The sequence below is a fragment of the Seriola dumerili genome, unplaced genomic scaffold (assembly GCF_002260705.1).
Source record: "Seriola dumerili isolate Sdu_G_001 unplaced genomic scaffold, Sdu_1.0 BDQW01000052.1, whole genome shotgun sequence".
Classification (NCBI taxonomy): Eukaryota; Metazoa; Chordata; class Actinopteri; order Carangiformes; family Carangidae; genus Seriola; species Seriola dumerili.
In genome coordinates this window covers 6,431,905-6,576,083 of record NW_019174307.1, presented here as the reverse complement: position 1 = coordinate 6,576,083, position 144,179 = coordinate 6,431,905, and the positions used below count along the sequence as shown (strand labels likewise).

Here is a 144,179-nt window from a genome sequence, read left to right as displayed (position 1 = left end):
TTACGGGGGGTGAGAGAATGTCATGTGTGAGAGTGTAAATACTGCATCTGCATTTTCCTCATTGGTGATCTTAGATGCAAGAAGCAGACGAAAAAAAAGATTTCTGAGCATGCTGGAAGACATGCTAAAATGTTGGATACATGCTACAATACAGCAGATATCAAATTCTTTCTGGGAACTTCCTGAAAAGTAACAAAATAATGAATAGTCATACAGTAATCTATGACTAGGCTTAGAGAAATGACAGATTTAGGTTTAGAGTGGTGCATTACTATAAAGACATGGACTTTTAAATAATAGCACTGATGTGTAATGTGCCTATAAAATTACTGAAAGAAGACTGAAAGAACTGAAAAACTACAGAATAAGTCACACGCCAAAAGGTTTAATGTTCAGTCACTGCAAGGAGTACATACTGTACGTCAGTTAAAGAGATACTAAACTTAAGACTGTATTTCGAGAGCTGGGGCTTCATGTACAAATGTTGCTTACGCACAGAATAATTGCATATGTCATCTTTCACTCTCACAGTTGGATGTATCATGAGTGCAATGAACATGAAACTTCTCATTCCTCCCACCAGCTTCGTGTTTGGCGTATGCACGTTTGTAATGGTTTTAGTCAGTTAGCGATGCACTGAAACAGTTAACGATAGTAACTGGTTTATGAGTCTGTCAGACCACGTGTGAACACATGGGCCTTATCGCAAACGGTAACACATTCAGGTGTATGCAATTAAATCAGTGCACATAAAAGCATGCACAAAAGGATGCAATACATACCCTAACAAATATGGCAGCTTTGACCTTATTCGAGGACATAGTGAATGGCAGAATTAGAGGGGAGTGGGTATTTAGAGACCACACCGATTTTTTTGGCCCATGATGATGACTGGCTTATCAGCCGTTCAGGATTACCAATCCTCTTGGAACTGTGTGCTGAGTTGGGTCTGGCTTTGGAGAGGGACACGATGTGGAGTCACGCATTGTTCCCTTACAAGTGCTGACCACATTGGGTTTCTTGACAACAGGGGCATTCCAGAGGGGACTGGCAGACCAGTCAGGACTGATGTCCTTGAGCTGCACCACACCTGTTGTGTGGGACAGGATCAGCTGTATGTCAGCCAGGCACATTAAGTGCCATATGATGTGGTTGACCAGGCTAACATTAAAGCGCAATTTCAGGCAGAGCCACTTTCTCCAGTGCAATCGGAGTGATCAACTGCACGCATACTGCTATAAAGGCACCAGAGGATGAATTTGCATATGTTAATAGAAAGCATTTTCATTCCATCAACATGCAAATAATATGTGATGCACAAATGAGACTGACTAATATTGTGGCAAGGTAGCCCATGATTCATTTATCCTAACAAACAGCATAGTAAGGAACAGGCTACAGGCTGGCAGGGTGCGCGATGGGTGGTTTCTTGGTAAGCAATTAATTTAGAAGCTAAATTAATTTCAAATCAACTCCTCTGAAGCCTTCGGGAGCGTATACCCCAAATATCATGTTGTCTTTATAGCGTCATTATTCCTCACTGGTTTCAGTTAGAAACATGCCGTTTTTTCACAGTTAAATAGAGAATCAATTTTTGTCCAGCACGCCCGTTTGTCTGTGTGAGTCATTTATGTCCCTCAATAAACTACTGTGTAAATTTGTAAAAGACTTGGATAGTCTCACCTTTTGCCTGGCACATTGTTGCATTCCATCTGTATGTATATTGAAAATAGTGTGTGGTGGGCATAGATAGTATGTCATATAAGCCAAATACTACTGTTTTTTCTATTTCAGTAATTTCAATCAAGAGAAGGTGCATTAAACACAAGAAAAATACCCCACTCTGGTGCAAAGCATGTCAGGACCCCACCGCATTAACAGCCTCCACCACACTCAATTTGTTTCCTTGTATTATTAATGCCAGAGGGTAGAGTACCAAATAACATCTCTTTTCTGGACTCTACCTCTGAAAGCTGCTTGGTTTTCACCATTTTTCCTGATTCTGAAGAGAGGGGTAGCTCAGGTGAATTTATACTGATTAGCATATTAAATTTAGGGCAGAGAGGGTGGACTGTGGTGCTCATGCATATGCGCTCAATTTCACATTGATTGAGATGTACAAATAAAATGTGCATGGATTCATGCATGTGCACGGTTTCAAATGTCTGAATTTTTTGTTGTGTACACAGCTTTCCAGCTTTGAATGAATTCTACACAAGGCTTTGTACATGAAGCCCCTGGTGGGGGAATTTGCTCCATCCATGTTAGCAATGTTAGACTGATTTTTGAATGTTTCACACATAACAACAGCGCCAAAGGCAGAAATGTAGCCTTTACTTCAAATATACTTTGACCTAATCCAATCTTGGGGTTTGTAGTTTGATCAATTTTATTCCATGCCAATCTGCCATGTCATTTGAAAAGGTTTAAGAGCTAAATGACACAGATGACCTGAAATAATACTACTCTTGTAATTTCAGATGTTTTACAATGACTACATTAAAGACATTAAAGACATTGTTGAAATCTACAAAGCAATGCATTTTGCTAAATCAGGGGGTGACAAATTATAAAATGGATAAGATGTATGGACTGATATAATCTCGCTGATCTACCCCACGGTGCAGTGCACATCCAATATTTGCTCTGCAGCTTCATCTCTGTTTGAACTTGCAGGAACACACTCTAATGCTAAGGCCTTGCATTTGGCAGTTTTGGATGACTATGAAAAAAAGCGCTGTCAAAGCAGGAGACACTACTTTATGAATCTGGACGCTTGCATCAATCTTGTTTGACAGAAGCATTTCCAGTAGAGCTCATTCCCATGTCAGCTGTAGTTCTTTGATGTCAACAGTGAGGATTAGTTCAGCAAAACGCAAAGTTCTAGGAGGAGAGTGAGTGTGTCTGGGCCTGCTGTCCTTCCCTACCCATTGTGAAGGACATTTCCCTCTTCCTGACTGCCCAATCAATCAGCCTCCTGTAGGGAGAGGGAGCTTCCTTGTCCCTGTCACAACAAGTGATTGCCTTAGCTGCAATAGTAGCAGAACGTCACGCTCTCAGCAGCTCATAATCGTCCTTACCTGACTAAACTGTCTGTGCAGACACAGGTATGAAGATGACTGAAACAGATATTATAATCATATCATCTTATATTATAATATAATCATACATTTTTTGTATTAAAAGACTTTTAATAGAGAGTTTTAGCATTAAAGCACATTAAATAAAAAACCATGCAGGACGGTTTGCTAATCAGCTGAAGGAAATCTGAAATTCGGTTGAGATTGATAATGTTTCACAGTGAGCATTGAGTTCATTTTTACTGTCGTTTTACCTTTGATTAATTCTGCATGTTGACGTAGTCTTGTTAATTACAGAATCATCACTGTCAGTATGCATTCAACTCAGTCTTTTCAAGCTTGGATGGTTTACCTACTGACAGTATATTCATCTCTCTAATGGTGGTAAATCCATATATTTTTCTACAAGCTTCCAAGCCATTCACAAGACTGCAGTTTTAAATTTGAGTCTGAAAAGAATAGCAAAATGCAGACCTCAACTGACCATTATGTGAAATGCCAAAATTATTTGTTATTTTTTTGTCACATTATGATGTTATTGTTGTTGTTATCAAATCCTTTATGCAATTTAGGAAAAAAATACTTTTCATGTGGCATGGTGGCTAATTAATAAGCCACAGAATGGACAGGATATTGTGCTGAAATTAGGTTTTTCCATTACATACCTTTGATTTGGGTTTTGAGGGAGACATTTCTTTTATCTAAAAAGGTGCTGACTTTGACTGTGACCAATTCTAATGAAAAATTATATTCTCTTGATGTCTGTAATAACTTTTGGTCTGTAATATTTCAAATTATAAAACTATCTTGTTCCAAAACATACACATGAAATACAAACAAGTGTTAGAATGAGTTATTTAAAACAGCTTGTCACATTCTCAAATTTTCTAATGCTTAGACGATGGAGAGATTATTCCAAAGTATATGAACGACGAACGACAGGCACAGAGAGGACCAGTAAAGAGACAGAAGGAGACAAAAGAGAAGAGAAGACAAAAAAAGGCCCACCAGGATTTGTAGCGATAGTCCCAACGGGCAGTAAGACTATGATGATTTTTTTTACACTGAATAACAATTTGAGCAAAATGAACAAAAGGTAAAGCGCACTGCGGTATAAGATGCTAAAAACATAGGCCAGCCATCTGAAGGTTACAAGCCAGATGGTGCATATCACAACCTGTTTCAAAAAGACAAGAACACCAAATTCTTATTGTTTCTAAAGTGAATCCTCACATTGATTTCAAAGGCCCAAATGGAAGAAAACTGCATAATCTACTCACCCTTTTCTTAGTCAGAAAATCGTAGTCTGATAATTGTATCCAAGTCAAAGCACAACTTTACATACTGTATAAATATATATACAGTCATATTATTGCAATGCGACAGTTAAAAAGAATATTTTCCATACCCATATAATTATCTATTTCCAAATCTAAAACACCCCCGCACCAGAATTACAGCACAGTGCCGGAGAACTTTATTTTTGTCCCACTAGGATGATGCTCTGATGACATACAGCATCAATATGTTCTCACTGTTTGTGGGATCCTGAACATGACTACTGACATTGCTGAATTTGTTGTGTTTTCTTCAGCTGATTTCTACAGTGGCTAGCAAGGGCAAAAGCGCTGCAACGGCCCAAAACGCTTTCAATAGGAGAAACAAGCTGCAAATTCATAAACGATGCAGATTCAAAAAAATATACGAAAATACAAAACAAATACAACAACGGGAATGCGCTGCAAATGAAAAAACATGCTGCAGGAAGCCAAAACAAAGATATTAACAGCAAATATATAAACGAACAAAAACACAAAAACCCCAAAAACAAATGCAACAGAAAAAGGCGCCGCATATTCAGACAACACAACAGAAGTGCTCCAGGCCTCTGGGGGGGGGGGGCTAAGTGGAACACCTTGACCATAAGCTTGAGCTTCAACCCAAGAGACCAGACTAAAGATACCCTATACAGAAGATGATGCATTACAGCCAGCTTGTTTCTCCTACTGGAAGTGTTTTGGTCCGTTGCAGGGCGTTTGCCTCTTACCGGCCACCGGTACAACAGTACCTGAAATTCCACAGTTTGACATTCTTCCTTTTATTCTTGGGTAACATGAATGAAACTTGTCCATAAATAACTGAACAGTTAGCCTTATACATGACTTTGGGACGTCAATTATTTTACTGCTCAAATCTCACAAATACTACACAAATACTACACCCTTTATTCACAAACCTCTGATATGGACAAATAAAGAAAAATTTATATGAAGAGGATTTTTTTTTTTTTAAATATAGGGAAAAGAGATATTAAAATGATGATATAAAACTTTGTTTTTTCAAAGTATTTTTGACTGATACATTTTAAGTGATATTTAACAGACTTGTAGAACTGAGAGCCTGCAAGATTTGATTTTTTTTTTTTTTTTTTTATGTCTGATATTTTAAAGTGACCTGTGGCTGTAATGAGGTGGTGAACAGCTCTTTGGGAAAACAGACACAGGGTGTACGGGCTGCCATGAAGGTAGCCATAACGCAAGAGACAGGGAAACAAAGGAACGGTTACAAAGTGAGAGTGGGTGCTTTTAGTGCTATTTCTGTCCTTTTTGAATCCAGGTGAGTGATGTGAAGCTGTTGCTTGTCTGTTCTACTCAGCCTCAGGCAGCATTTTCTCCTTTCTTTCTCTTTCTTTCTTTCTTTCTTTCTTTATTTTAACAGTCAATTGTAAAATAAGGCCTACTCTCAGAAGCAAAACCTTTTGCTTTAGAAATTGCAGCAAATAATTTCCAAAAGTAATATGCATACAGTAAGTGCAAGAGCACATTGATGTCTTGCAAAATATAAGACTAGATTATAGGGGGAAACATTATCCTATTCAGAGTTTTATATATCCTGTTCCCCTCTCGCTGTGTAAATCTGTGGAAGTATTCTGTGGTGAGAAGGAAATAATCTGAAGGTTTGTGCAGGCTTCTGATTATTAGCATTTCTCTGCAGCTAATGTTCCACTATACAGTACTTGCTACATAGGGGGGAGCTAAAAGAGTACCCTAAAGGTTTCTTGGAATCACCAAGAGATTTTGTTTTCATTTCAGACCAAAAGGCATCAGAGTTGTGTTGTGCTCACTGAAAAGAGAATTATGGTCACATAAGTGCAGTATGTTCATGGTGGTAATAATGAAAAGCAAAGCTGAAATGAGTTTTGGGGGGAAAAATGTTTTCCTGTTTTTGCTTGGCAGTGCATGTTATACAGAAACATGACTGCGATCCAGATAACCTTTACTGCATATCAGACAGGAAATCCTCTTTCATCAGGGGAGAGGCAATGGAAGGCACGTGTTCCCACAGATGCCTCTGTATCCCTGCGATGATGGGTGGACAGAAAGATCAGGGATAAAACAAGCCAGCCAGAGAAGTAATATTTCCTCCGAGGCTCTAATATAATGGTTTGAATCTTAGCTGTGATAGATTTTGCTTTGACACTGTATAAAGCAAATTTCCATGTGGTCCAGTTTCTATCAGGAATCGCAAACAATGCTGAGATGGGTTGACGACTAGTTTATTTGTTTCACGTTTGCTTTCCGCTCCCTGTGGGTAATAGTTTGCAGAGAAGTGTCATTGAATAAAACAGACAAACATTTAAGCTGAGAGCTGCCCTGACTGTAAAACAGTCTCTGAAACCAGCTGTATCGATTTCTTGTCCTGGGCACACAAACACAGTAGAGGGGTAGAGTACCATCTTTATCTTGACTTTCCATCACTACTGTGACTGATAGGAGAGGCCCTTTGCTAACAGGTCTGTCCTCTACATATATGGACAGTTCAGACTAGCTATACATTGTCCCCTGCACACACTCTGCCAGCCCCCTGAGCCAACAGTTACAGTATTTGACAAATAGACTGATGCTATCTCGCTCAACAATACAGACTTCAACAAAAAGCAATTCACGGGGACATTTCGGTATTTATAAATGTCAACTTAAGTAAAAGCTAAGGTCTCCAGGTCCAAAGGTTTTGTAATTAAAGGTCAGCATTTGTGATAAAGCTGTTGTTGGTTTTTTTGGTTTTTTTTCAAACTATTCCATTTTCTTTTCTCACACTCAGTGAAAGCACTAAAAACAGTCTAAGATTAGAGGTAAAGGTCTGCATTTCAGCAAAACCCGAGAGAAGTATAAGTGGATGTGCAACAGATGCTAATTTTAAGATTAGCTACACCGTATATTCTCAAAGTTTGACAACGCAAACAGCCCACACAGCAGAGAAAACAAATACTAATTGAGGATGTGGCAAAGGATACGAATGCACCAATCTTCCTATATATTAAAACCATTTCAAACCACACATGAAGTCATTATTTCTCTAAACTTCCGTGCCTACAGTGATAACCTGCATGTGAACTATTTGAACAATTTGTGATAGTGACCTTCTGAGTAGATTAATGCTGTATACTGTATGTGTGTCTGTCTGCTGCCCATCAAGCTTTTCCCTCGACATCTCAGGACCTGACAGCCACTCAGCAGAGAGCACCGGTGGGAGGAACAACTCAATTTGAGAGGACCATGTGCAGAATTGAAGCAAAAAATAAATAAATAAAGAAAAAAGTCAGCGAAGGCCTGCAGAACATCAAATGAGACACCTGTTTCCACTCCAGTAACACAGTGACAGATAAAGAGGGGTGGCCTCCCTGTGCAGAATTAACTGGCCACATCGTTACAAGGGTGGTGATATGTTTAGCTGCTATAATTAGCAGCAAAAGTGGTTCCCAAGTTGCAACAAAACATTACACTGTAAAACAAATCAAGCCTGAATTTAAGGCATGCTGTCATATCTTCTTTGTCACAGCTTTACATGTAATTGCCTATTAGATAATCTCAGCATGTGATGCATTAACACACTCTTGCCTCAAATGAAGCCTTTGCCATGGGTGAGCCACTACATTTGACAATAATTCACCTCTCTAAAGCCATTATATATTTGTCTATATTTAGTACACTCATTAGAAATTAGAAAAGTAAACTATTCACACAAACATTTTCATCAGACAGCTGAATAACAGCATATTATAAAACATTGTATGGAAACATGGGCCACATGAATATGCATAATTATTACTGCTATTACAATAAATACCACTGTTTGCAAATGTCAGATACATGCTGGAAGTGACCATATCATTCACTGTTTACAAAGAATTTCATTCAGTGCTACAACCTAAAACACCAGACTATTTTCTAGCATTTTCAAAATTATACTGACCTGTATATTAGAATGAGCGGGGAGGAGGTCACAGGTTGTTAACTTCAAGCAGAGAATGCATTTCAGACATTGTTGTTTGCTTTTGGGTGAAGCGTAAGGACCTGATGCATCTCACCACTTGTTGTGTCGCATCTATCAGTCTTCTCAGCCAAAGGGCAGCGCTACATTGCCAGCTTGTGTTTTTTGTTTTGAATGAGAAGTGTCATCAGGGAGTGTTGGGTGGGCGTGGGGTTAAAAAGGGATGGGGAGTTGTTGGAGAGGGCAACATTTCCAGCTCCTCAAAAACGAGCCGTGAATCTCTGGGGTGTGCACAACAATGCAGGATTTGTTATTAATTCGGGCCAAAAGACTCTGATTAATCATAATATTCATGAGGCTCCAGCGACAGAGTGGGAGTGACCTTGACTTCTCTCTCAATGTGCTTATACGAGCCCCGCAGTCAAGAAATATCAAAGGGGACAGAGTCCTGGAGATCTGGGGCAGAGACATCACCCACATCTGTCACAGACCTCTGGGCTAAACCAACACTTAGAGAGGCTGAACCACACTCTGGGTAGAATATCAGACTTTTAGTGGGCTTCCTAACTTGAGGTATTGGCCAAATCCTGGGAGGCTAAAGAAATGTGTGTGTGTATATACAGTATATATGTGTGTGTGTGTGTGTGTGTGTGTGTGTGTGTGTGTGTGTGTGTGTGTGTATCAGCAGTGAGTCTGCACAAAATAAGATGGATATAAGTGCAGCTGATACAATAAAATAATCTGAAAACTACATCACAATAACATTTCCTTGATTAAGGAAGTTATAATTAATCAAACATTTCTAATTAATTTGGTTCTCTGTGTGCACTTTTTATGATTCAGCCAAATCAAGCAGCAGACAATCAGGCTGTAGTTTGCTCGTACGTTGCCACAGCTGTATAAAAATAAAGCAGGCATTCAATGGTAGGAAAAGAAGGAGAGAAAAGAAAATAGTACAAAAGCAGGACCATGCAGGAAAAAAATGAGGAAACTGTTAATAAAAAAAAAAAAGTCACTTTGCATAAAGTGGATGCACTTTGGAAGCTCTAAAACTGAAGAGGCTCAAACCAATCCAAAGGAAGGCAAGAAAAATAACAAATGTATTTCTCTACTATAGGCACCATAAGTACACCAGGCCAGATTTATGTACTTGAGAGAGGAGGGAAAATGCTGTGGAAAATGTGCTGTGCCCTTTCATTCAACTTGTGCTCACCGTCTGCATGACATTAGCACCTGATTAAGTAAGGCAGCGGGTAATTATGTAATCAGTGGCTGGGTCTGTCTACTATGTGCATTCTGTGAGTGAAAGACCACTCAGATGCTATTCAGTGGCTCGAGAAAAACAAACTCAGAAACGAAAATGATAACGTCAGTTTGAAATCCATTTTACATGGTTGTCAAAATTTTTATTTTTGATGATTTACTTTATGTTTTGCACTACATGTAAACTCAATTAATTTCTTTCTTAGCCATTTCAAAGCCATGTTTCCAAAATGAAATGTTCATGTGCATGTATTAATTTTCTTAATAAAATATATCTAAATTAAAATATATAATTATTTTGGTTGATTTAGACCACAGCAATTAGGATGTACATCAAAATACTAAAAAAAACATTATACACAGCACACACATACAGTATGCATATATATTTATAAATATCAATATTAATCAATGCTGGAAAATATATATTACATCAAACATATTTTGTAAAACATTTCTTCATTAAAAAACTAGAATTAGCAACATTGTTTAATGCATTATGCTTTAAATATTTTTTTTCTATTCCAAGGGGAAAAAAGAACAAAGGGGTAAGCTGGTGGTTTTCCATGATGTTAAGTTAAAAGATTTTGCTGCATTTGGCACTGTAGTGATGACAAAATATTTAATGATCCAGGTGCACATTTACACACTGCTGATAGTCAATTTCTAGGATCAAAATGCAGTATGTCACAGATGCATGTCAAAAACACGCTGGTACATTAGTATTATCCCCATTATGGATGGTGGCATCAAACAAACCACTAATTAGTTTATTTTTTGTCCTGGAACACAGTCAGGATCACTGGTCATACTGAAGTCAGTGAGAACATCTGTGATGTTAATGCGTTAGTGCTATTTCAACATCAATAACTGATATCTGGTTTGTCAATATACCTGAAATGTGAGACACAGAACATAGATTTGCATCAGGCAGTTAACTAAGTAGTTTTGGCTAAGCCTATATGTGCTGTACTAACTATTTATGTCCCAATTTGGAGTCTCATAGCGTCACGTTAAGAATCTTATTAATAGGGAGTGTTACTCATTTAAGCTATCTCATCTATTCTGCACTGTCTCCCATTTCTGTCAATTTATAGCACTCCAAGGGAGGCACCTGATGACCAGATAGACCAGCTCAGCCTTTCTTGAGGTACACGTTCTGCAGCGCCAGCATTGGCTGTCAGGGACATTTAACAGAGAATTTGCATTATTTATGAGCCTACCTTTGAAATGCTTTCCTTAATTATGTTCTAAATTTCCATATAGAACTCGTTCAGTCTACTTAAAACATCCTGAAAACACGCCTAACGCTGCAATGGCAGGAACAAAGGTTGGTGTCTACACAAATTGAGTTGTGACACAGTTGCTGATTGATCATGTTTACCTCGACCATCTTGCAACTCACATTACAGATAAATGAGTTTTAACCAATTTACAACACTTAAAGCAGTATGGTTTCCTTGGTTACTTTTTTTGTCCAATCACAAAGCACAATGCCTGTCCTCACCCCCCACCACTCAGCCTATAAATGGCAGATTAAGTTAGGAGACTTGGATAGATCCATTCTAAATAGCCTTGGGTTACACTAAAACAAGCAAAATAAGGCAGGAACTAAATTACCTTTGTTTGTGCCTGTGAATGATATCACTCAAAGTCACTTTCATACAGTGTATCAGGGGGAAATCCTCCTGATTGTTGGAGGGAGTGATACTGGGGCAAAATCTAGTTTATTTCTACATATTTGACAAAAGGTTGTAGTACAACAATACAGCAGTACAATTTTAACATTTTTTTCAGTGGAAATTTACCATTCTCAGGCAGAGATCTGCTTCAATAATTAGAGTTTGGCTCCACAACATTTAAAAAGGTAAAGTCTGACACATTACTGTCTTTTGAAGCATAACCCTCTGTACAGATAAAGTTCTGAATCTTCCTACAAAGATTTTAACAAAAGAAACATGTTTTTGAGTCTCCTCAAGAGCCCACTTATGAAGAACAATAATCTATTGTTTTCCATTATTGACTGTGAAATGCTGTGTCTCTGCCAACTGATATAAACTGCAGCAAATAGCTCACTATTCAACGGGTTAATGATGTCATATGAAAATGTGGCAAATTATAGGGCAAAATTATATACAAACAAAAACTATACAGTTGTATCTACTGTAAGCACCAAGACACCAAATTCAAAACCTGTAATTTGTTAAACTGGTGCTGGGAGAACAAAGTCATAGGAATTGAAGAGAAAGATAAATGCATATTCTTCAGCAAGAACACCAGCAAAAGCATTTAAATGTATTTCCCAGATGCAAATGAATAATATCTCCTTTCCAGTTAACAGGTACGTAATCAGGTGCTCCTTCAGCATCTGGCAGAATGATAAATTCCCTCATCAGATTCTTGATGAAGGAATGACATGTTAACGTATTAACGAACTGCAGTCTACTCGGAAACTGAGATATTGTGGGAAGGCGTGGTAGATGAGCAGTTGTTATTTCCTGTGATATTTTTAATGCAAGCCTGTCATATTTAATTGATATTAAAGCCATAAAAGAAAATAAGCCATGTGATTGTTTTGCGTACACATTCTGAAATTCATCAGTTAAATCCCATATTAATGCATCTAGAGTATGCACAGGATTCAATATGTCTCTTAGCTCCTCCAGCTTGTATTAAATGAGACATTGTGGCAAACAGCAATGTTAGCTGATGTTGAGTATCTCAATCAGAAAAAAGATCATATATAAATAAAAACCTAGTGGAGCTTCTCATGGGTATTAAAGCTGCATTCCATCCATTTTAAACATGAAGTTTACCTGTCACAAGTTTACCTGCTCAGCAGTATTACGTTTTACACAAAGGTAAGAGGCAGGGAGCATTGAATGAAAGACGTTAGTGAGGTGCAATATAAGAAATGTAGGATCTTTTGTCGTTTTAACTTGACATATAAAAGCCAGGATGTCTTGTCCTCTACAATGATTCTGAACATTCATTTAAAAATCTGTTTCGTGAGTCCACCAAGTTTATTGAAATATAATGTTAAATCACTGAATTCTCCCTTTAAGCAACATTCAACCCTTGTGGGGCGTTTAATCCAGACAGAGTCGGTCAGAAAGTATGCATTTAAGGTAAAAAACTGCAAGAAATCTCAAGTACTCTGCCGTCTAATGTTTGAGTCCAAAGACTGGGTCAAAAGTTATGTCCTCTCCCAGTAGATGCATTATTGCTCTTTGGTAAAGGACTCTGAAATGTGCATACAGACAATATGATTTTTATCTGACTAGTTATCAATAGGTGACATACCGTGTGACAATAGAGCAAAGATAAGTGGATAACACCAAAACAGATGGCGCGATGTATCCTGTCTTCTCTTGGCTTTGCTGTTAATCCACCTTATGTCTTTAAAGCACCATTACATGGACTGACTGCAAACCCTCTTCCCAGATGCCTTTTTACATTTCACACATATTCACAAATGACAGGATCTTAACGGTGACACTTACAAAAAGGGAGGAGAGACAAACGAATCATCTGAGAGTGGGCGGTATGACTTGGCCTTGATGGGACAGAGCCAGAGATGCAGAGAGAATGTGGGGAAGACACGAGGTGGAGGAGAAAGCTCCAAGAAAATGGATATAGACAGAAAGAGAGAGAGAGATTTGGGAGATCTAAAATAATAGTGACATTGTCTCTCGACAGCACTCATTATTTCTCTATTCAGTGAGCTCAGTGCTGAGGGGACATGGCTGAAATACAACTTCAGAATACATTTGACAGTAGGAGCAGAGATGAGGCGGTGGATTTACAGTGCCATACAGTATCAGCGTAATATTCAGCTCCTGTCATCACAAATCACAGCGTCGTGCGCACTGGATAAATCCGAGAACTTATTTGCAGAGAGATATTTTCAGTTTGTTTAAAGGAAGAGGTAGAAAGGATAAAGGCCATTTGATTTAAAAGCCTGGATCAAATCTTGTTTTACAAACACCAACCCAGAGGATGAGATCAAGTGCCAAATGATTTGTGGGCCATCACACCCCAAAGACACTGCTCTGAGTTTGAGTTTGCTTCAACAGCTATTTGACTTTAGTTTTATCCACATAAACTACTGGTGCATCTACGATATGCAATGAACAAAACAATGACCAGACAAACCACTACCATGCAGCATAGCGTCCTTACTGACAACAAGTTTTTGCCAAAGTGAAGTTGTGAGTGAAGGTATAGAGAGCATTTAGGGCTGCAACTAATTACTGCAATGATTATGTTCTAAATTAAATGAACAGTCCAAGGTGTCTTTAATTGTCTTGTTTTGTCTGACCAAAAGTCCAAAGCTCAAACATGTTCAATTTGCAAAGATATAAAACACATATCCAGATATCCAACCTGAACGACTACATAGGTATTTTTTTCCAGCCCTCTGATACAACCCATGGGAGTGTTTCCTGGCTTGGTTGTCACGGTTACACGGTACATCACTGTTGGACTGTACAGACAGTGGCATATCTACCTTCTTCACCATGTTTACTATAATAACAGTCGTGGCTTGGTTAGGTTTAGGTTGAAAAACTACTTGGTTAGGTTTAGGAAAATATCATGATTTGGCTTAAAATAATTATTTCCTCAACAATAGACAATCTTTGTTGTCATGGTTACAATAATAAAAATGTGGTTAACTTTGTTGAACGGTCATGAATAATAGAAACAACATAAACTGCTACTTTACATGGGAATCGAACACTGTCGTATTGTGTGTCATATTCCACACAACCTCCTCCTGACACAGATTTTGTCGGTCTTCATACTATATCACCGTACTTTTCTCTTTGCTTCTGTCATAATTACTACGGCCGCTAGATGTTATCTTACAACAAAACGTAACTATGGGTCATAATAACCTGCTGCACAAACCACCTATGGGCTCATTTTTTACAGGAGGCCTGAAAAACATAGAATGTCATAATGTTAGTTATTGTTAATTAATGTCGGTAATTACTCAAATTTTCTGTGAGTCAACTAAACCATTAATTGACTAACTGTTTCAGATTTGGAGCCCTGTATCAAAAGCAAATGCAATGGGGAAACACACTCTCTTCCCTGTACTCTGCACATGGCAGAAAAAAGGATCCTTCCAAATTCAAATTTCATTCATCAAAATATAAATAATGTACTTACAAATGTGTGTTCTTTCCATATTTGTGTATCATATACACTGGGAAACCTGTGAGCTATTACTTCCCTGAAAATCATCCCCTTGATCACCTTCTTTGTTCTGTGTCTTTCTTGCAAAAAAAAGTACTTTGACTGTAGCATTATGCCACTGCAGTGTAACAAAATGAATGTCATAGTGTGGACAGTAAACAGGACTGAGCAACAGAATGACACTAGAATCCTGATGACTACAAAACCTGTTGTTGCTAAGGGGGAAAAAAACAGGAGTAAGATAGAGGAGAGTTGCATTCTGTGAAGACATGAATAAGTAAGTAAAACAAATCTGTCTGCTCGACATGAGTGGCCCGTATTAATCAACTAAATGACTGCGTATGAGTTGCCCTTTAAAATCCCAGCTGTCCCTGGGGAAGTGCTAGCTGTTAATATTTAACATGTACACGTGTATTGTCACAAATCAATCTGTCATACAAATTAGTTCTAATTAATTCAATTGGTGGTCAAAAAGCCATCTGATTAACATGAAGTGCTGACATCAGTACTGTGGAAATTTATAGTGTGGTTGATCTTGTCACACTGGCTTCTCTTCTGTAACATGATGCTGTTTTCACCATTCTGACCAAAAACTACACACAATGTCAAACCAATTTTCATAATTTTGTGCCACCTTAAATGTAAATCATAACGTACAGTCAAGTCTGTGGTTTATTAAGCTTAACGTGGCACTGGCACTATTAACGCTAAAGGATTGTTTTGTTCTGGCTCTGCTTTGGTAAGCATCCGACTGGGCCGGGTGTTAAACAGATATTTCTAGCTGGCGTCAAGGTGGCAGCACATCATAAATATGTATGTACCTGAGGCGCTCATGGAAAGCAATAAGACATCATCATCATAGAGATCACCCTGCTGTCACTACCCTCTGCAGGGCCCATTAATAAACACTGACAATCAGAGCCCTTGACCTGCCCCTGCCACCCTGGAGGGGGGAAGGAGCCAAGCATCCCTACTCCCCTGATGCCCCTAAACACCACTTTAAGGGGTTTAGCTTACAGCATCTTTACTTTCAGATGAAACGGCAGTTTCTCTGATGTCCGTAACCAATTTGCCACAGGAATATATTTTGATAATCATCATTACTTCATGCACCATTACTGTTTACTATTGGCAGCCATGCAGAACTAAACTGAAGGATGATCAATAAACCTTTGTAAAGGTCTTTCTCATGACAAAAATAGATACTTGACATAGCAGGAAAAGCAGAGGTGCAACATATTACATTTAAAAATATCCACAGAAGACTGATAAAGCAGACTGTAGAGCACAGCAGGTGTTCAGCTGTGGGTGAGTCATCAAGACACTAAATACACTGGACACAGTTGTGCGAGTGTAGTCCAAACTAAAAAAGCAATAAGCCAAATATGTAACCTTGTGTATTACTTAAAAACAAACAATTAAAAAAAATGCAAACAAAGCACCCTGATGCTTTACAGTCTGATTCTGTAAATGCATAAAAGAGTTACGATTCATTTTCGTCATAATTTTGTCAAAATCAATTCTGTACAGTCAGATATATAGTACAGACTCCATTTACACATGCAATTTATACTGTATCTGGTCATCTTGTCCAAATAGGGAAATATATATATATATATATAGTATATTTCAGATGTAAATGCACAAAGCATGCATTTGTATCTAAAATGTTAAATTATGATCCAGACCACATTTGGAGGTGGTCTATCTCACGCCTTGATTCAAGGCAAGTGTAAATGCAATCTCTACAGTTCGTCCGCATCCGTCAGAAAAACAGTTCTACCAACGAACTGAAATCTTCACCTCTTGCTGCTATCTCCAGCTGCTAAACAAAAAGATGCAGACCAGCCCTTCCTCAGCTAAAGACAATAAATACATGCTTCCCTTCACCTGGCACGCACCGTGTTTGTTCCAAGTCCACCAGCCCCACCTACCTAATTTGCATATTAGGATCCAATCTCCATGCAGACAGACCTGAGACAACAAGAATGATTATTAATACCAGACGTAAATGCAAAGTCCAGTGATCAAATGTCATTTAGATTTTAGATACAGACTAAATGTTAATACCAGATGTAAATCCAATTATTTAGAGTTTTATAAAAAGCAATGACAACACTTTTATCACTATGTACGATATACAAACAGGTGTATAGACACATCTGGCCCAATTCAGATCCCTTGGTGAAATTTCTAAAATACCACAAAAGGCACATCATTCCCTAGAGTTTTGTGGAAACACAATCATCCAAAATATTGTATGTGACAGATGGAGAAATACAGAGAGAACCATAGACCCCAAATTTCATTATAGGAGGCCACAGTCCCTCACTGCAGCAACAGGGTATCTATACATCAGTATGACAAAAAAACAAACTGTGAAAAAAGTTCTTCTATTTTGAAATTATTGGCATTCCATTTTTCTTTTTTTTTTTTAAAGGTTGTAAAGTATAAGTATATTTCTATTTAAATGTGCTTTATATATCATAAGTGATTTCACGACACATGCTCAAGGTGAGCAAAATGACAAAGATGAACAAAATGTCTGAATTCCAGAGCAAAATTCCACACTGCATTTCCATTCACCCCAGGACAGCAAGTGTCTATCCATGTTTAAGCAAATAGCCTTTACGGAGAGACAGGGGGATTTTGCCTCCAGGTAGCAGAGGCATTGGTGAATGAACAGGAGGCCTGTCACACCGGAGCTGTTCTCCTCTGCCTGTCTGAGAGGATTAACCTTTGTTTATCCCTACCTCCACTCAGAGGGCTTCCACAGCCAGCCGGGTGCCTCAGAGCAGTGGGAGAACCAGCATCCCATCCTCAGGCCTCTATCTACCTTGCATCCTTTCCAAAACATGTTTTGTAGATGTAATTCATTACTATTATTAAAAATATTACTATAATTACAAATAGATTAAAACTGCATTTCAAATGTTACGAACATGACATAATGTGATATGGTATTATTTCAACCCTGTCTCCTCGAAATTACATTATAGTGTTAAACTTTTTTATGGTTATGTGTAGGCATTCATAGTGGGTAATATCGTGGTCTGGCTCACAGGGACTTTAGATACAATGTGTTTATGAACATTTAACAAAAAACACCATCTTTCACTAACCGTACCTGAGTGCTTTTGCCTAAAACTAATGACAAATGGGACTGTGAACCCCAGTGTGTGGTGCAACAGTGGTGCACTCTGCACATCCACCTTCGACCTGAACCTGGTCTTGCAAAATGTATTAGCTGTTGGAGTTCAGTTGTATATAAATGTAATTTCTATGAGACAGGGTTGACTATCTTTAGAGTATGCAATAAAATAATTTTACTGTACACAAATGGATTAGTGAACGGGCCTCCCAGGAACCTACCCAGAGGCCTAAATGATCAAGGAGCCACTGGACCAGAACCTCTGTTGAGGTGACTAACATTTATTGTTGGAAAGTCAAACACAAAAAAATCAACACAAAGAGATGAAAAGGAGCACAAAGAAATCCAAAAATGACTGCAAAGTGACGCAAAACTACAGGGAAGAGTAGCAAAATAGCTAAGAAATGCACATGACCAAAAAGACGCAAAATGACCACAGAGGCAAACGATTACCACTAAAGTTATGTAGAATTACTACACAGAGATGCACAACCATAAAGAAAAGCAAAATGACATCACAGACGCACAAAACAAACACAAAGACACACAAAATAGCCAATTAATAGGCCTATATTTGGAGAAAAATGCAAAAACACTCAGCATACGCAACTCAAGTAGCATCAAAGAAGCTCAGTCTTATTTAAAAAGTGAACTGCCCCTTTATCACTGCAATATCATTCGGAGTTTGTGCCATTATGCATGACCTGCTTTATCTCTGCAGTAGTCTCATCAGATACTCTTCCACACGCTGTTTTTCATAATCCAGTTTTTTGTCAATCTGAATTTAATCATTAGTATGAAAATATTCATTTATAATAATAATTTCACAGATTACATTGATGGTAACAGAATATCCTGAAGTCTGATTTGGTGTATTACATCGATGGAATCTGTTTTATTTACAATGGGCATTGTTATGTACTGGTCAGGATTACTTTTGTTGCACATCCCGCAACATTGTTAAATACTTCTAATCCATTTATAAATATACAAAACTACAATTTCAAACATGCTAATTAAAGCATTTGAGATTACCATATTTGAGGGCTATTCTGATACATACATGGCTTCTGAGTTGAAATCTTAAAAGCTGTGTAAAAAATACTCGCCAAATAGAAATGCACTTTGAAGATATTGGCCTGAGGAGTTCTTTTCAATAAATTAACTGGCAATATACATGAGGTCACAATTTCACTGAAGTAGCAAATGTCTTTTAGCTTCACTTCGCTTTCTCTTCTATTAAGTTCTGATTTATGGCTTCATAACTGTAATTGCTGAAGGGCAGCTGCTCCATTGCATGAGTCAACTGAGTTTCCTGGGTGTCAACTGCATCACCTGCTGTGGATCTAGACATCGCAGGTGGGAGGCTTCTGATAAATAAAACCATGCTCATCCTGGTTGTAGTAAAGAACACTATGGCAAGAAATGATTTGAACTGAAGGCAAAAAATCACCAGGGTGTTCTCTCTCGTTTCATGTCATTCATCAAAGATGAACCCTGGACCCCCTGCATAAACCTTGTGATTTAGAGAAGTAATTAATGAGATTACTGGATGCGTCCTAATAGGAGGAGCCGGATACAGGAGATGGCTGCCTGTTGTGTGCTGTCATTTTAATACAGATGTACATTTAGGAACATCTAATAAGACCTTTGTGACGAAGTTTGCATCACCTTGCAAACTGCTGGCAACTCAACAGCCCTCCTGCCTTAAAATGCTGTCTTTGTTTTGCATTTCAAATGTAATCATGGTAATTCCGCCACAATTTATTAGAGTGACAGCATGACGGTGGAGTAATGACTGTGAAAATCATGTTGTCACTTCATATTCCAAACTGAAGATATCCAGACTGTGGATATACACACACACATGTATGTATGTATGTATGAACGTACATATGTGTGTGTATATGTCCGTTTGTATGTATGCATGTATTTAGGCAAACAGACAGTTGAATAGATACAGTAGATCTGTCTTCTCTAGAGTATTAAAAGCACAACTTAATTCAGTTTTAACAAGTGAAATGAAAAAGAATAGATCTTAAAACACTTAAAATATAGTTTTACACACAACGGATTCTGAATTCTAAATGTAAATACCAAAGTATTTGGAGATTATCACAAATTATAAAATTACAAAATCTCACACTTTGCATCTTGCCTCATCTCTTTGGGTTCCGCGGACACGTTGGTATGAAAAAGTCACCTTCGGCCATTGCTCACAGCTGACCTTTAATGTTCTATACCTCTATGCCATCCATGGCATTTTCCATTCAGCTGCTTGTGCATTACAGCACAGTAACATTTAAAGTATGAAAAGGAAAAACTATTTTCTTACAGAAAAAAATATTGATTAAATCTTATGATATCAGTATTCCGTATGTTTTCTGTTTCTGTTTTATGTTTTGTTGTCATACGTTAATATATGAAACGTATTTAAAGGGGTAAATAAAGTATGTAAGCATCTTTCTATCTATCTATCTATAAAGAGTGTATGAGTGTACACTAGTGAAAATAAGAAAAAACTAAGAGATGAAAGCACAGGAGCTAAATGGGGCAACAAAGCGAAATGATGAAACAAATGATGAAATCTTACACACAATTCAGGACGCATTGTGATAGATATTGATCACTGGCTGAATGAAAACAGTGTAGTGTATATTGGATTAATTAAAATCATGCCACCTTTTCAGACATATGTTCCTATCAGCTCCCAGTAGAATGAAAACGAGACCGAACATGTAGACATATTAACAGATGAAATGTACTTGAATGGACATGTTTACATACCCTGTCAATATCACACTAAGTGGCACTGTCAGATTTTCTCTTCCAGTAAATAAGATTTTGATTTTGAAGTCCTCTATTCAGTGGGTAATGGCAGTAGAAAGGCAGCGGCGATTTTAACTGGGTCACAAATGACAAAGAGCTCCATGTGATTTTGCTGTCCAAAGGAAAAAACATAAACAAAATGAATTTCAGACCTCTCCAGAGCGTCAGCAATGTAATACATCTCATCTATTGATCCCTGGACATTGGAGCCTTGTGTTTAAACAATAATTGATTTGTTTCCTCACTGTGTTTCTGGAAACATTGATCTGAGCAAGCGTTATTGTATGGTGCTAATCGGTTTCGGGGGGTTGGAGGGTTGGGTTCTTCAGTATGTCATCATGAGCGAAGAAATGGAGAAAGACTAGCGGTGTGATGCTTGTATGAGATCTGGAAGGTGTTAAGGTGTTTACCATTTGCAGACAGTGACACAGAGACGGAGAGAAGTATTTAAAGGCGGTTGTAGTGGTCATGGCCGTAGCAATAATGATCTTTTTATTTTCTTGTTTTCATTGAACAATTGTCACATTCACAGTAATTATGTTGTGATCCTGAAATAGCAAACTTTGTTTTGTTATGATAGAGAGAAACTCTACTGTGCATGATGTAATTTGTTTATAGTTCTTTGTTATGTACATGCATGATTTGATAAGGGGTTCACCAATATCTAAACATATGAATGAAAACTGTTTTTGATGCTAGAAAATTGTTTATTCCCCCTTAAACCTACATAACACATTTTTTTGCCCACTTTGGGCCAGTGGAAACAATTTGTTGACACAACACTGACATAACATCACTTCACATTGTGAACTTGTTAGCAAAGAGTTGCATAGTTACCCATAGTTACCCATCCAGCTGTTTGGTGCTGAACAGTGGTGTTTTAGAGCTGGACAGCTAAACAACGAGCTGAAACTTGCTGTGAAGATCCCAAAAGTTGAAGGGAGCTACATATTCAATTCTGTAAGTTCATCCCTACAAGCGACCCCTTTCATAAAGCCATTGTTTAATATTTTTACAAGTGGATTTTACACTTCCTCTTGCATTTAACCTTTTATCATAATTTAACCAGTGTCTACCTGTGCTTTGGTTATTGCTTAACTGATGAGTCTGACATCAAACCATATCTACACTTCAGGTTATACGTTTATCCTTTGCTATGTCAGCAGCCTGCCAGGCCTACAGTAGATAGAGCAGCTCCATCTATCACTCAGCCATTCAGCAAAGAATCTTGACTTAATTCAACTTTTTTGTCTTTTAATGTTTTTATTGAAAGAGTGTCTTCCATGAAAATAAACCCTTGGACTCTGTCACAATTTACTGCACATTGGAGTAGCTTCTTTTGCCATACTCTATTGTTTCGTTTAAATTGGAGAATTTGCCCTTCATGGAGTTGAGCTCTGAAACATCAGCTGGCTATCAAACAGCACTGCAATGAGAAATTTGACTTCTCCGAGCTTACACTCTGGAAACCCTGCAGTCTCAAATGTGAAACCATTGTTTAATTGCCAAGAGATGTTTCACCTATTGAGAGTTTAAGTATTAAGTGAATGCAGATATGTTTTTAGGCTTATGATTAAAAAATGAGCCGATTAAAAAACAGGCAACCACAATAGCAATACGTAGGAAGGAGGACTGAGATTCAGGATCTAGAGATCATGCTCTCCAAAGAAGGAATCAAGTGAGCTGTGCAAGTCTGCATCATGTGCAGTGCTGAGGAGGTGGAAGGTGTTTGGTGTGTTTTGTTATAATCCGATGGGCAGCACTCAGCACCTTTGGTTGTAAATCACAGCATTTTATGATAATTTATAGGAGAAACAAACAGATGTGGAGTTCTCCGCTAGGGCAGACCTGAAGGCCTTGAAGCTTCAAAGCTTTGACTGTTGCCACAGTAATCGATGTTCAAATCAGTATTCAAATTGTGTGTTTTTTTTCCAAATTTGTGAAGAAGACCCACAAAAAGTCAAGTGCCAGATATGTCAAAGGAAATGGGCATATCGCAAATCAATGAGTTTGGCAAATCACCTGGAAACTGTATGTAACAGCTGGGCCGCTGCTGATGGTAGTGTGACCTGCATGCTAACAAAGTATAACACTGAAGTCTGATTTTGTCTCTCTGTGGCCCTATTCTCCTCCATCTCCATGTTTTTAAATTTTTGCTTGATGCAACTGAGAAAGATGGACACTGCAGATATGCATTAGTGCAAAATTAACAAGCAACTCTGTGTATTTTCATGTTCATGTATGTTTTTCCCTGATCTGGTGCCCGGAGGCTTTCTACGAGTATATGTTGTGCCAAATCAAAAAATCTATTGTTGCCATTAGTTGGTTATAGTTCTTTATATTTTAATTGCAGGCTATAAATATGTATGGTTTGTGTGCAGTTTCAGTGAATTATTTGAGGAGAACTGTTATTGCATTATGTAGTAGGAGTACATCTTGTTCAGAAATGTGCTACATTACAAGGTATCAGTATAAATCCAGAGGATTCATTTGGATTAGGCAAACCATATATCTGATGAAAAGTGCAGTTGTGGATTCGAGTATGTCTCTGACATATTCTGGATTATTTCATCTTTTTAATAAATTTAAACATTGAGTGGAAACAAGTCAACCTTTAGTAACAAATGAACTACATATTTTTTAATAACATGTCAAAGTGACTCAAGGAATATGTGTTACTGATGCAGGTTTGACAACCTACTATGTTGACGATTCAAATAACCAGAACCACTTTGGTAAAAGAAAAATCCTTGACCCACAACTTTGGGTGACTTTAGCATTCTGTTTGCCTCTGCTTTCTCCTCCACTCTCCATGTATTGCTGCTTTCTGAGTCCCTGTCTCTATGTTCAACAACTACATCCTAATAACAGACAACATTAAAGGGTTGGTTCTCCCCACTCACACAAAAAAAAAAAACCTGGATGATAATTTCTACAGGGCACAAACATTTACAAAGACTTGATAAGGAATAATGAGCACAGAGCAATTTACGTATCACTTTAAAAGACTTATTACTTTCTATGATAATTAGTGATGAAAGAAATATATGTATATAGCACATCCATTTGTGTAGTCTGGTTTTTCAAAAAAAAAAAAAAGGCTTCTTGTTTCATTGGTGACAGGATTGGTGATTAGCGATTACTTCACTGACAGCTTTTACAGTCTCTTCCATCACTGCTGCTCACGATAACATGCAGAGACTTCAAATCTCTTTAGACTTAATGGGATTAAATAAACAAATTAAAATGGTGCCCACTGGTTTTATTAGCGAAAAAACATCACCACACTGTTAATTTGCTCCCAGTAAATTATAAATGCAACATTTAGTGACAGCACTAACTTATCTTCTGCAAGTCAGAATACTACAGCAAAATGTCAAATGTTATCCAAACCAGGCAACTCAAAGGGAAGTAAACTGACATTTTGATACAGGCCTCATATGTTTTCCTTTAACCCCAGACTTTTATATTCATTTTTACTGTGTATACTATTTACATTTGTTTGCAACCGTGGCTAAAGCCAAGTCAACAAATAAAAAAGAAAGCACTTCAGAGTATTTCATCATGATACACTGCTACAGACAGCGACTAAACAGATATAACTGTTTTGCATGCTGCTAATAAAATGTGACTTTCCCCAAGCTGTATTTACTGAAACCATACATGGCTACTCTAGATTTTACAGCACAGTATGTTTATCTTGGGACGCTCCCAATGCCATGTTTTCATCACCTTGACTGTTCCCCCACCAGTTGACTGCATTGTCCTTATTTTGTAGATACCAGATGCAAAGGAATTCTGCAGTGTATGAACTGTCAACAGCAACCTACAGTTTGCAATGGAAGACACTAATTGCAATGAATGAGAAAGGATGTGCATTCTGTTTTGACAAAACGCATCAAAGGAACTGCAAAAAGCAGTATAACTGTAATTCAGGTGAGCTGTCATGTCAACAATTACAAGAAAGCACAAGCAGGATACATTTTTTCTTCAGGGTAAATTTCTTGTAAAATTGTTCATACAAATAGGCAGAAGGCTGGATTACACCCTTATCAACATCTGTTCCATCTGTTGTTTTTCTGACTCTCATTTTTCTACGGTACAAGTTTATTTTTGCTGCCATTCACATGGTTGTAATTTTACAGTATTAGGCATCCAAAAATAGCTGATAAAATACTTAGTAGTATTACTGAGTACTGAAAAAAATATGTATTTGGCCTTCCCTCTGACAAACAATTCCCTTCATATACAGACCCCAACCTCTGAGAAACAAAATATTGCAACACAATTATATTGTGCTATTTTAAACTGGGGCTTAGGGATGGGTATCGAACCTTAGTATTAAACCGGTCCCGGTACTTAAAGACCATTGTATCAATAAGCTCCAGTGTTATCAGTTCCGCTCTTGGTATTGGAGAAATAAAGAAAATAGATTTCCTTTTTATTATTGCTACATAAAAGTTGTCTTGTACATTTTATCTCACCAACTTCATTTCTGTTTAACATTCTGACATTGGTCTGTGATGCATTTTCGCTATTCCCAATCCAGAAAAGAGATCTCTCTCTCGGAGCCAATGTGTGTGAGGGTCAGCTCTCTCTCACACGCTGCAGCACCGTCCAGCACACACATAAACACACAGAGACCCTGCTTTTAGTGGCAATGGAAGAGAGAACTTAACATTCAAAACTGTGGTTATGTTTGTTTACATGAAGACAACAAGTCTTTTGCATGTAAGGGCTGAAATACAAGCAATATGTCAAAACATCCAGCAAAAGTCCATCACATACAGCTGGAGAAATGCATAGTATTTGACCGCCTAGCTCGTAGTTCATTCGTTGTCAACCCAGGTATGGCATGTTTGCAAACGGTGTGGAGCCCAAAACTAGCCTAAATTATACAAACATGGGTTAATGATTAAAAGTAACCATTAGTGATTTCCTGTTGCAGTTGCTACTCAAGAAGGTTTATATACAGTGCATATGAGAAAATAACCAGTGTTAATTTTGTTTCTGTTATTTTTTCCCTGACTAAATAACAAAAATGACTGATAAGAATACCATTAAAGTACCAGATGTTGTTAATGAGAAGGGATGCTCCAATCACAGTTGTTATGCTGATAAGGATTTAATGCAATTAAGACCAGGAAGCACTTAGTTGTCTGTCTTTAGACAACATTTTTTAAATGCCTTAATGTTACTTGTGTTATTTACGAAAATAGAGTTTGTGAACCGCAAAATGTTACTACAAATTTTATTAATTTAGAAATTTTCCATAGTTCAAAATAGTGTAATATTTTTGTCTTGTTTTGTTTTTTTACCCAAAAAGGTATCAAAAGGCACTGATTAAAATGTATGAGGGTCTTTTTTTTTATTACAGTTATCACAAAAAATTTGTCAACTTGTTGTTGGCTGAAGTGAATTCAGTAAATCACACCTGACAACATCTAAGTTCATATGACGTTAGTTCAATAAAATGTACACAGTACAGCCTTAATGATGAGATCACTAAAAGAGTAACTTGTTTATGTGTCATGCCTTTGAAGTGTTAATATAGTCTATATGTTCTGTGCATGCCAACTACAGTTTTAAAGCATGAAACCTGTAGCAGCAAGTGACCACTCCTGCCAAGTGACTACTGTAACTGCCAAGCTGAAACAACTGATGCTCATGAGAATCATTTAATCATTTAATGTTGTTCTATCCATAAGTTTTTATATTACGCATTTCATTTTATTTAGTTAGTTTCATTTTACTTCTTTCTTTTTGTGATTCATGTCCTTCTGTGTATATTTATATTTTTATCATATTTAGCTAATTATTTAAGGTTCTGCTGCATTGTGAAAGGTCCCTAACAACCTCTCCTTGATAGTTTTATGCAACAGAAGTTACTCTCAAAACTGGATATATCTTTGTATTTCAGATAAAATGGTTATCACAATATCTTTTCTCAGCAGTTTTCAGTTCCATCCTTTTTAATAATTAGTTTGAGTTTTTTTCAGAATTATCAAAAAATGTTATTCTGTTAAAATCCATTTTGCATTGAATTAAGGTCTGCAGTGCATTCGAGTTCAGCATGGTAGATGATCAAATGGCAGAGCTTGAGCTTCTATTAATTTAATTGACAGGGACAATTATTATTTAGACAAAACTAACAAAAGCTCTATTCACTTTTACTGAAATTGGTTCCACACATATTGTTTGTGTATTGAGCTGGAAACGTGTCATGTTTTTCAACACAAAAAAGCACAACATGTGTATGGATGGTTTTTTGTGGACAGGATTGAAATCATTGACCAGTACAAGCAATATTGAAATCACCAAACGTCACCTGGAGAAATAATTCCCCACTCAGATGAATCTTAAATCTAAAAACTGGCTGCCGAAATAAACAGTACTGTCATTTATACAAATTACAGGTCAGAATGGAAATCGTAAGGAAGCGAGGAGGGACATGCCAGTCCAAGTTGTAATGAGTGAGCATATGTCTGTACATGCATCGTCGCTCATGATTCGATCAGTGAAATTAAACTTGGAGTCAATAGACATGATCAAATTGTACCTAATCTGACAGGCTCATTCATCACCCAATGGCAGATTCCTTCCTGTCAGAGCCAGCCTGTAAATCTGTTCTGCAGAGCTGCACTGATTGAAATATGAAAGTATTGTTTAGTGCAGGTATTGAGACTTTTCAACTAGATAAGAACACAATTTCTATTTGACCGGCCTACAGTATGTATTAAATAATATTTAGTCTTTCAGTTACAATTAAAACCTACGACATAGAAGTAAATAGTTTCTGTCATCCACCGTGTGTGTAGAAGCACTGACAAGGGCATAATTGTCACTGCATAAACAATTCTATTTAATTGACTAATATTATTGATTATTTTATCTAATTTATTTGTGGAAATGGAGCCCTCCTCCTTGCTGGGATTTTCCACAACAATTATCGGGAACAAAATATATATTAGTCAGCTAAACTATAAGAGTCTTAAATTTATTGAACAGCCATACTGATAATTTCTTTACAGCTCACAGAAAATTAGATTGTCTGCCATCATGCATTCAGTTTGCACTGCAGAGATTAATTCCTAACCCAAACCAGGTGATGCACAGCTCCAAATAAACAATAGTTATCAAATAATTTACTTACACGCCTTATATCCTAATTAGGCATGTTTACTTTGGCAATAATCATTTTCAATTTCACGCCATTTTAACTTGAAGTTAATTAAAACAAGGTTGTTCATTAGCATGGTTCCAGACCCTTCCCTAGCCACTGCACCTGCACTATAATGCAATGCAAATAGGTACCAGGGGAAACTGAAGTGCTTTCACATTTCCTTCAAGAAAGTCTCAGATGAAATGGCCAGAACTAAATGAGAGAAAACAAACCATTAAAAACTTGAAAATCCTCACAAATGGAAAAAAACGTTTGAATTATACTAATTTTTAAGGGGCCATATTTATAAAGACACACATGACCCTAACATGAGTTTCTTTCTCTATATTAAAGCACCATGTCAATTTAATCTTCATTAGAGCATGAAAATGCTAATTAGCATATTTCCAGACCCTTAGCTTAGCACTGCCCTCATGTTATAGCATCAGGCAGATAACAGACACAGGAACAATCAGGTGCTTATCAACATTTTAAATTAAATAGTCTCCAGAGGGGTGTGTTTGTCCCATGAAAAATAACCCAATTAAAAGCTTGACAAATGACCTTTGTGAATGTAAACATAATGAGCAGAATAGGGTCTGGTAAACAGTTGTACTGAGAAACACAACACACATATGTTCTATGACTTGAGGCAGCGCTCATGTCAGTTCACTACTAAAATGAAAAGCTATAATATGAGCTCACTGAAAATGTTATGCCCAGGCTTTTTTTTCTAATCAAAGTTGACTCGGAAACATCTTGAAAAGTAACAGAAACCATCTCTACATTAATATTTCATGTATAGCTTTATTAAAGTTTCTTAAAACTAAAATCTTGCGGTATCTGTACACTGGTGAGAGATAATTGAAATGATCCTTGAAGCTCAGTAAAGCATCCAACATCACACTTGTGCAAATAGATTAGCCAGAATAGGACCTTTATACATACATACATACATGCATACATACATGGTAACAGTGATGCAACACAGGCTATTACTTTTTTCCTCAAAATTCAAAGGACAAAATACTTCTCACAGATCACCTCAGAAAACCCTAACAATCCTAAAATACCTTTTAGAGCCATAATTTCTTTCTCTTTTCTAGTGAAGCCACTTATACAAACAATGTGAGACTTTTTTGCCCTTTGTTGTTGAAAAACAACAAATCAGCAACATCCTAAGAGCCTTAATGATGCCCTCTTTGTTTACTTTATCATGCAGCAGGGTTTCAAAGGTAATTAGCTTATGGGAGTGCCTCTTGTACAGTATGCATATGCTTAATCTGAATAAAATGTGATTTTAGTACTGTGGTGGAGTCTAGGATCATTGCAGGTTTTTTTTTTTATTGTAATCTGATCCCATTTGAAATAGGCCTAATGAACTGTCCCCCCCTCCTACGTTCGAGATGAAATGTGTTCTGGTGCAGCCACAGAGAACAACCAACCATAGCAATGATTACTATAACTTTATTTCAGGTTGCAAGTCCTGTTATGTAGAAGCATTAATGCTCACTTTCAGAAATGGGATTGTGGCTGTAATATGGCTTGAATGGTTTGGTACATGTTTGATTGCAGCTCTGGTGAGCACTCGAGGTTGTGTTATGGTTTTTGCATGATCGCAGCATGTGATGTATTTCTTTTGTATGTAGCAGCCATGTGCGGCGTCAGTGTCTTCATTAACAGAGCGAAGGAACCCTACTTCCCTCTGAGGCAAATCTTGTTCACAGTGTGAAGAGTGGGGGTGGGGGATCTCTGGTGTTTCACAATCCATGGCTTCACAGACCATGCCCCCTGATTGATGTTTTTATAAGTAAGACCTTGCACTGCTTTCCCCCTGGGCCGTGCCTATGCTTCCTGGCATCAATCACATATCATTTCCATTCTTGTGCCGTCGCCTGACAGAAATACTGTAAAGGTGATCTATGTGTGTGTGTGTTAAGTAATTATTAAGTGTCCAGCTACACTAATAAATCATTCACATCATACCAACACCCCTCCTCCTAACCTCTCTCCTTTGCACCATTCCCCATTTGCCTCTTTCCATTTTTTCTCCTGCTTTCAGAAACAATATCAAAGCTGCAGAGTAGTAGTTATGATATGGTCCATTTCTTTTTCTCAGGAGTACCGTTGGTTTCCAGGGGACTTTTAATTGCGGTGCAACAGTCTGAGAGTAGGGGGGGTGTGCTGATCCGACATGTTAGGAGGCCTTGGACTGCGGTGGCGTTAATGAGATGGCTGCCATCAATCAAATGCTGTGAGAGATGACTGTAAATAAGGCTGTGATCATGGGGGGTGTGTAATGACAGGCAGGGTTGCTGGCCCACTTTATTCCTTCACATTTGACTTATGTAAACATGTGTCAAAGTGACCAAGGTCAAGGGTTGGGGCAAAGCTGGGACCGATAATGTCCTCACACCACAACCACCCCCATCAGCCCAGCAGCTCTGGAGGGAGCCAAGAGAGATATGTCGCACAAGTCAGCCAACAAAAGAAAGAGTAGAGATAAGATGTGGTCATAGTATGTGTGCTGTGGTCCTCCTCAGGCACATGTTTAGTTTATCAGACAATTTAGCCTAAATTGCTGTATATCTACTACTCTATCAGGCATCATCTATAGAGGGTAAATATGTTGCTTTCTCCTTCATGGAGGGCTGACGCTTAAGTCAGCTTGGATTAATGGCGTTTATTGAAATGGATTTTGTTGGCGACTAGTTTTACAGTGACAAAAAAGTCAATAAAAATTAAACCACTCTTGCAGCATAAGAAACTTTTTGCTGACCAACTCCAAGTATAGTCCAGTCATATTTGTGCCAAAATATGGATAAACAGAGCACCCTGCTTCCATTTCAAACCCCTTACAGCCTTCTTTGCAGCTCTGTACAAGAAGCTATGCATGCGGTTTTGTGCAGAGTAACCCACTTTCTGCTCTCCTATTAGTCTGGGATTCCAACAACAGCCACCTTGTGTGAAAGATTTTAAAGGCACCTTTCAAGCCTGAAGGTGGTGAGTGTCTGATATTCAAATATTTTGGGTGGAATACCACCAATTGATCCTGATTTGTCTTTTCCTTCTTTGCCTATTCTTCAGTCACACTTTCTCATGATGTTTTTTAATTCATGATACATTTGATAAACAGTCAGTGACATTTAACCATTTTGAGAGCAGTTAGAATTCAAAACATTGGTGTCTCTAATGTGAAATGGAAATTGTTTTGTTCATTGACTAAAGCGCTAACCCAATAATAAAACTGAAGTTGATAACACTCTAGTGCTGAGGTTTTATTACTAGTTTAGTGCTGTAATGAAGTCGAGACAACAGGTGCACAAGCCCGTTTTGTTTACTTTGTGCCATGTAAAACTGCAGCATAGTGGCAAGTAAAATGTTAAGTTTTAAAGACCCTCAGTTTGTTCATTGCTTGAAGCTTCCACTACACAACAGAAGGAGAAAAAAAACTGTCTACTGACAAGACAGCAGTGGTCCATATTGCGTGTATGGATTTTATATTTATCATAACATGTGTCAGAGCGGACTAGCTGTGACTGGGTCCCTGAACATATGCTCAGAACAATAGAAGGGCCACATGAAGACCATGAGCCTGACAGATGAGCAAAAGTTTAGTTGATGATTTAATACGTTTTTCCCTTCAACTGAGTTTTTCTTGCTGCCCTTCTGAGGAAACCAGATCCTCAAAATTGCCGGTTTACATTTGGTTGCCTGTAGTATAGTTGCTTGTTGTTGTAGGTGTATTTGATTATCAGGTATATGTTAATTAAGGGCAATATTGATCATTATTAATATTGCTATTGATAATAAATTCTGGTTGTGATGATCAGTGCTCAGATATCTTTCACTGTTCATGTCATAAGTGCTAATATCCCCCAGGTACTGGCACTTATTTAGTGAACATCTATTTGAGACCGTATCAACAATTTGGCCATTTGGTCCCTGGTAGCAGGATGGTGCCCCATAATTATTAATCATATTTTATGAATATTAATAGGCATACTTATCCTTGATAATTGTTCATCATTAGCCAGTATCCAAACTTGCTCTTTCCACTGCATAACAGCCACATGCATGTCACTACATTCATGTGTATTTGGCTAGGAGTTCATGGCAGTACTGTTAAATAGATCCAGCAGAAAAAGAGAGAAGACTGCAGGTGCTGTTGATTTGCTGACATGCATCAAATTATATTCATAACATCTGTTGGCACAGTTACAACTTACTCCAAGCTTATCAGTTTGTCACTTTTAAATCATGATTAGAAGCAGAATCAGACATGAAGGAGCCTAAGGAGAGAGATGGACATAAGCCCACCCTCGTGATGCAGACAGTTTTCAGTTTTCCAGTCCACACCTGTGTCACAGCATCATTGACCTTTTTTTTTTTTTCTCTCAAGCTAACTTTTATTACAGTTTATCACTGACAAAACGTCTTTCCTGTTCCTTTGTTGATGGATCTGACCTAAAAGCAGTAAGATACATTGGTATTTCAGTCTCCAGTTTGCACACAAAATAGAAATAAACTAATGGTAGCGGACATATCTGGCCTGGCATCAGTCACAAGCTGTTAAAGAAGTTCATTTTAAGGACACGCAGAGTTATGGATCCAAAATTGACACTTTGTTACTCTTCCCACCATCAAACTATCAAATTGATAGGAAACATAGACAAAGGACCCTTCTCTCACAAACAGCCCATGCTGTTCTCATGTCAGAAAGACACTCTCCCAGCTAAGGGTCAAAGGGTCAGCTCCAGAGATCAACCACCAGGCAAACTGGAAAACACAGACAAATCTCCAGCTTGTAACAATAAGACTCTGTCTATTGATATTTATTTGTTTTTTATAGGGCAAGTAACACCAAAAGGACTGATTATCACTAAGGTGTGAATCCTGGCCTCTCTGTGCCATGCATGAACACACACACCAACCTCCCTTCCTCTGTCCCTCTCTAGAAAAGAGGCATAAACTACAACCCACATTCCAATCCTGGGTAGTGACCAGCAGAACTCTCTTCACAGACACAGATCTGAGGAAGAATGTAAAATTAAATATCTAGCTGTTCTGTAACTCATGAGATGTTCCTATGCAATAGTTTAATCCCAAACTTCTATCCCATAGAATGTTTGAAATGTAACATGTAGATTTTAAGACAATGTCCTTCATGTGACCATACTGTCAGCATCCTTCACACGAGGTAACACACACAACATGACATCCAGAATGTCCATATTATTATTATTACAGTCAAAGAACTGCTGTGTAATCCACATTTATAGACTATTAGCCTTAGGAAATGTTTATATTGTTGTTTGATCAGTTAAATACGTGTTTTGAAGGATGTAATATGAAATCCACACTTGCATTATACCTTCTGTCATTATTAGTGCCATTAGGTTTATACGTTGTTTCCTTTAATGATTTATTTAGTCGTGGTGGAAGAGTTTATAGGTAAACTAGAATCAAACAATTCAAAATTTCCATGGAAAATGACTCTCTTCTCCAAGTGGAAACAAAGGAGAAGACGAGTGAAGAAGTCAAGAGCGCCCAAGACAGAAAGTCTCCTGGCAAACTCCACCAGAGCTGAACCGCTGAGACACCGGCAGAATCCGTCATCGTGATAACGGGACACTGCTGCTCATGACTGGGTTGATGTCGAAATATAGCAATATTTAATCATCAAACCTAATTCGTAGATGAAGTGTCATTAGCTGTATAGCCATAGTGTATAGCCATGACATATTCTCTCCCACCATTGCCAACTCATCACACTGCTCATTTCATTATTATTTTCATCTTTATGATTATTACACCTTGCATTTACTCTGTAGATAGTAGTTTAGTTAATAAACTTCTTTATTTACACCTAGTTGTTGTCCTGTTGTATTATTTTGACGTAGAGACTGGAGATCCATTGAATCGAGAAGTCACGGCTTCTGATATGAGATTGATAACAATCAATTAATTCATTAATTCATTGTTGTCCTCCCTGAGGACTGGTGCCCCATTTCAACGAGAGCAAATTCTAAATGGTTGTGTTCACGCTACAGAAGAATACATGAATATAATCTTAGATAAAATAATTTTTTGCAGTTAATTTTGCAGTGTTAGATCATATCGTTAGTGGCAGGCATCAACGATAAAAGATATTCCATATGGGACAACTGATGCATGAATCCATTTTTCAAAGGTGTTTAATCAATTGGGAAATTGATTCGTGAGTTTTTACGAAAGGCTGATATTTAAATCCTTCTCTGTGAAAGCTGTGAGATTGTGCTCAGATGTGTTTGAGAACTATGAGAGCTTGTGCCCCTACTGACACCTTGCCTGCCCTGCACGCCAGGTGGCCTCCCCTTTCCTGCAACTACACGCTTGTTAACTACCTAGAGTAGTGACCAACAGTGGCCCTCAGGATTTGCTTCAGCTAGGTCAAAACTGTCTGTATTAAAAACAGACAGGCCACAGCAAAGCAATACCTGTATATAGACATTTTAACATAAGAATGTTTCTTATGTAATAAGAAAAACAATACACGTAGAATTCTGTGCAGTATCAATAAAATCATAAACTCTTTCAAGTTTCAAGATGTGCCATTACCTTTAAGCCATTCTGCTACTAAACAAAGTACACAACTAACGATGGAGCTTGTAGAGATAATTACACACTAGTATTCAGATGGAATGTTTTCAGAAAAGCACAGAAATCTGAGTGAGGTGATAAGGTGACTAGAAAAGAGCTTTGTAACATGCATTAACATGTCTGCTATAAAGCTTTCGCTGTATTACCAACCCTTAGGGTTCAGAAGGCCCTGGATTTCAAGTCTCAGTGTGCAAGCAAGCTATTTCTAATGCAAATTAGCTGGAAAATGACTTCTTTTACTTCATTTGATGGAATAAAAACAGAAAAAGAAGCGTGTTTAATAACACCTCAGATCAAACCACTATTTCAGCCATTTAAGTCAGAGCAAATGTTACTTTGTTTATTGTTCCTGATGTAAAGCACGAACATGCGAATATGACAATTCACTTCAAAATAAATTCCATAAAATACATGAATCAGACCTGTTGTGTGGAACTTAAGGCTACACTGATTTTCTTTTGTTATCTGGAGAATTAGAAACTTTTCTTGGACGCCTTTTAGGTTGTTCTGCCATAGGCGCCGTCATACTGCTGTAGCCCGCTCCATCGCTAAGGTTGCTCCTTCTGACACCTTGCTCCGTTGTCTATAGTTGTGTTAAAATTCAGGGGCTGCATCCTTTGTTATGGACCACGAAGGCTGAACCGAAATGAGACGGTCTGGCCCACAGAGGATTTAAACTTTGCGTCACCGGCTGTGCCTGCCATTACCCTTGCGTCACAAAGCGGGTCTCCTGTCGCCTATCAACTTTGTCAACACGTAACTTTTCTTATCACAAAAACTTGAGGTTTTAAGGCCCTTGGTTTTAACAGTTGTACTGTTAGCTGTCCTTAACTGAGCTGAAACCCAATATTTACATTTAAAAGTATAATCCTCAGGCTCTCTGTCAGTGTTGATTGCTTTTATTACCAGCGTGCAAAGATCTTGGGATAGCTTGGGCCAGGAAAAGAAGGCTGCATTTCTCAGCCACATTTGAAGGAGCTTTTGAAATGGGACAGCCTAGTTGCGCCACTGTGACGCAATCGGTTTTCAAATGCAGCCTCTGAAGGATACGGCCCTTTAATTGGGACACAGCTTATTTGTACATTATAAATATATCTGGAGGCTCAACACAAGCATCTGACAGACAGTTGCATGTTGATTCCCGGATCATCCCCAATCATGTAGGGACCTTCAATATGTTGGACTGTGTTGCAATGGAGACACATAACACACGTCAGAGAAATAATGCAGCTGTTTGTTGGGTGCTTAATTGAGCCTCCAGATATGTTTACAATATACATAATATAGACAAAGGAACAGCCTCCTTAGCTCTGGTAAACTTACTGGTTGACATAAAATGCATCTCTAGAGTTGCCACATTTAAAACTCCAGTATACTGTAGAATACAGAGATTTACCTGGAGATGATACGCTTAATCATGATTGAGTGAACTCATGGCAATGGCTTGAATGTAACAGACATTCTTTAAATTATATCATATTATAAATCCTTAACTCCAGCTTTAAAATACAAGTTGCAGTGCAGCTCTTAAGAGATTTTAACACTGGTAGTGGTTTTGATATTCCAACTGACTTGATGATATTTTCCAAATTTTACTTCATCCAACACTTGTTAATAGCACTGCTTATACATCTGGTTTGTCTGCTGAAGTGAAGAGAGCAGGGCCCCCTTTGGAATCTGTGAGACGCAGGCATGGTGGATGTCTATTTAATTCCACATGTACAAAAATGCACTAAGTTTAATTACTGAAGCATATGAAACTCTGCAGTCAACTGACCATCTCTTAAAAAAGTAGATAGCTACCTGCAGCTTCTCAATCAAAAAATGTTTGCATAAAACACTCAAACACACTATAGTTTTGTTGTTTTAGTGTACATCTTTTCTAAGACTTCAACCTAAAATTAGTATGAATGCCACTGAAGAGGCCTGTCTCTCCAGTGAGTAAGTACCATCACTCATGATGCAGAAAACCATTTCCAGTCTATTATTTCTCTTGCTTACCGCCTCTTCTACAAAGACTATAGTCTCTACCTTCACTCACCTGAGAAGGCCTGAGCACCAAACCAAGGATATAAATCTACTGCTGAGCTGCGGCAGACGAGATGAGCGATGTGATACTAATAACACAGAGGACTGGGAGAAGAGGTAATGGTGGAAAATTTTTCCAACAGTTGGGCTTCATCTATCCTATTTCCTGTTTTGGAGGACACCAACCTTACATTAAATTGCTACGTTCTGAAAACTCCTACTGTTAGCACTGGAGTGAATGGCATAACTTGTAACATATAATGAAATCAGTGTAGTCCTAGCCCAGCCCTGGGCTAATAACATATTCACAATAACACAATAACATTTTTTTTACATTTCTATCTACTTGCTTCAGACATGCAGTTGCTTCCCTTCCCAAGGATCATTCCTTGGAATTAAATGACTTGAAACACTTATTGGGCCTTCTTTATGAAATATTTGCACACTCAGAAGACTAATCTAGATTTACTCGTGCCCACAAACTAAGACCATCTGAAAACAGTTCCTTTTTTGGTCAAAAATGTTCAGTGGGCAATTAGGATTATTACGGAACTGGAATATTTTAAATCAAAATTTACAGCAATTTGTAGGTGATGGAATTTAGTATATCATGGGAAATACAAACAATAATAATGCTGCTTTCCAGTATAATTTTTCAGTATTTTGTTTATCAAATTAGATTAGATTAGATTGTGGACAGCCTTAAGAAAGTACACTACAAAAGACTACTTCTAACTAAATAGCAGATATAATATGGATTCCTACAACACACTTGGCACATGACACGTGAATGTGCGGCATTAGTAGTATGTTCTGCTTCACTGCACTTCACTGTCCTGTGACACTTAAGACTACACAAACAAAACCGTAGTTTCGCCAATTACAGATCCAATGGGCTCATCCATTTCAGTTGTTTGAGAACTACTTGTCCCCTCCCACGACCCCTCTATCCCTGACAGCTGACAGATGCTTTATGGTTTCTTGTTTCAAATCAATTTAATATTTTTAAACTTTCATACATACAGTTCTGAGCTGATATCACATATTCTGTGCACAATTTTTGTGTGTGTTACACTGTGATGCACTATATGTTTTCATTTATTTGCTCTCGTTTGTTTAGATCTTTAGTTTTCACTTTGCACAGGGTGCTGAGGAATGCTACTATCATATAGAATTATTTTGCATTGAAAGAATACACATACAAAAGTGATTCATTTTCAGGTATGAACAAATCTGTGCTCAGCTAATTTTTTGGGGACATGGGTTATTATTGTTCTATTTTTTACCTTTATAGACAACTTTAGGAGAGAAAATAGGAAACCATTTGTGAATTAGTGTCATAGGCTTTTCTTTCCTTTTAGCTGGTTAGTAAACATGGACATGTGGGTGTTCTAAGCCCCACAACAGGCTGTATTGCTTTTTCACATGGCTCTACGGTCATAGTTCAGGCTTTGCTCAGTGTGACCTCACTCAAGTAACTGTGACTGCACTGGGCTTAGTTTGTGAAGCATGTGGCTCAATGCAATGCGCGCCCAGTGTGATCACTGTGTGTGTACCATTTCGACACGTTGGCCCCTGCTGATGAAGCCTTGACAACCTGTACTTGAATCCTGCTTTCCGCCGCTGCCTCCATGACCCCTTCATCTTCATTAACATGAAGATATCCGCCCTTTACACAAAAACAGACACTATTCCTTCTTCATCCTACTGTCTTCACCTTATGCACTTCTGACTGCAGGAAAAAAATGGCAAAGCATTGATTTTCTAAATCTGCTGTCTGATGATTTAGCAGCCCTTTCACCCTTCCCTTGGTATGAACTCTATGGTTGAGCCTGTCCAGAGCAGGGCAGGGCTGAATAACTCAGACTTGCTGATGGATTTGGATGAGACCTTGTCCGCCCTCCTGTCTCCATAGCAGCGGTAATGATGGCAGCAGCGCCAGTTGTAGTGCACACCATGCAGACGGCCATCCATATAGATAAGAGGAACAATCACACCTACTGTCTTTCAGTGTAAATTAGTGTCCATCCCCTTGAATTACTGAGCCAACCCGTGCCTTATCTGCAATTATCAACACACCATAACCACAAAGTCGGGTTCAACTAAAACAAGAGGATATAACAGGCCTATCATTAGACCAGGAGTGTAATCTGACATCAAGTTACCAACCCCTCTAGAGGTTTACACCACTACAGGAACAACAGTGTTGAAATTATCACAAAGTACTAACATTCCTTGGACTGACACACATACACTTTCTCACCTCTGCATATGGAGGTTTGTGTTCGACAGTATTGACAGGGCAGTGCAGACTTTATACTATGAATATTGCAGACTTTAACATTGTTGGGTGTCTTTTACACTGAGCTTGTATTACATGTTTTCTCACAATTACAACCTACTAAATATGAAGGCCTAGAAGCTAAGGGACAAACTTCAAAATTAAATGAGTTGCAAATACATAAACTTAATCTCTACATCAAAATGTGATCATTCTTCTTTTGGGGGTTCATACTGAGAACAGTCTTGCAAAAGGAGAAAGGAAAATATCATTATGGTTCTGGATACTTAAGCTGTTAGGACTTTATCCCTTTAGCTGCTAAACACACACTTGAACATCAACCAAAGGTGGGTGTATGGTGATTTTCCAGTTTAAACACACGAGAGGAGGGAGGAAGTCTTCGAAATAGGCTGTATTCTGAGGCAGTTTAATATTCTGGGAATGCAGCAGCACAGATGAGAAAGAGGGGCTCAAAAGGTTTAGTTTGGGTTGCCGAATGAAACAGCTTCACTGTGTGTGTATATATAGTAATATAAATGTTGAGGTTGCTCTGTAATAATTAGAGAAAGGATGGTTCAGTGGGTTTAATAATATTTTCCAAATCAATTTAGCATGGCTATAAATGAAGCTGACTGCAAGACAGACAATAAGTCATGCAAACCTCATTAGGGTTTCCTTTTGTGAGTGTGTGTCTGCAGTAGTTATTGCATTTAACTATAATACAGATTATGTGATAATAGCTTATTAAATTCAGAGTTCACTGTGGTCGTGGAAATTAATTTCAGACAGGGAGCATACCTTTCTGTAACATTTAGGTATGTCAGACTTCCTTAATTGCATGACAAACAGAATTACCCCAGCTGATAAGCTCATATGAAAACAGCAAGACGGCATAATTTTACTTTTCTTTTTTTCTTTTGTTATATGGCAGTTGAGTGTTGTACTCTCTGTGACAACCACAAAGCCTTGAGCTCAATCAGTGAATGTTTACTGCAGAAGAGAAATTCATTCGTATTCAGAGCATAACTATTTACCATAAAAATGTCTTGTCTTTTTCAGTACTGAAAGTCAAATCAACCTGAAATTACACTTAAGATATAAGATGGCTTTCATATAGTGAATCGCACTAATCATGTATTTAATTAAGATATTATGTACAGTACTGTGTAAAAGTTTCATTTACTACAGATGTTTAGATTCTTATCTATTACAATAGAATCATTCAACACATTCTGCAGCATGAATCCAAACATACACCCAGAGTCAAAGAACTGCCTTCAGAAATAAGAACAATGTGTCCAGCAACAGATGGTATGACCTACACAGACCCCTGATCTCAAACATGATGGAGTCAGTGTGGGATTACATAAGGAGACAGAAAACACTGACACAGCCTAAATTCACAGAAGAACTGTGGCAACCTACCTGCTGAGTACCATTAAAAACTGTTTGCAAGTGTATGTAGAAGAATTGGTGGTTTTAAAAGCAAAAGACAAATAGTGGATAGTTTTTTTGCTCTTTGCATGAACTGATAAATACAAATATTCACAGCTTTACTACAATTATCTTTAAATCTTTTTCACATTACTGTACTTCAGAATGCATTAAATTGTTAATGAACTGGTCTATTAAATACAGTACCTTTCACCAATGTATAGCCACTCCTGCTCTATTAGCGGTTGCTCACCGTCCCACTATTTTATTTTCTTAACTGCACGGATTCTGGCTGAAAATTCTTTAGTTTATTAGTTTGTACATACCCCTCAAGATCAAATGATGAGTCTTTATCTTTATCCTTGGACTTAACATTCTCCAACAATAAGGGCTTATTTCTTTTGTAAACACAATATAAACAATTACTTCAGCTTTAGGTAGAGTTTGGGTAGATCTGTATTTGTAAGAATTTAAAACTGTCCTCAGTCTCAACAGCTGTACCCTACATAGTTACCAGTGAAGGGTACTCCCTAAAATCTACAATAATCCATTTGGTATTTTTTGGTATATTTTGACAGATAAATGTTTATCTCTGCTCCATGGGGAAAGTTGGCAAACCTCTGTCATACAGGCATCTTTAATATTATTATAGCTCAGACCAATCGCTCTTGTATCATCTGCAGATTTGGCACTTTGGCTATTAAAATCTTTAGTGACACAACCACAAATGAACTATAGAATAGGTCTAACATCCCTGGGGTGCACCTGTATCAAAGATTAAGGTGGATGAGTGATCCCTTCCTTACTGTTCTGAGCAACATAAGCACAAACCTCTGTGTTTTAACACAAATTTGTTGCACAATGGTATTAAAGGTAGAACTAAAATCAATTAACTGAAATCTAGAATAGTCATTCCTCCCCTAAAGATGTGAAATAGCAGTGTGCAGGACACGGGAAACTTCACCCTCAACTGACCCATTAGACAACTGTGATGGCTGTATAGAAGCAGATATATGCCTTCCATTTTGACAAATGTAAGCACAACTGGACTACAATCAATTAGACAGATTGCTAGTGTTTTATTGGTTACAGGTACAATAAAAAGCTGAACCCCCATCTCTCTCTCTCTCTCTCTCTCTCTCTCTCTCTCTGTATTATCACAGAATCTTTGTAAATACACAATTTCATTTTCTCTTATGACAAGTTGCCAGCAAGTTGATTTGTCATCTAAATGATTTGTAATCTAAATGTCAAACCCTTGAATTGAAAATGCAAATGAACCTGTACAGTAGTTGTGCCTTCATGAAAAATGAGTGATTATCCCTATAAGCTAAGACGTGGATCTTTCTGAAGTACACATATGCATATTCTACTTTACAGAGTGCTAGGCCCTTGCTTGGCGGTCTGTTTCTCATCTTCGTTAATAGCCATCTCACTCAAATCATATCTTCCTTCTTGGAAACACATTTAGAGCTCTTATCCTGCCTGTAATTTTAGTAGAGCTGCGGTGTTCTCAGACCATCACTCTTCCTGAATTTCTGACTCAAGGCTAAGGAGCTAAAAGCCTCTTGTGTAGTTCCAGGTCTGCCTACATCTCTCTCCATTAGCTGTGTTAGCCTGTCGCTGTCTGATCAAAGCCACACACATACACAAAAACATAGATACACACACAAAAAGCCACAGATACACACCAGAGATACACATTCACAGAGTTGGAGGTTGCAGATGGGCAGTGTCAGATAGCCTTGCTCTGCAAACAAGCTCGGGAGGACGACATCATGCCAAAACAGCTCATTAAATGCTATTAGCCTGTCATTTCATCTAAGTGAATCCTCTCGATTCCTCTGCTTAGCAAACAGCTTTGGGGTCACATCTAAAGACGAAGAAAAAAAGACAGGCAAATGAAGCAGGGCCACTCACCCTAATGGTGCTTGTGGGAGTGACATAGAGGATAATGTGTTGTCAACGATCAGAGAACAGGATTTGAATCTAATTATACACAGAGAAGAGCAGTGAATGTTGGATGGTCGGTTTTGTGCTTTTGAGAACATGCATCTCTCGGGTAAAAAAAACACCCCGAATTACTAAATGAGAACATCCAATGAGCTGCATAACACAAATCAGTGATTCGTATTAAGCAAATTAACAATATAGATATGGGGAAATTGCAAAGTTACTTTCAAATGCTGAATGAATGTAACAGTTTGAAGAGCGCAGGAACTAGATGAACATAAGATGACGTGAAAAAAACACTCAATTGAACATAATCGTTCATTCATCACGCCATTTCTAGAGCATTAGTAGTGTGATTCAGACAGACAGAAGGTGGATGTGCGTATAGTATCTTGTCCACAATGTGAAACTTAAGTCCTTTGAAGGTGTTAAAGATTTCATAAATGGGTATTACACACCAGATAATTAAAAATACTGTTAAATGTGTGTTCAACACAAAATGAGTGAATATCTTCAAGGTCATCCAACTTGAATGTCAAGTTAATCTAGTGGCGTCTACAAGACTGAAACCACTTTAGTAGTCTCAGACCTTTGGACCCCATTGTATATCAGCTTGTGTCGCCATGCCTGTGACACAAACTGAATTAATGACACAACAAAAATGTAATTCTACTGTGAATGTTCTTCCAAAAGAAGATCAAGGATTTAATTCCACAAAACCAGTGCGATTAGTGTGTATGTATACCATAATCAAGCTGGCTAAACACACAGGACTGAACTTTCTTGTAAGCTGACAACGTTACAGGAAAAAAGACGACAGTGAAGCTGAATGGCCATGGATCCTGTCTAACTTGAAGAGACACAGCAAAGCCTTAAGAGTCTGTTATGATGTTACCAATTTATTCATTTATTTTTTCACCCTGACATACAGGATGAAATGGCGCCATTCAGCTCTATTTGAATAGCTGTTGTCTGGTGCCTCCCCGCAGACGGCTTTATAAATCAATATGACTCCACAAAGTCAGAACACAGCCTAAACGGAGACTAAACAGATGATTAATATGGCTCAAGGTTTTGATAAAGGTCAATTTGGCAAAAGTATGCATCGGTTTGAAGCAATTACCACCAGTGATGTCAGCCCACCTGCAGAATTAGAGTTGCCATGGATACTTGCTGAGCAGGAAATGGTGAGGCTTACCCTGCATGACAACATCTTAAATGTATTCATTACATCTTTGTTTACCTATGGATGAAGTTAGACACATGGATTTCGCCTGAATATTTAACCAAAGAAACTGAATCGATTGCACGATAATATACTTAAAGTATGCTATGTGCTATATGGTTGCATGTAAGACATTCACTTCGTACAACCAGGTAGCGATAGATATCTAATCTAACTAAACTTCATTCAAATGGCAAGTGTACTAAATGACCTTAAAGGTATAATGTGTAAGATCGTGCTACTTGCTCCACCTCCATAGGGGGCAGCATTTCACCTCTTCACCGCTGTCCAATTAATCATGTTGTTTTCCCCATGTTCCTTATAATTTATTATTTATATGTGCATTTATTGTTGATAGTTAAAATTGTTGATAGCACTGAAACAAATTATGAATACTTGTAATACAAACCGTATGTTTTTATTTTCCTTCCAAACTATGAAGGCAAGGGGATACTGCATGACACATGAGGCAAGAGGAAGGGATGATGACATCATCACAAAGGCAGAATCAGAAAATAAGATTTTTTGCCACGTAGCTTTTTACTTACAAGATATTTGGCTTGGTGTTTGGTGCAGTATACAATAAACAAATGTATAGGAAATAACACTAAAAAGGTTAAATACTGCAACAGTCAAAAAAATAAATATACATAGATACACATATTGAAAAAATAAAACAATGAAAAAAACTATGTACAAAAGTGTTCACAAAACTCCTGCTGAGAATGATGTGCCAAAGATCACAGTATAGGCAATATCTGTTCTGTGCAGGGATAATACTCCAAGGTGTTACTGTAATGTGGTTGTTGATTGACGAGGCCAGACACAGAAGAAAAGGCAGGTGCTGGTCCATCACTGGAGATGACTCGACTGGAATTCTGGTCCTGATACAGATAAACATGTGATAGGACAATTTGTTTAGATCATACAAGTTCTTTATATTCAAACATGTGTAGCAGACATACCTGGCTTGGCATCAGTTACAAGCTGTTAAAGAAGTGCATTGTAAGGACATGCAGAGTTATGGACCCAAAATTGACACTTACTCTGTTACTCTTCCCACCATCAAACTATACAATTTATAGGAAACAGAGACAAATGACCCTTCTCTCACAAAGAGACCATGCTGCTCTCATGTCAGAGGGATACACAACTAGACCAAAGGCCAAAGGGCCAGCTCCAGAGATCAATTCCTGTCTGTCATTATTAGTGCCATTAGGTTTATATGTTATTTCATTTAATATTTTATGGTCATGGTGGAAGATGGATGTTCAAGTTTATAGGTAAACTCTAGAATTAAACTATTCAAAAGTTCTGTTGAAAATTACTCTCTTCTCCAAGTTGAAACACAGGAGAAGACAGGTAACAGCCCTGAAACGTGTGCCAGCCCCCAGGAGATAAAACAGTTGTGATCAATTCACACATTGCTCTAAGTAATCGGCTCTAAGTCATCGGCTCTTGACTCTAAGCTCATAGCCACAAACTCAAGGTTCTTAGCCACAGGCTTTTAGCCACGGTTCTTAGCCTTGTTGCACTTGATCGTTTTGTCTGCATCCTTTATTCTTTCTTTGCCACATAACATTCTTTTGTCGTCATGTGCGATCTTCTATTTTTATAAGCCAAGTCAAGACTAACTGAACCAAAACAAGAGAAGTGCCTCAGGGTAATTTTGTAGCTTTTTAAATATTATCACGTTTTCCTTTTTGAATATAATTGACAGTTTTAGAGTCATCTGGTCAACGCCAGTCTCCTCTAAAGTTATCCAGCCAAAGTGAAGTGCCTTAGAGTTTATTTCGCATCAACCCGCAAGAGACGCCAGCAGATAACAACCCCACAGAGAGGCCGACCAGAAATCAAGAGTGACCGAGACAGAAAGTCTCCTGGCAAACTCCACCATGAGCTGAACCGCTGAGACACCGGCAGAATCCATCACCGTGATAACGGGACACGACCTCCAGGAGAATCCACCTAGATCCCACGTCTCCAGGGTTACCACGGCAACCTCAGCCACCTGGTTTCCAGCCAACGGTCTCCAGCTACAGCGCAACTCACAGTAGGCCGGTCTTAACCCCCGTTACATCATAATATTTAATCATCAAATCTCATTCATAGACGTACATATTCTCATAACATATTCTCTCCCACCATTGCCAACTCGTCACACAGCTCATTTCATTATTATTTTCATCTTTATGATAATTACATGTTGCATTTACTCTGTAGATAGTAGTTTAGATTTGAATATACTAAAATAAATACAGTATTAGGCAGTGGATCCTGAACCTGCTGGCTCTGGATCAAACAGTCTCTTTGTCTTACTTGTAAAAGAAAAGTTACTGACGCAACTAGCTGGACAGAAGCCGCAGTAACAGGCTAAATTCTACTACATCGGTAAAACGTTGGTTGACATCATCAGTTATACAGTTATGCCACTTGAAGAGTTTGTCAGTACGGTTTGTCATTTGCATCACTGATACTTTTCCCTAAAGACCAACATTAGATGTTACTCACCAGTCTAAAAGAAAAGTTGCAGCTCGACATCAAACCGCATCTCTGTACCCGGAGCTGTCTCCAGCGGTGGGAAGCCACACCAGAATTTACTTGTGTTTTCTTCTTTTCTTTGCCATTGAACGTGGATTCTTGTTGGGCGGTTCTTCGGGATAGAGATAAAGATCATTTACCAGGAGCTTCAGCCATCTCTGCGTTTCTTTGATGCTAGTCGGAGGCTTTTTTCTTTTTTTTTCTTTTTTTTTTTTTTCAAGTGAGGAGCTGTAGCGTAACTTCAGAGACAGTATTGAGGATCTTTGGTAACTTCAAGCTCTGGAGGAAGCTCTTCCTCGTGGGACTGAGGGCACACTAGACGCTACACTGATTCACACAGCATCTAGTGTCATAAAGTGGTATTACAACACAGTGCGGGACACAGCTAGTTGGTTAGAATGCTCATTTCAGTAGATATCTATAAAATACAAAAGATGGAGGTCTTGGTCATGACATCATCACTGTAGCTCTTTCACATACTATTGACAGTGCTAGTTCATTTTTTTTAAGAGTTTAAACTAAAATTCTGGCCAGATTGTACACATTGTACCTTTAAGCAAACTGTGAGATTAGAAGAATGATACATGAAATTTTTTATATAGCCAACTAAAGAAAACAAGAAATACCTGAATAATCAGAAAAAACAAATTCAACTTCTTATAATAATTGTATTATGGTAACTGGAAATCATCAGCTGTAATGTGTGGTGTTACTCCATCAGGAGTTCAATGTCCTGAACTGAAGTGATTTATTTGCCATCTGCCACAACCTGTGATTGAAAAAGTAAAAGAAAAAACAGCCTGATGACTCAAGCTGTCTTTGAGACTGCACATACCATTTTTTCATGTCTCTGGCTCTAACAGCAATAAGTATTCCAAATTGAAGTTACTGTATAAGGATTCACCACCAAATCAGATAGGGAGCAGTTTTTCCCAGATATCATGTAACATGACATTAGGAAATAACAGACAACACACTCATGTTGAAAATGTAGGATCTGATGATTAAAATTAAAATTTTCCAATTTTCCTCAACCAGCAATTGCAAATATATTCACACAGGTGTGTATATTCCATTTTAACAAATTTGCCTTCACGTTGTCCTCCGTCGTACATGGTCTTAACTGTGAAAATATAATTTTACTGAAACAGAGCCTATATTCTATTCTTCTTCAATGAAAGAAAATAATCATCTCTATATCTTTGAAAAGCAAGAAGCTGTAAAGAAGGGCTGAACAGCCGTACGACACTAATTGAAAAAGAGTCTGATGGCGTCAGATGAAGGATGGCTCCGCTTGCAGCTTCCAAGTGAACAAACAGGCTGGACGTTTATGGACTATTAAATGATCATTGTGGACAACTGTACCTACAGTTTTTGGTGTAGTTCTCAAATATGTTTTATGAATTGATGCTCCAATCAGACAGTAGAGAGAGAGAGAGAGAGAGAGAGAAGGAGAAGGTGGACTGGTAATCGCAGTCTAGCCTATTGGAAGCAATGTTTCCATAAGTTATCTATAACTTTGTCAACTGCTTGTCACTTTTTGACCCAACCTGCCAAAACCTGAGATATTTTCTAGGTTGTGAGCTTACCTGAACCCTAGGATCACTGGTGCGTAATATGACCCAACTTCAACTGCCAGTTCCTATTAGCACAGGCTTTGAATTGCGCTTTACAGGTTAATTATTTACCAAGTCAAATTCTCAGGGAGGCAGACCATTAAATTAGCAGAATGAAATTAAATAAAATGAAAACAAAACACAACCGGCTTTGGACTATACATGTATATTGGACTATATATAGTCCTTTCAGAAGGGGGGGTTTATATTGTTTTATTACTTTTTTTCTTAATCCATTACCGTCACACTCATGCATCAGGCAGAGCCATCCGAAATTGCCAAAGAAGAAGAATATGAACGCGCTGGATTTTCTCCCTGCAGAAGGAGGCGGCAACCTGCTTTTCAAACAAGTGAATATTATCTCTTTCACACCCAAGCACACCCAGCTTCTTGAAAAGTTTCCCTAAATCAACATTGCATCCCATCATGTATGTTTTTTTTTTTATTTTATTTTTTTTAGAAATGTCTCAAATCAGAGTTTATTTTGAAAAGTGAGTTCGCAAGGAGGAGAATAGCGAGGACAGGTGAAACAGTGCAGAGTGCAGACATCATTAGTTCTTCTAATATGGGGAAAAAAGTTCATGTTACTGACGAGATACGGTTAATTTGTCAGGTCTGAAAGTAGGCCTAGTTCTCAGCCACAAGTGGAAGGTGCCGGTGGAGGAGAGGATCAGAGCACGAGAGGAGTGCAGGGCAAGAGTACCAAGTCTTTAGGAGTGTATTAACAAGTGTATTAAAGCCGACGTTTACATGATTTTAACATCACTTTTTATTCATCTTCCCAGATGCGCGGCGAGCAATGTGGGTGTGTTATGTGTCAGTCAAAACATGGCGTAAGGCAGTGACAGCACTGCTGCTGACATTTTTCAGCTTCTATAAACTTCTTACACCAAAGTTAGTGGATATATATTATTTTCTAAAAGTGAGTAAACCCGTTAAAAAGGCGACTGACTCCTTTTACACTATCAGAGGAGTTTACTTTTCTATTCGCGGCAATGTCACATGACCACAGACGCACACACAGACGCAGCAGAGAAACAGTGAGCTGTAGCCACTGAGCATCTGTGTGAGACGCCTCGGTCTGTGATTGTGTGTTTTTAAAAAGGGCTGCAGTTCACTGTTTCATCCCCGAGTGCAGTGAAGCTGTTGTGTTTCTGGTTTAATGGCACCGTGCTGGACAGGTAACAGGTGTGTCTATAGTGTCTGTGTTTGAGACAGAGTGGGCAAGCAGCAGGCCAACCCAGTACTGCTACTGGTCCCTTATGACACAGATGTGTTGGACATGTTATTTCAATGTTTAAATGCAAACAATTGTTTCATGTCTACTTAGAATATAAATGTGGTTTAGTCATTTGTCATTTGCTGATAACATTTTTAAAAACAGAATTTTTAAACATAACGTATTTGAGTCTCTTGATGAACAGCATGGGAATTTACACTAAAAACCCAGAGGTAATTTACACTTCCATGGACCACAAGGTCACAGAGGCAAACTTCCATATATATTTGTGAAGTGTCAAGCAGCATGCACCCTCTAGCCTCAGGGGCCAAAGTGTGAATTCTAAAACAAACCAATCCTTTTGAGTTTTTCACCTTATACTAGTCAGCCTAAAGGTAGATACCTCTGCACAACAATGTAAAAGCTAGTCTTGGGCACCTGCTGCTAGTACTACAGTATTGAAACTTGTTAAAAAGTTCAAATTCATCCACATGATTTTCTTAGATTAGGGAAGGTAATCCAGAAATTCATTAAGGTTTTCATAAGACTTCAGTTTTTCCTCACTGGTAGAATACCGGATGTGACATTTTGTCTCAGTGTAATATTTCTAAGATATGACTGTCATCAACATGATTTGTCAACATTGTAAATCAATAGATATTAAGACAAGGTTGCGACAAACAAGATGATAAAACCTGATTTTTTTTTGTGGAAGATATCTCTTCTGCAGTGACACTGACTTCTGAGTGAGCAGGGTTTTAATTAAACCACCAAACACAAGAGCTATCGATAAAGTCTCCGCAACTTAATGCCTTGTGAGTTGCTGCCATGGATGTGAAGAGATTGGGTGGGTTATTTACACCATAGGGGCAGAGTTAATCTGCCTTGATGCTCTTAGATCTATAATCAAATAGAAAGAGATTGTAAATACCACAGAATAATCCACCTAACCCTTGTGGCAAGGAGTCAGATTACTTCCAGGGTTTACACACAAATAGAGTTCAATTTGACAAAAAATGGACAAGTTGAACACACAATATGTGTAGTAAAAAAAAAAAAAAAAATACTTCATCGTCCTTGATAAGTTGTGCTGTGAAGCTACACACAGAAATATAAAAATATTGTCCTGATCGACAAAGGCAGGAAACTGAGGGCCAAATTTTTACATTAATGCAGAGTGCAGAGTGGTACTGCATCTTCCATTAAATTTGCAAATGCAAGAGTAAAATGGATATTGAATTAGACTGAAACTCTGGCATACTGCAGTTCCAACCAATACCAGCCAATCAGATTTCACAAGTTTCTTGGTGTAACCTGAAATCTTTCACAAGCACATTTTTAAATTGCTTCACTTGTGCAAGTTTAAACATTGTCCACTCACATCAGCATGTTTAATCACCCCTGCAACTCATGTAAAACTTTATGTAATTATAGTTTTATTTCAAGCTGCAACTGACTGAATAGTGTTCATACCATTCACTGCATGAAAGTAGCTCAGTGATTCAGAAAAAAAGTCATGGGTTCAAATCCCACAATAGATGACTGATTCTTCTGCCACTACTTTTATTCTTAATAATAATAATGATAATAACTTAGATTTTTATAGCGCTTTTCAAGATACCCAAGGCTGCTTTACAGAGTAGGCAATAACTTCTAGCTCTCAGCTATTACACTGCTTTTTTAGCTAAATCAGTGCAACCTCCCTGCATACTTGTGGTAATATCAATTGTGGTAATTTCCATAGAATATAGATTAACTAAAAATTCTCCTCCCTACAACAGCTTCCCTTTAATATATTTACGAATACACAAATCTGCAACTGATTTTTAATGGAAGACTTCAATGCTAAACTGTCCCTCACGAAGTCCATGAGCCTTAGTAAATCCAGAAGAATGTACATTTAACCACACTCTCCTTGTACATGCACGATCCTCACTAAAATGCAAATGCATGAGAAGGAAAGGGGTTTTTCAGTGATTACATGCAAGATTATAGGCAAAATGCCCTCCCAGGCTGGTGTCCCTGTTTGATAACTATCATGGACATTTCTCTGCACAGATTGCATGAAAAACAAGACACAGAAACCCTTCTAAATCTAGCCTTTTGTCTTTTATACTAGTTTACCAAAGAGCTGAGCTGGAACACAAGAAATTACACTAGAATAAAATAAAATCACACATAAAATGCACTTAATAGTGTATGGCAAGTACTCGGGTGTGAGACTACTAGTCAAAAATACAATGAATTGCGGAAATACTACAGTAAGACATGGACATCAAACAAAAAGTTTTTTGCTTTGATGTCTACTCACTGTCGTCATAGATAAAATAGTTCCCAGTGATCTTGTTCAAAATGAGGCAATGTGCACATCCTCTATAGTGAAAGAAAAGAGCTGTATATATATATATATAACTCCATTGTCCATCTCCTATGAAACCAATCACACTCTGAAACCAGGTAAAAAAAAAAAAAAAAATCAGAGGGGGAGTCTTTGATTCTTCAATACACTGTGGTTTGTATGCATATTTCTTGGTTTATTCATATCTCCCATACAACTGTGAGAGCCTTAAGGCCAAAACCTCAGCTGAAAGGATTAAGTTCAAAGGCAAGCGAGAAAATTACTCACAGACTCAAAGTCTTCAGCCGTGCAGTGGGCCTTCTTAAAGCGACAAGACGTCACCATGTCCCACAGGCGGTGAGTTGTCGTACTGCCTTTTCCAGTCAAACTGGCCACAGCATGGAAGCTCTGCTTTGGTCCCATTGAAGTATTTGAAACTTTCCCTATTCACCTTGTACATAGGACTTGTAATGTCCCCGTATGCTCAGCAGGTATATGCCAGATCTGTCTGAGATGTTCTATGTCCCAGGCAGTGAGTGCAGACTTTCTAAGAGGATTTATACTACAGAATGTAAATGCAAGAACAGTATACTCTAACACCACCTTTTCTTCAAGCTTGGTGATGTGACGAAGACATTAAGTCACCCAATGAAAGCAAAGAACCAGAGGCAATGCTGGACTTGAGGATCCCTTGTTGATGACATGCACCAGACCGAGTAGTGAGGTCCCCCTCGCTAACTGCTGCAACCTCCATTCCTCTCGATTAGTGTGGGAATCGTTGGCACAGGGGGCTGACACTGGGTAAGTTTTACCCAAGGCCCTGAAAAGTGAATGTGTTGTTGTGCAGCTCATAATCATCTAACAAAACTAGAGTGGAATCTATGGGCTTTTATGGGAAACTTGGGTGAGGCAGGAAACAAAGAGGGAGTGCATTTCCATTCAATTACATTATCACTATCCATAACAAAACCTTTTTCATCAGCTATCCACTTCACACAAACAAGAAGCCAAGTTCAAATCTATGTAGCACATTATAAAAAAAATAAAAGCAAAGTTCAAGCAAAATGGAAGTTAATGAAAGCTCCCATTAAAAGCTTTCTTTTATCTGAGTGAGATTGAGGAATTTCTAATGCAACTTGCTCCCACTGGTCTCCACAAAGAGGCATGATAAAGGTTCAATGATCGACAATTAAGTTTAATTTCTCTGCCACAGCAGCAATAAATCTGAGAGGATTCAAAACGTAGTTTTAGGTTGAAAGCACTGCAGCAAAACAAATTTGTGTTGTAACTGTTCTCTCTGAAGTCAATGACAGTATAATTCTGGCTTAGTAGTGCAGACAGAGTACTAAAAATGCATCGACAAAAAACTACCCATACCTACATGTGCGCGTTTGTGTGCATGTTCTAGAGGAATAAGGGCATAAGAGCAGGTGTCATTCCTTCCCCAGTCACTCAAAAAACATTTAATGATTAGGGGGAATTCAAATCAAGACAAAAAACAAAAGGGAAGTGGAAAACTAATGTACAGAAAATCAAATAAAGACATATAGGATAAATACAACAATACAAGATAAAATCAGTCTGCATTAAAAAAAAAAAAAACTATAGGTCACCCCTACTGGCTCTGTAACAGCTTCTAAATTCTAAATGTGTTCTGCAATATTTACTAGATTTGCTGTTGTGTATAACTACAATCAGAGCACGATGTTTTACAATAGAACAACCAACAAGTAATTAAGATTTCTGTAGCCAACCAGTAGACCCATGAGAGAAACACTGCTCTCATCAGTTGGCAACTCAGATTGACAATCTCACGCAAAAACACTGAGGTAATGGCAGACCCATATAACAGCAAACACTTTTCCAGTCAATTCCCATACTTGCAGTCACTGTAAATGAATTACATTAGTGTAGTTTACTTATTTCTCACAATCCTGTTGATTCAGTAGAGCAGTGGGAAAGAAGTTTCCAGGAACTGTGTGGACTGAAGAAGAGCCTCTAGGTTAAGTTATTCAACTTCACTGAGTGTTTACATTTGTCAGGCATGATTTCCTTCTGCACAACTGAATGTTGGCAGGCCATTTTTAAAGTGATTTTTAACTAAAACTAAAACTGGTAGGCTAATGATAAGGTTAGCTAGTTGTAACCAAAGTAGCTAGCTAAAACCACCATACCAGCTCTGAGAGCTCTGCCCAAATTCATTGACCTAATTATCAAATGCTGATTTGATAAGGTCATGACCAACATGACAACATTTACTTAGTTTTTTCAAGCCAATCAGTTTCCTACATTTATTTAAGTAAGATCAACTTGTCACATTTTACAGTGCCCCACAGAAACTTACACACATCCCAAAAGACAACAGAAACAGGATGTCCATTCTATGTGGAGTTTACATTTTCTTATGAGCAAAGTAGCTCTGAGACCCCCCTTTATATACATTAGTCTATGCATGGGGCCACAGAATTTGAAAAAAATATTTTATAACAATTGTTCTGACCAATATTGATATTGAGATTTAAACCTTCCAGCTGTCTTCATAACCAGCAAAATCAACAAGTCACAACTAAACTTTGTTTAACGTTAAATGTTAAGGTATATTATATACTGCTGTAATTAAACTGCTCTTATGATTTGAAAACTGTACTTCTTCAAAAGGCGATTTCAATATGAAATGATTAATTGTGAAGCCCTAGTCACAATCCCTCCTCCATGACACCCTTCTGTCTGCTGTGTGAGCGCATTTCTTATTTTTTTCCTTTCCAGTATGAGTGAGGTGTGCTTCATGTGTTTTAGTTTAGTCCATCTTGCCCTTTGTCTCTCTCTCTCTCCCCCACTCTCTCTACACACCTGCCCTTCATCCATAATCAACGCACCTGCCTGTCATCAAGCCATCACTTCCCTTCTATAAGAACCCTGCACCAACAGCCTGTCCCGCTGGATCATTGTGCAATTCAGAGAACGCCAGCAGGTGATAAGCATTGCGAAGCTTGACCTTTGTAATGTCACCAAGGGAAAGGTAAAGATGGACCCAACCAAGGCAGTTTTAGACTGGCAGAGACCTGCCAGCTGTAAGAAACTTCAGAGATTACTTGGTTTTGATTTCTATCATTTGCGACTACAACTGTATTAACATCAGTCAACCATTAACTGCTCTAACCTCCATTTCCAGATAGTTTACATGGACTCCCAGCAAAAGCAGCTTTCCTGGACCTTACGAACCACTTCACCTCTGAACCCATCCTAATTCAGCCAGATCCAACAAAGCTAAGCTGGGTGGGAGTAGTTCTATTGCAATGTTCCTCAGAGGATGGTAAACTTCACTCATCTGCCAGAAATGGCGGCATTAGGTGGAAGCATATGAGCTACCCTTCTTGGTCTAGACAGACCATAAAAACCTGCCGTACATCCAGTCAGCAAGATGTCTCAATACGCGTAAAGCCAGGTGGGCTCTCTGTTTTTGGCCATTTCTGTTTCACTTTAACCTACGAGCCTGGCACCAGGAATGCCAAGCCCCAGCGCCTTATCAAGTCTGAAATTTCGTCATTAAAAACTTAACATGTAGTTCAATAACTTTATCTTGGAATGTTAACTCTGGATTTGTGAAAATATACTTTCTGCTATACTCACTTCAGAATTGTTAAAATAGAGAAAAATAAAATCAGTCTCACTTTCATTGTTCCTGATAAAGTCCTAGGATATCTGTCAGGGTCATCACAGATTAGGGATTTAACTCTCTTTTCTACAATCAGTTGAACAGTACACCAATACCTTGATGACATGTCAATTATGTTTCAGGGATTGACTTTCTCTTAGAGAAAGAAAATGACTTAAACATGTTAAAATACTATCATAAATCATTTCACTTGACTTAATCAAAACTTTAAATGATCAGTACTTCGATAAACGTTGGTTTATTTCCATGGTGTTACCTAGATCAGCGCATTCACAAACATGATTATCACTTGTATTGTAAGTTTGTTATCTGAAGCAAGTTAATCACAAAACAGCATATCTGTGCACAGACATGATGTCCAGCTTTGCATTGTTATTTATTCAATAACATCAAGTCATCAGTGGTCATGAACATACACTGTGACATGGTCTGTTAGACAAGGCAGTAAAATAGAGAAAAAAAAAAAAATCTGTAATCTCCTTAGTGTTTGTTTATTGCTGCTGCATTGTATAAATATTAAAATCACAGGATGACAATGGATGTTCATTAAACAGTGATAATGATTTTTTAATCTCACTCGATTTGGAATTTCTCCATAATGCTCCAAAATTACCCTGAACTAGCCGAGCATAAGCAGCCAGGGTTTTACCTCTTATCATCCCAAATAGACTGAAAAACCATAATCTTCCTATATAATTAGTTTCACAAAATTATAACACCCAGCTAATTAATATTTTCATGTCTGTCCACAGTGAATAAAAAATGATGGATTATATGAATTACATTGCCCCCCTGCATGACTCATCTTAAATTACTATAAATATATGTTAAGAGAGGCGTATTTTCAGACCATTTTTTGGTCCGAAAAGTATGTTTTCTTCCTATACTTTCCTGAGAAAAATTACTGGACAGGCAAAACAGTGTCAGGTCAGAAAGTATGTTAAGTGTCTGTGTTAAATATTAAATCTTAAAAACTTAGAGGATAGTGAAAGGTTTGTGATTCAGTACTGAGGGAATTCTTTTGTTAATAAGGGGAATATTTTAAAAAGTGGCAAATCCTTCAACCCTGATCTATGGTTTATCTTATATGACCACTCTGGTTCTGTTGGCACTTATGTAGCCCATTTGTTTGCTATACAAGCTCGGTATTTCACTATGGGAAGCTCCACTACCGCCACGTCTGTCAGGGGACAGAACAATCATCTGAGCTGCGTGATCCAGCCCATCCACCTTTATCACCGGCAGCACCCCTTTCATGACATTATTCCTTTCTTACCTGTGAAGATCATTTGAGGTACTCAGCTGTCCTGACTCTGGATTTCGACTCAACTGTTCACCAATGCAGCCATCAAGGTAGTCTTTGAATGTGGATATTTGTTGTTGGGATTGTAGGGTCTTACAGACTATTTTCTTTTCACCAGGAAATGATGGTTTTATTTTATTCAGCTGTCCACAATGCCTACATTTGATCTTACATGAGCCAACAGGCTAAAACATTACGGTGTGCTTGTGTGGGTGTGTAGCTAGCTATAGCTACCCTTGCACTCTAGGGATGTCTTACCCTTGCCTGGGTACACCATCTTGGAGAGAGACCCCTATCCCCTCTGCATGGCATGTATGGAAGGATGTAGATTTCCCCCCTGTTTAACCAGCTCCTCGAAAGGGGATGACCATGGTGGGAGAGAGGAGGAGGATGTTAATTTGGATCACCTCTATGAGGAGAATGAAGACAATGAAAAGCATGCCATTCTTCCGTCTGTTAAGGCATCATGACCTGGTAGCTCCATCGGCATGGAGGCTCAGCCCACCCCCAATCCCTGCAAGGTCATGCTGCATTGGGTGAGTGAGCAGGCACTAGCCAGGTTGTCTATAGAGTGGGTTGCATCACAGGATGATAAGGTAGAAGAGAGGGATTTATATGATGGAAAGATCCTTCCTTCACCTTCTCGTCATGCCCTTGCTAAGAAGCCCATTTCGTTATGTATCCAAGGGTGTGAGACAGAGTAGAAACGAGGTAAAACACGATAAAACAGACACAATAAAACTAAAAGACACGCTACAGGGAAGCTGCTATGATAGGCTGCCACTATGGTGCCATATTCAATTCGCGGCTGCATTTGAAGGAGCCTTCAAAATTGAACAGTCTACACAAAATGGCAAAGTTTCACCTTTCAGCACAATATTGACAATCATTAGAGTGCCTTCAGGACAAGTCTCAGACTGTCTTTGAGTGGCCCAGCCAAAGCCCAGGCTTAAACCCCATACAACATCTGTGAAGAGACCTGAAGATGGCAGTTTACAGACACTCGAGAGTATCTGCCTGGAAGAATGGGATAAGCTGCACAAATCCAGATGTGCAAAGCTTGTAGGGACTTACACAAGAAGACTAAAAGCTTTCAGGCACTGTAGAAGTTTATATTTTTATCCATCACACAGTACCATCAGGGAGGTATTTGATTGGTTCCAAATTCATTCTGCAGCATGACAAGGAGCCCAAACATAAAGCCAGAGTCATAAAGAACAAACCTTCAGCTACAAGAAGAACGAGGAGTCCTGCTAAAGACAGCATGGCCTCCACAGAGCCCTGATCTCAACATCATGATGTCAGTCTGGGATTACAGGAAGAAACAGAAGACAATGAGGGTGTTTTCCCACTTGGTCCTTTACAGTCCTCAAAACGAATTCAGAAAGCAATTAGTCCACCTTTTTTGTGCATATTTGAACACTCCAAATTAACTCAGACAACTAATTGAAATGAGACCACCCAGTGAACACTAAGTGAACACCAAGTAGACAAACAAACAAACAAAATAGATAGAACCATGTCTGCTGGTAACGATAGCTAGACCAGTGGACGAGGACTTAAAGAAATATATAAAATAACCACTCTGTGAACACACACACAAATATTGCAGTACAATATTACAAGTCTAACTAAATACCACAGGGATGTGGATAACAAGTATAGCAGCAGCCATCTTGTTTGATTAAAGTAAAGGTCTAAGAGCTCCAGAAGAACTACAGTGTGAACAAAGAGTGGACTGAGGCCCCATCAGAGCCGAAGTGGACTATAAAAGAGAACTAAGTCCTCTTTGAAATTAACTCAAAATATGAATGCAGAAAGAACTAAATCCCTTTTCTGTTGGCCCACTTTTTGTTCAACTTAAAGAGAGGATGGTTTGTTCAAAAAAGACTATATGTGGAAACTCCCCAATACAGCCTAAATCCACAGAAGAGCTGTGGCAATTTTTCCAAAATGCTTAGAACAACCTAGCTGGCAAGTACCTTGAAAAACTGTGTGCAAGTGTACCTAGGAAAACTACAAGAATTGGTGCCATTTTAAAGGGCAAAGCAATCTCGCACCAAATATTGGACTGATTTAGGTTTTTCTTGTTACTGTCCCTCTTATTTAGTTAAAACTATTCATTGCATTACTTTTCAAAGCAGCATCATTTTACTTTTATTGCTACTTACTTACTTACAATATATATATATATATATATATATATATATATATACAATACATTTCAAATGGAAATGACTGTATATGTTCTCACAAGCTATCTCTATTTGCAGAAGGGACCATTCATTTGCTCAATTCACAGACATTTCTCATCACCAACTAGATAATTGCAACACATTACAAAACAAAAATGTCTTTTGAAAACTGGCATGAAAACTGTCCACGAAGACCTTGTCTATTTACAATAAATGCTAGGATTTCTGTGAGAAAGAGGTATCATCATCACCAAATCAGTAGGGAGAAGGGGAAAGGGTTTTAGGAAGGATTCAGGTGGCAGGTTTTATAACTGGAGCACAGATCATAATGAATTTGCTATTTGCTTGGTTATTACCGTCTTGAATTTTTTAAACAGAGTGCAGAATTCGCCTTACTTTTAAATGAAATTTAAAAGTAAGGTGAATTCTTCCTGTCTTACAAGACAGGCACAAATAGGCAGCTTGCAGTTCCAGTGCATCTCCTCTGGACCATTGGCACAGTAGTCAAACTTACCATCCAAGATGCCCAATAGGCTGGCAGAACAACATTATCCATTTGGATATTTAATAAAGTAACTGAAACACAATTTTAATTATTCTCTTCTCTCTAATCAAACAATGTAGCCATGTTTTGCTTTTCCTTTTCTTATCTTATTAGCAAATGCAACAATATTCTCATTTAACTTGAACTTTTAGTCCTTTCAGCCACCTAGAAATCTACCATCATCTCTGAATTATATGAGAGAAGAAAATTTCCTATTCGGCCTGTCAGGAGATATAGTCTAATTCAAATGGTTAATGCATCCTTCCCTGAAAGGAAGCATATAGTTTTGGGAGTTCATTGTACTTGGAGAGGTGTCCAAAGACTACACGACAATGTAAGGTTTTATCTGCACTGGACTCTAAGACCAGACCATGAAATCACAAGCCAACACTCACATACCCACATATCTTCATATTCAATATAAAAACTAAAGAAATAACTACTGTATGAGCAGATATGACTGCCTCACAGGAGACTGTCAAACTGACAATTCTCATAAGTCATTAATATACACACCATCACTTGTTCACTATTCAATATTCAACAAAGACATCTCACATTGATTACAACTGTTTCTCAAGCTGGTGGTTAGAAAAGAATCAGTCATTCAGTCCAGTTGTTTTTTTCATTCAATCACCAACCCCACTGGACTTCCTGTCCCTGATCAGTGGGAACTGGTTTTGAAAAGATGACATTTTTTAAGGAAAAACTCAAACTTATTCTCAAGAGAAACATCTCTGATGAACAGAGAGGAAATAATGAAGCACCAACATTTCCAAAGGGTACTGAATGATTCTTCTTGACCTTGAAAGTCAATGCCAGTCTGATGTCTCTCTGCACTCTTACAAATATAGATTGATTGTTTGTCTAGATGAAGTCTTGCACACCTGGATTTGGGAATTTCTGTCATTCTTCTCTGCATATATCCTCTCCAGCTCTGTCGGGTTGGATGGGGACCGTCAGTGAACAGCCATTTTCAGGTCATTCCATAGATGTTCAACTGGGTTCAAGTCAGGGCTCTGGCTGAGCCACTCAAGGACACTCAGAGTTGGCCCTAAGCCAATCCTGCATTGTCTTGGCTGTGTGCTCAGTGTCATTGTCCTTTTGTAAGGTGAACCTGCAGCCCAGTGTGAGGTCCTGATCACTCTGGACCTGGTTTTCATTAAGGATATCTCTGGGCTTTGCTCCATTCAGCTTTCCCTCAACCATGACCCATTTTCCTGCCCCTGCTGCTGAAAAACACCCTCACAGCACGATGCTGCCACCATCATGCTTCTCCTTTGGGATTGTATTGAGCAGCTGATGAGCGTTGCCTGGTGTCCTCCCGACATGATGCTTAGAATTGAAGCCAAACAGTTAAATCTTGGTTTAATCAGATCAGAGAATGTGAAAATGAAGTGTCTAACTGTGCGTGGTTTCTGAAGCAGTCCTCCTTGAAGTGCCCGGCACACACTATAATGTTTGGAGCAGTGGAGAACCGCTGAAAAAAATGAAGTAGATTTCTCTAGGCAATTGAGAACATGGTGTCTTTTCGGCAAGGCTACAAAACTAAAGAAAACTCTTCATTATAAGTAGTTATGTGCTGTGCCTTAAGCCTTATGGGCTTGCCAAGCTTGCAGGTGGGTAGCACCAGGAGACATATTGATGTCAATAGGACCAGGAATTAATGTCTGGACCACCAACGAAGCGTTTCATACAAACGAGAAAATTGGGTTTGGCCCTGACAAAGTTACTCGCTTTGGTGTAAACTTTGATCCTTGTGACTCTGTAGACCATTTACATGCACAAAAACCTACCTATAGCTATAAGAAAAAGCATAATAGGTCCACTTTAATCAATGTTTAACCTACTTATTTCCTGTAAGTCAAAACTTAACTTTTTTGAAACTCTATAGACATATAGAGCCTTTTTTGTACACGACTAAGGCCTTTACTATGGAGCAAAATATTTATTATAGACTTTCAAAGCCAATCATTAAGTTTAACCTTATTATTGATGATAAATTTTCACAAGCATCTAACAGCATTCTTAAAATCCACTTTGAATTTTACTTGCTCCCCTTAGTACAGTCACTATGTTTGCTGTTGATTTAAAACTCAACTAATTAATTATTCAAGGGTATTATTTTCTACATTGAATCTATTTCCTGCATCAGCGATGCCAGTTATGCCTCCCGGAGGATTCTGGCATACCACGCTTTCACCTTCTCTGCCTGTAACACACTGCCTTCATAACAGCGCTTCAAACAAATTCAAACATACCATGCACACACACACACACACACACACACACACACACACACAACACAACCACACACACACACACACACACACACACACACACACACACACACACACACACACACACACACAAATCAATGTTTGAAGGGCTTGCAGCGTTTAGCAAAGTACTCTACTAAGTCAATTTCTGTTCTTGGCAAAGTGCAGGGTTTTGTCAGTGTGCTCTGTCCAACTGAAGTCATTTCAAAGGCGTGATGCAGATAGGCCACGTTATGGTTGTACGCACTAGTTGAACTCAAAAATATGTTTTTCCTAATTTTAGGTTTTTGTGATTCATAATCCTATTGCAGAACCACTCACTGAATTCCACAGAAGAGGTCCTATGCCAGTTTTTCTTCTTTCCTCAGAACACTAGGAATTGTGTCTCAGCTTTCCTCTGTCTACCTCTTTCAAGACAATATGAAGTTATACTGTATTTTAACTGTCCTATGGTTATTTTGTTCCATTAAAACTGGTAGCTGGCATTTCACACAATGACAAACTTGGGCAATGAAGATCTGGACAACAAGGGCCATATAACCTGTGGTGGATGGACCAGAATCACTGTAAAGTAGACGAGCTTAGTAAAGATTTCTATGGAAAGTGTTTTCAGCAGCAAAACCAAATTGATTTAGCAGGACATATTGCATGAATATAAGCATAGTCACTGAATATCTAAAAAATAAATAAATAAAAAAGGTGCCAAGAACACTTCTTTTAAGCAAATGAGGTACTCAGCAGAGATGTTGTTAATACTCACGCTATATTTCTTAGTGACAAACTAAGAGAAATGTTTTGTACCAACAAGGAACAATGTAGCTGAACTATCATCATTTGCAAGCAATACGACAGTGTATTTAGAAACTTGGTATGTATGAATGCTTTTTACACTGAGTCAGTGGTGCACTAGCGGCCCCATCCCAAATGGTGAAAATTATCTAGCTGACCCACACTGACCAACAATGGCCGTTGTCCATTTTCACTTTAGGGTGAGGAAGTACAAACAAATGTATGATTTAAAATGGTTGGTTTGCTGAAATTGCATCAAAAATTAAATGCAAATAAATTAAACAGCATAAAAAAAGATTGACAAGAATGATTTGAAAGCAAAAACTCACAAGCAGTGTATCTTTCTAACAAAGTCTCACTGGACACACTTCACTGTGAACTACTGTCATTAATAATTTTCTACTGAAAGTAAAAAAAAAAAAAAAAAGTGGGCATAAGTAATAAGAAAATGCAGAACAGAAATGTCAACGATATGTTTGAGGTAGTTTAGAAACTGTCTCTGTCACATTACATAATTTGACCATCAAAGAATGTAGATTGTCCTGCTCAGTTCATTTCTTTATCACATTTTTTTTTAAATAACCAAATCTAAGGCATCTTCATCAAAAAGTGTTTTGTAAAATTCTGAATATGAGCTAATAAATCTTTTAGAAATTAGCAATCCTTTGGGTGTACATCAAATTTCCAACATAAATAACCAAGGCAAGCAATGGCTTATCTCTTGCAAGTAAAGAAGTAGTGCATCATACAAGCACTTTAAAATAACTAACAACACAAGACAAAGGAAGATAAGATGCTTTAGTGATGTCCCTCACTTGTAAGTGGCTTTGGATAAAAGCGTCTGCCAAATGAGTAAATGTAAATGTAAGATACAAGGCTGCCCCTCAAATTCTCAATGGGAAAGGCATTCATTTCTCCTACATTTGTTCAGTTGTGGCGTACCACATAAGGCTGAATTTTCAGCACTGCGGAAATGTCTTGTAGATAATATTCTTTTATTCATACTATGTGTCAGCAGTCATTCTATCACTTAAGCAGTAGCGTCACAGTAGACGATTCTGTTGTTTTCTGTTGTGCTCTGGTCATTTGTCGTGGCTAGCTTGTGTTAATGTGTAAAGCTACTCTTGAAATAACAAAAATAAGTACAGGACTGCATAATATCCACAGAAAATCAAGCATAAAGGACTGACTGGTGCTATACACGGCTAATGTATAGTTATTGGTTATTGTGTCTTCCCTGCGTGTACTATAGGTGCAGCCGAATCAATGAATTCACGGTGGTTCTTGACGAGACAGATAGACACAACAGCCTTTTTGTTTTGAGAAATTATGTTGAATACTAAAAGTAATGGCTGCCATTAACCATCACCTGCAACAAAGTGTTGGGATGAAATTTATTGAAAATGTTTTCAAGTAAAAGAATGAGTCATTTGATGGCTGACTGGCTGGCAGTCTGAACAGTATTTTATCACAGTCTGCTACACTGCAGTGGTAAATTGTTCGTCATGACCACTAACAGTGCTCAACGTTTCCATGTTCTGTCTTTACACTTGACAACAAGAACTCAGTGTAGTGCTTTTGAGAGGATTTAATACTGCATTCAATGAATCAGTTAAAAAAGAAAAAAGAGGATACCAGTTTTAAGAATATGGGTAATTACAAGCTGCCAGCCTAAGTAATTAGCTTTAAAAAAGATAATTGCATCTCTAGAAATTTCTCTGACACTAGGATTTTTCATGAGTGAATCTTTACGAGCCAGACACACTTGATGGAGGGTGAGCAAAGGCACTCACCGCCCAGGGTTTATTTCCTGATTGTGGTATCTCTGACTTCATTCCAACAAACATATCTGGTCGTATTTGTGGTTGAGAAGCCAGCAAGGGTTAACTTCCTGCACTAATCAAGCAGCTCCTACTGGTTAGTGGGGGCTCTTGCAAAGTGAGGAAGGATGGAGAGAGAAAACTCTTCTGGTGAAGCTTAATGCAAGTTGAAGACACCAGCAGTGCCATGCATCACAAAGGTTGCACATAGTTGTCTATATCCTTTTCATGCTAATTAGTAGTGAGTTAGTAGTGGGCACTGCAAATCTGGAGTGGGACGTACAGTACAAATACAGTAGATCAGATGTAGGTTGAAAGAGTCAGATCTTAGCACGTATGTTATGCTTAAAGATTTGCCATTGCAACTTCTCTTCTAAAGTCCAATAAGGCTGACCAGAGTGAGGACAGATCTTGTATGTGTTAATCCTTGTTTGAAAACGTGATTTCAAGCCTAACTACTATCTTTGTTCATAAATAATGATGATTCATTCTGAATCAAAATGGTTCTCAAAATTCATTGCAATTTTTGGTTCACAATTCAATTGCCTTGGTGCAGTTGGGAACAAAACAGATAACATGTATTTTATTTTGAAACATCTACATTAGTGTACGAAGTGGTCCAAGGGCCAAAAGTCTGCTATAAAATGAAGGAACTCAAACATTTATATAAAAGCAGTATTCTGTAATGTATTCAACCCAGGAAATCCACATACAATATTTAAATATTATTATTTGTATAAAGACTAAATAAGTTATATTGATGCCAATTTAAGGAACTCAAATTGAGTGTTATCTTAGTAATATGGCCAAAATAATACAGCCAGCATGATGCATTCATTTCTTGCCATTCATCTGATATCAAGTTTTAAGTGTTTCTCCTATGGGATGCAGAGTAAACAGACTTCTGGAGGTAAATATTTTTTTCTCAAGACTTAATTGCAGTAATGAGGACAATTAATAGAAATGTCAGTTTAGCAATAAACAATGTCTCACACAGATAAACCACATTTCATCTAAATGAATGTGCCTTATTATTGCCTGCTGATAATTATGAATGTTTTATAAAAAATGTTTTGTAAAGTCATAAAAGATTCTGCATGACTGTCCCCATCAAAATTACTTTTTTTTTTTAATCATTAGGCCTTGGCAAGAGCATTTAATTTAGGGAGCAAAACTCTATTTCTACAATTATTACAGGATTACATATACAGAGAAAGACAGGTGAGGAGACTGGAGGGGACACCAATAATAAAAAAAAAGTGTGCATGTATTCATGTGCAATGGGAAAAGGGTAAGGGGAGGTAGGGTGAAGAGAAAGAAAAAAAGTGGGTGAAAGAGAAAGATAAATCAGAAATTACTCTGCACAAAGGAACCAAGAGATCCATTAATATAAGTCTGCCCGTTTCTCATTCAAACAGACAGCATTATAGAGACTCTGTGATGAAAGTGTAGTGGAGTGGAGACTCACCTGCAAGATTTCAAATCATTCTTCTCCTCTGATGTATCAATTCTCATTTGCATCACAGTAGTTAGAATTATATTCTTCATTTAAAATTTTATAAAAATGTTCAAAGTGATTTTTTTCACATTTGGTGTATATTATTGTGTGTACCTGTGCTTGCATGGTACATAACTAAATAGTCTCTGGAAATGCGTCACGAGACGTCATGAGTCACGAGATATTTAAGTTTACATGTTCGAATCAACATCCAAGTGGTAAGACTCATGAATACATCAAAGCCTACACAAACATCTGCTTTTAGGCTTAGGCATGCATCTGCATCTAGCGGTGGGATCTCAACTATCTATGCAGCGAAGGTTTGTTAGATCAATAAGAAATGTGATGTATTCTAATTGTATGTGTTTTGCTGTCCTTACAGGTGCAGAGGGAACACTAGATGTAAGTAAACGGGAAAAAAGCCTCTAATGCTACCCCGCAGCTTATTTACTAAGTGCCACAAAGTCAACCAAATACAACACAGCTTTACTCAAACACTGTAATCACAGGGGGGTCACACAGACACACGTCTGGCCTTGATGAATACCCACAGTGCCCTCTACTGGGGACAGACTAACGCACCTTTAAACTTCATCTTTGACAAGGGTAATGCTGAACAGGAGTTCCAGTTTAGGAAACAGGTGTTCACATCAATAAAAAATGAAATTTTGTTCCTACCTGTAATTGCATTCCCCCGAGCCTCAGCCACACTGATATATGGTGTAGAACTTGACTGGATGGTAAACCTCCAGAGATCTGTGAAAAGAAAAAATTATAAATAACAAGGAAATTTACATTATTGTATACATTTATTTGATATATTTCTTAAATAGAAATCTCAACAGAGCTTAGAAATATTGTTGCAGTAATATTTTAGTGTCATATTTTGATTCTAAACTATACTCAGTTTGTGCACTTAAGACCGAAGTACTATACAGGTACAACAGGATTAAATGGTTAGTGTGGATTTGTGTGAGTCAGTTACAGCAGACAATGTGTGGAAAATGAACTTCAGATGAGCTAAATGTTAGCAAATTTGGCTAGTGCGGGTAGTGGGGAGCAAACCAACCTTTATCTGGAGGTTCCTCTCTATTACAAAAAATTGTTTTAGTGGCAAAATAAATAAAAGTTAATGTAGTTATAAATAGTTTAAAATAAAAAGAAACTATGGCAAGTATTTGAAAACGCTGCTTTTTACAGATTTCTTATTATTTTGAACACAGTGGCATATCCAATACTGCTACTCATAGGCAACTGCACAGAACATATTATTCTGACTGCACCATGTGCGGTCAGTTCTAGCTGAGTAACCAACTCACTCAGAGGAAGGGAAGCTGATGTGTTAGTGAACATAACTATTCTTTGACAAGACATCAATATACATAAGTCTATTTTAATGCAGGGGCTGTCTGACAGCTGCTGCCAGCACAGCAGAAGCAAACATCCCCCAGGATAGGGTGTTTCTCAGACGCTTTAATCTTAGATGTACAGAATGTGCAAAATTATGATCTTATGGAAATGATGCAAATAATCACACTGCCATCCTCCATTAGTATGTGACAGCCCTGCATTATGCAATGCATAGCATTCTGTCCACCCACCACTATTGCATTCAGAATGCAGAGTGATGGTGTGCATGTCTAATAAATATTTCAGGAGGATACATTTGGACCATCTACCCCACTGCATAAATCAAGAAGCTTTCCAGCCCCACATTATCAAGGCTTCACTTGGCTGCATGGCTGCTTGGCCCTTCTGCTCTCCAGCAACTGTCAGTGGTTACTCATAAGCATCTGTGTGACTATACTTGCATGTCCGTCTGCTCTTTCTATGGACTGGGGTCTAAGCCACACTCTATAAAGTTCAATCTTTAATCTGTTTATTTTCTTATTCACTGAAAGGATAAAATCTGGTTTATTTCAAGGTGGCATATTTTCCACGAATGTGGCTGTTGTGACTCTACGGGTCATGATAACTTTGCACCCCCTTCTACAACTCCTTTGTAGAGGTTCTAGTATGAGGAATCACACAAAACAAGTCTGCCTGCTACAGCGTCACAAACAAACACTATATTTACATGAATCATTTCAAACATCTGAAAAAGAATCATTTGTTGCAGCCTTACAGTTCTCCTATGATGGATTAATACTACAATTCTGTGTGTGTGTGTGTGTTACTTAATTGACTCAAATGCAATTTGATTAAACACAACTTCATAACAAATGAGCACAATATGAACTAAAACAACTGAGGTCTCAAAAGTAGATTTTGACACACGGTCCCTCTTCAAGACAGGTGGACCCGTTATAGCTTACTTAAGTGGTACAAATTTGCAATTAATCAAATTATGTAGACCCAAATAATATGGAGTAAATCATAGGGGGCACCTGGTGGCCTGAGGTCCCTGGGTAGTTGCCAGCCTTACCCAGTTGGTAATTCAGCCATGGGTCAAGAGATCCTCCCCCATAAAGTATGTGTATAGTATGTAACTAATTACATTAATTATGGTTGTCCCTGTAAAGCCAGTGAACCAGTATGGTCAACACCATGACCTAGAACCGACTCACCTACATCAGCCAATTAGTAATTACATTAATTACACTTGCGGCTTTACTGCTGTGGCACCTGTGGTTTAGCAAACCAGAATTACAGTTGGTCTGTTGGGCATTTTTGATCAACAGAAAAAGAATCTTTGAAGTTCAAGTGAAAAAAAAAACTCCACGATTTGATATAAATGGAAGCGAAATATGAAATAAAAATTTGATAAACTTGTTTTAAAACGGGTTTCTAGCTAAATCACCACTGTTGTTACAGACGACAGTTTTTATAAGTCAGATTCTTGATTTTCCAAACAACGCCCAACTCTGAAAAACAGCACAGAGGTCGTTAGACCACACTTACCTTTGCCAGAACATCCTTTATCCCGGTCGGGATGGGAAAATATCACATGACCACATCAGTGAAAAGGTTCCAGACGTAAATAACATGGTTAGCTAGCTCCATGAGGAAAACAGCCGGCTTGACCGTGTGTTAGCTAATGGGACGTCACATTAAAGCGCCTGTGTCTTCAGGCTACAAACTTTTCACCTTTAATGCAAAATGCGTCTATATGTCTGTTTAATTCCTACAAGGAGCATTTTTGGTATTCAACATAAAAGTTTACCAAAACTAAAAGTACGATTTAAAAAAAAAATTATTATCTAATGAGAACTTAACTGTCAGCTTCTTGAAAGGCTTTTCTATTATGTTAGTTTTGTGTCGTATTTATCATTTAATGCTCGGTCTCTGTATTTTTTTTTTTTTTTAATCAAAGGCTGTATTTCTGCCGACATTACCACATACCAGTAGGCTACAATTTGAATAAAATTTTGAAATGCAGGACATGGCAAATCACAGCTAAAAGATACCATAGACTGAATATAAGATACTTGATTTAAGGGTTATGAAACCAGGGAAAATGATTACTTGCTTTTTCATGTTAAAAAAGTGAGCTATGTGAGGTGGAACACCTGACATTCTATAACAAAGTCAAATATAACACTACTAACTGCCGCTACTAAACTAAACTAATCACAGTTATTAATCAGCACAAAATCCCTGCTTTAGATCACTCTATTGTTTGTGACTTTATTATTACTATTAAAAAGAGAGGTGACAAACAATTCATTGTCCTCTCAGTCCTGTTGCCTATACTATGTTTTATTGACTTTTCATTTCCTATATGATCTCAGTTAGCTGAAGTGGATTAAGACTTTGAGGCCACTTGAAAGCTTCATGCTGAGCTGGAGCTCAAGAGATACAAAAAGCAGCTGATGAAATCAGTCAAGTCAAAAGCCGCTGTAGAGTTGAAAGTAAAATGTGCCCACAGTCAGGTGGATGTGGATATTAAGAAGCCTACTTCAAAACTGAAACAGTCAGCCTATCATGGTAAGGCTGTCAGAGAGCAACAAAGTGGTTTCCACTACTTCTCATTGCCTTTAAATCATATTTCTGCGGGGCTAGAATATTGGATTTATTATCATTTATTAAAAGGAGAGAAGGATATGAAGTAAAAATCATAAATACTGAAAAAAAAAACACATTTTTTTCTCCAGGGTTAAAAGTCATCAGGTGTATTTTGTGTCATTTTATCATTTTCAAACCGTATCACAGCTTGATGTTTGCTACTTGCACACTTGCACCATTCAAGCACAAGTGTGTGATTTGAGTATTTTTAACCTGAGGGGAGGCTCAGATTTTGGTGCCCTGATGGTTTTCCAGCAGTTGCCATATGCAGCTGGTGTGTGGTTTCTGGTCCATGAGTACAAATACATTGCATATCTGAATGATGACAGAAGTCTCCATTGGCTAATTTGGACCACAGGGGAGCCATTGTCACTCAGCACAAGAGCAGTAAACTGTAATAGATTCAGAGCCCACTTGCAAAAAACAAATATTAAATCTCCTTTGTGATTAATTATTGAAATGCTTATTTCTTTCACTGGTTGTCAGTCATTTATGAGTATTTTTTTTTGCACTCTGGTATCATTGCATGATCATAATACTGAAATATAAATTGTTTATATTATTTATCATTGTATTGTATCAATTGTTTTTTTAGCTAATGTGTCAGCAAAAAATTGCCTACTTACAGTAACAGAACAACATGGGCAGCCCATTGGAGTGGTGAGTCTAGCCAACACAATGTATGCAGCTATGCTGTTGTGGATATGCACAAAATGCTGTGGTAAATTCAGGTTGTTGATAACCAGCTCTACATTTGATTCAATTTTAACAAATAAAAAAAGTGGATCAGGGGAGCTTTGTAGCCAACGCATTGTCACCAGGTTGAAATATGAAAACTTCTGAATATGTGAAAATACAAATGTTAATTCACTTTTTGTAGTCCAGTGAAAAATACTGATATGAGAGATTTGATGATATCTTAATCATCAGAGTATAACGCAATCAACAACAGAAAAAATGACCATCACCTTACAAAAACAGACACAGCCACAGTCTTTGTCTTCTTTTCTTCACTTTTGGTGGGTGCAATAACTTCTTCTTGTAGTGTGTCATTATTTTTACATATTCTACATTACTTGATTCTCTGATTAACTACAGCCTTTTGGTGGAGGAGATTGTCAAAGCGTAGATTTCTTCTTTTATGAATTCTTTTCAGCAGCAGTTTCAAAATCTGCAGAGATGACAAAATACAGTGCATTGTGCCTTACAATACAAGTTTATCACAACATTGCACTTTGCGAATGAAAAAAAACTTTAGCCAATTTAATGTTCACGCAGGTGCATTGCTCCACATTAAATAACTTCTCTTAGTTTCAGACATTGTTTTTGTTAAATCCTGTGCTAAGAGGTATTTGACCAGAGAGAGAGCAGCCGAGTTTATGAAAGTTCAGTCTGCTGAGAAGTGGAACTAAGACTGTTTTCAATGTGGGGATTCTGACTCGGCTTAGTCCCTCTGTATTAAAATTGGCAAAGCAAACAGAAAGACACAAAAACAAAAATGGAGGTACACAGCATGAAAATTGGGTTTTAATCAAACTGCATGGCAACTTCATGACCTCCTGTTCCTGGAGCTGTTACTAATGCCACATTCAAAGTCAGATGAAAATTGTCAACTGGAAGAGCACTATCACTACAACGCAAGAGTGCTGTGACAGTATGAGTCAGCAATACTTGTCAGACTGTCAACATTTGAGCAAAAACATGTCAGTGTTGTTTTTATCTAGCTAAACCTTGACCCAGTGTGCCATACAGTGCCTGAAATGAGAGGATGTTGTTTAGCTGTTGATGCAGACTCCTTTAAGGACAGTTATCCTAAGACAAGTCATCTTGTAAATAAAAATGGTGAGTTGATTACTTGACTTGTTCAAGTTGCTTATTGTGTTGCTCTTTGCCAACACAATATGAAGTGCAATGATACAACATTTTCAGCGACATACATCACAGTTTTTCCCCTTTTCTGCAATCTACTGTGACAAAGATCTTAGCAAGTTCTCCTTCTAAAGTAATGCCCTTCCCACCCCAAACACTTTCAGAGAGAACATATAACTGACACATAAAAGATAAAGAAAAGACAGAAGAAGAAAACGCAGGTTTTTAGATACACAGTATGTCAGGTCATTCAATAGTAAATGTTACCTTGTATTGTAAGGAGTTAAAATACATATTTCTGCACAGTGTTGACAGGATGAAATGCAACTTAAAATCCTCAGGGTTGAGACAAATTTGTTGTCTCGTTGGCATTTCTGTTTCAGGGGGTATTACATTGCATTTATCAAAGTCAGAAGTCAAAAACTCTTGACTTAACATTTCTGGAACACAGCACATCTGCTGAGTGAGGAACAAAGCCACCTGCTTTACACCCCTTGTGGGATCTGGGGAACTGGCACTCTTTGATGTTTCAGAGCACAGTTTAGCAAAACATTAGTATTCACCGGTAATGCATGACAGCCAAATGCTATTTTTTTCTACTATATGAATTTGAGCAGTGTGAGATGTCAGTTTCTATTTGACAGCTCATTTGTCAGTCCTTTAGGCTTCTGTTAGGCATCATCCTTTCAGTGCACAGACATGCAAACCCTCCACCTGTCCTCTCAGGTGGAAACATCCCTGGACCTTTGCCCATAGTCAAGTCTGGCCACCACGGCCAGACCTCCTGCACACATACATACACAAACACACATGCACATGCACACAGTAGCTAGGAGGAAGCAGTGACCACTGAGGCTGATTTTATTTTGTTTATTCTTTTATATGAGCAGACACTGGGTTTGGCCACTGAGGCTGCAGCTAATCATTTTAACCTTTCAGTTGGCTGGAAACTTAATTGTAGATGTTAAACCAGCTGTTGCAGTTGTATTGGTGTTCTGGTTGATTTTTAGTCTTTTTGAATGCTTGCAATTTAGTAACAATATTTTTTTTTATGTTGAGTGTAGCCACATTAATTCAGTCTCATCATAAACCGGAGTGTGACAAGGAACTTACAGAGATATTTTTTCCTTTTTCTCCAAGAAAAAAAGAAAAGGATTGAGTATAATCAAACACTATAATAATAGCAACAATAATGATAACCTCATAATCACCAGTTTTTTATTTTCTTTCTTTTAAAATCTTTATAGAACAGTGTGAATGCCAATTCCTTCCTTCTATAAAAACTGTTAAAGTGTTTTTTGCCCTGTCTTCTTTCCTGCATTTTTGAGAGCAGACGTCACAGAGTGCCTCAGGGGGAGCAGTTGAAGAGGTAAACGTGTATTTTTTATGCTCAGCAAAGTGGACTGTTTTTTGTGGCCTTGACAAAGATTGCTTTAGAGAAACTAAAGGAGCCTCTCACACTTACACTCTAACTCCGCAGCCATTTAATGGAGGCTTTGGGTACTTAGTGTTAGCTTGGAAATTATATGTACATCTCAAGATGTCAAAGCACACACAAAAAGAAAAAGACTTTTTGTTGACATGATTTTTAAAATATGCTTCAAGACTTTCTAAAAAATATTAATTTTACTAATCACCAATCTTCATTCAAGTTTTACCAGTAAATCTTTTCAGCGGTTGAAACCAAAGAAACATAATGTGGGATGAACTAAGATGGGGGGAGCAAGTAGCAACCTGAAGAACGCTCAGAATGCTGAGGCTTGGGAGATCAGTCTATCAAGATAAACATGTCATGCAAGCAGTCTTTGTTTTTGATGCAGTAGCAGCCCTGCAAAACCCTCAACCCTCATACTTTCTTTCAGTGGTCACTAGGAAACTGAACATGGCTGAACAAAGATCAGTGGCCAGCAGCTTTCAGCATCTGAGGCACAAGCTGGACCCACATTTACATTGCCTCAAAACACCTGGGGATCTGGATATCAACAGACTGGAAAACTAACCTATACCCATACCACTAACCCTAATTCAAGACTTAATGAAATGCATTAGCATAACTACCACAACTCCAAATGGATGACGTGAAAATTTAAAAGCACCTTAGTTAGTTTTGTGCCCTCAATTCTCTGTCTAGTTACACTATACCCACACTGTCACATCTTATTGCCTGGCCTTTGATCAATTCATAACCCCAACACACATGTCCTATCCAGAGATTCCAGTTGAAAACAGAATGCATCCAACCACAGGAGACCTTCCAAAGGCTAATAGAGACACTTTGGCTTTCCTCATGCTTCATTTACAGAGGACCTGTTATATTGTACTGACTGCCCTGTTAAACACAACCCCTGGCACAACAATGACTTGTCTGATTATGGCAGCTGTTAGCGTAAAAGCTTGAAATGAGTTGGAAATGTCAGGGGAATACAGGGGTTGGACGCCTACAATATAACGCAGTCTGATACAACAGCCCCTCAACAAATACTGTTGTTGTGAAGAGTTTTATATACATTTTAAGATTGTGAGAGAGGTGTTGATTTAACCAAGTTAATTTCAAAGCAGTATCCTGCGGTACTAAAGTGTTATAAAAGCCCCCCTGTCTATCTTTAGTGATTAAATGTTGTACTTCAAGGAATAGTAAGAGCCTCCTTTGTAATTTCTGCGCATTTTCATGGGGTTATCAGGAAGCCACTGTGTCAAATGGGCCAGACTTATTCATCATTTGTTTGCCTGCTATAGTTTCATGTGGGACAGCTAAGACCTCTCTGATTTTCCTTGAGAGACACAAACAATTAATCTCTGAATTATCAATGAGTGAAGACATTTCATCCACAGCTGTGCAGAAAGGCCTCAGTGTCAGTGCAGTACCAGGTCTTTCACTTTGTATTGGTACCAGCAGTGTCATGGCTGCTGTGTAGTTTGCTGGGTGATGACCAGTCCTCTCAATCTTACCCATGAGAGTGCAGTGTGCAGATAAACTCAGTTTGTAATGCAGAGGCAGTAGTTGATCAGTTGTGTTGTGTTTTAGAGATTTTTCTTTATTTTATTTTGTTTTTGAGTTTTGTTGAAGTGCAACACCTCCGAAGCATTTTACTGAGCCGATTGTGTCCGTTTGACCTGTTGTCCTTCCCTGAGAAGTACTGGCAGTGTTTCCTGTGCAGAGGCTTAGCAACTAACACCTAACACATTATATCAAGATAATAGCAGCAAAAAAATGGGGGTTCAGACATTTCTTTAACATTCTGAACTTCATGACATTTTTTTCACGTGCAACAATGTTTATTTATGCAGACTGAGAATATCAGCAAAGTATGTCACTTATAATCATAACTTAACCATAGCAGTGGCATTCTTCCCTCTTAGCCGGTGACATTGGCATGCACCAGTGCATTTGAAAGTGTTTTATTAATTAATAATGGCACCTCTAAATGTTGTCAGGTTATAACACTGAATGAAAGATACAAGGAAACCCACGACAAGGAAATTGATGAAAAAAAACCCTCTGAAAAACCCAAAAGACAAGAAAAGTTGACACGGACTAGAGAGGCAGAGATGCTTTCAAAAATCCATGTTGACTGAAAGAGGTGGGTACACACATTTTCTGGCAGCTGACATGTCATCTGACTCACCAAGCTAAAATGCCCTTCATGAGTTAGGATGAAAGGATTTGAATCCAGTTTCTGTCACATGTCACTTTTCCTGTCACTCTGTCCTGTGCATTTACTTCTTTTATTACCCACATGCTTGCTCTTGAGCTTCCACTGCTGACCTTCTCAGAGACGAACACTGACCATGTTTCCCACTTAGTTTCACTAAGATGCCTAGGAGGCAGAAAAAAACCCCTGAACAAGCTTTCAACAACATGTTGTTATTAAGTGTTCAGCAAATACTATTTGAATTTGGATCTACAAACTCTACCCCCACTGTGAGCGCTTTTCTGCATAAATAAATTGTAAGTTTCACTGTTATGAGAGTGGAACGCCTATTTGATCTAATGAATATTAGGATTGCCTTTCATGTGAGGAGCATCGAGGTTTTAGCCCAGTTGATGAACATCCCACCAAGAGGATAAAACCACAGTAATGAGGGGCCCCAGGCAGTTTTTTGAAGCAGTAAGGCACCTGAATCTATCTGAAAAGCACCAACAGCAACATATGAAATCTGAAATAAACTCATCATGAATAAAAATGTACATTAACTTGTTTTCCCTTCATTTGAGAGTAGTTTGTGAAGAGATCTGATCAAAATCTTTTATACCCCACAATTGAGATCAGTTCCTAATAGACAAACTCAATGCAATAATTGGAACAAAACTGCTGAAGTGATCCTGAGGGGTCGAAGGCTTAATAAGTAAATGTTAATTTGCTGTATCCATAAATTGGATCAGTTCCCTCAGTGATTGCGAACGCACAATTTAAGTATCTGCTGTTGCCGCTTATTCTCAAGGCCCCCTGCTAAGTCTAAATTTTAAAAGGCAACATTACTTGATTGCAATGTAAATCTCAACCCCGCCTGAGCTTGATAGATAGTATTCTTAAGACTAATAATGAAGATGCTAAAAAGTTTTAATCAGAGTGCCACACAAATAATCACCTCAGTATCCAGTGATTTTTATTTTCTAATCATTTCCATTCTCATGTTCAACTAACAGTCTCTCGCCAAGGATGTCCTTGAGAAACAGAGCATGTTTGTCTTTAAACTCTTTTTTTAACATCATATTACAGCCAACCAAATAGTGTCTATAGTAATTTTACAGTTCGGTAAAGTTAATAAAAAGACAATATAAACCTCTGGCATGACAGCACTTTTCAAGGTGAATCAACATGCGTGATTAGCCTCTCTCTAATTTTGCTGACACCCAATTGTGCATAAAGGCTTGAGGACAAATATATAAAAATCTATCTTTCAAAACTATTTAATGAATGTCCCATATCTTCATTTTTGACATCTTATATACAGTAACTCAGAGGCAGTGCCAGCGGTCGTCTAACTGCATCCTTCATCAGTGACAGTAAGTGGACAGAAGCGCGAGGAAGATTAACTAAAGAATAATTTGGTTTTTGAAGCCGCGGTTGAGGTCTTTATGTGGGAGGACAATCGAGTTGAGTATAATCACCTCGGATGGGATCGTCACGTTACAACCTGAGGAGACAAAGCACAGCTGTATTTAGTGTGTGCAGTGTAGTGCCAAGACATCACACATTGTAAATCTCACTCCTAACGTATAGGATATTTTATATTATTTTTAATTTCTAGTTTACTTGGAAAAAAAAATAACAGCAATTTCCACCATGGATGAACAGGCAAAGATGAACAAGAAACTCACAGACAATATATCACAAAGACTCTCAACCACTGAGGGCACTGTTTTGACAGGTGATATCTGGGAAATGTTAATGCAAAAACTTAAAAGCAATGAGCACTAAAGATGGACAATGCAAATTTTCACTAATGCTTCTTGTACCATACTGGCCACTTGTTGCTAGAAAATTGAAAGGACAAATGCATGCAAAAATGTTAAATTACTACCCAAATACATGCTGTAGATGACTGCTGGGACTAATCCCAGAAAAATGTCAAAATTTGGAAAACGCAAGCATTTCCCTCATTCACCCATTAACAAAAACACTTATTTTGCTACTGAATATAATGAATATCAAACAATTCTTATGAGGAATGCAAGTTTCACTTACCGAGAATAGTAATCGAGGGTGTGAGTTTTCCATCTCTGAAGAGGGTCTCACTGTCAATCTTTGCATAGGGATCATTGGGGTTCGGGTCACTTGGGGTTCCTTCTACTCTTGCCCACTTTCCAATGGTGCTATCCCATCCCACAATGCTGTTTAAAACACAGCAGTGATCCTTCAGGAAAAACAATGAGACAAAAAAACACTTTGAGATAAAGTTTTTAAATATTCAAGAATTCATCTGCATATAATCCTTTGAAGCATCAAAGGGTTTCAGGTCTCCACATATACTGTATAAGACTCTGTGAAATAATTATGGGCATGGTCAAATCAGAGAACTTATAATGCCAGAATAACAACAGGGGATGTTTATTTGGAGGTAGACCTCAGCTGATAAATTGTCCTTGTAGGCAATATGCAGTGAAAGCCAATAAGTCACCTGCAGTCTAAATTCATTTTAGAGGCTCCCAGTCATCACTGGAGACACGAGATGAAATTATGACAGCCTCCAAATCGTTAAAAATGACATCTTTGTGAGAAGTATTGGCAACAATATTTCTGGTGTGACAGAAGAGCTTAAAGATAAATTTCAGAGAAGTCACTGCTGAAGTGTGGATAATGTTAGTAATAAAATGTAAAGATGTCACTGACAGTGAATGAGCAGATAAATTTGCCTTCAACTCGATTAGTTTGAGGTCCAGTTTAATTCCACACTTGATGTTCTGCACTGTGAGAGAAGGTAAAAGTTTCAGAGGTTGCTCATATTTAATCATGGCCAAAACCATGTTCACCTGTTAATGTGGCAAACAAATGAAAATTACACTGTCACTTTATACACATTTTGGATGCAAGAGTGAAGTGCAACTCGCTCCCACTGCGGTGCGTGGCAAGCCCCCAAAATACCAGGCAAGAACAGATGATTCAAAAGCCCTCATGTGGTTGAAGAAAATGCCCCTTTGGCAGAGCAGAATGGCGATTTGTGTGGAACAAGCTGTGGCTGGTCATGTTTTGCCCAAGATGGAAAACTTTCCTCTTGCACATCTTGTAAACCACTGTTTATTTACAGAGGCTCACCTGTAGATTTGCACCATGGAGGATGACGGATTCTCGAACTCTGACCCCAGCACCAATAGTCACTCCAGTGCCAATGGAAACGTTGGGACCCAACTGCACAGAGAAAAGAGAAATTACCTTAATGTTTTCAGTGTTTTCATTCAGTTCAGTGCAAAACAATATGGAAGAACTCTTACCGTGGCAGTGGGGTCAATATTGGCTGTAGGATGAATATAGACATTACCTGAGGAAACAAAAAGTATTAAAAAAAAAAAACTTTTAATTTTTAATACATATGGAAGTGTTAGGAAGGAACAAAGCTACAGAAGGTTTATGAATCTTACCGCTTATTTTGGGGCCTCCCTCCTTATTTACGGCCAGTCTTTCAGGATGAGTTTTGTGATACTGGTTGAGGTACAATCGACTGGCATATATTGCAGAGCTGAGAGAAAGATTACAAAAAATAACAAAAGAAGTCAATTAAGTTGATTAAGAAGGTATGATTGTGGGGTTAAAAGCACAAAACATGTTTCTGTATTATGGATAAGGCTGCTGTCGCTGTCTCTCTTAGGTTTGCTGTGTCAATGGAATTTACTGTCTATGTGTAAATCATCTTTAAATACCATATTAACTAAGTTTGAAGCCTACATTAATGCTTGACCAATGTCTCTCCTCTCCTCTGACATTTGGTATGCTATGGCATTGTACGCATTAGAATGCTAACTTTATGTGCTGTTCAACCTAAGTATTTATGACACATTCACTCACCCTGCAGATTTAATCTGGCTCCAGAAGCTGAGGGTTTTATACACATACAGTTTGCCCTGTCCTGCAAGGGCAGTGAAAATGTCCTGCTCCAGCCTGATGGCTTCTGCTCTGTGCCAGCCGTTGGTTGGCTCCTCTCTGCAAGAGACAGATGATCAGTTTATGGGACTGAGTTACAAACGAGGGCCAGGAGCTTTATTCATTAAAATAAAACCTTGGACTAAAAGTTAAAGGTTAGAATGAAATCCTAGTCAAAGCTGAGACTTGTACATAAAAATATACTATAATGTAAGGATTGTTTTGATTTAGTTCCATTTTTAAGGTGACATATATATATTGACACTAAATCAGCCAATATCAGGTATGGTGGCAATCAAGTGAAACAGTATTTTTAAAAATAACCCCCCTGGTTTCCCATAACCCTTAGCCTTAAGTGTATGTACTGTATAATCACTAAATACTAAGTGAATGATGAAATAGCCAAGGACCCTCCCTTCTCAACAATGAAAACAGGATCTGCAGGCCTATGTTGCAGCTTAAACCAAACATACTCATTAAGAAGCTGCATTTTAATGACCAACTTTAACACTCTGTCTGCCCATGTAATTCAAATGAGTAAAACTATTTAACTATATAGAGTGTGTTCTATTATCATTTTCTTCTACTAGAAATTGTACTTCCCTTAAAAAAATTAAAGGAATTAGAAATTAAGAAAGGGTTCCCATGGCTTTCTCTTCACCCCTCTTGTATTTTAACAGTTTTAGAGAGTCAAATATTTAGTTGAGTGAAGAAACCAACCCAGTAGCTCCGTTACCTCCGAAGTCTCTTGAAGCCAAAGAAAAACATGAAATTTATTGCCCTACAATCCAAGCTGCAGAGCGAAATCAGAGCACTGAGTTAAAATGCATCACTGATACCAACTTTGATGGTGTCAGCGCTGGGTTGAAACCAAAGCTGATTACCTAGTAGTGAACCAAAACTCCAGTGAAAGAATCTATGTGTTCCATATTAATCAGGGTTTCTGGCATAGTGTATTGTGAGAGCCCCAAGATGAAACAGAGTGTTAAATATTGATGAAAAGAATATTTTAAAGGATTGCACCCATAATCGAAGTTTTACCAAAAAGGCTGAGATGTGGTTTGAGGCAACTTAGTCCCTCAGAGATTCTGCAGTATAACACTTCTCATTTCTATCAAGTATCTCTGATGTGTTCAACAATTTTGCTGATTCAGTGCCCGGCTTGATTTAAGTGCTATTGATGTTAGTAGGTGAATTATGCAAAGCGTGGTTTGACCTTTTGCAATATATTTCAAGTGTCCTTGGGGTGTCAAATATTAGGTATACTACACCACTGAATGTGAAAACATGAGAAGTGAAAAAGTGTCAAACCTCCAAACAAACCTATTACCAACTATATGGTCCCCATGTGTTATCTTAGCTTGTGTGAGTGATCAAGGTCCAGTCTGTCCAAATGAACATTCAGACTGATCAGACAGGAAGCTTTTTCTGATATTCAGAGGGAAAGCTCAGCTGGGAGTGTAGCAGCTAACAAATAGAGCAAGAATTCATGAGATGCAAGACCAATACAAAATTCTCACTGGCAACTGTGAAACACAAAGTTTCACAAAGTTATTTAGTCTTTGTTATCTAACTTACAGAAACAACAGAGACAACATAAAAGACAAGACAATCAGTAAATGTTCTGGTTGGGCCTCACAAGATGAACAGAATGCAGAATGTAGTGTTAAACAATCGAGAGAGCAAGCTACAATAGGGTCAATTTTTTTTTTTTTAGGACAAAGATGAAACCAGATACTAAAATTAAGGTTTTTTTAACCTACAGATATGGATGTCTCAAGTGAAATTTGTCTGTACTTTGGGACTTCAAGCAAAAGTCCAACATTTTAGGAAATTTGCTTTCTGGCATAGAGTTAGATAAGAAGATCACTACTGATCTCATGTCTGTCATTTAAATATAAAGCTAGTGCCAACAGCTGGTTACAAAAAAAGTGGAAACAGAGGGGAAAGTTACCCTGGCTTTGTACAACACTAATAAAATCTGCCTCCCAGCATCTCTACAGCTCACCAGTTAACCTGTTGTGTCTCATTGTGCTTTGAGTTGGTGTATGTGCCGGACTGTTTCTTAGCTCTCAGCAATTGCAAGGCAACTAAGAAAAAGCACATAATCCACTGTAAAACAGCAAATTGTCATTTTTCCACTTACCAAACAGACATGAGAGTGGTATCAGTCTTCTCATCTAACTCTCAGCAAGAAAGCAAAAACATGTATTTTCCTAACAAGTCAAACCTTTAATCTCTGACAGGCAAAGACATTCCCCAGCAGTTCCCCAACAGAGCCCATTTAAAGGGCAAAATTGGTCAAAAGACACAACTATAATATTTGCTAAAAGACAGAACTATAAATAAATAACAACAAATGAATAAATAAATAAAAATATCTAGCTGCTACTGAAATAGAAGGTGCATAATTTATCAAAAAAGTGCACAAAAAAGGGCACAGGCAACAAAACACAAAGCATCCTATGCAATATCAGCCTTATCATGGTTCGTCTTTCTACAGCTCACACCATACAGTAAGTGCTCTATGACCACACCGTGCAGCCTAAATGTACCAACTTACCCATCATATGGATATCTGATGAGTGTAAGAGGAAACAGAAATCATGGCAGAGGGGAGAAGGAAAGGAAAAAAACAGACAAATGAAGAGAACCAAAGAAATGGAGTAAATGGTATTTACATGCATTCCCACACACAGACCCCCTGAGAGGGAGTGCTTCAACTCACAACAACATGTCCTGCTGATTCTTCTGAAAGACTGTGCCGATATGCTGGAAGATGTCCGGGTTAAAGAGGTATATGCCACAGTTGATGATGTCACTCACAAATGTGCTCGGCTTTTCCACATAATGGAGGACCTGCACAAAAAAGAGGAGTAGTTACGATTCGAAGGTTACACAGTAATGACTAACTATTTAGGGAAATAAAATAGAAATGGTTAAATACCTCATTTGTTTCCTCGTTTTCAACAATACAGCCATAATTCAGAGACTGTGTTCTGTTTGCCTGATAAGAGAAGAATGGTGGAAAGGGTTAGCACTTATCAAATTCTATGTTTTGACATAAAAGAACCAAGATTTGTTACGAACATTTCAATATAGTCCAGATGCTAAAGCTGAACAAAATAAATACTTTTTAGAGTTTAACTTTCACTACATTTTACAAGTTCTTTTATAGACATTACTAACTGCCAATAATAAAATCTCACTGTTGTTCCAAGGATAACAAAGCTGTTTGGTTCTCCGTGTTCTTTCTGGAAGCTGAGCATCTCTGTGAGAGGAAACGCTGAAGAGACATCTGCATTCAGAACAAAGAAAGCCTCTGGACTGCCAGACACAATCTGATCTCTGAAGTGATAGATGCCCCCTCCAGTTCCCAGGGCTGCATACTCTTGCAAATACCTGCAGTGAACAATCAGGAACAACAGCATACCTACAGTCATTGAACAATCACTGAGTGGTCAACCTGACACCTTAGCAGTATGTTGTTATAACCCCCACAGTCCCCAAATATACAGGAAGTAATAGATGTCATTGTGTAAGGGATGTGCAAGGGACAGTGTGAACTAGAGTTGTATAATTAATCAAAATATAATCGAAATCGCAATATAAGTGCATTATCCAAATCGCAGGAGCAGCAATTTTTTTGATAAAGGTAAAAAGTGTCATAACATTGTTGTGCATTCTTAGCACCATAAGTGTTGTGGTGCTACAGAGACGCCTCAGCCTACAAATCATATTCTGATACAAGACCCAACAAAAATCACATCGTCATTTTTATATTTTTCTGTAAAAATGAAATGCAAACAACCGCTCCAACTGAAACATCAGCATCTGCCAAAATATCCACAAAATGATTTTTTTCCTGCATATCAAACAGCCCTAGCATGAACATAACTCTGTTTATCTGTACTTGTTTAGTGAGATAGTGTTTTTCAGCTCTGTTTTTTTACCTGATGGAAATTTTGAACTCCTGCTGTGCATTTACCAGGAATCTGGTTAGTTCTTCATTTGGCTGGTAAAAGCCGATGAGCAAAATCTCCTTCATGTTTGGTACCTGTAGCACAAAAAGATGTTAATTATTGGACTGATTTCATAAAAGGCTATTCTCTGCATTACAGAACAATTGTTTACACTAACCAGTACATACTGCATTACAGTGTACAATAATTGATGATTCTTACCTTGGCACATGCTTCAATGTGGTGCTGCAGCATGGGCACACCAGCGACCGGAAACAATGGTTTGGGAACTTCAAATGACAGCGGCCTGAATCTTGTGCCTGCAAAGCAATGTAGTTCATTACTTACAAATCAGGTTACAGTTCAGATAACTTTTTCTCATGTTTCTAGTGTGCATCAAAACCAAACCAAACTTTTAACTATATTATATGTGACATACTCTACTTTTGTATATGAGAAATCCTGTCAGAAACTTGGTATTTTAAATAGTAAATATCTTTACGGACAAGAAAGTGTTCAACAAAGCAATAGGAATCAGGTAGTAAATTATAGAGCTGTTAAGATTAGTTGATTGATTGATCAGTCAACAGAAAAATTATTTTGATAATCAATTGATCATTACAGTATTTTTTTAATATAGAATTAGTAAAACATTTTGTTTTCATCCTCTTTAATATAAAAATGTTCTGCTTTTCACGGTAATCTTCTGTTTCTGAAGATGTCATCGTGGACTCTGAGAAACCAGAATGGACATTTTTCACTATTTTATGACATTCTGTGCACTAAATGATTAATGAATCAATCCAGAAAAAATGGACAGATTTAATAAATAGGGAAAATAATTAAGTGTGGCCACAGTAAATTACATACAGAAGAGCTCAGATACGGGGTACTTCATCTCTATTCAGGCTCAGCTAAGTTATGAAAAATTAAAGGCATCTGATACTTTAATAAGAACTTTCACAAATGAGTGCATGCTGAAATGTAGAGTGCATATATTGTAACTCACATATTCGTTTACTTAGTGCAGTAGCAAACAATTAAAAATGCTGAAACGTGTTCTTTAAATACTTAATTCTTAAATAGGATTACATTGACTGATACAGGGGTAAGTTTGATAGGTAAATGAATAAGCCACTATAGGATATAGTTACTCCAACAATGTGCATATATACAAGTCGTCATATAGTTGTTGTAATAAAACATTATTAGACTATAAAGCAGTGAATGTTGTGTGTTGTTTGTATGGTGGCATCTCATTATGCCACGTCAGTGATATAAACAAGCTCAGCGTGTCTTAAAAGGTCTTGTTAGCATTAGCAGCCTGGGTTCCATTAACCACACACAGACTGACTGTGAAAACACGACAATAATGAGACTTTTCTCTCACCTTTCTGAGGGCCTCCAATTAAAATGACCGCCTTCAACATCTTGACTAAGAAGTGGTGATTTGTGACAGAACTGTCTGAAAACAACCTGCAGCTGTTTCGTGAATATTTCCGCTTCCACTTCCTACTTGTGACGTCGACAATATCACCTTGAAAACATGGAGCGGAGTGACGTTACAGAAACGGAGTGGAGACTAGAAAGACCTGGGGTAGTATTCACAAAGGATCGTATCTTGCCAGGAGTGCACCTCAATGCTGTCACACGTTTCCTCTTTAAGACTGACTTGTAAGGCTGGATGTAACTTTAGTTAACGAACAGGGTTGACCCCGGTTGCTATGGATGACATCATGTGAACCTTCAGGTTTTGTCATAGATAGATAGATAGATAGATAGATAGATAGATAGATAGATAGATAGATAGATAGATAGATAGATAGATAGATAGATAGATAGATAGATTAAGATCAATAATATAAAAAAGACAATAGCTAGTGAAATGTCATGAAAATGCTGAAAAGTGGACAATGTGTGATGTATCATTAAAATATTGCTATTCAATCAAGATAACACATTTAAAAGCATTAATGCATTAAAAATATATTAATATTGCTTTTTCAAATTTAAGACCTCAACAAAAACATAAAACAATCCCTTGAGTGACTGAAACTGTCACTTGTAGTTATGAGTTATCTTGTCAGGTGATAGATTGTCATAACCCTCTCCGCAATCATTCATCATTACGTAACTTTATTCACAAAAAATGCTTCTGTAATACAGCATTTTAACAGCAGGCATTTTGACTGACCTAAACCAAAGCACACCAATTAATGGAAGAGGAGGAATAGTAATATCAACTGACCTAGAATACATACAACTTGTACTTGCATCCCACATCACTTTATGCGTGCAGTTTTTTTTTAAATTTATTTATTTATTTCAGTTATAGATTGTGTTTGTGTTAGTCAAGGCAGCAGCTTCTGGCTGTGATTTGTTTTTAATGTTTTGTTTGTGTTGCAAGTTTCAGGAGAAAGCCTGCGTGCATTCACAGATTTACACTTTTCCAGGGCATTATAATGTTGAAATCACATAGTATTATCTTTCTTTCTCCTTTATCTCATATTAAGTCCAATAAACTACTGATTCTACTTTCAGAGTGCACCTCTGATTTATACAGAACACTTGGAATATGGCACCTGAGGTGGACCGAGGACACAACACCTTGTAATTCTACAGCTTGTTGCTCTGTTGTATTAAACTGCTTTATCGACAGCAAGTGCAGCTCACTTTTTTCTGACATAAAGTATCCTTTGAACGTGCTTTAAGTAGGTTATGCTCTTTGAGTTGAAGGAAGTTATAGGAGTGGGAAAAATAACTCAGCTGTCAGTTTTTAACATTCATAAAGACAACAAGTACCATATACACAGCTCTAATAGAGAAGTTTACTTTCATATTTCCTCATTAAAACATAACCTGAAGTAAAACAGTCTCCCGTGTGGTGGTGTTCGTAACTCAAACATATGCAAATAAGGTGCAAATCTGCATCAAACAAACAGAATAACATTTTAGTCAACAATCACCAGGGGACAAGGTGCTTTGGTACAAGCTCCTTTGCAGGAGCAATGGAGGAATCTGAAGCACTTTCATATCTCCTCAAAAGTTTCAAGGTTTATTTCTTTGCATTCTGGCCCATCTCGACCTAAACAGAGGCTGCATTAGACTTCCTTCATAAAAACACATACAAAAAACAACAAAAAAACATTGTTACAATGAAAATGATTTTCCTCCTCAGTATTGTCACAGTATAATAAACGCTTCAATATATTAAAAAATATTTATCATTTTGACTTTCAGATTCATTATAAAAACATTCCTTCAATTGAGTGTCACAGTCAATGTCAAATTGTACTCTCATATTAGAAAGCAAATGAAAAGTCTTCCAATTCCATCAACAACCTAAATATTACACATTTTAAACATCAATTAAAACTCACTGCAAAGCAGTGTATGTCTACAGATAGCTTGATTCAGTTTAATTGGCAGACATGAGTAATTAATTTAAAATTAGCTAAAAAACAAATCTTTTTAATAGCAATTTCAGTCATATTTCATATATTACAATGCAGTGTCTGTTAAATCTTTCACACATGCTGCTGTTCATGTAGTGACATGTAGTAAAAAATACAGTTCTAAAAGCCAAACAATTACTTCAGCAAAAAACATTTTCTGAGAGGCACAAAAAATGTCTTTACTACAAAATGTGTTTCATCTTTGGCCCACGAGCAGATAAATCCTTACCGTTTTTATTTTAAAGTAAAATTCCTACGGGAAAAAACAGAGTTAGTAGCCAAATAACGTGCACCGTAAAGAACTAATGCTAGTAACATCTTTTTTAAAGTGAAAACACGATTGACTCTTGGATTCAGCAAACATATTCACATAAAAGGCTGTACCAACAGCAAAAAGCATTTGTGCGATTAGTTAAATTAAGGGTACCATTATTATAACAGTTGTAACAATTCAAAATCAGTCAATCAAAATACTCAAGTCCAAGTCAAATATTCCATGGAGAAAATAATTACTCTTCAGCAGCATGTAAATGTTAAACCAGCGAACCAAATACAGTCATTTTCATGAAAGGTTTTGAAGACAATTGATTGCTCATCCTAAAAATTAAACAAACTGTGGAGTCAATAATACAGTACCTAACATGCTGATTAACCCACGTAATGTGCAGACCTGTTCTCACCCTGTGTTTCACACACCAGAATGAGAAATCTGATTATACCAGGAAGGTACTCATGCAAATCTACATTGTTGTTATGACTCTGTGTTAAAGAGGCAATAAATGAGCACTACTCTGTCTATAAACACAAAATTACCACAACATACAGCATGTGGAGAGGTAATAGGATTATTAGTACTTGGATTATGTAATAATGAAGTTGTGACTTTGTTCCTAGTGGTCATTGACACAGGTTGATAAAGGTCAAAAATGATTTAATGCCCCTTTAAATGTACAAAACCGGTCAGGCTTTTTTTTCAGAGCTCAGTAGCAGATTGCCGCTTTCGTACCACTGTCCTTTACAGGTGAGCTCACTGCTCTGTTCCCTGCTGTTTATCAGACTTTTCGCTAGTACTATCTCCTGTTGTAGAGGTCTTTGCGTTTCCGCAGCTCCTCCAGCACACGAGCCCTGAATTGAGTCCAGTCTTCATCCTGAAACTGCTGGAGGCCTAGGGCCAGATGGAGCTCAGCAGAGTGGCTGCGCAGGAAAGGGTTGTACTGCTTCTCTTCTCCAATAGTGGAGGGACTCTGAAAATTAAGTGCATGTCAAAATTCAGCCCTTTTTAGAATCTCTTAAGTAGCCACAATGAGTCATATGCCATTCATTAATTTGCATAACAGTATTATGGGTAACAAGGGATTCCTGCCAACTTAACCCAGCACAGCATTGCCTTTCTTCATCTCTGTCCCAGTTCAACTGCTGCAACACATTTCCTGATCAACAATATATCACCTCTTACCTTTCCATGTCATGCAATTAGCAGGGCATAATCTGCTAATCCAGATGATACCTGGATCACAGAAGTTAAAGGTGACTAAAACAATGAATTCAAGTGTTAATGAGATTTTCTGCTCTTACATTGTTTAATGTAAAGCTCTCTGAGCAAACCCTCCTTCCCTACCACATTGCAAATTCAAATATGTAGGTAATCAATACCCAGCAAAAGTAGAACTTTAAAAGACCTACCCAAGACTGAGCTACTAAAGCAAGCCATATAAACCATATTAGTTGTCATTTGAATTCATCAAATTTTATAGTAATAATCAGGATGATAGGCCTTTTTCTTAGCAGACACACACACAGTAGTAAAAGCACGGGTATAAATGATAACATTGATAATGGCTGAATTTCATTTAACTGCTTCAGTTTCCTGGTGTTGTTCATGCTGGCTCACTGTCATGGCGTACCGGCACACTAGAACAAAGTCATTGTTAATGTTGTAAGTAACACCTGTGTTTTCCTACAATGACAAGTCAAAATGTCTGTCTGACAAGACAGATTTTCTTTCATTATCCAGTGACATTCATATAACATCAGCTATATCTGGCATGATCTGTGTTTGTCTATGGATTATATACGTTTGTTTATGCATTTAAAGCCCATATCTTAGGATCTTAAAATCATACCTAGTGTGGTAGTCAAAAAGACAGGTATTGTTTGTATGCATGGTTTTTTTTCCTTTACCGTAAATAACCCAAAAGATCAACATTTGTCAAAACTATTTCTAAAGAGCAAAACTTGCCACATTTCATGTTGCAATCATCCACATGATGCAGAGAAAACAAGATAGTCAATCATTTAATAAGTTTTGGGTTTGGAAGTTGGCAAAATTCAGTGAGGTGCAAACTTGTGAAACTGCCATGCTGTATTGATGGTAGATAAAAACCCCATCTAAATTCTGGATAGGTGCTTCACTCAACAGTATACCTTTGCTCTGCTGCAGACGCTATCATAGACGAGACTCAAATGTGAGAGCCTGAAAGAGGAGGAAGTGAGAAAAGAGCAAGCTCTCTGGGCACTGACAACATGAACACTGTACACAGGTGATAAGCCCTCCTTCCCAGGTGCTAGACAACATGAATCCTTTCTGGGACGATGTGCTTGAGAAGCATAACAATGGCAATACATCATTCTCACCGTGCACAGCTTCTGGCCTCGCTGCTGCAGCACCCACTGATATTTGTTTTCCCTGGCAGCATTGCGTGGCTCAACCTCAGCAGCAAACAGCAGGTTGTCTTCTGCATACTCATGACCTGAGGGATAACCATTCAAAAATGGAAAAAACAAAATAATGCCCTTGCGCATATCCACATTGAAAAGCTTCCACTCCATAGAAGTCCCTGTGTAATCCCTTTCAAGAATGGGACTGTAAATAAGTGCATTGGTGCAACAGTATCAGGGTTTTTCCTGGCTCAAAATGAGGTGGAGGTGGTACCATCTTGATCATGTGCACACACATGACGTACATGCGTACCACACAAACTGGCTCAAGCAAACACTTCTTACAATCAACATATTTTAGGAGTTCTAGTGAATCCTGAGGAATTTCCAATATAATATATATATAATAAGCAGTAACAATTTAGGAGATGTCACCTTGTGCATTTTACATTTTACAATTTCATGACATTTTAAAGGTTAAATAAATAATATCTGAAATATACAAACTGTAATTATTCTGTCTATGTCTCAGGATGTAGTTTAAAATCAGGTAGTTTAAAATGTCTTTGGGGAAGATAAATAAAATGACTTAATTAAAATCACCTAAGCATGGGCTTTGCGTTAATACACTCCAAAGCACTTGGCAACTCAATGCCCTCACCCTGGCTCTTCATCTGGTCTGGCACTCTGCCTCTGATCCTGTCCATCACTGGTCCCTTCCACTTCTTGTGGTTGTACGTTACTTTCAGGCCCAACAAATTTACAGCACCTCATCAGTAACATGAACTACTACTTTTTAACTGCCTGTAATAACCAGGTGACGTCTGCACTGTTTAAACTGCCCTTGTGATTCTCTTCCTTGCGAACTGCCCTTAAAAGACTCACTGATTGGCATGCAACGTTAATTTAGGAAACCTTTTTAAGAAATGGGACGTGCTTGGATGCAAAAGTAACAATATTCACCAGTTTGAACAACAACCAAATATCAGGCCAGCGCCGCCTGACACATTCCTGCTGTAGGGAATAAACAGACGCTCTTTGGAGGAAATTCCTTGAGGAAAATTGCAACTCTGTTCTTCTACAGCAGTTTTGGCAGCCGCTTTCCCAGTGCACTGCATCAGCGTAATGCCATAACTGCATTTCAGAGTGAAATGCTTGTTAGAAAATAACCTTAGACTTTGTCGAAAGCTGAAGGCGGCATGAGGTTTGATGGAGACACCTCATACTATTTTACACAGGAAAACCATAAGAATGTCTCTCAAAGTACAAAAATCAAACCACTGCACATTCAAACCACCAACACATCATACAAACACTGACACTGAGTCTCTGACAAGTGAGAACATTTTCCTACCAGGCCACAATAGAGTATCATCACTTAAGGAGCTGACTGTGTCCAGAGATGACAGCATTGTTGTTGCACTGCCTTCAAACATTCTCCCTGAAAACAACAAGAACAGGTTTTATTGTTATTTGATTTCCAGTTCAAAACAGGGCATCTGTAAATCTTAAATGGTGTATCTGCATTTAGCAAGCCAAACTTCATCTCTTAAGGATCTTTTCATTGCTACTTGGGATTGAATTTAAAACTTAAAATAAAGTTTTGGGGTTTTAAATGGGCCAGTTTCTGAGAAAAGCAACCCACAGTGCAAATGGGAAGTTAAAAAAGGGTCAGATAACAATTTCATTTTGAGAAGGACATAAACTGTTTAGTAAAGCTGGTATATACTACCGCTATTCTGCAGTGCACCAAAGAGCACAAAAGATGTTTGCTTTGCATACTGAACAAAATAAGCTTCAATTACGGTATTTAAGATTTTTAATTTTGATAAATTTGTACTTTTTATGATTTCTTGGGGAGCTGTCGATCTAATGTTAATCATTTTAATGTGATTATATTCCTTATAGCCACTAATAGACCAGGCAATAAAAATAATAACCATATTACAGGGACATTAAAAAGAATGAAAAAAAAGCCACGACTTGCACATAGTAGCAGTGTCCAGTAAAGATGACAGTGATATGCATTCATTGTTTACTAGATATCTCAAACTTGAGTGCATGTGGAGGGGCCAGAGGCCTGTACTATGAAGCAAGTTCAACATACCCAGGATACTTTTAGTTATCTGGCTTGACTGAACCTAACATTGACCGTCCTAATGACCTGTACTCCGAAGCAGGTTATCAACTGGCTCAGTTAACCCTGGGTTTACCCATCCGCCTACGAGCGCGTTCATGTGAAAGAGGCAGAGTTGTTAATTATAAGCAACATCGTCTGAACCATGAATTAAGTACTTAATATGATATGAGAAGAAACGCTGACACTTGATGGTAAGTTTGCTTATGACAACGTCCAAAAGTGATGTTCAACAAGGTGAAATGTAAACATTATGATCACATGACTAGAATAAAAAGAAATATTTCTAAATTTAATTACTATTAAAGTCAGATTAAAGATATATTGTAAATAAGTGGATGAATTATAATTAAGTTTCTATCTCAGTATTTTCACTCTTCAGTCTGATGAACAAACTATTGAGCATGTGCTATATGAACATGAGATGCAGATAAAACAGTTCAAATTTTAAAAACATTTTTTTTAAATAAACATTTAGTGTGATAAACTCCTCTGTTTGTTAGAAGCTCTGTTTTAAAACTAGAGTGGACATAGGCAATGTCTGGAACAGCAACTGATTTATATAAATATCTACTGCTCATTATTATTTATCACTTTATTGTAAAGTCTTTTGTTTTTCCAGGTATCTGATTGGTTAGTAGTTTGGCGGTTGACAGGTTTTGATCTGAGTTCAGCATCAGTTACCATGGTGATTTACCCTGGTAAGAAGACTGAAAATCCAGAGTTACACCTGTTTAGTTTCCTCCATAACATCAATTCCTGCTTTGTAGTACAGGCCTAAGGTGGTCAGTGTGTGTGTGTGTGTGTAAGTAAAGTAAAACACTAAAGCATCAAAAGTAGGGATATAAACCAGAGACATGAACTGAAAATACATTGCCTCCACAAACCAGACAAGAGCTGGTCAACAGCTGGTCCTGAGGTTTCAGCCTAAGGTAAGCAACCAGATAAATAAAATTGTACAGATAGGTCATTAACCCTTGTGTTTCCAGCCACCCAATTTCCTTGTTGACCTGAGGGGTCTGTTGCTATGGACATCATTAAACACCATTATCCATTTTATGCCAGTTAATTGAATATTCCAGTTAAACCTACATGCACATGTGTCTGTGCGGATGACTGCATGAGGAGAAGTTAATGCATTTATTTACACCGTCTGTATTCAGAACATGATGCTTATTTACCTTAGCACTAGCCAGCTCATTACCACCTTAGTCATTCAATGGCCCATTAGTGAGTACAAGGACCTGCTTTACGTGTCGAATCATTCCAGGTAAAACAAACACATCACAGAGGTCAATGTTGCTTTGTATTTTCTGTGTTCCTTCTTTATTTTCCATAAACTGTGAACCAGGACACAGCTTTATAAGATTACTTCTATGAATCCCATTCTCTGGGAAACTCACCACATCCTGAGAGGAAAACCAGGTCACCAGAGAAGAGGCTGGAGGGAGCGCCGACCGCTTGGCCATCCAGGAGGTAGATCATGTGGCCCACTGTGTGTCCAGGAGTGAAGAGGGCCTTAAAGTGCATCCGACCAACTGTTACAGAATCCTTGTGCGTGAGAGGGCTGGGAACACAGAAAAAATACACAGCACTGATGTCAGCACAGCACCACTGTTTCACTACACCCTACTGCCATTTTCAACTTCTTACAGAGTGACTGAGAACAACAAACACACTCTTGTACACGCCATTCTGACATGGTTTCAATATCTATGTAGGTCTTCGGCTGGGGATTGGAGTCACATCCAGCCTTCATATCAACTAGATGCAGTCCACAGATGTAATCTGAGGAGTTTATATCAAAACTGTGTACATGTGGATTCAGGGTTTCAGATGAGAAGAAATGAGTACACAAAGGTATAGAGCTTTTGATGTAATGTCTTACACAATTAAATTAAGGGAAACCAGATACCTAGTAAGAGGGGAGAGAAACTGGGAAGTAAATTGCTAAATTAATAGCTAATTGATTTATTCTGGACCAAAAACAGTTAAGTAAATGAAAATATAATCTTGAAATATAAAAAAGCCTTTTAAATAATTCTAATGTTAAAATGTACATGCCAAACTAAAAATATGGGGCAACAACTAGTTCTGGTATATGTAATGAGATCAGTCATAATCATTTTGGAAAATACACTTTGGCCCACTGGTTGTTTACACCATTGAGCCTCAGATGACCCCTATTCTTAGGCCACAACCCCCCAGGCATAATGGATCAGTTTATTCATACCATAAGTTACTGTGAAGTCAGCTGCTGCAAGTGTTGACAGTGAGAACAAGACAGGAAGCACTGTGCGAACAAGGACTTACTGCGTAAGGCCAGGAATGTTATCAGCTGCATTTCCATACACTCGGCATGAGCTGTGAAGCCTTTTCAACCCTTTGTTTCCCCCGCTGTGATCCCTGTTAACAGAACAAAGTGTAGACGCTTAAAAGTTCCGAAATATGAGAGAATATCTGATGTATAAATGTCATTTTCAAACGTATTCAGATTAGTGTTTCCTTTAGTATAAATTTTAAATGTGTTGAAATTTGAACAGCAGCAATTCTGTGCATGAGAACGCCATGTTTACCCATATTCCCTTCACACACTATACAGTTTTTGCAAAGTGTCATACTTGGTTAGGGCTATATTTAGCCCCATCTCCTAATGTTTTATACATACAAACCTAAAAAACAAACCACACATTAAAATAACTAAAAACCATAAAACTCACCAATGCTTGTGTGTGCAGAGTATTGCTTCTAACATCACTCCCTCTTCCTTAAGGACTGCCTGAAAAGTTACAAGTGCTGTTAAAACCATCAATCACCATGTTAAATCAACACTTCATCAGCAGTTTATTCAAAAGCCAATTACGCTGCAAATACTTCAGACTGCTGACACACTATGGCGTGCACTTTCAAATATAACATCGGCTATTGACAATCAATACCTGTAGTTGTAGTAAAAGACAGATGATTGTAAGATTACAAAAAATTTAATTGCACTGAAAGTGATGCTCAGAAATCCGCCGAGTCATTTCACAGTAACTGACTAAGTCAGAGAAAGGCATAACTATCACAGAGCCAATTTGAGTCTGTGGGCTTCATTAAAGTGGTTTGTGTTAAAGAATCATGTCACTATAACTACAATCAAACAAACACACAAGTTTCATTTTTGATACCTGAGTCCATTTACAGTTACCATTGACAGTATTTCAGCAGTGTGGTACAGCTACAAAACGGAGGCAAGGCAACCATTTTTAAAAAAAATATAAATGGCACTGCAATGAGATCTGAAAAAGATTTGACCTGTCTCAACTAAAGCCATTGCACAAGAAAATGTCAGTTGTTTTCTGCATATTAGTACCAATTTCGAAGCCCCTTACAAACAACAAAAAGCTTTTAATTGACAGACATAATACACACAACTGACAGCAGAGGCATTCACCTGAACTGTTTGAGGGTCTGCAGGGTCTACAACAACTGCAACACTGGAGGCTGTGTCTATTACAAGATAGCTGTAGTTGTCAGACAGTACCGAGATGGGAATTACTTTTATATCTGTGGGCAGACAAAGAAATGACAAATGACAAATGGAGTACAATATTGGTAGAAGTTGTAGTATTAAAAGAAATACATTTATAATGTAAAATGTGTCCAGGTGTACTGCTCATAGTGTATCTTGGTAAAATAGCAGAACCTTTGTATTAATGTTAATGACAATTCTCGAGCCTGGACATCATATGACAGCGTGCCCTATGTTCGACACACTCAACAGGGTCTGTTCTGTTTTGATGATGGTATCACCCCACAAACAGCAAAAGAAAAGACACTAACACTGTTTTAACAGATTAAATAGTCAAATCCATGCTGTAACATACCATTAAACTCCATGGGGTGGACTGTGGAATGTCCAGCAGGGTAATGTTCCCTGGCTTTTTTCATTTGCCTCTTGTAGTACATGTAGCCAAGTCTGGTCCTGGTGTAGAGTGTGTACCTAGGAAACAGTTCAAAAGGCTAGTGAATATTGTGTCTGGTAGTGTGGCACATAAGATATTTATTTAATTGCCCACTCATTAATGTGTGTTGTTGTTGTATATATACATATATATGTTTTTGTAAGACCCCCCCCTTTCTAAATTCATAGTTAACGGTTTATAACAGCTACAGCATAGTGCAGTTTACCATTGCTAAGTAACCAGAGAGTGCACAGGTGGTGCTGCAGAAAATAGGAAGAGGGAGATTTTCTTGTTGATACATTGTAAATATGATTGTTTTGTGATTTAACATATAAAGGGTGATAAGATAATTATTCATATAGGGAAAGATTATAAGTAAAATTATATAGAATTAACATTGTAAATATCTGGTGAATAATTTTATTGTATTTTTGAAATAGTGTCATTTTGATATTGTATTGTTGTTTTATATTGTGATTATTGTGATGGTTTTATTGAGTTAGTTGAGGCAGTTAACGTTTTTTTTTTTTTTAATAAAGCCACGGAAGACCAGCTCACCCACAGTGCCTTTGTTGTTTATCCTCACGGACACTCATTTTTAAAGTATGTCACCCCTGGAGTACTCAACTTTATGGGCCTAACAGTAGCAGGAGTTGACCATGCTAACCCCACCATGTGGTTACCATGGTTCAAAGGGGAGGGGTTACGCCTACTCAAGTATCAGCAAAGGTAGAGGGTGCAAGCACTAAAAGCCTACATTTGTTCAAAGGACATGAAAAATCTGATCAAGTGGAGCCATTCTTCGAATCGGCAAAAATGCGTTTCACCAAGCAGCAGTAAATTAGTTTTGCACAGTTTCAACAACTACAATAAGTTGGATAGCATGCTATTATAAACCACGTCTCCTAAAGGACACCGCTATTTGTGGCTCATATGTATGCTGCATAAAACAATGGCTACACTCGGTTTAGAAAATGCCTTAGACCATAATGTTGGGATAGTACTTTTATCGACCGGTAACGCAACTACAGCTTGGTGGGACGGCCCTGCGTGATGAGAATGGCTAGATGTTGCTAAGCTACGCTAATAGTAATCACCTCGATGACAACAAAATGTTATTTTATTAAGTATGGTCGTGTTATACTCACGCGATTCTGAACAGTGGCTTCTCCGTGCGGGCCATTATCTTGCTTAACAGTTTTCTCCAAAACACTTGTCCTGAGCGTCTGTAGCGAACACATAAACATAAGAAACAGAGGAAGGATGCAGCAGCAATTAGCGTTACCATCCAGTCGGGAAGCGCCATAGTATCTCAGCGAAACGTAGTGACGTGTCATGTGACCACTACCCCGGAAAGCCCCGGAAGCGAGGATTTAAAATCTCCGTACAATTAGCGTTAATTGTAAAACATTTCTTCTTTTTCTTCTGTGTATCACATCCGATCCCACTTTAGCTCAAGTCATGTTCAATGTGTGAAAAATAATTTCATTATCATAAAGTTAACGTTGTTTTTTGTTTTTTCTTCCAGAAATTAACATTAACATTAACCCGTGAATCTGTGTCAAGAAAATTTGTCTATGACCATATCTATGACTTAGTAACTCAATTTTACAGTAGGCCGACCTTTTTTTAAACGAAACTAATTTCCATTCAAAATGAATAATTAATTTATCATATATGGCGTCGATATTGAATCGAGTTAGGAATTGATCGACGTCTAAATAATTTTGCGAATATAGCTCAAAATGAGACTCAGTAGGCTTTTTATTATTGAATAACATTTAAGTCAACTTAGGGATAATATAATAGGCCTATAAATATGTTTTCAGGTTGACAGCTTTATTAAAGCAACTCAGAGTTAACATCAGCGTTACCTAACATCTAAATGTTGTAGGAGAGGATACAGACAACAGTCTGGGGTTTTTTGTTTTTTTTACGAAGCATTTTTATTATTCTGAACAGGAGCCTGAGCAACCAGAGTCTCCACTTTTGGAGACACACCAGTAACAGTGTGAGTTTCAGTGAGCATATCCTATTACCGAGATGACATCCCCCTGTGGTGCAAGTCTGCAAACCTCCAAGGAGAGAAAAGACTGAAGGGCACAGTGCTCATATCTTAGGCTAAAACCACCAGGTAAGTAAAATTATTCTTTTTCTTTCTTTCTTTCTTTCTTTCTTTCTTTCTTTCTTTCTTTCTTTCTTTCTTTCCCTTGTTGAAATACTTATTCACATCAGACCATAATGAGCATTCAGTCTCATCTTTGTTTCCTTAGACTTCTCTAATATGACTACATTGTTTTCTATTGTTTATTTATTTGTTACAACTGTACAGACATAGCTTCTTTCCAGCAGATACTAATACAGAACTCTGGGTTGTTACAATGTGGTGTTAAGTCTGTAATAGTTTTTCCACAATAATATAATAACAAGACTTTATTTAGTTATTGTGACAATGAAAAGTACATAATTAACTGGATAACTGTTTAAGACATACAGACCAGGCATGAGTAGTTAGGGGTTATATGTACCATATATATATATGTACAGTATGAGTCTGATCTAGTTGATCACCACTTACCCTTTCTTTCAGGTAATCCGGCAAAAATCATGACGACTAAAATAGATAGTCCTCCACCTTATGAGGACGCAGTACACCATCCTAAGTATGGAAACTACCCCCACCAGCCGCAACATGGCTCCCCTCTTCCACCACCTCCATCTTACAGCCCCAGTCCAGGCATGTGCCCTGGCCCGCCTGGCTACTGGGGCCGTGAGGGCGTCTACCCGCAGGCCGGCATGTGGTCAGCCCCTGGCTTCTCTCCATCTGGGTTGCCCACCACAATACCGACTCTGTCTGCTGGAGTGCCTCCGTCCAACTCAGGTTCTGAGGAAATGACACAGGACTTCAGTTAATCACGTCCTGCATTATATTTAGATGAGCTCCTGAGAGTAATAAGTACAAATTACCACTTCGCTATTCCCAATTCTGCAGGAGACATGGAGGATCTTCTGAGCACCCAGTGGGAAAGCACATCTATTCGGCATGCCTTCATCAGAAAGGTAAGGATTTTCATCATTCACCATGCTACACACACAGACAGTCCTGTTAACCTCAACTACATCTACTGATATGTTTCCTTGTGTGCTCAACAGAACTTCTTGGTTTTGTGTTTATGGGCAGGTTTACCTAATTTTAGCAGCACAGCTTGTCGTCACCTTTTCAGTTGTTGCTGTCTTTACATTTGTGTAAGTGTCCCTATTCACCCCAGTAGAATATCCCATCTCATCTATTGGAATGACCAGCGGTCTACTCCTGAGTGATCCTTTATATCTGTGCTTTCATAGTGACCCAGTGAGGCTGTTTGTCATCAGATACCCTGGCATCTACTGGGCATCTTTGTGAGTTACACTATGAAATAAACAAAAACATACTTCAAGTACAACTAAGAGAGCAACTCCCCAGAAACAACAATATTCTCGGTGCTATTATTCTCATGACACGATGATACATACAGCAACAATCATGTCACTTATCTCTCCATAGTGTGGTTTATTTTTTGGTTTACTGCATTCTCATCTGCTGCAAAGGGCCGAGGTAAGTGTGGCCCTGGCCTGACTGTATAAGTTAGAAAATAGTTGTACAACTATGTTATGTCTTATTCACGTATTCATAACCAGTAATGATTCTATTTGTATACTGCTTAAAATATTCATCACGTTTTTTGTTTAGGAGACGTTTCCCATGGAATCTTGTGCTGCTGGGAATATTTGTAAGTATTGTTTTTTAGATTATGAGTCAGAAGCCAATACAGGCTGTGGTCTAGCGGATCCACATGGCAAAACTAAGGAACATGATATGAGGAGTTAGATAGTATTTGGGTTGAAGGCTGGAAAAGTAAAGTAAAACAAAACAAAGGCTGTGCTGCCTAAAAAAAAAAGAGAGATGCCAGAAAAAGGCTAGAACCCACTCTGTCCTCCATGACACATTGTTTTCATGTTTTATCTTGCAGACTCTCGCCTTGTCTTACATGTCTGGAACAATTTCAAGGTTTGTTTTCGGCAATACGCCGCAATACATATAGAGAACATTCTCAGAATGATGTATCATTATTTAGTATTATATTATTTTATGTTTTTGTTTTAATCATGAAATCCGTCTTTTACAGCTATTATGAAACAAAAGCAGTGTTTCTCGCCATGGGAATAACAGCAGTAGTTTGTATAGCTGTCACAATCTTCTGCTTCCAAACCAAGGTAGATGGAGATGTAAACTGTGTCTCTCTGTAGCTCAGTAGCCCGTGGCTTGTCAGAGGATGTCTTTGTTGTCAATGTAAAAGAACGCCTTTGTCTCGCATTACAATGGGGCACTGAGTTCCTTTAAATATTTATAACATTTTGGGATGAGATGTGAATCCAACTTCTCTGTCTGATGCAACTCAAGATGAATAAGTTACATTTTTGGCTGATGCATGACACATCCACCCCCGTTTATTATTATTATTTCTTTTTCCTTATTCTGCTCCTCTTTCAAATTATCTCGACTGCTCTTTCATGTGGCTTGAAGCGTATTAACTTCGCTTTCATCCTGCCAATGACTCGTTTCTCATCACAGGTGGACTTCACCTCCTGTGGGGGACTTCTCTGCATTGCTGCCGTTTTGCTCATGATCATTGGGATTGTTACAGCCATCGTCCTTTCCTTCCAATATGTGAGGACTCTTTGGTCAAATCCTTTAATTTATCCTCACTTCTCGTGTTTCTCAGTGTGAGGAGTAGCAGCTCAGTAGGGTGTATCTGTGGGACTGATTTAGCATTCAAAGGCCTTTCTTATGTCACTCAACAGGTCCCTTGGCTGCATATGCTCTATGCTGCAATTGGAGCCATCGTTTACACTCTGGTGAGTCTGCACTCACATGAATTTAAGGACAACTTGTGAGCTTGGCTGTGCAAGGTCATTGTTGAATAACAAGAGTCCCTGAATGTTTTGGTCTGAGAGTGGACATGCAGGTGGACCAATGGAAAGAGTCAATTTTTTGGGGATATTGAACATGATCCTTGAACTTCATATTTTTAGTCGCACTAGCTCATGGAAAGCAAATGTTGGTCTAAGTACGTCAACAGCTATTTGATGGATTGCCATGACTTGAGTGCTCTGCTGACTTTTCTCTCTCGTGCTTCCAGGAGGTTTCACAATTTTGATTTTGAGTGAAATTTGTTGGCTATTCTTGGATGGATTGCCATAAAATTGGATACATACCTAAATTTATTGCATCTTCCCCTCAGATGAATTGTACTTAACTTTTCATCTGTCACCATAATCAGGTCAAAATTTCAATGTCCAATCCTATGTTTGACCAAATACCTGCAAAACTAATGATATTCCCACTAGCAAATATTAGTATGCTAATGTGCTAAACTAAGATGGTGAACATGGTAAACATTATGCCCGCTAAACATCAGCATATTAGCATTGTTGTTGTGAGTATGTCAACATGCTGAAGTTAGCTCAAAACACTGTGGTGCCTAAGTACAGTGTTACAGACCTGCTAGCGCAGCTGTAGACTTTTAGTCTTGTTTGTGCAATGGGGGAAATTTCTGCCCGGATAGTAGAATTTATGGAAACGCCAAGGGTTACAAAAAGATTAGGATTCATTCAGATGGGGAACATGAAAATCGCTATCAATACTGTGGTATTCTAGCAGGTTGTTGACATATCTTGTTTAGACAAATGTGTGTGACAGACACACTAACAGTGCTAAAATTAATACAGTATCAACTTTCTTCATCCATGAATATATTTGGAATTAACAAGATAAAAGGTATATAACATTTTTTACAGCTAAATATTTGATGGTTTGCTGCTCCCCACTAAACTCAAAGACATCTTAAGCAAACCCATGTTTCTTTTTGTTTGACAAACTAAACTTTCCTTTGTTCCTCTCTTTCTCTGTTAGTTTTTGGTATACAACACCCAGCTTCTTATTGGAAACCGAGAATTGGCCATCAGCCCAGAGGAATACATCTATGGAGCACTCTCTCTCTACGTTGACATTGTTCACATTTTTCTCTTCATCCTTCAAATCAGCGGAGCTGCGACTGAATAAGGCCATGGTTAGAGCACATCTTGTCTTGAGAGTTTGTACTTATAGTATATTGTGTTTGTCATTAAACACAATGCTACATGAACACAAGTGTTTAAATTAGGACGCACCATTACAGACTATGTTAAACATCTTAACTATCAATTTAATTATACTGTATATATTTTCTTGTCAATAACACTTGAGCACTTTTATTTATTCTTGTACTTTATAAAGCTGTAAAGTGGGTTTAAGTCTTTCATTTACCCAAGTGTGAATGAGGAGACTTTGTATTTCTGTATAGTTGTAATTTAATGTTGCCTTTTTTGTTTTAGCAAGTTGTGTTTTAGTAGATCATTCATGCAAAACATACACGTTTAACTGGTGTAGTAGTCTGTGAACAATTACTTTGGTGAAACTTAATCATTATTGAATTAATGAGTAATACACAGTGTGATCCTTATTAAAAGGTACAACAACGACAACAAAAACAACAATGGAGACATAACAATTGATGGTCTGAGAGGTTTTTTTTTTTATTGTTTGAGTTTGGTTCTGTTAATTACTTACAAAACACCTGGAGTTACAGGCATACAGCTGGAGACCACAATCATTAGTCCTAAGTCTGTGCTGGTAGAGGGAGGGACTCAGATCTGTATTAAAGTAGTTTTAACATCTCCATAGAAAAGGACTTAGACAAACACTGACTCATTGATTAAAAGATGGATTAAGTGTGTGCAGATTTCCAGAAGCTTCCTTAAGTCATGGGCCAACTCTTCTTTCTCTTTAATCTATCGATTATTTGTTGTTGTTAGACAACAATGCACACCAATCAATAAAGTACACCCTACTGTTGCAACTGTTTTATTCTTTCATCTTAATGGTTAATCGTAGTGGCACGTTAGAGTCATAGGGTGGCACTAGCTCCTATACCCTCTCCTTTTCTGTCACCAGCATCTGTGTGTTAGTCCAGTGATGATTGGGTATGTCCACATGGTGGCAGGTTCAAGGCGTCAGGCGCTTGGGGTCACGTGGGAACATGGAGGTCTGACGTACATTGTGGAGACCAAGGTACAGCATGCAGACTCTCTCCAGGCCTGGGAAGGATGACAGTTCAGTCACTCAACAAATCTTTATTTTCGCCATTAAAAACCTCCAAGACGCCTGGAGTCATATTCACAGACAGTATATTCTAATGATACTTTTAAAACTAATAATTATAAATAACACTAAAAACATCTTCAGTAAAGCAGGAGATCTGTCTTCTGTACGTACCAATGCCTCCACCACCATGTGGGGGAGCTCCATACCGGAAGGAGTCAATGTATGCCTTGATCTTCTCCAGATCTGTAGTAGCATAAAAAGAAATAGGTTTAATTGTAAAAAGAAAAAATTGAAATTACTTTGCATTTTTAAAACAACAATCTAACAAATTTCCCAGTGTTGTAATTCCCACTGGTCACCAACAGAGGGAGACAGAAATCATATGTAAATCACTAACTGTACCTTAACAGAGCCATCTCTACACTTGCTCTTACCAATCTGGTGATGGATGGCCCTTTCAGTCAGCAGCTGAGCGTCGTGGATTCTCTGAGCTCCAGAGAGGATCTCCTCACCCCTCATGAACATGTCATAGGAGTTGGAGTATTTCTGATGAAAACAAGAAGAGACATCACCTGTGATATCAAGAATCAAACTATTCACACACCTGTTAATGAAAGGAGGGGAAAAAAGACACTGACACACGAAACATAAAGACATAAAGACAGACTTGGACAGTTAAAAGGAGGGTTGCAAGTTGACGATGCTGCAGTGTGGATCGAGAGTAGACCAAATTGCTACAGAGTTCCTCCACAGAGATTCTACAAAAACAACATATGCAACTAAAAAAGTATATAAGCAAGTAAATAAGTAAACAAAAGTGTAATTAGCAAGTATACCCAGAAATCATAGGAGGCTGAAGAGTCTTTGGCAAGTCTAAAGCAGCTCTCTGACAACAATGCACTAATTTATAAAACCTTACACACTTAACATTTGTTGCTGCACATTTCTTATTATGTAGCCAACTGTGTGTATGAGTGGGTGAGAGACTTACAGGGTTGTTTGGATCAGGCATTGTGTAGAAGGGTCGAACAGCCAGTGGGTACTTATCCAGCACATAGAAGTCGGTATCATACTGAGAAAAAATCAGTGTAGATTCAAACATTAGTCACATAACTGCGGATTAATAAATACATTCATGTTTCCCATTTTGATAATGAAGCAAAAAGCCTGTGTGATAAATTACTTAATAAACTTATCCCTTAGGGTTTCAGGTTGCTATGGCATTCTGCACTAAAAATGAAACTTCCACCATACTGCAGGATATGGAACATTTGATGTTACTGTCACTTTTGAAAGTTCTGTAAAATATGTTTATTTTTGCCAACACTGCTAAGGCAACATGAAATTGGCAATCCTAAATATTCTGTTAAACTCCACCACATGCAGAATTCACTGTGGCTCAGGTGTTATGAACTGTAAATTAGATCGCCATGATTTTATTAGAGAACTCTGATGAAGTCAAACAGCTGATTTTCAAAGGTGGTGATTTTAATGTGTAACCCATCAAAGAATGATTTTTTTACTATCAACACAAGTTTTATTTAACCTGCTTCTTCAGTCAGTGTCCAGTCAAGCAATATTCATATTTTTACACTCTGACATTAAATTAATGAAACACAACTGAACATACCTTTTCCTTGACAAGACGGCCGAGCAGCTTTTCATTGGGCGTGCTACAGAATAACAGAAAAAGGCATTCATTTGTATCCTTTAAATATGTCTTAATGTGTCACAGTGTTTACTTGTAACTTGTTTGCAACTGAATATGATAGTTATCTAATGCTCTACAGGTCTATTTACACCAACAGCATCTATGTCTGTCCTAACTATAGTATAAATAGTTCCACAGAACAAGAATGACTTGAATATTAAAATATTGCTGAATTATTGGTGTGATGTTTCACTTCCTCTCTTAAAACTCTAAATGTTAAAATGTGTTTCTGCTTTTATCACATCAAATCATCTGACAAGATGAGGTGGAAGTGGGGGCACAGGGCTTCTGATGTATTCTGACCTGAGGTCATCCTCATCACCCATCTCCACCCCAGCCGCACGCAGCATGGCCAAGGCCTCGATGTATTCCAGCCTCAGAGTGGGCTCCAGGAATTTGAAAGGCTCACTGGGGAACTGCTTATTCACTGTCTGGATCTCGGTCTGGAAGCTAATGCAGACAGGCACAGGCACAGACACACACACACACACACAGACACAGACACACAAACATTAAAATCTACTAACCAATATTCAGAATTCCTACCCACACAGGGTACATATTTGCCTTTGGTTGTTAAACTAACCAGGATCAAAGCCCACACAGGTCAGTCATTTTGTAAAATAACACTTCAATATTTTAAAGGCCTTACAGTTTTGTACAGTGTTTAAATCTCAAATTTTGTTCCTGTGGGCAACTAAACATGCTCTCTCACCCGAAACAGAGCAAAGCTAGTGAGCTAGTGGAGTTGGTAAAAATACTTAAATGCACCTGAATCACAATATTACAATGTGAGATGATACATGAACAGCCTTTGTGTTGTTTTTTTTTTTTTTTACCAACATCTAACAATCAGTATTTTGATTTGTTTTGGAAACAACATGAGACAACTAACAGAGACCAAGTCATCTGTTGCTGAAACGTCAGTCAAATGCATATGCAAAATCAGTAAATACGTCAAGGAGAAATAGTCTGGAAAATAATAAGAACAAAGCCAAACAGTCAAACTGTCCTGAGAAAGAGGAACAATAGTCATAACTTGAAACTAATGACTGTGACTAGCTAGTTTGCTGTGTGACCTAAGTTGACCCATTTCTGGAGCAGTGTTTCACACACTTAGTTGATCTGGTTTTCACAGGGGTTTTTTTTTCTGAGATGGTAACAAAACTAAGGAGCATCTGTCTGTCCTTTGTGAAACATCTTATTGTTTTCTTCATAAATTATGTGGCATTTTAGCGTCACATCATGCCATCAGCCAAATCTCCCTAAGTTTCATCTTCCAGTCACACCAACTGCTTACAAGACAAAAATCCAACAATACAAGTACAGCTACTGAATCCACAGCATGTGAGCAAAGTAAGAATCAAATGAGGGAGAGAACAGAAGGTTAACTTTTACGCCTTGTCCATGTTTTTTATTGAAATGGTTTGGGTGCTATTTGAATGTGTATAATGGAGAGCAGAATTCTGTGCCATAATTCTGTGCCATAATTAGTGATTTAATTGATAAGACTTTTTTTTGGGAGGTCAGCTTTGACAACTCAGGACTTTACTGTAAGGGGAGCAGACCTCATCCTTGTGCTGCCTACAGTCAGCAGTTACACAGTAGGTATAAAAGGACATTAAACAAACAATAAGATTTAGGCAGCCTGTGTGAGAACTATTCTTCTGGATGTCATTATTTTCCAGTCAGTGCTACCATGATGATGAGAACAAAAAAATCTATATAATACCCAAGTTTAAAACTACTGCCATTTGCAGACATCTGAAGCCAGAAAAGCTGCAGGTTCCACACATAAGAAGAGTTACACCTACTCATGTTTTTATCCAGTCCAGTTTTAACAGCTCATTACAGGTGCTGCACTGATTCACACCACTAGGAGGCAATAAAGCCACATCATTACATTTTCTTGTTGGCAGTTCACTAGTCAGACTGAGTGGAACTCACTGACTTTTTAACAGAGCACACAACAGTGGGTGACCACACTTAAAATGGATTCAAGAGCTGAAAAATTTTTACTAAGACATACAACATTTCAGCTTTTTGCCATCCATGAAATTTCCACATCAGGAGCTAATCCTGAGAAAATTCAGATCTTCTGTTGGGTAGGAGAACATACTTAGGACTCTACAGCATCTCACTTGCATCATGTTTTGGTGCAATCATCACCTGAGCCAAAAAATGTTTGAGTATAAGTTAAAACAAAAATGTCAGCCTATTAGTTTCGACCTTTAGCATATAAATCCTAATCTTACTTGTCTCTCAGGCCCTTGAAGATCTGGACCATAGTGTCAGTGATGGAGTCAATCACTTCGTGGTAATGGTAGTTGAAGGCCAGTTCAATATCCAGACCCACAAACTCAGTCAAGTGACGGTGGGTGTTGGAGTCCTCCGCCCTGAAAACTGAAATGATGTTGCAGATTTAGACATCAATGTCTAAAGAGAGTAAAAGGAAGTCAAGGAGAAATGGCAGGTTTCAACACATCTTTTAATGAAATGGTCTTAAATTCAGTGCCATTGTATGATGAGCACATATGAATCCCTAAATCCAGGTCACAAGGCTGGAGTGCACTATGAAGGGTCATAGTGTCTTTTCCAACGCTCCTTCATGAAGGACATGGACCATGTGTCACCATGCTAATTTGTGCTTAATTCAAAAGTATTTTGTCTACAAGAAACACTTTTCTAGTAATGCTGTTGTGATAGTCTTACTGCAAAGACTTTCGTCTTCTCTTTCACTCCTTTGTATCATTGATTGTAAATCATAACTCTATGTGATGAGTCCTATAAACTAAATCAGTACTGATTACCTTTCTGAGGATGATTAAGATATCACAACTGATGATGGTTTGCAGGTACTTGTCTGGTGTATTAATGTCATGAGTGCTACATATAATTAGCCAGAGCCATGTGTAACAGTGGCGCATAAGGATGTTTCCCCTGTTGATGTTGGAGAGCCTTACTAATGTCAAACTGTGCAGCTTTCTGTCTTTTTCCATTTACAGGTGCACGGACTGTGGGCTGGTACATGCAATTGGTTGATTAAATGTGTGTCCACATGTAGCTGAATGGAGTGGAAATCAGGCACATGCACACAATTTCACAATGGCTTAGATTTATAGAACAGATCCATACATATGTGTGGCTTTATAAATATGATATTTCTGCTTCTGTAATCACACAGAGTTTTATGCATCCGACTCCTGCATACATTTACTAAATCAACCAATAAAAAAAGAAAACAGTACCAAACATAGTTAACATGACATCCGCTCCTCAGTGCTGAAGACAAGCCTTTTGTTTACATCTGCTTGTTCGCTGGTGAACCTCTTTAGCCGTTCTTAGATAGTGGCACTATATTATATATATTTATGCATATTGTTATGTCAGATATTGTGTTTATTCAATCAAATGGTGGCAGTGTTTTCCCACCAAAAGAGCTGCAGATTCTGTTAAATCCAGAACAGCATCATAAAGTCTTTTACAAGTCCCAGTGTGTCACTAACACACTAATCCCACAGTAGCTCTGACCACAGTGAAAGCAACACGGGGAGGTCTGTTAAAGTTTAATAATCTAAATGCATTTAGCCGTTTGCCATAAGTGAATGAAAACATGTGTGGAGACATGAAATATGTGATGGACATTCTTACCTGGTCCCACACAGAAGACTTTGTCAAAGTCAGCACAGATGCACATCTGCTTGTAGAGCTGAGGAGACTGCGCCAGGTAGGCGCTGGTTTTAAAGTAAGACACCGTGAAGACATTTGCTCCCCCTTCACTGGCAGCTAGAAGTGGAAAAAGGCAACTTTTAGATATGAAATGAGATTCTTACTGCCCCACAGCACAAAATGACCATTAACTGCTGGAGCTGATAGAGTTTCTGACAAGTACACTGGACTCAGTAGTGACCGCTTCAAAAGGAAAGTCAGGTTTCTCACTTCAAACTTATACCACCCCACTCATGATGATAATATCAGCTCCTCACTAAAAGTTTAATCTTACAATAATTTCTCTCTCTTTTACAAAATGAGGATGTATCAGGCCAGCAGCTTTGAGCAAACAGAAACTGTGACAGACTTTGTGAATCCAAACTATTGGATGCTGAAAAAGGTCATAAAAAAAAAAAAAAAAAAAAAAAAATTAAACTCAATTAATAAGAACATCACATACAGTTGCCTGGCATGTGTTCCAAAACAAACAAACACAGGTTTCAGAATTATATAACATAAGCCAGACTTACATAACACATTTACTGTTCCCTTTTTTTTTTTTTTCTTTACAGACGTCAGAGGGCACCATCTAATATTCTCTTGTCGTCAAAAATAGGGTGGGGGTTTGCACGGCACAAACTGTATGTGCTATGGGTGTTGACAGGCAGGAAGATGTGGTTTTTGCAAAAGTACACTGAGCTGACTTACAGGTGCCGCCAAATAAAAGAGCGGCAGTTTTGAATTTAGACCTGCCAGGCTTGGTTTATATCATTGGCTCTTTAAGAAAAGAGGAAGTGAAAGTTTCCACAGGTTTCGCCACATTTCAAATCTGAGAAGCACGTGGGAGGCTTGAGGGCTGCGGATCAGTGTACTATAGTAATTTGTTGTGAGACAAACAGAATCTTTATCCATTATGACTCCAGATTACATTAACGTTCTCTTCCCATTTACTAATGTCCAGCAGTCATTATCAACAATATGCACTTCTATGGGCGTTCTCTCTAGATTTTAGACAAGAAATGAATTTCATCTGAGGAATAGAAAAGTTGAACTGGTCCATGCAGAATCCAAAGTCTCCTCTCACACCTGATGTTGAGAAAAGGGTTCAAGGATGAGAGAGCTGCCACGCAGGGAAATCTTCTGAATGTTGGTGAGAAGATTTTTGTTTAAATCCCAAGTTCTTTTTTTTTTTTTTGTAGCCTTCCATTCTTTCAGTGATGTGGGATAAAGCCTTTTGGGACCAAGCTTAAGGAAGGCCTCCCCTGTCAAATTAGAAGGGCATTGTGCGGAAATGTGAGAGTTGATCGATGTATCAAAATTCCCCATGGGCTGGATTACAATCCTGATTGGTCTGAAACAATAAAACTCTGTCTAATACCTTCTTGTCTGTTATTTTACTTGAACAAAAATGTTTTAGACCGTGTTGTGGTTCGGAAACTTTTTGTGAGCTTCAGCTGAACTCTGAGTTTGGTTCCTAATTTTAATTGCTGTCTTAAAAAAAAAAAAAAATGGACAACCCAAAGAGGAAGTTAACCTTACAACTGTCACACGATGACTCAGGAGACACCTGTGGGTGGTAATATTGAAACAAGTGTGAATCAACAAACATCTAATTGAAAATGATTCAGGGTGTTAGTCTCAGTTTTCCCATGAGGCAGGATGTGTGACAGAGAGTGTGTTCGCACCTGATATGATTTTAGGGGTCTGAATCTCCACAAAGCCCTTTTTGGTGAGGGTGTCTCTGAAGAGCTGGCACACTCCTGACTGCAGCCGGAAGATGGCCTGGCTGGTGGTCGTCTGGAACAAAAAAACAGCCACAAACACAGTGGCATGACCACACTTAGCATGATTCGTTTGAATTATTACACAATCGTAACAGATGTGTGAAAAACAAGACTGCCAAATTCTGCTACTTCTCTCAACATGAAGGGTGACACATTTATTTGCGGGCAAGGGCAAGACATGCATTCAAACCCAGCAAGAGCCCCAGGAACTTTAAACCATTGTTACAAATATATATGTAAATACTAAAATCAAGGTGGGGAGTAGAACTGGTCTTAGTAAACCAGAAGGTAACTGTAAAACCTAAGCCCCAAAATTCCCCAAAGCTGCAACAGTTAGGCGATAGAGCATGAGAAAATGTGAGAGCACACTCCCTTAAAATCCACTGACTCATCTCAACTGACCACAAGATTTCTATAAATGATCTTTACTGGCTCTCAACTCCTGTTATTATACATCTTCATGAAGACAGGCCCTTGTCCTTTCAGGATGCTCAGGTCTATGTTAATTAAAAGGTTTCATTTCTTCTTCTTTCCCCATCTCTTATGCCTGTCCAGTCCTGAATATGCTTTGTGTGACTGACAGTTGGCAGAATGGAAAGGTGATAATGTCTAAATACCAGCAAACTCATTAATCTGTAGACAATGCCTCAGGGCTGTCTGGCAGAACCTTTCCCTCATTTCCAATCTGAACACTTCGGTACTTCATACTGCAAAATGAAGAAGTGAAGAAAAACACTAAACTTTCCAGATACAAAGTACGTTTATCAAAACCTTTAAAAGGGTAGTGAACCAAATAAACAACTCAACCCCCACACCACCTATGACTCACACGTGTCATGTGTCATACATTGGGCTGTACCACATGTTACACCTGGGAAAACTGACCTAAAACAAGACTGAACAAGAACACATTAAAAATTTAGTAAGCATTTCCTGTTTACAGCAAGTCTGTAGTGAGTAGGTGCAAAGGAGGGAGGGTAGTCGTTAGGATCTCCTGAAACTGACAGTTTTTTCTTATGGTGCCCTCATGGTGTGAAGCCTCAAAAAAAAAAGAGAATATCAACCTGAATCTGATGTACCTTTCAGTGGCAAAGAGTCCTGGTTTGAAACCCAACTGCGGTGACGATTCACCACAGGCAGGTTTCAAAATATCATTTTTAGTAACTCCACCAAGAGATGTGATTAGATCCTCTGTCCTTGGCAAGGCTTCTCTGCATTCGTTTAATGTATTATAAGCCAGTAACATATGGGTACATACAGGTAACATGGCAGCATTATGGCAGAACTTCAGACAAATGTCAAATTTCTCCTTTTCACAAGAGTAAGTGAAACATAACAAAATTAATTAGAGCTGAAATGATATAATAAGTTGAAAATTAATTAGAAAGTATTTTAATAATAAATAACTGTTTAAGTTGAACTAATTACTTACTGGAAAAATTCCAAATATTCACTTGTTCAAGCTTCTAGAGTGTGAAGATTTTTTGCTTTTTTCCTTACATGATAGTAAACTGATTATCTTTATGTTCTGGACAAGTCACTTGGGGACATCCCACCTTGGGCTGCAGAGAATTGTGATGAGCATTTTTCACAGTTCTCTGGTGTTTAAGGGACCAAACAATTAAATAGCTAATCAAGAAAATAAACAGCAGATTGATCAATACAAGTAACGACAAGGAACGTTAATGAACGTTAGTTCAGCCCTAAAATGCACATATGTAAATAAACTGAAGCTGGTACTGATTCTCATATGCAACACCAAGTAGCCAGGCAGGATTACTGCCCAAAGATCGTCTGACTGTGAGTCCAGCTGTCTTATGCAAACTAAATTAAAATGAACACAAGAAAACGTTTCCACTGTAATTTAGTGTGAATCCCTTTATGTTTAAGGATGGTCAAGTTCCAGGGGGAGTTCCATAGGAACTACATTGTTATTGGACTAGTTTTATGGTTCCCTTTTGGAGTGTCTCTTTGCCAGTGTGGGAACCACTTTATAGCTTCACTGAGCTCTCAAGTGTAAAACTGATGACAGACTCGAGTCCATGAGCTCAAAGTGCACAGTGTTACAAAAACAGGTGTTGTTGCGAGGCTTGTGAGCTACACAGCTCTGTGCTGTGGTGGTAGTGCCTTCCTGCCTGTCGCATCAGCCACGCAGGAGGCACAGATCAAAACAATGAGACACTTTGCAGCTCGTGTCTTCTGCTGCTCGTATAGTCCTCGCATGTTTCCCACACAGCACAAGACAGATAGCATCGGTACATTCACTCACAGACTATCTCTTCTCACTTTAGAGGTTTAGTGATTTGCTTTGCATTCAAAATGCTTATAGTATGTTATGTTGTCTGATTTCCTTTAATGTAAAAAATTATATTACATTTGTCCTCTAATTATTTGACCTTTTTTGTTTTCACTGTAAATACAATTCAAACTGCATTGTATAGAAGGTGCAACTTAAGTCTCCTATATTACTAGATAAAATGTAAGAGACTCACTTTTCTCACACATTTCTGAAATGTTAAACAGATTAATAAAACTAACCAGTGTAATAGAAATAGTGATTGAAAGGCTAACTTAAACAGGTACTGCTTCAAATATCTAAACTAATAGTTTTTGTCATCTCACCAGAAAACTTCACAAGCCTCTAATGTGAAGACGCCACTTGTGAGATCAAGGAAAATACTCTGCAGGCTTTGTCACATTTTCAGGGGTTTTTTTTTCCCCTTGTTTTTCCTCAGCTCTGGTAACAACTTACCCTGAGATCAATCACCCGGTTGTCCAGCTTGGTGTCCTGGTTGACTGTGGCTCTGCCTTCCTGAGGGCAAACAGAAACATCATCACATCACCAAAAACCATCCAAATATGAAATATTCAGCAGTGCAACTGCTCTGTGCTGTTGTGGTCAGTGATGTGTAAACACTTTTTTAGAGGATTTTCAAACCTCATACTGAATAAGATTTGGGTAAACATGCGGTACGACATGAAATTTTTAGCATAAAAATCCCAGTTCAAGTATCAGCTAAACGCAAGGCTATCAGCTGACAAAAACACTAATCGATCCATGTTAGTTTTTCCTAATCCTATTAAAAACACTGAGCACTGTGCAACTACCAAGCTCTATCAGCGTAAACACCTGCAAAAAACATACAGTTGCTTTGTTACATGCAGCAGATATTACAGGGTCAACTCCAACAAAAGACATCTGCAATCCGGGACAAAAATGCAATAATAGAGAAAAGGACAAAAAAAACAAAAAAACAACAACAAATGAAAAAGTAAATGTTTCATCACAGGAGGAACCACTGCTTCCAGGGTCATGGATGTCAGACTTCCTCATAGGATCCACTGGGGTTTGAGCTAATAGCCTGTGTAGCCACATCCTGCTCCAAACAGCCCCCACGCAGAGTGACAAAAGGTTAGACAGGCGGACAGTCAGACAGACAGGGCTGTTAAGGCCTGTGTCTCTTGGGAAGACAGGTGCTGTAACAAGTGTGTGACTGGCATGTTGAATCCCTGCAGAAAACACCTGGGATAATGATACAGCTGCATATATTGACTTACTGGATAAACAGACGGGCTCTCAGCCGTCTCTTGTATGGCGACACCCATATATTGATTTTGTCATTATAATAAAAACACTGGGCAGTCTACAGCTACAGAAAAACAACAGCTGTTGGTGTGTGGCATTTATTGCATCCATTAAAATAATGCAGATTCCAAATATAATCAACGTAATCGCTATAAAACACTGTTCAATTATCACTGAACAAATGATAATTGCAGCTTAATAACTCCAAAATACCAGCTATCACCATTACAGATGCAGTATTTCATAAATGAGCATGGCAGACGCTGGCAGCAACATTTTTAATGCTTCTCTGATCATAATTTAGAGGCATGGCAACATTTCAGAACCCCTCCCAAAAATGTTCAGAAACTTCTCCACTATGTATTTCAGCAGGACAGTGCTGCAGGAACAGAACTAAATAAATCATCCAAGTAAATTAATCTATTTAGTGTGAGCACTGCAGTGGCTATTTGCACTGCCAAATGATTATTTAATGGTTATGCAGTTTTGGTGAAAATATGCTGTGTATCTTTTAGGCAAAACAGCTACGATAGTGAAATTTTAAAAACTGAACTAAAAAAAAAACCAACAATAATCTTTCTTCAATTGATAACCAATCAAACTGACCTGCTGTTGACAGTGACTGACACCCCAAGACATCAGCTTCAGAGCTTAATAATCACTAATAACCTCCTAAATTGTAGGCGGGAAAATAATGGCTTCTTAAATGCATCACGATTCTCTCAAATGATTCAGCGTCGATGCACAAATCTCTTTAATTGGAATTGAGAGGGCTCCCTAAACCCTGGCTGCCAGCTCTTATAAACACTGTGTGATGAAATCACATTTTGCATGCAGAGGGTCGAGTAAAACGAGGTTATTTTACTCTCTGAATGTGATGTTAATCAGTGCGAGCCATTCTGCTCTTGATCTTGTTTAATTTATCCAGGTTTAATTATCCAATCCTTGACTGTGCCAAAAACACGGGTACCTATTCTCGTTACCGACAACATCTTCCATCTGTAAAGTTAATTCACTGCTTGGCTATGCTATATTTTTGCTTTTGATATAAAGTAATCAAATATACTGGCGCTTGATAGTTAATTATGCAGTTGCCATTGTATAGTCAGACCAAACCTTTCCATGCACGTCATGAGAGAGTAAACTGTCACGGACAGTCAGTTCCTCTTTCTCACACTGAGAATTTTCTAAATTAAAGCAGTGTCTGGAGCAGAGTCTACAGCTGTGTTTTTTTTCCTGGCTGAGACAGAGCTGTCTTATTGGCATTACAAGCTGATTCTTTTCACCTGACGGTAAAAAGTTTCACATTATGAATGTACTGCACATGGAGGTTCACGGTATTCCAGTCGCCTAAATTGTTGGTGGGTGGATGTTCTCTTTTTCAGCTAAAACACAAAACTTAGAGAACATGAGGCAACATTTTTAATGAAATGTTGCCATGTCATGGTGGATCCTTGAGAGGATTTTATTCACCTACGCAATGCCACTGAAGTGTCCTACTGTGAACTGTAGTGTGTTGCTTCATTGAAAGAAATGAAGATTAGCCTTGGGTTTCGAAAATATTTCACACTAGTAGGCACAGTGGGAAAAAAGATGGCACTGGGGTATCTCCACCAGTGAGGATCATGGGTGAAGTATGCTCTCCATGCCCCCTTCTCCATCCCTACATTCATCCTCACCTCTTCCCCTTCTCCATCAGGCCTGACAGCATCCTCCAGCTGCAAGGGGAGACGAGGCTCTGCCTGGCTGATGACGAAAATCTGCGAAGAAGAAAAAGACAGAGAGTTCTAAAACACAGATGACGAAACACCCATAACGTTTTCTGACAATGGAAAGTACCCAAACTCCACATACAGACTAAAAGTGAAAAAGTGACAGCCTCATCTGTTAAAACCTGATCTGTGTGAAAGTGACTCACTATGTGTTAAAACTACTGTGTTTCTGTGCCGCTAACAATCATGTACAGGTTTCGAGTGCAGACCTGAAAACCGACAGAATTTAGCTGAAACCACTGAGCATCGAAATAAATCTCCACAGTTAAGTCTGTGACCTTTTTCTCTCCTACGAGACCATGTGACACTTTTTGAATTCAGTACATCAAGCGCAACTATTACGGTGCATCAATTACAAAATAAACACACATGTAGGGCTGTGATGATATCAGATTTTCACTACATGATTATCATGGCCAAAATTATTATTGTGATATCTAGAGAAAATTTTAAATACTAATAATAATAACAATAATAGTGTCAGTCAAATTAATCTTTAATTTATTTAATTAATGTTGTGAGTTTTGTCTCTTTATTGGCAAACGAGTGTAGGAGCTGAAGAGAATCTGTAACCGTAACTGTGTAAAAGTGTATAAAAAGAACAATTACACTCCATGGATGGTGAAAATACAACCAGATGGACAAAAAATCCACAAGGCCTAACATCTGCCATCAGAATGTTATATGTGTATTAAGATAAGAAATTTGCAGTGTTGCAGCAGCAGAGTGGACAGTACAAAGAAAAGAAGAACTGCAAAATGTCAATATAAAATACTTAAAAACAAGATAAATAGTACATAATAATGCAGTATCTACGTTTAGATATTTAAATATTGTTGTGTTTATTATTGCACATGATGAGTTGTCAGTCTTGTGTTAAATGCTGAGTGCATTAACGTGTGGTGTTGTTTACATGACGCCTGTGGAGTTCCTATATGAAGAGATGTGAACAGATACCTGCTGCCTGAAGGATGTGATCGCTTGCAGGCAGAATGTGCAGATTTGTGTTTTTATTTAGATGTAGAGGAGTACTGCGGTGCATAAAAAGAGACTGTATCATCCGCTCTGTGTTCACATGCATTGATGACTGCAGTGAAACCTGCCCACCCTCTCAATGTGGAGCTCCACGTCCTGCTGGGAGCAGCTCTCGATCTTCTGCTCCACTTTCCTCACCGACGCCTCCACGTCCACGATGCTTTCCTTGGTAATGCTGGTGGAGACAGTTGGGAGGGTGGAGGGTAAACAACAACAACAACAGATAGCACTTAGAAAACAAACTCCTCTGTGTGGGAGGCTAACTGCATGAGAACAATATTTCCATTAAACTGTAACGGATGCTTGTAGACATGCATTTCTATTCTTCATGGTTGTGATGTGTGTGGTGCAGCGTGGGACATGGGTGAGTGATTATTTTTTTCCACTTTTTACGACTGCAAATATACGACTGCTGCTCTGACATTTACTAACTCAGGGAAAGGGGGCAAGTTGAGATACCACAAGAGTGTCATAACAAAACCTTTCATAACAAAACCGCTACACCCCCCCCCCCCCCCCCCCCCCCCCGCTCTTTCTCTGCTCAACAGTGTCAACAATGTTTTGCTTTCACAAAAATCACTGCATCTGGTACAGAGATTGATCAGGTGGAATCATGCTGCTTCTGAGGAGTATGTAGGCCCAACCTGACCCAACCGTCTATCATACCTGCAGGAATTATAGCAGATGATAGGATACATTATGGTACACTACATAATCACACAGTTCAAGCACAGTTTTTTACAACTTTCAATTACTTTCAATAATTTCCCTAAATAATTGTACATTAGTCACCCAGGAGCAGTAGTAGATAAACAGAAGCAGGTGATTAAGAGAGAGGTAGTGAAGTTTTGACACGACTGATTAGCAGCTTGTTGCAAAAGGGTTGCAGCTTATACCGTAGTGTGAACTCATGGGAAGTACCCAGCTCTGCCACAATAACAGTTTGATATTGAAAGCAGGGCTACAAATTCCCCTATCAACTCAAAGTAAACTACAGCGTGTAAGGGGAACCCTTTTTTAATTTTGTTACTATGGGGTTTCAAAACAAGACACAATCTCCCTACGCAGGCTCCTCACTGAAGCTCCTAGTATCATAAGAGACGTGTGGAACAGCACTGATCATCATGCAGCGCAAGGCCAGATGGGAAACCCGCTGAAATCCTTCATTCCTCCTCATTAAAAAGCAGTAATGAGGGACTGAACACTAGGGTACTGCTATCCCTTCAGCCCCACGACAGCTGCCGCCATAGTCCTTCCCCTCTAGTAGGAGATCAGTTAGACAAATAAATCCCCACATTAATAACTTCCGCTGCAGGACCCAGAGGCTGGTGACAACACATTCAGCACACACACGGAGGGAAACAGACTGATTAACTGAAGACTGAGATTTGACAATATCATGTGGAGATGAAAAATTCATCTCAGATAGAAAAATGGAGAGAGAATCTGTGTTTTTAATTTGGGTCCAGTACTGCCTGGATTTGGTACAAAAAGGAGAAAAGATGTGAATTAAGTAATGGTAGGATTTCTAGAGATACTATTGTAACTTTGGTTATCATACTTTGGTATCAACAAAACACATGGACGCTACCTTCCAGCTGCTGATGTATCACAAAAGCTGACTGGTATGTATGCAGTGGTAGAACTGTAACTCTCACTGACTAGTGAGGGCCTCACAAACACCACCCTGACTGAATCAGGCTCTTCAAAACTGAAGTGAACCTACAAGCGTCACAGTATACACATTATTATTGTTATACACAGTTCTCTTCTGCTCGACTCTCAGCATACCTAAGGTACTCGAGTCTGAAGATCACTTAATTAAATTGTGCGAGTGAGAGGAGGACGTCTTGGACATACAATATGCGAAAGGAGACTTCCTCAGCAATGTCATCACTGCCCTCCATATGATTATGAGAGGATTTACTTGTAATCCAGGGTCTTACTCAGCTTGTCAATCATCACACCCAAGCGTGTGAAACAAGACCAAGGCCAGAAATCCACAGAAACTCATAGTGGCACCTGTTATTAGATATTTCAATATAAAGAAAATAACATTTTGATCCCAAGGGCAATCTTCAGAAAATCACCTGGTGAATCGTTATGCTGCAGTGTGACTATGCTATTTTTGACTTTTGACACAAGACCATGTTGTCGTGGAAAACCATGTCATCACTTTCACTTGCTCCGCTGTCAGGTGGAAATGTATGGCACAACCATCTAACTGTCCAACCACAATATTGCAGAACCACATTGAGGAACTACTGCACATAAAAGAAATCATCTGACCGTTACAAAAACATATTGAAACGTAACTGTTGTCCAAAACGTGGAAAAACTTTCTCCTCTGTGACATACAGTCAACTTTTTTACAATATCAAACAAAAGAATTTGAGAGCACTGTTCCTTTCTCGCCTGTGTTCAGTGCCATTTCTGAAGCTACAAAGCGCTGCAGGAAAAGAGTAAATGAATCTCAATGACAGCTGGGAGCCGGTCAGCTGAGTGGCTGAGAGGAACTAGGGCACGGTCAGGGGACTTTGACACTACTGACAAAGTGGGGTCAGTGTGGTCAGCCAGCAGAGGTCAAGACTCAAGTCGGAGCAGCAGTGACCTTGCCCTCATTAGAAAAACAAACTTATGTCTGAGTTAAGTTTCCTGTAAAGCTGAATATACCACAACAACCTGCCAAGAGGATCCTAGGGTCTCATTTATGAAACACACGTACAATGAATGGAAGTGAAATGGTAATTTATGCACATTTGGATATTCATCAAACATTTAGTAGCTCCGACTGTTTACATACGACTCAGGCAGGTGTGTACATAAACTCCATCATTCATTATTTACTTCTCTCATTAAGTCTGTACTGTCTGTACTGAATGGTTGCTTATATTCTCAAAGTATAACATGAAATAAATATTTACTCTGCTACTTATTGTAGATGCTATCTAATAAAACAACTGTTTTTAAATTCTGTAAAGCAGACTGTTCTGCAGATAGTATTCTGCTGGTCCTAATTGATCCGAGGGAGTGAGAAGCCAGAGAGAGACACTCGCCCTCTGGTCTACGTCTTCATTGATGCGTTCTTTAGTTAAGAGTTTTAATTAAACTGATTTCTTTCAAATCTTGTAATCTTATATGGGAGGCTGAAAGAGCAGACACTAGTTCTGTCTTCAGTCTTGACGGCAGCTTTTCGTGAACCTGTAAAGCTATAATCGCTGCTACTTAATACTGGGCTTGCTTTAAACAGCATTAAGTAACACTACGGTCTCTGCATTGCTTTAGTTCTGTATAATCCAGTGTAATAACCGCCATTTAGGTTTGCCAGATTGCAGTTATGGGTGTTGCTCTTTGTCTAATTTAGCAATAACTGAGGAGGAGCCAGTTAAGTAATTCATGATCACCTTCCCCATTTACAGATATTCTGAATTTATCAAATAATGGGAGTACTGGAAAACAGTAATTTACTACAACACTGTATTCTCTAGTAAATCACTGGAATTACACTGTGAATGTGTCATGTGGTTTTAAAGTTCAAATTTTGAATTATTACACAAATTAGCTCCCTTGTGAACCACGCCAACCTAAGGCAGCATTATTATCACCCTTTAGGTGGTAGCCCTTTTTAGTAAAGTGCATATCCGCTGATAATTGTGTTCACTCATACACTACCAGTAATGAGCTACAATTTAGCTGCTGAGATGACTAATGGTGCTTGGCTCTTAAGCATTTCTTCCTCGTCTGATCCAAGCTGCTGTATCTGCCATCTCGACAGGAACCGCTCCATTAAAACGCTGCTGTATCCCGCCCTGTTAACAGCCAGCTTTTGTTGTCAAGTGAAAAATGATTGATCCCCCCCCCCCCATCCACCTCACTCAGAATGTGTGAAAATGGATCGGCGGACGATTAGGGTCCAGGAGTTTCCCACCATTGTTTTTTGCCCCCTCTGACAGGAAGAGCAGTCTCTGTACTCACTTTGCAGCAAACTTGACCATCTGCTTGCTGGCACGATCTCCCACCGCAACTAGTGCCTGCACGTTGAACTGCTGTTGACGCAGGACCAAGAAGCATTGCTTCCCTGAAAACAAAAACAACAAAAGTAGATAGTGCCGGGGTGTTAAGACCTCATTCAAGCAAGCTTAACAGGCTTGTCACGATAAAAGTTCGGGTGCTTACTCTGAAGCAATGTAAGTTTGTGCAGTCAAAAGGGATAAGTGTTAGTCAGGATGTAGAGGGTATCCCTCAGCTGTAAGGATTCTTGTCATCTACAGGTAAAGTGTCAAACATTTGTGAACGGAGTGCTGTCTTTGAAGATCACCATGTGGAGAAAAGATGATTGCTACCTTCCCAACACACACACAGCACAACACACAACACACACACACACACACACACACACACACACACACACACACACACACACACACACACACACACACCTAGGAACAGTGCAAATATGTTAGCTAACCAGTAGACAATCAGACCACCCAGGTACTTTGATGTTTGCTGCTTGAGAAAAGGGGTGGGGGGTGGGGTGGGGTGATGGGGATAACAGTGGTGCCAGAATCCCACCAACAGTTGCACCTCATCCCAGACAAAATCAGGATGTTATTCTGCTCACACGGACATCCTTACAGCGAGCAGAGAGAATGAAGACATGAGTGGAGGGGAAGTGACTCTTAACTGTGGAAGTTATCGTGAAAGGAAATGGCTTAAAGATCATCATTGAGACCTTAGTTTATTTGTAATCAAAGATTTAGCACGCCAGTGAAAAGGCTTGATCTTTCATACAGAGATGTAATAACCTGGCAGAGCTCAGTGGGTTCATTGTATTCAAATAGAGCAGCTATATGGCTGCTAGTAGCTGCAATGCTCCAAACAGAGGTTATCTGATCTTCCTGTTGGCAGTGACATACTAATCTGACAATGATATCAAACAGCCTCGGGTGGTCAAACTCTGCCTAACGTGGAAGGAAGTAAAAAAAAAAAAAAAATCCCAGAAAGAAATACATTGTAGAAAAATTCTCATTGACACTGAGGTAAGGTTTGGGATGTATCTTCACAAACTGAAGCTGCTTGAAAAGCTGGACATTTCTTTTTTGGTTTCTGACCTTTGGCCCTGATCAGTCTGAAGAGAGTGATACAAGTCATCTAGGTCATGGGAACACTCACAATGGTCAAGTCAAAGCCAACTGGTATGGCCATTTGGTTTTGAGGAGAAGGTAGTGATGTTGATAACTGACTCAGGGGAAGAAGTTTTACACATTTCAGTATAGTATAGTGAGGATTAGCACAGAGGCCATCCAATCTTAGCTGTTCATCATTTTTCAGCTTAGAGCAACTTTTCTTTTGTGTGAAAAAAAAAACAACAAATTGGGGGGGGGGCCGGGGGGGGGGGGGGGGTGATCTCACCTTTGGCTCTGCTGGTGTGGACTCGGGCACGCAGCCAGATCAGCTGGTCAGCTTTCTCAGGAGTAAGGTCTTGGACCCGGACCAATGCCCTGTCTGGCTCACACACATACACACAAAAATTGTATTACTTCAAAAGAACTTTTCTGCCTCCCCACCTCTGCATAAGGAATCTCACACCCCCTCCTCTCCTCTCTGCACACTCCCAAAGGCAGAAAGAAATGTGAATAAGCATGCATGTGCGTGTGCGGACGTACACACAATAAAATGCTCAAATTACAGACACGTCTAATAAATAAGACACACTAGGAGGCCTACTGAAAGCTGTCTAACTCACCTACTCTCTGTGGGCTTTATGACAAATTGACTCTAGTTTCACCTGTGTCACTCAGAGGCATGTCTTCTCCTCATTATCAGCGAGCAGAAGAGGCAGACACCGAGGCTACACCAGAGAAAACAGAGCCGCCCTTTTGGCTGGGAACTCTGCGTCAACCCACATAAAAGCCCTCATCCCCGTTCCTCCCCCTCTGTCCCTATGTGCTGAGCTTAGCATGCAGGTGAGGGAGGCCCCACTTTGTTTGCTGCCACTGGAGCTGAAAGAGCATCCAGACAGATGGACGACCTCGACAGGGTCGCCTGCTGCCTCGTTCATCCGGGAGTTATCATGCACTATTAGTTACTGCAATTATCACTGACACTGCTGCAATTGTGATGAGAGAAGGGACCGAAAGAATTTTTCATGATGCTTATCAGTTGTAATCGTGATACATCGGTAACGTTTGACAGCCAGACAAACGTAACCTGGCGCGCTCTGGATCAGGACATCATCTTGTACCAAAACATGAAATTTGAAGGAGCTGCATGTTCTCCATTTCATCATGTTATTGTAATTTCCTCGCTTCTTCGTTGGCTGTTCAGGTGAAATATCCCATCTAACTTCTACTGAAGAATCCATGTCCAACCTGTGTTTTCTCAACACAGGGCTGACTCATGTGTGACTTTTATATCAATGACTTGCGTCTTTCACACGAGATGACGGCAAGGGTCACGTCAGCTGACCATGATCTTGAACCTACTTTGTTAATCGAGCTTAGTTCACATTTGCGCCAAACATTTTCATCTAAACATTTTTCTAAAAGATTAACCCAATTTCAGATTTAAAAAAAAAAAAATTGTCCGTCTCACCTTAACATCAGCTACTATGTAAGACAAATGCATAAAAATAAACAGGCACAGTAAATTGTAAAGCAGGAAGTTTTTAAGAGATTCATTTCTGGGTGATGCTTCCACTTCTTGTGTCAGATGACTGACGTGAAACTCAGTATAATACAGTGAACAAGGAAAAAAAAAACAACTAAACTCTGATACCTTAAAATAATATTAAAATAAGACATTCGTTCCAACCAAAGGAAGTCATTGTGTTTACTGTGTGTACTGTATTCTGTGAATATTTTTTTCACACTATGTGGGTGTGAATAAGGGAATTCTTCTGGGATGCATTTCTTTTTTTCACTGTGCTGACATTATGCAGACACATTTGGAAAAGAGAGTGGCAACACAGACAGCAGGCACACAATGAAATATACTCGATAACATCTAAAAGGGAGTGATCAGTCCAATGTGATGCACTGAGAACAGGAACATGGCAAAATCTTCATGCTACCAAATTTAACTATATTCATGTAACTTGGGGCGCCCCGGTGGCTCATACCACATAGGCTTAGTCCTAACCGCGACGGCCATGGGTTTGAAACCAACCCGCGGCCCTTTGCCTCTTGTCATCCCCTCTCTCTCTCTCTCTCTCTCCCCCCAACCTCCCTGTCTCTCTCTCACTGCCTCTATCACAATAAAGGCAAAAATGCCCAAAAAATAACTTAAAAAAACAAACTATATTCATCTAACCTGAAAATACCAAATATCAGCTCACAGGGAAATGGGTATATACTGTATGAAGCTTTCAAGAGCGCAAAAATATCTAATTAATCTTCGCCATCTTTCAATTATTCTTCCGTGTTTTCAATTGCATGTTTGGTTGGCTGTTAGGTTGCCTGTGACAAAAGTGACTAACCCAGTTTTTGTTGGGATTGGACCATAGCTGACACACCGTATCGATCCTTGGCAAAGTCCTGAGAAAATAAAACACAACATCTTAATCAAAGTCGAGATCAGTCATTTCATTAAACAGCTAAATAACACACCACGCTGCTTTTCACGAATGCACATCAACTATTTATTGTTCTTAAACAGCCACTCTACCACTTTGATTTCAGAAGCGTCAGTCTGTCTACTACATGTCAGATAACAGACAGACAGAACAGATAATGGGGCTTATCATGATCTTATAAGAAAATGGTAGAACAGACAACAGAAACTCCAGCTTTTAGCGTGCTGGTATTTGCATACAGACTGTTGCAAAGGTGTGAAAGCAGAGGTAGAATCAAAGTCAGACAGAAAGGCAGGAAACTGGTCTGAGGGGAAGCATACTGTGATCTGTATGGGATACTTACATCTTCCTCTGTGCTTTGTTGTTCGGCAGCCTGAAACACAAAGAAGCGACGGGGTTTAGAGGGCATTGCCAACAGCCAGGAAATAACAACAAGAGGACTATCTATTAAATTCAAGCATGAAAAATGTTCAAAAACATTCAACTTCAAATGGAGCAACTTAAAACGTTTTGCTACAACAGTCATGTAAATTGTGTTTTCATCTTGTGCTATCAGGGATTTGAATGAAATTAATAAATCATAGCTCAGTCCTGGAGCCAAGCCTTAGATCCCTGGAATGCACAGCTCTTCCACACATTAGTCCAACACATCATAGACAATGAGCAATGGCAGCAGGAGATATTGCTTTGTAATAGAAACAGCATAAGTGGACAGATATTCTTTATCTCTGCACTGACGTATAGGCAAATGACTCCCAGAGTGCAATGAGATCGAGCCTTGGCAAAGTTACAATTCCATTTTCTATGCAAATTGATATTGGAGTAGGAAATGGCTGGTGGCAGTGGAGTGAATTGGAATCGCCCATCCTTGATATGATAATCCAGTCACATGATGGATGATATTGCAGTTTACTATCAACTGAATATAGACCTGCTACAGCCATGAAGCAACCACCTCACACTGGAGTGACTCAAGTCACGAGTGTCAGCAGAGAAAGTAGACAACATGAAATAACACTGACTCAATAAATATTCAACTCGGCTTTCAGGTCTTCTCCTAGGTAATGCTTACTACACCATTTTACTATAGGCAGCAATAGCTGGTGCATTAAACGGTGACAACACCTGCTTCTTCCATGAAGCATGCTGATAGGTTTTATCCAGGAGGAAGGGAAACCCTGATGCTTTTGCCTATAAGAGCCACTTGATACACGACTCTCAAACGCACAGGGTGTCTAATCAGTCAAGGATAAATTCAATTCCAGCTAGATGACATGTTCTCTAACAATGGATACAGATTACCTCATTTATATCCTAAAAATCTTGCTTTAAGGGAAAAGTCTGGGGAAGAATTTAGGGATGCACCAATATGAGTCTGGATACTGACATTATTAAGTGCATCGGGTATCAGCCAAAAAGTCACATACTTACTTTACATACTTTAATATTTTCTGCTCTGCTCCATGTATTTGCTGCAGTGAGCCAATTGTGATGCGTTAAGCTACTTCTTTTAACCATCACCTCCTGCATGCGCTTCACAAAACATGCATTTTAATACGAAGGCCAGATGTGTTGGCCATTCCATATGTGATCACCAAGTACACTACAAGTACATTTTCTGCACTTTTTGTCTGGATGTCATTTTGAAACACTGCATTGAAGAAGTAATTTGAAATAAGGGGAAAAAAGAGAAAAGACTAATCACTGCACACGTGAAGTGGTTAGATGATCTGCATTTCTATAAACTAGCACCTTTTCTCAAGTTTTTTTCACACGTTAAAAAAAAAAAAAAAAAAAAAAACTGCATTTCCTGTCTGTGTTCTGACCAATTGAGAGAAAAAGGCGCCAGTTTATAGAAATGCAGGTCATCATTTCAATTTCTTTTTTTTTTTTTTAAACATAAATGACAAAAACATAGAGATAGGTAGGGATGCAGGGTGGGGGGTGAGGGTGTGATCTGGGACAATGATACTTGCCTGAGGTCCAGAGTCCAGCACCACTAACCCTAAAACATCCCAGGGCAGAGTGTGCAGAGACAACCAATGTGCTACTAACTTCTTAGCTCATTACCAACTGTCAGACAGTTGTAACAACAAAAATCCATATCATTTCGACATAAACAACATTTCTGTGATGTCACATCTCAACTTTAAATTTAAACAATGCTGAAATTAGCAAAACTATATTAACAAAAATCCTCTAAAATATGTGATTAAATGATATGTGGTGTGTTCAGCGGTGAATGGATTGAAGTGAAAAGCAATAAAATGCAGTTTTGAATCTGATCATCGTTTATCACAGCAACTCAGCCTGTTTGTCAGGTGCGTATCTGTACACAACACTAGTTGTCCTGGTTGTGAATGTCTCTTTGCGTAGTAAGATGTAATCTTTCATAGTTACAGCGTCATGTTAACTTGCATAATAACGACCACAGTGAGTTTCATACAGAGAGGAAGTGCTATACAGATTTGCGCTGTACCGGATTGGTACTGAGCATCAGAGGATAGCCTGAGTTTGGGTGTTGGCATTTGTATTGTCACAAAAAAAATTGGATCGGTGCTGGGTAATTACCCAAAACCACTTGCATCTGTGACAGTGAAATGCTCATGGTTGCAGTGCAGTCACTTCAGAGAAAAAAAAATGTGGCACTCAATTTGTTCTGTGGAAGTACAGAAGTACTTTGGCACTGGCAACTGATCCACATGCTTTGTTGGATTTAAAGGAACATATGTCGTCAGTTTCTCTAGTTGGTGGCAACTGCGTCAAACCTGTTAAAGATAGGGCCATGAAGGATTTTTCTGGATCTTTATTTGAGTAAAAAACACAAAAATCTTGCACAATGTCCATCATTCGCTATATTAACGATGACAATAAATCAGGTAAAATTTTACCTTATAAAGCTCTGAGGAGTGAAATGTTAAATGGTTGACAATGTGCAGGATTTCTTGTTTTTTTTAGCAGTCAGAGTTTATTTTCCGACAGGAGAGCAAGAGCTTTGTAAAAGTATGTCTGACCTTCTTTGTGCAGAATGGTCGCAACTGCATGTTAAAACGGAGCTAATATGTCGTGCATTCAATGTAGAAGAAAATAGCACTTTGTTTGGGTGGACATAAACAAAGTCAAAATGACAGGAATACCTAAACAATAGCTACTCATGCCCCCCTGCCGGCTAATCTACCCTCCTGGACCCACAATTCCCAGCACGCCTGCACGTCACAGTCTTACCAGCTGTAAGAGGGGGTGACGGATGTCAAACAACAAACCAAAAAAAAAAAAAAAGGAAAAGAAAACTTTAAAAAAAACAAAACAAAAAAAAAAAAAACTGACCAGCTTGGCTTGTTTCTCAGCCTTCTTTGCAGCTTTCTCTGCTTCCTTCTGCTGTTTCTTCAGGGCTTTCTTTGACTGAGCCTGTTGCTCCTCCTCCGCCCTGAGACAGGAAGAAACACACAACATAAACATTTAAGTCAATTTCCACCTCCTATTTTGCCTTCATCCCATGAGGAAGTTTTTGACCGCCTGGGAAAATTAATTCTGAACCATGGCCACCTCCAGCTTTTAAATCTGCCATACCTTTAATCCCATTGTTTTTTCACACAATACAATGAATGGAGAGACGGGAGCGTGGAGAGCAGCTAAAAGCAGAGATTTCAGAAAGTAAAACTGGCTGGATAAACACTGTGGGGTTAAGAAGACAGTAGTCTCACTAACACTCTTCTAATCCGTTATAGAATTTGTGAAGAATGTAGATTATCGGATTATGATAACATTTTGTCTTATCTGAAAGTAAAGGTGTCTTTATTTGCTAAATGCTATTGCCACACAGCACAACACAATGTCAAACCTGATAAGCATGTAAGCAACAGGACAGTGGACTAAATAAATACAACACTCTTCACTCCTATCTAGGGAGAGCAATTAGGTCCCAATAGAACATACAGGACAGCAGAAATGACCTTAGTAAACAGTTTGTTAACAGCTAGACACTTGGATGTGAGTTCAGTTTGTATTTGACTTTGATAACAGCATTTAAGAACCCTACTTTCATATTTCGTAACTTAAAAATACTGCCTTTGAATCTGAAAGTAATATACAAATGCAGGTGATTTATGCTGGCCTACCTCAGCAACATTATAGTATTATCAGCTGCTTTCTGGGAGACAGATGAGCTCATATTTTAGGTCAAAGACTAAAGAGTTGTAAAAGATAAAGCTGCAATTAAACTGAGTATCACGGACTTTATATTATAAACAGTCTGAACTTCGCACATCTTCAAATCAGACTTGCATCCAATGTTACAAAAGTGTGCAACAATTGAAGATGAGTGAATGAATGAATGAATGAATGAATGAATGAATGAATGAATGAATGAATTAGGGCTGTTTGGTCTGCCCAATGACCAGGTGTGTAGGTCCAAAGGAAACCAATGAGTAATATGGGAGCTGCTTCTATTTAGTTACAGGAAACAACAAGGACCAAAGGCCAACTATGAATAGCACTAAAACCTAAACAAGAAACAAAAATCACAACAGATGATGACTTCCAAGGGAGGACTTAAGACCAGGTTTTACACTTCCCCTTCAGCCAAATTTGAAATGAACACCACTGTGTTGATTGCCTTTTACGATGAAGAAAGAAATTAAGATTTTAAATGAAATATTCCAAATATGTGAAAAGGTCCCATATTTCTTACTGAAGTCTCTGCATCTATTGAATAACCAGCCTAATACATACACATGAATAGCCTTGTGCTATCTTGTCCTACAGCCGTGTTATGAAACTGGACCACATTAAAAAAAAGAGTGCGAGGTAGATCGATAAAAATGCAGCTGGTTTATTCATATGTTCCACCAGCCAGTTGAATCTGTTAAACTGGATCAACAATCTTTGTTTCCCTCAGGCAAGTGAGGTCAGCCTTACTGTCTGGAGCAGCTGTCTACAAACCACTGCAGTCTGCTGCCAAACCGGTACATAACATTTGTGGCTCTCAGTTCTTTACACAGCTAATTGACACACAGACAAATGATTATATGTTGTACAGTTAAAATAATCAGCATATGCCATTTGGCCATTGTCACCAGTCAGTTAACATAAGTAGCACATGTTGTGACGGCCTATAGTATGTCCATCAGGTGTGTTACAGCCCAAGCCATGCTACAGCTCAGTTGTTACACCTCCACACATATTTTTACATCATAAAAGGACAATAAATGAATAGGAGCAGTTGAACATAAAACAAAATGTTATCAGTCCTCGTATGAGATTTAGCAATCCAAAGTACAGTAAGTCACCAGAACAATCAAAATCCTTGTAAATGTGATGTACGCAATATTACAAACATATTTTAATATAACAAAGTTTGGTCTGTAAAACTGAGATAACATGAACAACTATGTTGGCAGTCTCAGCACATACATGAGACAGCACAGTGTATTGTGTTAACCCATATAAGTTTTCTCTTCTTCACTCAGTCACTCAATGTATTCCAAGCAATAATTTAAATTAACTTAAGGAAGACTAATTTGTTTGACACCCCAAACATTCCTTCCTCTCTGTATCTCCAGCTTTAACTGAAAGCAAAGTGGCCCATGGATAGAGGGGAAACCGGAAGAGCACATCAGTGGAATGTGGATGAGCATGACCTGACAGGTAGAAATCTGCAAACTCCTTTTAAACAACTAAAGGTTAAGTATTGTTTTGTATGCAGCAAAAAAGTAAATGTGTTGAAAAATATGACTCAAGATATAATGTGACTCATAAGAAAACAGATTTCAATCCGGGATCCATGCAAACCCCAATGCAGTGTTTCATTCACATTCCAGCTTTGAGTCTTTTACTGAGAACTAAATATAAAGGTTGACACTTTATATTAACCAAGTTGTAATATGCTGAATTCACCAGGAAACTCTAAAGGTTTGTGAGAGATCTTTTCACATACTTCTAGCAGTGTAACTCGCATATTAAGCAAGATCAAAATAAACTGACAAACTTTTTCAATGTAATTTGGTGCTCATACAACAACTCCCCATGGGTAAGGTAACGTTGGTTACCCAGCATCGCTTGTGCTCATCTGGTGTTTATTTTTATATGCCTGATATTTTAAACATTTTGCTCGTATGGGCAAACGTTGTGACTCCTTTACCTAAACTGTCAGATGATGCAATCTGCTGCATGTTAAGGCAACGCTAGCTAGCTGCTATCCATGCTAACCCTGTCTTACGGTGGTAAAAAGCGTAGTGTGCTGGTGACGGTGTGGGACGTGAGTTAAGCCACGAACAACTCTCACGCCATTCTTACCCCTGGACTTCCTCTTTAGTCATGTCGAGCTATATTCTTAAAGAATGAAGAGAAAATATTTCACGGCTGTCTGACAGAAAGGAACCACATCAGCTGTTCAGAGCATGGACGGACGCAGGAAGGAAGGACCTGTTTTGACGGAGCACCAAATACCGGATGCTGAGGGTTCCGGCTAGAAACGAATGACTGGAGTGTGGTTCCAACTAATGTTTTTTGTCATGCCTGTACAGGGGGTACACAAAATAATGTAAACACGTAATGGAAAATTCATGACTCATAAGTACATTGATCAAAACTATACATATTGCTATGAAATTGAGTCATACTATGCAAATTAGCAGAATTCAGACTTGGCTAGGCTACTTTGATAACTGAATTTATTAAGTGACAATGCATTGCTCAAATTATTTGTTCAGACTGCAGATGAACTGCACGTGGAGTGTAAAACTGATTATAATAAATGATGACAGTGTATAGGTATTTTGTGGATATTTCTATGTTTATAATANGCGGCTTCATCAGTTCATCATGTATTGGTCTCTCTAGTCATCATGTATTGGTCTCTCTAGTCCTCTCTAGTCCGCACTTGTCTGACTAGTCGTCAGACTAGTGCGGACTAGAGAGACCAATACATGATGAACTGATGAAGCCGCTTGGATAAGAGGCGAAACGTCTTCCACAGACAAATACAAGTCCAGTTGCCTTCGATTCAATTTGAGAGAGTGACAATGCATTGCTCAAATTATTTGTTCAGACTGCAGATGAACTGCACGTGGAGTGTAAAACTGATTATAATAAATGATGACAGTGTATAGGTATTTTGTGGATATTTCTATGTTTATAATAACAAAATACGAGATGCATGCAAAAAATATCAGGACATAACTGACAAATTGTAGTCTGTAGTTTAAAGAGACCTGATTTGATGGTCCCTTCGTGCTGAAAACCCCTTTTTTTTCTTAGTGAATACAAAAATCAAGAAAAATTACATTTTAATAAACATGAACTAAATAAACATAGAGCACCTTCAACAAAATGCACACACACACACACGGTAATAACAGTACTAACAAATGACCACCATGTGTGGGCTTTATTTTTACAATCACCATGAAATTACTTTCACGCCTTTGGTAGAGTGCACTAAGTACATCCAGGTATCCAGTGACCTTTGCAGGAACGGCCATGCACAGCGAGTGATGGTGGTTTGAATAGAGTGGGGGTGTCATCAAAGCCTTTCTCAGGCTGTTGGCCACAGGAGCTCCCGATGCAGGAAACAGCCTTCCTGCTGCTCACTTTTCCAGCCAAAACAATGTCACCATTAGTGGAGCAGGTCACTGCGATATTTCTATTCCTTTCATCCTTAGTTTGCAAAATCCCTTTAAAATAATCTCTGCACATTAGCGGTGCTTATACTGTCACTCACAATTTTAGTACATTTCAACAGCAAAACCCAAATGAGGTCCTTTGCAGGCTGGACAATGGTTTCCAGTACACCGGTAATGAATCACCAGAATAAACTATTTCCTGTCCATTTCAACAGCTTTGGCCTTTAACCCAATAAAGGAAATAAGAAACCCCCTCACTACCACAACATTCACGCATACATTTGTTTAAACTAACATAAGATGTCAGAAATATGTGATTTTTGCAACATTGCACAGGAAGATGATGCTGGTGTTTTGCAAGAGATGATGGCTACAGGATCATGAGGTTACCATGCTCAGGATTAGTATATCTACAATAAAACAGCCCTGGAAGGCAGTATTAGAGATGTGTGTGATTGAGTAATATATTTGCTCCTCACACAAAGAGAACATGAGCTTTGAGAATGATTGAAAGAGGATCTTCTTGAATTACCACAGGTGTTTTGTGCACTTCTCTGTGAGAATTTGGAGAAAAATTATATATATATGGCATAGTCATCTCTTCGCGTGTTTATGAACTGTCATCTTGACTGTTGCATTCATCCTTTCTGAGGTTTTGACCACTTACAGTGCACTATAAGTAATATTTGATTTAGGTCAATTACATTCCCATATATCAGTTTACTGTGTAGCCCTACAATGTGAAATCGAATCCCTCTCCAGCAACACAGCTTTCTTGATGAGAATTGAAGAAGCAAATGAAGAGGATTCATTTGAGCAGAGTGAAGTGTTAATCACAAAACTCTCCCTGCATTGGGAGGCAGCATGGCTCTTATGCTAATTCTGACTCATTTGGGAACATTTCCAACTGAAAAAGCACCTCTTGTTTTATCCTGTTTCACTGCAAGAGACCAAAGCCCCAAAATAACCATTAACCTTGTGGCTTGATGGGGGCACTTTACACATGTTTTACATGTAAAGAAATGGAAATTTATCTCCATTGGAGTCTTGAATGGATGCCAACACTGCACTGCACAGCAGCCATTTGACGACTTCATTCTCCTTGACATCTATTGTTGCGAGCTTCCTTTGGTCTCCAACTTGAACTTACATTTCCAGCATGTAAAGCAGTGTCCAAAGAGAGACTGAGATGAGTGTGTGTTCACACTTGTCATTTTTATGTCTTACACTGTCATTATATAGTTCCAACAGATTTATTACCAGTGATATATTTGCATGAATCCTCAGACTATGTCTGCCTATTTGCATTTGCAACCTGTGCTCTGAATAGTATTGTGTCGGTTTTGTGAGTCAGGGAATGTCTGGGTTGACCCATTGCCCTATTCTGGGAAGAGAATGAGGATAGAACTTGTTTGCCAAAAATAATGGAAGCAGTATTTCTTGCAAATTGAAAAAAGAAGTCAAAGGGGAACTTAACATGGTATTTTCTTTGTTAAGCAGCCATATGGGCGCTAATTATAACAGAAGATTTTAGCCTTTGTGTAATGGGTGCTTAAGATGTAAAAGTGCACAGATGTTCTTGCAATTACAGGGTCTGTCTACTCAGTCCTCCCTCTGCTTTGCTTTACAGCCAGATCAGGTGGAGACATTTGTGTTAGGAGAACCCTACTCCCCCACCCATCCCCTCCAAACACACACACCCACACACACACATACACATCTCATCCCCCAACCCCTGAAGGGAGGAGGAGCTGGTTTTAGGTGAAAATGCACACCACACTGTCATTATGTTAAGCACTGAAACTTTTATTTTTACATTCAAAAACAACACAAAAAATTCAAATGGTAAAAAAAGCAGCATGCAGTTTTTTTCTTTTACAAAACTTCCAGTGTGAAGACAGCAATAAATAATAGCTTTCAGATAATCACACAACTTAAGTGCGAACACACAAATGCTACAGAACTATGTACAGGTTTCCAAAAGCAGTGACCATCCCTGAAAACAGACACGGACACTTGTACGCCTGAGCTTTGATACAGCAACACTTGTGGTAAAGATGAAAACAGGGAAAATGGACGATGATTGTAAAGCTGAATGGATGTAAATGAGGCACTGCCTGAGGATACAATCGGCTTTGTGGAACATAAAACTTACAATTTACAACTTGCAATTAAAACCCTCACAATACACACAGTTGCAGAACACAAGGCAAACAAATCAAAAAGTATAAAAAAAAAAAAAAAGTTTTTACATCTGTACAAAATGTAGTAAGTTCTTTAAAATTAAAGCTTAGTTATTTTCTCTCCTGAGAGTATCAAGTCACAGACTCTTGTGTTGTTTGTTAACTCGACAAAACACTTGATGACTCAGACTCAGTTGACACGGATGAGATCGGCCCTCGTTTTTTAGTCATAAGAGTCACTTTCTGACTGGATCTGCTGCTGGCTGTCAGTGCACTCCTGGCTGTTTTCTTAAACTTAACTCCCAGGAAGGCATACAGGATGGGGTTTAGGCAGCAGTGAAAATAGGCCAGCGCCTCAGTGATAGCAATCCACTTCTCCACCGCTTGTTGCAATTCACAAGAGGAAGGGACCACGTTCAGCATTATGAGAGTGTCCAAAAAGATGCCAATACAGTAGGGCAGCCAGCAGGAGAAAAAACACAGGATGAGGATGACCGTGGTCTTCAGCGCTTTCTTTTTCAGCGCCCTTGACCCCTGTTGCCCTTGACTCTTGGCGCCTTGCGACAGCTTGGCAATGATGATGCAATAGCAGATGAGGATGACCAGGCCGGGTAGTATGAAGCCTACCAGGATGTGCTGGAAGCGGAAAACCACTGTCCATATGAGACTGGTTTTCTGTGGATAGATGCGCTGGCAGATGGTCCTGGACTCTGTAGTCTCCATGCTTTCATCTAGGAAGGGCATGTTTGAAGACCCTCCTTTTTGCTCCCTGGCAAACACCATGTCAGGTACAGTCAGTATGACTGCAGGCAGCCACACACCCACATAGATCACTTTGCTCGCAAGCAGCTTTCTTGTGGCATTGCTGTTAGTGGCCCGCACGACTGCCAAGTACCTGTCTAGACTGATGAAGGCCAGGATCAACACGCTGCTGTACAGGTTGACTGTGTAGATCATGTGTACAGACACACAGAGGAAACTTCCGAAGTACCAGGTTTTGGCTGCATCCACGGCCCAGAAGGGCAGCGTGAGGACAAACAGGAGGTCAGCCACAGAGAGATGGAGCCGGTACTGGTCTGTCATAGTTTTGACCTTTTTCTGGTAGCCCATGACAACAACGACTAATCCATTGCCAATCACTCCCAGAATAAATATTATTCCGTAAACTGTAGGAAGGAAGATCTTGTTGAATTCGCTGCTCAAAGCAGTGTCACATGGCTCCTGCAAATCCATATCGAAGTCTCCAGACTCCTCTGAGATGTTGTCTGTATTGTTCTCAAACATGTCGAAGTTCAGGTCAAATTTATACTGAAAGGAGAAGAAATTAGAGCAAAGTTAGAAGACTCTTCGGCTCTAGGTAGTTGTTCACTTTACTTGACATAAAAAAAAGAAAAAAAAAAAAAAAGTTCGGAGTTGTCAAAAGTTTGATTTATTTCCACTAATTTTTACCATTGAAGACATTTATTTAAAAGTAGACACTAAGTAAGATTATGGTGAATTAAAACACGGGTGAACGATGATAAACTATATCTACATGAATAACAATTAAACAGCCTCGAGCAAAAACACACAGAAATGTCAGATATTAACTTAGAAAAGTAACAAGAAAGAAAAACTCACCTGCATGTTGACCACTCTTTGGAAAAGCAACGCTATGACCCGTGTGCGTCTCTCTGTGTGTGTATATGTGCGTGTCTGTCTGTCTCCGCGTGTAAAGCTGGGTGATCAGTTAGTCTCTGAAATACACCAACTACTCAAACATAAATACCGCCGGTGCCCAGACCCCTCCCCGAGGAGGAGGAGCACCACTGTGAGCTCTTTCCCAAAACGGGTTGACTATAAAGCCAAGTGCTCTGTCTGTGAGGGTGAGTCAGTATGTGACAGTTTTTGTCTTTAAAAAAAAAAAAAACTGTCCGTTATCTCCTCACCACAAAAAAAAAAAACGTGCAAGGCTGAAGCAAACGTCTGGGGACAAAGTGGAGGAGGACGGCTGTGTGAGAGTATTTCATTATTAATTGGCCACTGTAACAAACAATTTAATGACAAACGGCTTACAATTTTAAATGTTGAGCAAAATAAGTTTTGCTCTCCTTTAAAAATCTAAATTCTTTCATGTTGTGTTTTTGGTACAACAGGAAGTTAAGACCTTTTCAAACAAGAACTGCTCTAATCTCATGACACACTCAGGGAGGAACAGCCTGATACACAAACATCCTGAATTAATACAACACTGTTACTAGTGAAGTTAAAGTATTAAAACAACACATTTAAACTGTATGCTGAGTGGAGTATGATCATATTATTAACTCAATATGAAGTGCGCTGAAGATCCCTGAATGCAGGTGTTACCACAGCTGACTTCTATACTATAGACTATATTAAATCCCCACACATGTCCCCCCTGTAAAATTAGAGAAATTGTAGGTTTACACATGCTTTCCTGGTTATATATCATCAACTCAGCTGCCTCACATTTTGCACCTCCCTCCTTATTCTACATGGAGCGAGCACTGACATTTAGATCGGTCATTCAGAGTCTTCTCCCATATTCCTCTGTACAAATCACTTTATTACTGTGCCTGATGCCAGTTTTCATCAGCTGATGTCTCAGTCTGTCCTCACCTTTACACACACCCTGTCATTTCTCAAGTGCTGTTATGTCTGTGCTCTCAAGTCCCAAATGACCCCCAGTGGGTTTGAAAAGAACCACACCCCCTGTAATGTGGTGGGATTTCTGTAAAACAGATCTCGAGCCTCTGTGTGTTCAACACTCATTCTCCTCCAGCTTTACCGGCCCTTTCTGATTTCAGTTAAGGTTGAGAGCGAAACTCCACGCCCTCCTATCAGACACCGCTGGCGGTTGTCTGAAACTGAATATCCTCGATGTGGCATGCAAATACTACATCGTGTCTTTGATATATGAGAGAAGTGATAGATTCAATGAGATGATCTGCATCACTGATTCAATTGATGTCGACCTCCTTGTCCGAAAGCTGCATGACAACATAATATTTTGAAAGCAGCAAGACATCACCACATTTTATTGCGTTAGCAATTACATCTTGAGGGGCATTTTTTGTTGCCTTTTGTTTTACAATATATTTGCGAACATTTCAAGCAATGAAAACTGTTTTCATCTGAATATTCCTACAATGTCAGAGGACAGTTAGTCCTTTAGCAACTGAAGGCACTCTGTCAAAGGTACAGTGCACTTTATGACTTCCTATGGCCTGAAAACCCCCCAAACTCAGCACAGTTCACAACTGAGTTTAAAAACATCAGCACTCAACTGTAATAAAAGAAATGAAGACTATAGGGCGCTTATCAGAACCACTGGCATTCGTGTTGTGGTTACGTGTCTTCCTGAGTAGCACTGAACAGTAGAGACTGGCTTTATGTTCTCACAGAATATAATGTCCCATGCAGAGTATTTGCATATGATTGCAGTAGTTTTGGCATTCACTTTGTAGCCACTTCATGATGCTTTTCAATATTGTTTTGCACACAAATGACACCTGGTTCGACTAAAATTCCCTGGTGAGAGGGAAACTATGTATTTTTTCATTTTCATTTTCTTTAGAATGGGGGTATTCAGCATGTGAGGCATCCGCAGAAACACTCACACAGGTTCATTTATAGGTAATCTGCTGAAACTGCAGTACTGAAACACCACATCAAAAAAAAACAAAAGAAATGAAGGGCTCATTGATCATTATCTAATACAATAACACAACATTCATGAATTAATAATCTAATAGTAATCAATAATTCAGCTTTCACAGACATGTTAATAACACGTCACTGGATTTAAATGAATGTAATAATCCTGCAGTTGGCCTTATCAAAGTGATGGTAGACTAATCCTGTGTGTTTGGTGTCCTCAGACCCGCCTGCAGTCAGACTCCTGAGGAGAGGAAGAGGGGGAATCTGCAGCCCAGAGAAAGGCTACTGTATTGGTATGATGCTCTTATCAACGGCATTCAGACACAGACAGTTGCTCTGTTATCTGTCTGAGAGCAGAACTCCTGGATTTCATCTGAATTACATACATTTTATATTTCACATTCTGCAAATCACTTTCACTACACAGGGGAATTCCACTGATGCAGGTTTTTTTTCTGACGCTGTCAAAAGTATTTCTTCAGAAGCCTTGGCATGTTTTTAAAAACTATAGTATTTTCTCCTATTTCCCAAGGCTGTTTTTAAATCTAGTGTAATGTATCTTTGAAATGATTCAGTTGTGAGGCGTTGCATCAATTTATTTTTTATTTGTGTACAACATTCTTTGACAATGTCACAACACAATTCAACTAAACTCAGCAAACAAAGCAATAACCACCAACCATGCAGTGATCGTGGACATATGAATTTATTTGTTCTTTTACAAGAAAATACAACCAATTCCAGCTTATTGTTATTTATTCTTATATATTATGTTATTTAAAGAAGATCCTGCATCAATCGAACATCAGGCAGTATTGAGAGATTTTTGGTTAAATGTTGAAATGATGTTGTAACTTGGAACAAATGTATTGAGACAAAAAGGACAAAAAAAAAAAAAAGTTCAATGCGCTACAATCAATCCCCTTTTTAACTTGACCTTTCATCTCCTGTGTGTGGAGTGTGTGTGCACATGGAGCTTTTCGTTTTGTAAAATTTCCACAAAAGAGATTTCACTCCACATAATAAATAGGAGCATTTTTGTTTTGTGTTGTTTTGTTTTGTTTTGTTTTGTTTTGTTTTTCTTATTTTTTTTTTTTTTGCTCCAGCAGGATATCTGCAGCCTTCACTGTCAGCGTGAGGATTCAGATTGCTATCGGCCCGGAATACAAAAGATCTGTGAGCCACTTAGAATACAAATCACAAAAAGTGTGAACGACAGCGAAGGGGGCTCTTCACTGAAGAATGGCTATTGAAATGAAGCAGAAGAATGCCAGCGAGATAAAGAGAAGAATGAGCAGTGCTGTTCAGTCAACACCAGCCCTCCAGTTCCAACTCATCCTGGCCCCCCTCAGCAACTTGGCACGGGATCATTTTTCATAATGATACCTCTGCTCAAATATCACCTTCACTTTTTCTTTTTTTTTTTTTTTAAATCACCACATAGAAAAATAACATCCAGCCTTTGTTGTTGAAACTGACTCTGGATGTCAGCCATATATGCACAAAAGGTTTTGGCCAAATCAAACACCTTTAATCTTGTCTGAGCACTGAAAAGTGGTTTACGCGTATTTCAACTCAGTGTGTGCACAACTGTGCGTGCTTGTCAGTGCATTGTAGACTGCATTGTGTAACAGTGAGAGGAGGCTTTAAGTCTGTTGCGATAGTTGTGGCGCTTCTTTTCACTAGCACTTTGATTCGGTTTACCAAAAACATCCTCTACTTTATGAGAGTAGTTTGTTCCATCAGACACTGCTCCCCTCACATCATTATCCTCACTGTCATGTACAGAGTCATATAAAGAATCTGTACATGGCAGTGAGGATAATGATGCAATATTTAATCTGTTCTGTATCTTGTATTTTTGCCTCTTCATTAAGTACAATGACTTCTGTAATATTCCTTGGGGGGTGAAGTGTGGAATCTGTTGTTTTTGAAGATGACTTCAGATGATCTGAATGTTCCTGCATGTTTGTGCGCAGTTATGTTCATTATTCACCCTGGAATGCATAACTGCTCTATCTATCTATCAGTCAAGGCTCTCTCAGGGTGCCTTTGTTTTTCTACCTCTCCATGGTTGATGTGTACAACTCTGTGTAGGGGAGAAGGTTGGTTGGCGGTGGTGGTGGTGGTGGTGGGGTGGGGTGAGGGGGGGATGGTCTGCAGTCCTCAGCCAAGATGAGAGACTTTTCCTTCATTCTCTCTGAGCTTTTGTTTAGGTTTTGTCTTGTGTCGAGACAAGACAAATCAAGCCCTAGTGAGCAAAACATGACACCACAAAATGATACTCTGATACACAACTTATCACAGAGGTTTAACCATTAATGCAGATATTGTGCAGTATAGTGACCAAAATCTCACCAAGAATCTTTGCTTGATTTGAGTGACACGTAGGAGCTGTCAGCACCAGTGGAAATTATTATTATTTTTTTTACAAAGTTGGCACAGTTAAATATTGATGATTATATTTACACACAGAGAAAATATTTGTAAAGGCATCCGGTTTGCTCGCTCGCTTAAATGTTTGTGTTTGAAGAAAGAGCTTACATTTAAACAATAGAGCCACTCTAAGGACAAAGCTCGCTCCTTATCTTTGAATGGCACCCTCTTAAACTTCCTACTTTGCTGCAGGGCTGCAAGTGTTTCTGGTCCTTTTAAAAACTCCTTCCTTGACCTCAGTCAAGGTCACAATACCCCTGTGATTTCATTATGAATTACACGGGGTGTGCAGAAACTCAGCCTGCAGCTCAATGGAAATGACATTCCTACTCTCAGTTCCCTGTGTTTTAGTGTTTTACAATGTAGAGTGAAGCGATGTTGGTCCATTCAGGGATATTCTGTGTGAAAAATTTCTATCTTCAGAAGCGGATGGATGCAGGCTCACTCCCGGGTTTCAGTTTTAACTTGTGTATAAAATGTCATTATTAACCACTGTTTTTTTTTAACAGCCTTTGTGTGCACCAAGGAATGATAATCACACTCTTATTGGATTCCAATTAAAAAGAGTTTAGTGGATATCCATAGTTAGATTATGCTGTATTCAGCTTTCTGACTTACTTTAGTGGCAAAGTGATTTTGGAGTCACAGCAAGATGTAAATACAGAAAGAGAGAGAGAAAAGAGTCTTGCCTTAAAAATGAGGCCAAAGAGATTTATTTTCATTTTTTCTTACTTACTAACAAGCATAGCCTACTCCTCAGCCACTAGTCTGACAACGTTGGTGGGCAAAAACTGGAAGCAGGCGTTTTTTTTTTTTTTTTTTTTTAAATTCCAGAACATATTCACACTGACTACCCAGAATCCTGCTGCTGCCTGTCCCGACATAGACTCCCTGCAGAATTAGACAACAGGGCATGAACCAATAAAAACCGATATGGGTTACACTACCCTCGAGCAGTGAGTGGAGAAATATATATCCACATGTGGCACAGATCCAAAGCAAGCCACAAGGCTGGTTGAGAAACGCAGCTAGTTGTTGCATAGGAAGGGTGTTTTCTATGAGTCCATGATAAATGCAAGCGGGGTTCCCTTTCCTTTTGCACCAACGTCTCCACTGTGGTTTTGCCTTGCAACAGTATTAAACAGTATTTAAAAAAAAACAACAAAAAAAAAAAAACGCTTCCACTTTTCTGTCATGTATATTCATTACACAAATGCAATGCAAACTTGCTCAGATGATTTGAGTGTATTAATTTGCATGATGGTTCAGATCATCAATTAACAACTTGTTCCTTTCAGGTTTCCTCAAACAAACAAGGTCATATAACTGTCACAGCCTGAGCGCATCAGAGACCTGCCATAATAGGAATTTCAATCACGTTCTGAATGAGTTCCTCCGGTTTTCTCCAGACACTGGCAGATCCCTCTGCTGCATTTCTATGCGACAGAAGATCACAGCGAGCGTTCTTTCAGGCTCTCTGCAGGTGGAGGTCCTCCATCTGGCCTGTGTGGACAGTGAAAGAGACTCAAATGCGAACAGAGTCTGATCACTTCAGATAATGGGGACAATAGGCCAGATGACAGCAGATAAGCTTTCCAGAGTCGAATGACCAGAGGAGGGAAAGAGGGAATAAACCTGCTGTCAAGGCAGACTGCCTCATTACTTCTAACATCAAGAGTCTTGAAGGAGAATGTTTTCAAATGACACGTCAACAACAGATTTTTATTTTGCACAAATGGACAAAAGTTTCATTTTTTACTCTGTTCCACTTTTATTGATCATCACAAATTAAATTGAATTATTTGAAATAAGGTGCAGGTATTATTAGTTGCATTGAATTTCAAATCTTTAACAATAATGAATAATCTAAATTACTTTCAACTTGGATTTGTTTTGCAAAAGTGGTGGTTATTCTTTAAAAGGCAGAAATCATCCGGTGCTATCAGGTTTGACTTTGACAGAAAATGGTACAAAAGCTCATATTATTCTGTCACTCAGCATCTTTTTCTGAGGAGCGCCAGATTAAGCATTACCTTGCAGGGTCCGATTATTGAAGTAAACCACTTTAACCTTTCCAGAGAGGCTGAGTGCGTAAAAACCTATGGCCTTTGGCACTCTGCTTTTTGTGCTGATTTATTGCACCGCTCAGTACAAGAAGACAGGCGTCATTTATTATTTAAACAATGTGATGGATAAGTGACGAGCTGGATTTGTGTATATGTGCATCCTTGTCGATGGACAGAGCTTCCTGTGATGAGCGACATAAAGCTCTGGTCTGGAGTGAGGGGGACAAGTGTCCAGCACCGGACCAGAACAAAGCACCAGTGGAGAAACATCTATCAGCCCTGGCCAGAGGGATGCTTTAATGCCCCTGTGGTGCCTCCCTGTCTGAAAGATGACACCGTCTACATTGGATGCCTGAAGCTAACAGAAAACCAATAGTTGTTTTATTTTCTTCTTCCTACAGTTTCCAGGAAAGGACAGCGGGTAGTAAAAACCATCACTGTCTATCAACAAAGAAAAAAAAAAAAGTTGTTTTCCTGCACTCGTGTCATTTTCGTCGTTCTGCATTTTGTTTTTCTGCACTCTGTCTCATTCTCAGTTGATGAGTCACATGAATTAATCATAGTCTACTGATCATGCTGGAGCCTATTGTGAGGCAATTCAAATTACGTGCCAACTTTCTCGCTTACCTGGAGTAAATGCAGGTACACGCATTGTTTTGCTGAGTGTTTTCTTCAGTGCCGCTGATGTCGGAGCTTTTCAGCTAATACTGTGAATGTGGAAAACAAAAGAAGCTCTTAGTCTAAAATGTGTATTATTTCAAAAGGAAGAGCACCACAATGCTACTGAAAGGAGTCTTGGATTGTTTCTCTTCATGTTTGTATTGAAGTAGACAGGAGTGCCTCTTGTGAATTAAAAATACCAGTATTTATAGATAAACAAACCAACCCTCTGTGCTCCCTCAGCCCAACGATAGAGTTTCCTCGTCGAGCCCACTCTGCAGTCGAATCCTAAAGGCGCTGGCTTGGGGCCCTTTGTACTCGCTTGCCTTTGGGTTTATTTTCTCAGCACAATTGAATTCTTCTCTTTTCTAAAGACTGCAAAGACTGTAGATCCCTCTGCTGATACAGAGAGTTGCCCCCCCCCCCCATTGCCCCAAATCTGTGAGGATTTTTGTGTTTTTGTGTAAACAAAGATGTGGAGTAAACAATACATCTGGATTTGCTCTGCCTAGACCAGCATCTGGGCTTCTGACTTTTTGATTATCTCGCAGGCTTATTATTGTTTATGACAGGAAATAGGATGAGTGCTGGTCACTTTGTCAGCACACAAACAGCACTGTATTCCCACAGGGAAGCTATTGATCAGGATATGACAGGTGCTGTTTGTTTTGGAGTTTGTTTTGAGTCTTGTTCCTCGTTTTCCTTCTGGAAACGATGGCGGGGTCTCCCACCTCTGACTCAGCAGGCCTATTCGGTAAAAACACACTCCTCTGAACAACAGCGTAGCAGGAACCATTAATTAATTACTAGCAGCACATGACTTTTCAAAGCTTGAAGAACAGGATGTGATGAAGTGCTGCCTTTCTGGGGACAGACAGAAGTTTTTCAGACCTCAGGTGGGAGTGAGCTCCTACGAACTCATATTGTTTGGACTGATTCTTATCTGTCAAGCAGCGAGACACTTGGATATTTGCTTTGAGCAGTGGTAGCCAGAGAGGACAGCCATGAGGCAGCTGGCAGAATGTGTCATTATCAGGAGTGTCAACAAAGCTTCTGGGTTATCATCCATAACATCTGTATGTCAGGGAGAGCAGTGTGTGTGTGTGTGTTGCAGTTAGCTCCCTGCCCTGCTGTGATTCACTGTTTACTTTTGTCTTGTACCCAGATAAACCTTGTGTATTTTGTGAGTGTTTATTGCACACCAACTGGTGACCTCCACACCTTGCTTCTTCCATGCGCTAGTCCTTGTAATCTTTACTTGTTTTCACTTTGTCTCCATCTTTTGTTACCAAGCACCGTGTGGTATTTCTGCTCTGTTCTAGAAACCACCTGTAAATCAAACTGTGCGGAGAGTACCGGGAAGTTTTAGTTTTCATTTCTGTTCTTTTCTGTTTATTTCTGACAAAATTCAGATGCCAAACAAATTACTTCCTGTGTATCACAGGGGTTTTCCTGAGATATTTCAAATTGTAAATGTAAAAACTTTTGCGCGCTGGTTTCAGGCAGAATCATTGTGGCAAATGAGAATAACAGTAATTTATTTACAGAAGAGTAGCTAACCCACTTTAAAAACAGTCAGTAAATGTCTATAAGATGCGCTCATCATCAGTAAACTACATACTGCCAGTGGTGGAATGTAACCTGGTGCATTTACTCAATTACTGTACTTATGTACAGTTTTGAGGGACTTCTGCTACTTCCTGCTTTACTGTATATCTATTTAACATTGAGATTTTACACTGAAAAATCTGATGTTCACATTGAATATGATTTTTTTTTTTTATAGAAATACAACAGTGTGTTAGCTCAGCTTCCTCCAGCTCCAGTACAACATTAAAGTTCTGCCTTGAAGGCAAAGCATCAATAATAATGATCCAATTATATCCTGTAATAAAACACTGACGGGGGCCATTCTGCAAAATGAGTACTTTTAGTTTTGATACTTTTATACATTTTGCCTATAACCTTCTTATTCTTCCACCACTGCATACAGCACATCATCAACTCATATTTGTCTGTGATGCTTTCATCTGAAAAGATGGCAAAGTGAGAAGAGAGGCAGCAGTTTTAACTTTGGTGGTAAAGTTTTTTTTTAAACTGCTCGCTGCTGTTTTTGAGACAGATTTGGATTTTTAGTTGTGATTCATCACTTTGCGTAGGTGCAGAGGATTTCAGATAAGTAACCCAGCTGGCACCAGAATTTTATTACGAGTAAACAGGACAATTGCAGGTAGAGGCTGGG

The 144,179-nt window shown here is 38.6% G+C and overlaps 5 protein-coding genes across 6 annotated transcripts; 1 reads left to right on the top strand and 4 right to left on the bottom strand.

Annotated features, from left to right (window-relative positions):
• Positions 1-75,799: 75,799 nt before the first annotated feature.
• gmppa (GDP-mannose pyrophosphorylase A) lies at positions 75,800-84,278 on the bottom strand. Of its 2 annotated transcripts, XM_022740626.1 has the most exons (13): positions 84,146-84,278; positions 82,978-83,075; positions 82,747-82,850; positions 82,003-82,195; positions 81,741-81,800; positions 81,522-81,652; positions 81,357-81,371; positions 78,719-78,853; positions 78,295-78,392; positions 78,148-78,194; positions 77,972-78,064; positions 76,904-77,072; positions 75,800-76,352 (listed from the first exon to the last, which is right to left on the bottom strand). In XM_022740626.1, exons 1-13 carry the CDS (start codon positions 84,183-84,185, stop codon positions 76,252-76,254), a joined length of 1,284 nt encoding a protein of 427 aa, XP_022596347.1. In that variant the 5' UTR covers positions 84,186-84,278; the 3' UTR covers positions 75,800-76,251. The 2 variants fall into 2 exon arrangements, with proteins under 2 accessions (XP_022596347.1, XP_022596348.1); XM_022740627.1 differs by lacking the exon at positions 81,357-81,371.
• Positions 84,279-85,936: 1,658 nt separating this feature from the next.
• LOC111218846 (probable hydrolase PNKD) lies at positions 85,937-96,258 on the bottom strand. The gene is made up of 9 exons (XM_022741321.1): positions 96,101-96,258; positions 94,875-94,990; positions 94,442-94,554; positions 93,726-93,784; positions 93,319-93,411; positions 92,409-92,572; positions 90,223-90,309; positions 88,845-88,960; positions 85,937-87,454 (listed from the first exon to the last, which is right to left on the bottom strand). The coding sequence occupies exons 1-9, from the start codon at positions 96,256-96,258 to the stop codon at positions 87,281-87,283; spliced, it is 1,080 nt and encodes a 359-aa protein (XP_022597042.1). The 3' UTR covers positions 85,937-87,280.
• A 1,301-nt stretch (positions 96,259-97,559) lies between these two features.
• LOC111218847 (protein lifeguard 3-like) lies at positions 97,560-101,055 on the top strand. Its single transcript, XM_022741322.1, has 11 exons — positions 97,560-97,833; positions 97,945-98,012; positions 98,134-98,198; positions 98,298-98,351; positions 98,497-98,547; positions 98,683-98,722; positions 98,963-99,000; positions 99,119-99,206; positions 99,565-99,660; positions 99,795-99,848; positions 100,906-101,055. Exons 1-11 carry the CDS (start codon positions 97,560-97,562, stop codon positions 101,053-101,055), a joined length of 978 nt encoding a protein of 325 aa, XP_022597043.1.
• A 487-nt stretch (positions 101,056-101,542) lies between these two features.
• On the bottom strand, positions 101,543-129,717 carry dars (aspartyl-tRNA synthetase). The gene is made up of 18 exons (XM_022741157.1): positions 129,602-129,717; positions 126,635-126,734; positions 123,651-123,680; positions 123,212-123,269; positions 121,147-121,239; positions 119,710-119,812; positions 115,807-115,909; positions 114,607-114,687; positions 112,094-112,153; positions 109,243-109,354; positions 107,498-107,632; positions 106,102-106,249; positions 104,150-104,296; positions 103,766-103,808; positions 103,127-103,207; positions 102,570-102,681; positions 102,307-102,378; positions 101,543-102,128 (listed from the first exon to the last, which is right to left on the bottom strand). Exons 1-18 carry the CDS (start codon positions 129,622-129,624, stop codon positions 102,037-102,039), a joined length of 1,593 nt encoding a protein of 530 aa, XP_022596878.1. The 5' UTR covers positions 129,625-129,717; the 3' UTR covers positions 101,543-102,036.
• A 3,542-nt stretch (positions 129,718-133,259) lies between these two features.
• Positions 133,260-134,912, bottom strand: cxcr4 (C-X-C motif chemokine receptor 4). Its single transcript, XM_022741154.1, has 2 exons — positions 134,733-134,912; positions 133,260-134,420 (listed from the first exon to the last, which is right to left on the bottom strand). Exons 1-2 carry the CDS (start codon positions 134,736-134,738, stop codon positions 133,272-133,274), a joined length of 1,155 nt encoding a protein of 384 aa, XP_022596875.1. The 5' UTR covers positions 134,739-134,912; the 3' UTR covers positions 133,260-133,271.
• Between the last annotated feature and the right edge of the window lie 9,267 nt (positions 134,913-144,179).

What these genes read in the sequence shown, in the direction of transcription:
- gmppa (XM_022740626.1), bottom strand. Translation starts at nt 84,185, where the DNA reads ATGTTGAAGGCGGTCATTTTAATTGGAGGCCCTCAGAAAG. An exon ending in AGCCAGATTAAATCTGCAGG is followed by an intron (nt 78,393 to 78,718) that starts GTGAGTGAATGT and finishes TCTTTCTCTCAG; the next exon opens with CTCTGCAATATATGCCAGTC. An exon ending in ATATTGACCCCACTGCCACG is followed by an intron (nt 78,065 to 78,147) that starts GTAAGAGTTCTT and finishes TTCTCTGTGCAG; the next exon opens with TTGGGTCCCAACGTTTCCAT.
- LOC111218846 (XM_022741321.1), bottom strand. Translation starts at nt 96,258, where the DNA reads ATGGCGCTTCCCGACTGGATGGTAACGCTAATTGCTGCTGCATCCTTC. An exon ending in TGATACTCTATTGTGGCCTG is followed by an intron (nt 88,961 to 90,222) that starts GTAGGAAAATGT and finishes GTTATCCCTCAG; the next exon opens with GTCATGAGTATGCAGAAGAC. An exon ending in GAGGCCAGAAGCTGTGCACG is followed by an intron (nt 87,455 to 88,844) that starts GTGAGAATGATG and finishes CTTAATTTTCAG; the next exon opens with AGTCCCTCCACTATTGGAGA.
- LOC111218847 (XM_022741322.1), top strand. Translation starts at nt 97,560, where the DNA reads ATGACGACTAAAATAGATAGTCCTCCACCTTATGAGGACGCAGTACAC. An exon ending in GGCATCTACTGGGCATCTTT is followed by an intron (nt 98,352 to 98,496) that starts GTGAGTTACACT and finishes ATCTCTCCATAG; the next exon opens with TGTGGTTTATTTTTTGGTTT. An exon ending in ATGTCTGGAACAATTTCAAG is followed by an intron (nt 99,001 to 99,118) that starts GTTTGTTTTCGG and finishes CGTCTTTTACAG; the next exon opens with CTATTATGAAACAAAAGCAG.
- dars (XM_022741157.1), bottom strand. Translation starts at nt 129,624, where the DNA reads ATGACTAAAGAGGAAGTCCAGGG. An exon ending in CCACACCAGCAGAGCCAAAG is followed by an intron (nt 119,813 to 121,146) that starts GTGAGATCACCC and finishes TTTTGTTTTCAG; the next exon opens with GGAAGCAATGCTTCTTGGTC. An exon ending in TGCCTGATCCAAACAACCCT is followed by an intron (nt 102,682 to 103,126) that starts GTAAGTCTCTCA and finishes TGTTTTCATCAG; the next exon opens with AAATACTCCAACTCCTATGA.